Raw genomic sequence first — 133,097 nt, 5'->3', positions numbered from 1 at the left:
CATCTCCCTTATTTTAGAATGTTGCGTCTTGCACAGAAGACTATGTATATTGCAGAAGATTGCTTACATTGCAGAGGGTTCGTGTAAGTCATAGATGGTCAGTGTAAATGGAAGAAAAATTGTGAGGGAGCAGAAAAAGAAAGGAATTGAAAAAGAGAAGGGAAGGAAGAAAGAAAGAAGGACTTAAGGAAGTGAAAGAAAGCAGGGAAAGAAAGAATATGGAGATGAGTCTTTGAAACACTGTAACTTCCAGACCTATAAGCTACTAAGTCCTAGAAACAACAGGATAATTAACTCGCTATTCAAGCTTATTACTGGTTGCAGAAAGAGCAGGGTGCTGGCCTCTCCAACGCAGAGGAAAAAAAGTGATAACTTCTAAACTCAGGCTGGCTTTCAGCGGATGCCTGAGGCCTGAGCGTGTAATCTCAGCCGCTTTGCTCCAGCCCCTGCCCTAAGTAGAGCAGGGCGGGAGTAGGGGGCCCATTCTAGGGCAGGACAGCCTACTTCCACGCCCACCTCCCCCCACTGGTATTTTTACAGAGAGAGCCTTGCCTCTCCTCCTTAGCTACTGAAGCAGGTGGAACATGCACTTTGTTAAATTGATGTGCTGTTTTATGTCAACACTAGTGGGCAGGTTGTAAAAGATTTTAAAGTTTAAAAAAAAAAAACATTGACATCATAAAACATGCAGAAATAAATGCTGCCAGTGACCCCTCCTGGCTTGAGATCTTCTCCTATTTTTCCTCTCCCCTCTGAGCCTTGCTAATACCCTTAATAACCCCAATAATAATAACCTGTCTCCTACACCTTCTAATAAGTTTTCTCCTCAGGACAGTGCAAGCTGCCACAAACCAAGCTGTTGGTGACGTCCTCCTACTCCATACCCTTCCTTCCGTATCAACCAATACCTCAAGAAGAAATATAAAGGCAGCTCTACATCCTAACATCAGCCCAAAGAAGTTTCAGAAAACAGACCTTCGACCCAACTCCCCAGAAGCAGTAAAACGAAGGCAGGAATCTTAGGCATAAGACCTGGATTCCGGGAATTCACATCTAATCGCAGAAAGCCCCCCAATAAATCTGGCCCTAGTAACTGCCTATGCCCTGCAGGTATCCTATTTAACCAAGATATCTTTTTCTGCTGACAAGATTTTAGCGGTTTCCCTGTTCTCAGAGCCTACTTCCCTATCACTAGCTCCACTGGGACTTTTGAGAGTCCCGCCAACTCTCCCACCCCTTAGAAACCCTGCTCTGTTTCTGCTCGGGCCTGCAGTCGCTCCAGACTCAGCCCACCTGCTTGGACCTCCCCAATAAAGGCTTTGAACTGGTTAAAATAAATAACTAAATAAAGGAATGAATAAACACATAATATGTGAAATTTATTAAAAATCTATTTTTGGATCTTATGTGTATGATGAAAAGTTCTATGGTATTTTAAACTATGTTTCTTGACATCTAAGTTTTAAGCAGATTTTATAAATGAAAGCCAGCACTATTGAGTTTTACATACTCAAACTGACCAAATACCAGCTATTTAAACAACACCCAAACAACCAAGTGGTCGTTCATACTGCAGTGGTGTTAATTGATAGCTTTCTGTATTTTTCAATTTTATCACTGTTTTGGTTCTAAAGATGTAGACATCATTTTGATATCTGCTGCTGTGGCTACCATCAATGTTTGGATGTATTACAATTGTTATAGTGTCGTAAAACTTATGTATAACACATAATATATTGTATATAACATATGAACCATTTGTAAGTTGCAGACATGATGCCTCTTTATTCCTAAATATTCTAGTGTGTATTTCCAAAAAAAAAGAAAAGAAAAAAGAAACTGTGGTATAATCATCAATATCAGGGAACTAAAATTGGTTCAATATTAATATTTAGCTTCAACATTAGATTTTTCCTCTTGTCTCAATAATATCCTTTATAGTCAAAGAAAAGCTAAGATGATGTGTTGTGTCCAATTGTCCTGTTTCCTTTGTCTCTTTCAATCTTGGACAGTACTTTAGGCTTCCTGGGCTGTTCACAAAGAAACCAGAAAAGTTGGCCTTTGTGCTGCCCATCACTACCAAAACCAATAAGTCGGGAGGAGGATTGAATCTTTATGGGCATTTTATTCAGATGCCAGCAATCTGAGAAGATGGCCAGTTATATACTCTAAAAACCATCTTTACATCATTTCATCTCAAGATAACATTTTTATATGGATAAGAAAAGGATAGGTAAGGGGTTTGGGAAAAGGTTAATCAGATAAGAGTGGCAGCAATTTTCCTAGTATTTCTTTATCTACTGATGAACAATTTTTTATTTGCATTATGGACATTCCCTCACTGGAAGACCATGGCTCAGATGCCATCCCCATAACTTGCAGACTCCCTGGGGCACAAAGGTTGAATTACTTGTCAACCTCCTGGAGTCACATAGGTCATGCATTCCAGTTCCTGGAACAACAGCTTTCCATATGCATTAATCACTTAAGCCTATCAACTATAACTAAAGCCAAAATCTTAAACTCTTGAATTCCCCAGTCAATTGCATTTACATTTTGAAGACTGCAGGTCAGACAGATCAGTTATACCATTTGGTCATGAATGTCACACAAGTGATGCTTGAGTTCTACCCAGGACAGCAAATCTGGAGGCACATGCTTAGTTTCATTACTGGCAATGTGGACTTTGGTCATGTTGTTGAGAAGTGTTTGCCAGGTCTGTCCACAGTAAAATTACTATTTACCTTTTGTATTTCACAAATATCTTGTATGGAGGAACTTTTTGGCCAATCCAAGATTTGGTTACTCTACAAAATTTTGCCCACTGGATTCAGCATCCACTGGTGATTCTTGCTTGAATCAATTATTACTATGTTGGTTGTCAAATGATGATATTCTTATTCTATCATCCCTTCTATGTTGATAAATACATAAAGCCAAACCAAACAAATGAAGGACATGGAAAAACTCTTTATTTTGGTGCTTAATTTCCCCCAGATTTGGCCAACGATAGCTATTTCAAGCTGACTTCATGTCTTTTTTACCTATCCCCATTATTCTTTGAGCACTTCCTTACTCTCTGGACAAGATGATCCATGTTCATCCATCCTGTCGTTTTCTGTCCCAGCCCTGGAATCATCCATTTTTCATAAAAGCCCTGATTCCTTTGAGGGAAGAGTGCTTGCTATTTATAAACCAAGATCCAGGCACCTGTTGCTATTGGGGTTGTCATTGCTCATAGACTCTCAATGAGCATCAGGGAATCACATGTGTATAGGTAGATACACATACGTACATGTATACATTAATCTGTAATTCTGTATCAAAATATATTGAAAAGCGGGAGTTCTTACCAATACTTCCATTCCAATCCAATCCCACATGGTTCATTCTAGTGGTTCCCTTTCAATTTTAACTTCCTTTTCTGACATTAAGCTGGCTCCCATTATCAGTATCTTTGATTATTTGTTCAAACTTCTTGTTTGTAAGCAGTCTGTATTGTCTCTGCCCCTACACACATGTCCTCCTCGTTCCCACTTGGATTGCAGCACCCCACACTGGGTTGTCTCCTCTGCTGATTCTCTCAAATGTGTGCTCTCTTCACCCCATCCTTTCTCAGACACCTTGTGCCAGGCCACCTCTTCTGCAGATGATGTACCCCCACCACGCTCTGAAAACCCAAGTTGGGCTGTCCTTCTGCCTATATGTGGATGCCTCTTGACCTTGCTCCATCTTTGATCTCTCATCTTATGTCATTCACCTTTCAGGGATGCTACAACTTGAGCTCCAACATTGTACAACATGACCCTTCCAGACATGCACCTTCCTCGTTCCATCCAGGCTCCAGCATCTCACTGTGGGACACTACACCTCCATGTTTTTGTCCCCATGCATTTGAACTGAAATGTCTGGGAAGTGGAAGAAGAAAGTGGGAAAGGGCTCCATATATCTTTTATAATCAACTTGTCAAGCTCTACAAATACACAGCAAGGCTTTTCATTGGAATTACATTGGCTCTATAAATAAATTGTGTAGAAAAGATGTTCATAATATTGAGTTTTTCAAACTGATGGTCTGACTCATTAACTCTCAATGTTTAAAGTATTTCCCATAGAGATCTTGCATGTTTTTTAGATTTATTCTCAGTTATTTGATACTTTTTGATCCTATTATAAATGTTATTTTAAAAATCAATTTTGGCCCTGGCTGGGTAGCCTAGTTGGTTGGAACATTGTCCCAATGCACCAGGGTTGTGGGTTCAATCCCCAGTCAGGGTACATACAAGAATTAACCGATGAGTGGATAAATAAGTGAAACAACAAAATCAATGTCTCTCTCACAGTTCTGGAGGCTGGGAAGTCCAAGATGAAGGCACAGGCAGATTCAGTGTCTAGTGAGGGTCCATTTTCTTGTTCATGGAGACTGATCTTGCTGTGGCACATGGCAGAGAGTTAAGGGATCTCTCTTAGGCTTGTTTTATTTTATTTTATTTGTGTTTAATCCTTATTGTAATTTTTTCCATTACCAGTTAGTCCTCTTGTACCGTTCTCCCCCCAATAATCACCTCACTGTTGTCCATGTCCATGAGTCCTTTTTCTTTTTTGCTCAATCCTTCCACCCCCTAACTCTCCACCACCATTACTAGCTGCCATCTGCTCTCCATCTATGAGTCTGTTTCTGTTTCGCTTGTTTTATAAGGGCATGAATCCTATTCATGACAGGTCCATCCTCATGATCTAATCATGTCCCAAAGGCCCCACTTCCAAATACGATCACATTGAACATTAGAATTTAACAAGAATTTGGGCAGGAGACGACATAAGCATTCAGTATATAGCAAGGAAGTTAAAAGTTCTTAGTCATGTTGTCTTATGCCATATGACTGCTTACTTCACAAAGCCAGCAAGAAGAATCTCTTGCTTCAGGGAGGGCTCAGTCTTCTTCTAAGGGTTGTCTCCTGATTGGATCAGGCTCTCTCTTAGACTTCCAAGTTGTCTGGTAAAGTGGAGACCAGTAATCTTTGCAGGCTTGTGGTTCAGACCTTACCTGAGTATATTAGTCAGAACAGGCTAGGGTATGCAGCATTAACAAACAAATCTCCAAATCTCAGGGACTAAACACAAGGAAAGCTTATTTCTAGCTCACACTATGTCTAAAACAGAGTGACGGGGTGGGGGGTTGGGGGGCGGCTCTGTTCATTGTCTTCATCCCATCACCCAAGCTGATAGAACAGCCATGATCTAGAAAATTGGTGGTCATTCTGTCAGAGGGAAAGAGTGTGTAACAAATCTCTCACTGGCTTATAAAGCTTCCACCAGCAAGTAACACATGTCACTCCTCCCATGTTTTATTGACCAAAACAAGTCACATGGACATGCCTAATAGGAAGCGGTCAGAAAAATGGTTAACACTCATGACTCCCATTCTGAGCAAGTAGTGACAGTTTTACTCAGGCTGATACTGTTTTCATGGAACAGGTAGTCAGAACCACAGAGCCAGTTTGTACCCAGGTGGCCAGATGGGTAGAGGTATTTTTAATTCTTCCTTTTTGTGTGAGGGAGGAATGTCTGAATGAGAAGGCTTTTTTACAGTGAAAGTCTTTAGAATAACTTGGACCATTAAAAACACATTCTAAAGAAGAGCTAAAAAAAAAAAAAAAAAAAAGAAAAACAGAGAAAGAAGGCCACATTTCTATACAAAAAAACATATTCGACAACCATCTCAGGTCCTCTTACTTACAGTGAAGATCATAGGACCACTGAGCAGGACACAGCTTAATCAGGAATTCCCAGCTTTGTTACTATATTGTTTCTGGGGTATTTAAGGCATTTGAAGAGAAAGACTCCTCATATAGGAACACTTAAAGCATGTGGAAGAAAGGGTGGATATTTTCCAAGGTCAGTAGCTCTTCCCATGCTGTACAGTTCATTATTTTGTCTTCAAGCTTAATTTGCAAGAGCAACATCTAAAAGCCTTACACAGGGACTTTCTACCAACTACTACAATCCCAGGGAGATTATGGCCAAGCCTCAGACCAAGAGGCACAGGCTTTTCGGGACTTTCAATGTTCTATCTGTATATGTGTTCTTTTGTTCTTTGTCCCTATCTGGGTCAAAACTACACTTCAAACTGCATTAAATTGCTTCCCCCCCTCCCCCCAGAATTTCTTTTCGCTTCAGCCATATTCAAGGTATTTCCTGCTTTTCATGGGGAAGAGAAGTTTGTCTGGTAATACCTGTCTTCCAGTCAAGTCACCCCAGAATACACGCTGTCCTGGTTCCCCTACCTCATCACTGGCCATCTTCTTTTGCTGGCCTCTCCTCCACTTACTTCTAAATGTTGAACTCTTCCAAACTAAGCCCAGAGTCCTCTTCCCTTCTCTATTTCTCTCTCTTGGTTCTCTAGTACATTTCCAACAGCTTTATATATCATAATGAATGACTTTGAAATAATTACCGATAGCTCAAATCTCTCCTGGGGGCTACGTCAGAGTATACCCAACAGCCTACATGATATTTCCCCTTGGACATCTTATATAACTTGTGGTCAGCAGCCTCTGCAGTAGTCCCAATCAACTCTACCCATCCTGGAATTTATACCCTCCCACATCGCATCAGGGGTGGTCTGTGTGGCCAACAGCACACTGCAGAAGTGATTGTATGCCACATCTGGAGATTAGGTTCCAAAAATAATGGTAGTTTCCACCTTGGGTTCTCTTCCCCTTGGACCATTCGCTTGGCAGCAGGGAGGGAAGCAGCCCAATGGAAAGGTCAATATAGCAAGGAACTGAAGTGTCTGGCCAACAGCCAGCTGATCTGTCAAAAGCCATGTGAAAAAGACAAAAGCAGAAGGCTTCACTATAACCTCATGAGAGACCCTGAGACCAAACCACCCACAGAAGCTATGAGATAAACATGTTTGTTTTACAGGGTAATTGTTTTAATATAGTAAAGATAACCTACACAGAACTGTATATGTACCAAATAGAACTTTCAATCTCTACTGTTCCAATTCCCAATTTGTTCTTTTCCTAGCCTTCTTCTTCTTGAGGAAGCATATTGAGAATCATCCCTGATTTTCTCCTTTCTGTTCACTACCACATCTAATTTATCAGCAAGTTCTATGGAATCTAAATCCAAACCATTTATGAAATCCAATTATTCAACAAAATGTATTAAGAGCCCATATCCGGTGCTGGAAAAACTACAGTATCCAAAACATGCCAACCCTGCCCTTATGTAGTTGACATTCTCGTAGGAGGAAGTAAATAATAATTTACAAACAAAATACATATTATGTCATGCAGCAATAAGTAGTATGGAGGGGAAAGCTAAAGTGAATAGAAGGATGGGGAATGCCAGGATATTTGAGGAGTGTTAGAATGCTATTATTATAAGTAGTGTTGTCAGGAAGGCCCAACTGATAAAACTCCACATTCTGTCTCCACTGCCACTACCCTAGCTGAGTCACCATCACCTTTTGCTTGGGCTTCATTGCAGCCACCTCCATGTCACTTCCCTGTATCCCAACCTTCAGTGGCCTTCCATTGCTATTAGATGAAAATCTAGAGGCTTTACCAGGCCACAGAAACCCCTGTATGACATGGTCCCACCTCATGTCTCCAACCTCAGCTGGAATCAATCATTCAAATGCCCCACTCACAAAGACATTCTGGCAATTTCTAGGTTATGCCCCATTCTTTCATTCCTCCTTTGCCCTTGTAGGTCCCAGTGCAGGAATGAACATCACTAGGTCTATCTATTTCATCCCTCTAAATAAGAAAGTCTTGCCCTCGCTGGGTGGCTCAGTTGGAGCATCATCCCATACACCAAAAGTTTGTGAGTTCAGTCCCCAGTCAGGGCATATACCTAGGCTACTCAGTAAATGGTGTTGGGAAAATTGGACAGATACATGAAAAATAAAAATAAAAAAGAAAGTGAAAGTAAACCACCTTTTTACACCATATACAGGAAGAAAATCAAAATGAATTAAAGGCTTAAATTTAAGACTGGATACCATAAAAGTCCTAGAAGAAAACATAAGCAGTAAAATTTTGAACATTTCATTTAGTAATATTTTTCTAACGTATCGCCTTGATCAAGGGAAACAAAAGGAAAAATAAACAAATGGAACTACATCAAACTGAAAAGTTTTTTCACAGCGAGGGAAACAATCAACAAGATGAAAATGCAACCTGCTAAATGGGAAAACCTATTTGCTGAGACATCTGGTAAGGGGTTAGTGTCCAAAATTTATAAAGATCATATAAAACTTCTTTTATTCACATCTAGTTGGGTAACCAATCATAAAATTTTACTTATTTTCAACTTAATAACTGATGGACATTTTTCAAACAAGCTATTTGCAGTCCTGATAGCTTTTTTTCTTTAACGTAATTACCATGAGCTCCTAATTTTCAATAGGCATCATCATGAGAATAACTAGAATTAGATAATGTGCCAAAAGATTGTCATAAGTGTTTTACACCCTCCAGTGATACCAAGGCAAGAACTGGAGGAAAGCATTGCAAAAAAACAGTACTGTGATGCTACTTATATTATTGCAGTTAAACCAGCAATGTGCTCTTTTTAAGGGAGTTACCATCTCAATTCTAATCTCTTCCACTCAAGAACAAGTTGAATTTCTTTGGCATTCAAAGTCTCATAGGTCGACTTCCGGCCAAGATGGAGGCTTAGACTGACATGCTCTGTCTTCCTCTACAACTAAGTAGGAATACTACTACCTCAACACAAAAAATAACCAGAAATTCCAGAAAATAAAACTACACGGAAGCCCAACATATGAAGTTATAAACCAGCGGTGCTCGTCGGGACAGGTAGGAGGGGCAAGAAACTGTGGTGCTGTTTGTGATAGCAGCAGGGATAGTGGTGGAACTGCGAGAAACACCAGGGGAGCAATCCCGGCTGCAGTCGAGACCCAGCAGCTCGAAATTCCAATGCTGGGAAAGGCAGCCCCCACATTGCTTCGGACGGTGAGGCCCAGAGGGCGGGGGGACGGATCCCGGTCTCGCAGTGGAGAGTAATGGCAGGAATCCATCTTGGACCCCCGCCCCCACACAAAAAGCAACACGGTGCGGCGAAAAAGGTCGCCTATCGCCAGTCGCCTGGTACTGACGAGTGCACAGGGCTCCGCCCCCTATAGCCTGCCCAGGAAGCAAAGCTAAACACAAGACTGTCAGAATGAAGCAGACAACGATCGAAATCCCCGTGACACAGTTCACCAGGCAGCAGATGAGGGATCTAACAGATGAACAAATAGGAAATCTTTCTGAGGCTCAGTTCAGAGTCATACGATGGCTTACAGAATTAACAAAAGATTTGGAACAAGACAGGAAGGAATGAAAGCTAATCATACCGAAACGAACGAAAACACACACAAGTGGTGAGAAAATAAAATCCGGAGATCAAATCAACAAATCGGAACATAGGGGAGAACAAAGAGTCAACCAGTGCAGAAAGAGGAAACAAAAAGTAAGGAAAGTGAGGAGAAGCTCAGAAACCTCTGGAACAGCTATAAACAAACAAACATTTGAATAATAGGATTGCCAGAGGGTGAAGAAGAAGAACTAGAAATGGAAAAATTATGTGAAAAAATAATGAAGCAGAACTTCCCGAACTTGGGGAAGGAAATACACTTACAGGTCCAGGAAGCACAGAGAGTTCCAGAAAAACTGGACCCAGGGAGAACCACTCCAAGAAACATTATAATCAAATTGTCAAAAATTAAAGAGAAAGAGAAAATCTTAAAAGCAGCAAGAGAGAAGAAAAGAATTATGTACAAAGGGGTCCCAATTAGACTATCAGCTGATTTCTCAAAGGAGACCCTGCAGGCAAGAAGGGACTGGCAAGAAATATTCTAAGTAATGAAAATCAAAAACCTACGGCCACGAATACTCTATCCAGTGAAAGTGTCATTCAGAATAGAAGGGCAGAGAAAGTGCTTCCAGGGCAAAGCAAAACTGAAGGAGTTCATTTGATCCAAACTATGAACATTAATATGAAAACTGCATCACAACAACGAACAACAGAAGCTAGGGAACCGATGGGGGAAAAATGGGACAACTGTAATTGAAAAACCAAAAAATAAAAGAGGAAAAAAAAAAAAAGCTAGGGAACCGAAATAAAGGCAAACTAAGTAGGCACCGAGAGTGGGAAAAGAACTATAGGTATGGAGAACATATTAGACATTGGGGGGAGGTCAGTGGGGAGGGGGAAGGGGGAAATGGAGGGAGATGGTACAGGAATTAAGAAGCATAGTAGGAGGGAGCGGAGTAGATAGGAAGAGATTGAGAAGAACTATATGCACAATCAATGGACATGGACTAAAAGTGGGGGACAACTGGAGGGAAGGGGGTCACTGGGTGGAGGGGAGCAGAGGGAAAAGAAATTGGGACAACAGCATAATCAATAAAACATTTTTTTAAAGTCTCATAGGTCGATACACCTCCTAGATTCTTATGTTTTTTCATAAATTTTCATGATATGTTTTGCTTGTTCATATGAATCCTGAAATTAAAATGCAGATATGTAAGAAGAAAACTTGAAAGCAAAATCACAAATACAGACAGAAGAAACTCTATGTACACCAAGAAATATGAAATTCTTCATTTCTATTTTTAAAAGATAAAAGCATTTAAAAGCTTAGTTCTCAAATATAACTCCTTTGTACTTTCAAATGTTCTATTTTTATAAAGATCTTATTTATTTATTTTTAGAGAAAGGGAAAGGGAGGGAGAATCAGAGGGGGAAAAAACATCAATGTGAGAGAGAAACATCAATCTGTTGCCTCTCGTATGCTCCCTGATCAGGGACCTATGTATGTGCCCTGACCATGAATCAAACAGGCAATCTTTTGCTTTGCATGATGATGCCCAACCAACTGAGTAACACCGTTCAGGGCTTAAATGTTCTAGTTTTAACCTCATAATGTATCACATAGAAAAATGATTACCTTAGACAAAAGGGTACTTTAAAAATTAAAGTATACTTTGTACTTACCTGCTTTTTAAATTCTGCTGGTAAAGAGAAATCTATTTCTCTAATCAGAATATATCTTTTATTGTTTGCAAGCTTGTAGTATTGAAAGCACTTATTTTTTTTATTGATTATGCTATTATAGTTGTCCCAGTTTTTCCCCTTTTGTCTCTGTCCACCCAGCACCCCCAATTCCCTCCAGTGATTCCCCCCTCCTTTGTTCATGTCCATGGATTCTGCATGTAAGTTCTTTGGCAACGCTATCTCCCATACTTGCTCTTAATATCCCCCTCCCTAGTCTGTAACTACCAATTTGTACTTCTTAATCCCTGCACCTTTTGTCTGATTCCCCACTGGCCACCATCCCAATGTTCTTCATACCTATGATTCTGTTTCTGTTCTGCTTGTTTGCTTAGTTTATTTTTTAATTTCAATTGTTGATAGTTATGTATTCATTGTCATTTTAATGTTCATAGTTTTGACTTTTATTTTAAATAAGTCTCTTTAATATTCAGATAATAAGGGATTGGTAATGATAAACTCCTTTAGCTTTATCTTGTCTGGGAAGCACTTTATCTGCCCTTCCATTCTAAATGATAGCTTTGTTGGATAGAGTAATCTTGGTTGTAGGTCCTTACTTTTCATCACTTTGAATATTTCTTGCCAGTCCCTTCTTGCCTGCAAAGTTTCTTTTAAAAATCAGCTGACAGTCTTTTAGGAACTCCTTGTAGGTAATTATCTGCTTTTCTCTTGCTGCTTTTAAGATTCGCTCTTTATCTTTAACCTTTGGCATTTTAATTATGATGTGTCTTGGAGTGGGCCTCTTTGGATTCACTTTCTTTGGGACTCTCTGTGCTTCCTGGATTTGTATGAATGTTTCCTTCACCAAATTAAGAAATTTTTCTATTATTATTTTTTTAAATAGGTTTCCAACTTCTTGCTCTTTCTCTTCTCCTGCTGGCACCCCTGTTATGTGAATGTTGGAATGCTTGATGTTGTCCCAGAGCCTCTTTACACTATCCTCAATTTTTTGGATTCTTCTTTCTCCTTCCTGCACTGATTGGATGTCTGTTTCTTCGTTATGTTCCAAATCATTGATTTGATTCTCAGCTTTATTCACTATGCTGTTGATTCCCTACAAATTGTTCTTTATTTCAGTTAGTGTCTCCTTCATTTCTGGTTGGATCATTTTTATGCTGTTGAAGTACTACTGAGTTCCTAGAGCATCCTTATAAACAGTGTTTTGGACTCTGTATCTGATAGAATGCTTATCTCCATTTTGTTAGTTCTTTTTCTAAACTTTGGTTCTCTTCTTTCATTTGGGCTATATTTCTTTGTCTCCTCACTTTGACAACTTCCCTGTGTTTGTTTCTATGTATTACATAGAACTGCTTTTACTCCGTATCTTGGTAGCATTACCTAATACAGTAGGTGTCCTGTAGGGTCGAGTGGCACAGCCTCCTGTATCCCTCAAGCTGCATACTCGAGGTGCACCCTCTGTGTGGGCTGAATACTACTTCCTTTTGTAGATGAGTCTGGATTGTTATCAGCAGGTCAATGGGATAGATTTACCCAGTCAAGACAGCTAGTATAACTGCCTGTGACCCCTGGCCAGCAACTACCTCCCTCCATGGCTTGTGGAGGTGGTTGGGTGGTGCTCCAATGTGGACTATAACTGTCTTCTGGGTGCTTAGGTTCTGGGTTTCCTGGGTGGTGCAGGCCAAAGTCTGCCTCCATCTATGTTCTATCTAGGGCCCCTTGGCGTGAGGTATAAAGCAATCTGCAAATGACGGCTGCTAGTGCCAAGTGCAGGGAAAGGTATGGGGGTTGGGCTCATCTGTTGTTTGTTTAAGCAGATTTAGGAAGGTCTGAAGCCTGCACCTAGCCTAGCCCTTCATATGAAAAGGCCATTGTTACCAAGTAATTGTCAGGGCAGAGCTCACTGTGTGAGCTAGGTTGATGGAGACTCAGAGATGGTACCTCCACCCTGTGTCTCTGTGTAGGGAGGGATCAGAAAGGTGCAATGGCAGCTGTTTGCAGTTCTGTTTGGGAGGAACCTGTCCCCCAGCTCTTGCTCTAATGCCAGACATTTCAGTTCCTCCCCATATGCCACTGGTGCCTGTCAAATCCAGTTTTTGCTATTCTTGGTTCTGAGTTTTAAAAAATGTATTATAGCAAAGAAAGAGTATTTCTGCTGCAGATAGAGAAGTGGTATATATATATATATATCTATACATAGATATATATAGAAATATAGATATAGATATATAGATATAGATATAGATATCTCTGTGTGTGTGTGTGTGTGTGTGTGTATAATGGAATATGACTCAGCCATAATAAAGAATAAAATCTTGCCATTTGCTACAATGTGGATGGACCAAGAGGATACTGTGCTGAGTGAAATAAGTCAGAGAAAGAATACTACCACACGATTTCACTTACATGTGGAATCTAAACAACAAAATAAATGAACAAGCAGAACAGAAACAGACTCACAGATACAGAAAACATTTTGATGTTTGTCAGATGAAAGAGCAGTTGGGGGAATGGGTGAAAAAGGCAAAGGGATTAAGAAGTACAAACTGGTAGTTACAGAACAGTCATGGGGATGTAAAGTACAACATAGGGAATTCAGCCAATAATATTGTAATAACTGTGTATGGAGTCAGATGGGATCTAGTTTTATCAGGATGATCATGTTATACGTTATGTATTAAATATATAATCACTGGGGTGTACACCTAAAACTAATTGTATGTCAACTATAATTGAAAAGAATTTTTAATCTAAATTTAAAAAATATATAATGGCACACCATACAGATACAATAGATGTAAAGAACGTTAAGAACACAGATAATAATAAAATGTTGGAAATAAGAGTGAATAATAATAATATTAATGATGGCTGGTTTGGCTCAGTGGATTGAGCGTCGGCCTGCGAGCTAAGTGTCGCTGGTTCGATCTTCCAGTCAGGGCACATCAGAGAAGGAAAACTCTGACTCCAAAAAACCTCCGCTGCCTTGCGGCATACCTCTTCAGGGGAAAGGCTAAGGGAGTAAACCCCGACAGAAAATCCAGAGCCGGAGTCCCTAAGGCAGTTTGACGTTGTAGTCAACACCGGCAACTCCTGCGGCGCACCTGAAGCCAAGCTGTATTGACTCCGTCTTTCCCTTGGACCCTTCAGCTGCGAGGAGAGGGGGAGTCTGCTGCATGGGCAACAGCGGACCCCCCATATCACCCTGCCCAGGCTCTGTGGCTTCAGCTTCACTGGAGAGGACACTCCAGCGTCATCACAAGATGTCGATTCAACACGGGAGGAGACAGACAGATACCGTGTCACTCCTGAGTTGGACTGCACAGTCATTCTCGGCGGTGCAGATAGACTCCTGGGAAGCTACACCATCGTCTCTCGAGACAGATGGCTGCCTACGAATGATAATTTGGTCTCTGGTTAATTTTATCTCTACTCATTGCACTTCAGTTGCATCTACCTTTTCAAAAGCTTCCAAACACAACATGTGGTCCTGACTCACTGGTTTTGTGTAATCCACTCTCCTGCACAACATGCTCTTCCTGGGCTGGCTGTCTGGGCACCTCAGCATCCTTCAGGAGTTAACCCAAATATCTCTGCCCCTGGGACGCCTTCCCGACTGCCCCTCCCTCCAAGCATTCTCCCTCTGCAGGGTGTGTGGGTCCATTAACATTTATTTATCACTCTTTATCACATTCTTTCTTTTATATTAACTTCAAGCTCCTCAATGACAGAGAGTGCACATTTTTTCCTTTATATTTGAGTACCCAGCCCCTGATATAATTTATGCCTGGAAAGCGGTGGGTTTCCATACATTCTCAATAAATGAGGAAGCGAGAGAACAGAAAGATTCCGGAAGAGAAAAGGGAATAAATATGTTGTGACACGATTTGAAGAAAATTATGATACGTACCTTTGAAAATTTTCTTTTCCTCTTCCTGAGGTGGTGACAGTGAGAAGTTACTTAAGAGAAGAATTGGCTAATTGGGCAACTCCTGGCTTTCAGGGGAGAACACCTGTTGTGCAGACTTGTTGGCACCTGCAGTACAAACAGCTGAGAGTCTGGGCGTGGCTTCCCTGTGAATATGTGGCCCAAATGCCAAAGGCTTTCCCAAAGACTTGCACCTTCCTGAGAAGTATCCCTGGCTGGTGGTCACTAACTCCAGCTCTAAATCAGTGTTTCTAACTAGAGCAGATTTTGCTTCTTCCCTCAAGAGATATTTGGGAATTTCTGGAGATTTTGGGTCATCAAAACTAGTTTGTGTGAGGTAGGATGGGTATCTAGTGAGTAGAGGTCAGGGTTGCTGCTAAACATTCTACAGTGCACAAGGCAGCCTGCACAACAAAGAATTATCTGAATAGTGCTGAGATTGGGAGAGCCCACTCTCAATAATGATGTCATGGGAGAGGTTACTCATCCTCAGAAGCACCATGCCTGAAATTCTCAGCTCTAAAGCACTCCACCCAGTTACTTGGGATGGGCACACCCTGAAGTACACTTCAGCATCCTCAGCAGATTCTGGGTCAGGTAACACCACCACTCCAAGTAGTTGCAGCAGCCATAACTGCCCCCTGCCCCATTCACTCTCATTTGATGGCCTTGCCTTATGCTCCTCTGAGAAATTACTGGCCACTGAGCTGGGGTTTTCTGTTTTCTCCATCTTTTCCTCACAGTTTGCCTGCAGCAGCACCTGAGCTTGCCTGTCTCTCCTCAGTCCCCGTGGCTATGATCTGCTCCTGGAACTAGAGTCCATTCCTCCCTACCCCACCAGGGTCTTGTTCCCTCTCTGTCTGTCCAACCTCTGCAGGACCTTTGGCTCCTTCCCGTAGTCTATAAATATATATAAGACTCCAGATCCTAAAAAAACTTAAAGTTTCCTTAATCAAACCCCTCTCAAGTTTTTACCTTATACTCTTTCATCCTTTTACCACCAAATTGATTTCATCTATCTGAATACATAGTCTCAAGGTAACAAAATTTCCAAATAAAACTCAAGTCTGCTTATCATCATGCCCACACCAATCAGCAGAGTATCCACTAGTAATCAGTTTGGTGCTTCCTTCTAGACTTCTCCTCTGCCTGTGAATTTACTCAGCTACGTAACAGAGATTTATTTTGTGAAGGTTTCGTTCTCCCATAAGTGGCATTAGCCTGTGCATATTGCTCCACAACGGTTTCCCCCACAGGTGGACTGCTGTTTTCTCAGCACCATCTCTGCCTGTTTCTGTGCTCTTCCCTGCATCACAGGGGCTGGAAATCTGGAGAGTACACTTTCCAGGCTCCCTCATCAGCATGTTTCCAGTTCAGCCCTTGTTTCAGATGTAGAAGGTGGAAGAGAAGCAGAGGCCATTACTGCTTTGGAAACAGGCAGATCAGAAGCTTCCGTGGGCAATAATCATGGTTGCTAGACAGGACGAGTTTTCTGGGCAGCCTTCTGTTAGGTACTGCAGGTGGCTGAGATCATCACCAGCACATTCCTGTGACTCCTGAACTTCCTGATTTCCCTAGGGGAGAATTGCCTTTCCTGACTGGCTATGCGAGTCCTTTCAACAGTGGTGGGAGCCCCAAATCCATGAGTTAAATATTTTCCAGTTCAAGTAACCCAAGTGATTTCTGTTTCCTGACTGGACCCTGACTGCTCCAGTCTTTTGTCCAGAAAGGGTTTTAGGAAACACACACACAAAGGTGTGGCTCTAGGATTCGGTGGTGTTTGATCTGGTTAGATTCAAGGCTGTGAACAATGAAATGCTGAGGTCTTGAAGTAACAAAGACTTTTAAAAATTATCACCTGGTGTCCCTGGCTGGGTAGCTCAATTGGTTAGAGAGCTGTCCCCATATGCCAAGGTGGTGGATTCAATCCCTGGTCGAGGCACATAAAGAAATCAACAAATGAATGAGTATAGTAAGTGAAACAACAAATCGATGTTTCTCTTTCTCTAAAAAAAAAAAAAAAAAAAAAATCAGTAAATAAAAATCATCACCTGGAGTTGTTTGGAATGAGAAGCATATTCAAAGCAAGGCCTTGGGAGACCAGTGGCTGCTATGGTGTAACAGGCTGACAGGAACCAAGACTGAGCGCTGACAGTGCGCTGGTCACTTTGACTGCCCTGCAGAGTAAAGCAAAGGAAATGTCCAGCTCAGCACGTGGGACTTTCCTCTGACACCCTGGGCAGAGGACCAAAGAGTTTCTGTGACTGCCCTAACAGGGACTCTGGTCTCCTTTAGCTGCCAGGCCAGTGAATGTGAAAACCAGGCCAGTGTTTGAGTCTAGGAATTGCAAAATTACAATCTACATTTAATCACAGCTTCCCTCGGTCCCTTTTATGCTAAAGTTAGGGAACTAATTTGGAAAGAGCGAGTTGTTTGTGACTGTACAGAATCTGTCTTTTAATCTGGAAAGCATGTCTTGATTCTCCCCAACCCCTGGACACCCCTAACACAGGTCCATGATTTTTCATCAAGATTATCTCCTACCCTGTGGAACACATGTCTTACCAAGCCCTCCTGCTTCTAGGGCCTCTTGTTCATCCTGTCCAATCGGAAGATACCATCAATGTCACAGATCAGTTTTTGTTCTCCAGAATGTCCAGGTGATCCACATCGCTTCTGATTATATTATGACAATCTGTGGGTGAGTTAAATTAGTCCTAAGGAAAATCTGTGAATGTGTTATATCTAGTCCATGTACTTGCAAACTGTTTCAGACCCTTTGATCTGAGTGAGATAGAAATAGGCATTTGCTAAATCAGGGGCTGCCTAACATGTACATGAGGCTGTATTAATCTTCTCCAGCTAAAATACCACCCCCAGCCTTGCAGCTCCAATGGGGGCTATTTGGTTGAGCTTGTCACAGTCTACACTCATTTTCCAGGATTCACCTAGGTGCTGTGGGGCCAGCCTAGTAAATTAACTACAGATGTGAGAGGAGGCAGCACAGCTATATGCTCAAGATCCTTAAGGGGCACTAATCTCTGCCATCTTCCAGAGAATGCTATGTTGTTTTTGTTTTACAGTCTTCACCAGGGGTTTAAAATTCATTTCAGAGACTTCCCTGTGACCTTTCCCATTATGGTAGTTATTACTCCACAGGCCAAGAAAGCAATGTGAGGCTTACCCAAACTGCTAAGCCTGTCAGTCCCTAGTATACATCTGAAGACCAGGAAAATAATACTGGGTGGATCTGCCATTTATTCCCTGGTCCATGATGAGGCTCTGGGTCCCAGGTACCTAATGTCAGCTCAGACCTTGTGTTCCATAACCCATAAAAATAGTTGGATATTTTCCTTTGCCAAATGCATACTCACCCAAGTAAATGGCCGTAGTTCCTTTAGGGAAGAACCCAGGATAACATTTAGTATATACTTGCCATGACATAGTAGGGTCTTTCTTTCCAGAGACCTGGCTAACTCTGCAGTCAACAGATTCTGGGTCTGAAAACTGGCTCTGGTCCAGGAAATGGGAAAGAGATCCTGACTCCTATTGGGGCAACCACTTTCAACCTAATGCTCATCCATTTTGGCCCATCTATTTTGTCCACAGAGACGATATTATATTTATTTTCTCCACTTCTCTACCTGTAGGTCAAGTACCCTAGATTTTCTTTGTAGATCTCATCATACCTGCTATTATTAAACTCAAAAATTTCGTCAATCTAATGGAGTAAATATTAGGTCTCACCTACCTGAATCTGACTGGTTTGATTCCCAGTCAGGGCGCATGCCTGGATTGTGGGTTGGGTCCCCAGTTGGAGGTGTGCAAGAGGCAACTGCACGTTGATATTTCTCTCCCTCTCTTTCTCCCTCCCACCCCCTCTCTCTGAATATAAATAAAATCTTTTTCAAAAAAATACTTTTAAAAATTAGGTCTTTTTCTGTTTTGTTTGCATTTTCTGATTATAAGGCTGATTATGATTTTACATAATTATTGAGCTCTTGTACTTCCTTTCCTGTGAAAGGCACATACACATCCATTGCCCAGTCTTAATTGGGCAGTATTCCTTTTTCTTTTAAATATGTTTTATTGATTATGCTGTTACAGTTGTCCCAATTCCTTTTCCCTCTGCTCCCCTCCACCCAGTGACTCCCCTCCCTCCAGTTGTCCTCCACCCCTTGGTCCATGCCCATTGGTTGTGCATATAGTTCTTCTCAACATCTTCCCGTATACGCCATTCCCTCCTACTATGCTTAATTCTTGCATCATCTCCCTCCCTTTTCCCTTTTCTCCCTTTCTGCTGACCTCCCTCCAATATGTTCCCCATACCTATAATTCTTTTCCCACTCTTGTTGCCTACTTAGTTTGCCTTTGTTTCAATTCCCTAGCTTCTGTTGTTGGTTGTTGTGATACAGTTTTCATTTTAATGTTCATAGTTTTGATCCTCCTTCCTCTAAACCAGTCCCTTTAACATCTCATATAACAGTAGTTTGGATCTAATGAACTTCTTCCGTTTTACTTTGTCCTGCAAGCACTTTCTCTGCCCTTCTATTCTGAATGACAGTTTCGCTGGATAGAGTATTCGTGGCTGTAGGTTTTTGATTTTCATTACTTAGAATATTTCTTGCCAGTCCCTTCTTGCCTGCAGGGTCTCCTTTGAGAAATCAGCTGATAGTCTAATTGGGACCCCTTTGTACATAATTCTTTTCTTCTCTCTTGCTGCTTTTAAGATTTTCTCTTTCTCTTTAATTTTTGACAATTTGATTATGGGTCTTGGAGTGGCTCTCCCTGGGTCCAGTTTTTCTGGAACTCTCTGTGCTTCCTGGACCTGTAAGTCTATTCCTTCCCCAAGTTCAGGAAGTTCTGCTTCATTAGTTTTTCACATAATTTTTCAATTTCTAGTTCTTCTTCTTCACCTTCTGGCACTGCTATAATTTGGATGTTTGTTTGCTTATAGCTGTCCCTGATGTTTCTGAGCCTCTCCTCATTTTTTGTTTCCTCTTTCTGCACTGGTTGACTGTTTGTTCCTTCCCTTTATTCAGATTTGTTGATTTGATCTCTGGTTTTCACTTCCTCACCACCCGTCTCGTATGTGTTTTTGTTCATTTTAGCCTTCATTCCTTCCCCGTCGTGTTTAATGTCTTTTGTTAATTCTGTAAGCTGTCTTATGACTATAGCTCTGAACTGAGCCTCAGAAAGTTTTTCTATTTATTCATCAGTTAATTCCTTTATCTGCTTTTTGGTTAGCTTCATGACTGGTACTTCAATCATTATTTCCGTCATTCTGACTGTTTTCATTTATCTTTCCTTCTTGGGTGGGCCTGTCACAGCTCCTATGCTATCGGGTGCAGCGCCCTGAGCACTCATCACAAACCTCACAAACCGGGGACCTTTTTCACCAAACTGTGGCGCTTTGTGTAGGGGCAAGGGCCCAAGATGGATTATTGCCGTTACTCTTCGCTGAGAGACCGGGAGCCTCTTCCTCCCTCCCCACGCCCTCTGGGCCCCACAGTCCGAGGCAATGGCGGTCTGCCTTCCCCAGTGTTAGAATCGCGAGCTGATGGGTCTCAACTGCCACCAGGACTACTCCCCTGGCATTTCTCGCAGTCCCGCCATTATCCCAACCTATCCGTCCTGGTTTTGCCCCTCCTATCAATCCCGATGAGCAGCACTGGTTTATAACTTCATACGTTGGACTTCCATGTAGTTTTATTTTCTGGAATTTCTGGTTATTTTTGGTTTTGTTGTAGTTGTATTCCTTCTTAGTTGTGGAGGGAGACAGAGGGTGTAAGTCTAAGCCTCCATCTTGGCCGGAAGTCCTCTCCTTTTTCTTATTAATTCTGTATTATTAATAAAAATTACATTAATCAATATATTAGTAAAATAATTATAATTAACATATTAAGATAGTTATATTAGCTAATATTGATTGTCAGTAACATTGATATATAATATATTATAATGAATTAGCAATGTAATACAATATGTAAGTAATCTATACTTACTGCATGGATTATTTTATGATGATTATGTATAACATTGTAACTAAGTTAATTAATTATATTAATATTCACATAAACATACCTTGATACTTTATTAACATAATTATATTATTTCCTATACCTAACAATAATGTAACAGTAATGTCCTATTTAAACTATTCTAAATAGAATTTATTTTAAATAGAATTATATTGATATATTGTTAATGTGTTAATATTATGAAGATTAATAGATTTTATGTTATATATGTTGTAAACTTTTTTCAGTAGAAGTAAATGGTCATTGATTTTATTTACCTAACTCCTCAATATTTAAATAAACCCCTTATCATCTGGCTTCTAACTCTAGTACCCTACTAAAATTCTTCTCACTAAAGTCTTAAATGACCTTCAAAGGTTAAATCCAAAGGTTTGTTTTTCATCTTTCTCTGACTTATACACCGCATTTTGCACGTCCTGGAACCCTTTTTGCTGGGCTTCCAGCACAGGTGCTCCTGGTTCTCCTCCTAGAACTCTGACAATAACTCATCAGTCTCTTGTTAGGCTCTGCTTCCTCCCCCTCCCCCTTAAAGTTTGCATTCTTCTAGGTTCTTTGTTTGTCTTTCATTGTTGTTCCTCACACTCTTCCTTGGAGATCTCATCAACCTCAGGTTTCAACAACCACTTACACACTGTTGCAAACCAGACCTAGTTTGCATTCCAGACAGGTCTCTCAGCTATAGTTTTTTATATCTGACTCTTTCTGGACATCTCCATTTCATCCCATAGAGGCATATCCGGTCCGATACTGCATGTCCAAAATGGAAATCTTCTTCCTTCACAGTCAATCTTCCCGAGTTGCCTACTTTCACTGGCTTTGTGTCTCACCTCCTAGTCATTCTTCATCCCATTCCGGTCTGGCATCTGCTCACACCACTCTTGTATATATGCTCTTGGTGGAGGTACTAATGATCATCTTATCATCAAATCCAGTGTATATTTCCAGCACTTTTCTTACTGGTTTCTTACAGTGATTTTCCTCCTTCATGAAGCACTGCTTTCCTACCTTTTTAATGCCACACTATTCCTGCCTTGGGTAAGTGGCAGAACCCCCACATTTCTCCCTGTGCAGGAAGGACAGTCATGGTAGGAAGGGTCAACTGAAAGCCCGCCGAGTTCTTTCCCACCTGCTAAAACCACAAACAAAAACCAGTAAGAGCACATCGCTGAACAATTGTAGAAATTGATGCCTTATTCAAAGTTTTGAAACACAAAAAGGTGTTATTTCTGTTAAATCTCCATTAAATTCAGCTGTGGAGCCTTTGCCAAAGAGAGAGGCCTTGGAAGATGACAGTGGATTTTCCTGAGCCTAATTAGTCAGTGACTCTCATTAGAGCTGCTCTTCTGGATAGGATGTCTTTACTGTAGCAAGTCAGCACCAGTCCAGGCACCTGGTATGCTGCTGTTAATCTAGAAAATGCTTTTCCCCCCTTTGATTCACTAAGCAGAGAAAACAAGAAACAGTAATGCTCCCACCTAGCAGAGACATCGGGACATTTTCAATCTCTAACCTCATTTCCTCATTGCATCATTCAAGGGCGTTTCTGGGAATTTGATATTTTTAGTATCTATACAACATCTACTTGTCCATTACTTTGATGACATGTGTATAGGATTATAAGGATTGTACAGAATAGACTAGGACCGGATGGACTAGAACCAGGCAGTTCCTTGGATGCCCAAGTAAGATATATGCCTGCTAAAGTGTGGGAAGGAATCCCATAAAAATACGGACCGCACCCCCACCATTAAAAAAAAAGGCACAACACTTGATGGGACTTTGTGAATGTTAGAGGCTACTGCCTTAGTCCGTTTGGGCTGCTGTAACAAAATGCCAGGGACTGGGTAGCTTATAAGCAACAGAAATCTGTTTCTCACAGTTCTGGAGGCTGAGAGTCCAAGATGAAGAAGATCAAGGCGCCAGCATGGTTCTACTGTGGTGAGGACCCTCTTCCTGTTTATAGCCAGCACCTTTGGCTATGTCCTCACATTGCAGAAGGGCCAATGGGCTCTCTGGGGTCTCTGTTTTAAGGACAATGATCTCATTCATGAGAGCTTTGCCCTCATGATTTAAGCACCTCTCAAAGGCCCCACCTCCTGACTCCATCATCTTGGGGAGTTAGGATTTCAATATGGAAATTTGGGAAGTATACAAACCTTCAGACCATAGCAGGGGTGTTTATCACTTTTGGTGTCGTTCTGCAGCACATACGCTGTGTGAACCCCATCTCTGAGGAAGGCCCAGAATGACAGAAGCCTATATGGACCCTGAAGCTAACTGTGATTGGAGATGAGGTGAGAGCAATGTTATGCCATTATGTTAGTAAGGATTTCTGCTTTGGAAAAATAGTTCTTGGCTTGCTGTTGAACCCTGACAAAAGCAGAATGCCTTTCCCATGGGTCAGGAGGTGACCATGAAACTAAGTTACCCATGACAAAACAGTAGTTCTCTAATTCACTTCTCCACACATCTAAGGTGCCCAGAAGCACCCCATTATCAGGTGGAAAGATCAGACACCTAATCCACACCGAGCAGGTCCTGTCGACACGAATTGCATGAATAGGGGGCTTATACTCCCAGCGGACCCACTCCTGTCCACCGCTGCTTCAGTCTCCAAACATGTATGGCCTTATGGGGCATTTATTATGGCCAGTTTCCCCTGGCTGGTTTGGCTCAGTGGATTGAGCGTCGGCCTGCGAGCTAAATGTCGCTGGTTCGATCTTCCAGTCAGGGCATATCAGTGAAGGAAAATTCTGACTCCAAAAAACCTCCGCTGTCTTGCGGCATACCTCTTCAGGGGAAAGGCTAGGGGAGTAAACCCCGACAGAAAATCCGGAGCCGGAGTCCCTAAGGCGGTTTGACGTTGTAGTCAACACCGGCAACTCCTGCGGCGCACCTGAAGCCAAGCTGTATTGACTCCGTCTTTCCCTTGGACCCTTCAGCTGCGAAGAGAGTGGGGGTCTGCTGCATGGGCAACAGCAGACCCTCCATATCACCCTGCCCAGGCTCTGTAGCTTCAGCTTCACTGGAGAGGACACTCCAGCGTCATCGCAAGATGTCGACTCAACACGGGAGGAGACAGATACCGTGTCACTCCCGAGTCGGACTGCACAGCCATTCTCGGTGGTGCAGATAGACTCTCAAGAAGCTACACCATCGTCTCTCGAGACGGACGGCTGCCGACGATTATGGCCAGTTAGCTGATGGTAAGATTTTTAATCAGGATTGCAGATGGGTCTGCCTAGGATGCTCACAGCAGATGGATGAGGACTGATGTAATGTCACAGCCTCGCAACAAGATTTTGGTAAAGACTTGGAGCTAACAATCAATGTATGCTGCTGGTTTCCATAGACGAAATGTTTGTATTCCTCACAATTAATTTATTGAAACTTAATCTCCATTGTGATGATACTAGGAGATGTGGCCTTTGGGAGGTGATTAGATCATAATGGTAGAGCCCTTATGATTGGGATTAGTGCCCTTTTAACAGAAAACCTCAAGAGCTCCCTTGATCCTTCTGCCATGTGAGGACACAGCAGAAAGGGGCAGTCTATGAGTGAAGAAGCCCGCCTAAAAACACCCCGCCTCTGCTGGCACTTTGATCTCAGACTTGCCGGCCTCCAGAATTGTGAAAAAATGTTTGCTGTTTAAGCCACCCAGTCTATGGTGTTTTGTTATAGCAGCCTGAACAAAATAAATCACTGATCTTCCCAATCTGGAATCCAGTCAATCCTCAGCATTTGTGGATTTTATATTTACAAATTTGCCAACTCACTAAAATCTATTTGTAACCACATAGTGATACTGACAGGAAATTTGCAGGCGTATGAGGACATGCAAAGAGCAGTGAAACTGAGTTGCCCTGTGTACATGTTACCACCCGAAGCTGAATAAGTCGTCACTCTGCCTTCTGTTTCAGCTCTCGTACTGAACAATGTCCTTTCTCATGGCCTATGTAGTGCCATGTATTTCACATTTCTGTGCATCTTGTTGCTGATGTCACCGTTTGAAGTAGCTCCCAAGCATGGCACTGAAGTGCTGTCTAGTGTTCCTAAATGCAAGAAGGCTGTGATGTGCCTTACAGAGAGAGCACGTGTGGTAAATGAGCTTCATTCAGGCCCGAGTTCCAGTGCTCTGCCTGTGTGTCCCCTCTAGGGAATCAACAATATGGCACATCCACAGAAAGGAAGAAAAAATGCACTGATCTGGATGCCAGGCCACTCTAAAAGTGCTAATGAAGCATCCATAGTGTGTGACAAACCCATGGAATAGGAGCAAAATCTCTGGGTTCAGAGATGAAAACTGATTAAAACAAAAGGGAAAAACCATGGTGGACACCACTGTTGTGAGGCTGAAAGCCAAAGAAATTTATGGTCATGTTACCCAGGGTCAGGAAAACGTTAAACTCTTCTCAGCTAGTGCTGGCTCACACATTTCAAAAGGCAATCAGCATGAAGAATGTGAAAGTTGTGGGTGACTGGGAGGCTGTGGAAGAATTTAAATATGCTTGCTAGGTGTTGTATCTGAAAAAAATTGTGAAAGAGCCAGTTGTCTGTGCCGATGAGACTGCCTTGTTTTCCAAGTGTGTGGTGTTATTGTTGACAAAAACGCTGTGACCAGAAGCACGCAGGAACATAGCTCTGTATTTCCCTTTGACATTCAGTATTAACTAATTCAGCATTACTAGTGACTTTATAGAACAAAACCACCCTAAAAAATGTGTGCACTGAATAATCAACTTACATGAATTGGATTATTAAGACGTGAAAGTGAGAGTAGACCCTCCACTTTTATATCTAATATTTTATTCTCTACTATATATATAATATTTTATACCATCAATATTGTGATTCTGAGGTCCTATGGTTTAGGAGTCAAATACCCAAGGAATAAAATTTTCTAACAAATACAATGAAGGGCTCTCAAATATTTTTTAAATTCTTTATCAGACATGGCTATGGGGGGGGCAAAACACTGAATTTATTTACTAAAGATTGTGTATTTATTCTTACATGCTTAAAATTCAGTCACCTTCAAAGTACTCTCCATTTCATACAATACACATATCAAGATGTTTTCTCCACTGCTCAAAACAGTTTTTGAGCTCACCAATTTTGATGCCTTTTATTGCTTCTGCCATTTTTTGTTTCACCTCTTCCATATCTGCAAAACATTTCTTTCTGAGGATTATTTTTTATCCTGGGAAACAAAAAAAATGTTGCTGGTGAGATCAGGTGAATAGGGAGGGTGAGGCATGGGGGTCATGCCATTTTTTTGTCAGAAACTGCCGAACATTCAGTGTGGTGTGGGCAGGTGTGCTCATAAATCACCCATCATGAAATGGGCAAACACGATGAAAGAGTCTTCAAAAAAAATTCACTGAAACTGAACGCAGCCTCTCACAACAATGCCAGCTGGTGCACTGGTTCTAGGGTTCCTAGAACACTAACCCAGTGGGGGAAGTCTATACTACCAGAGGCCTGCCCTCCAGAAGATAATTCCAGGTTTTTGCCCCGCATATGTATTTGTACAGCGGTGTATTTGTGTGTGTGTGAGGGTAAGGGGGTGCAGGTAGGGAGTTTCTCATGAGCTGACAATGTTATCTACATTGCTGGTCACCACTATTCCTTTTCAGCCTGTTCTGAGCTTGTTTTCATGCTCATTATTCTACTGAAAATGCTTCACTAATGTTCTTTGTATTGCCAAACCCAATGACTATGTCTCTGATCTCAAATTTCTCTAATTTATTCTCGGTGCTTCTGACTTAGTTGACCACTGTCCTCTTTTCAGACTCTTCTCTCCAGTTCTGTGATCATTTACTCTCATTCTACTTTTTCTCCTATGTTACTAACCTCTCCTTTTAAGTCTCCTTTGCTAAGTTCTCCTTCTCTACCCAATCATTAAAATTTGATCCTCCTCAAAACATGGTCCTGAGCCTTCTTCTCTTCAATGTCTTCTATCTCTAAATATTTTCATCCACTTTAATATCTTCACATACAATTCATATGCCATGTCTCCCAAATTAATATTGATAGCTCAAATCTCTCCCCCTAGCTCCAAACTGACATATCCAACTGCACAACATAACATCTCCACTTGGCTATCCCACGGTTCTCTCTAAATCCTTATGTCCAGACAGACCTGATGCTTGTCACCTCAAAGTTCTGCTTCCATCTCCAATCCTATCCCTCATTCTCTCCCTACATGAACAATGACAACACATTCAAGTGGGAACCAAAATTAAAAGTGGAGAAATTATTTTTGACTCACCCCTTTTGCCAATCTCTTGCCTCCACTTAAACCCTTCAGCAGATTCTACTTCCAAATATATTTCAGTTCCACCTACTTCTCTCCATGTTTGCTGTCCTGGGGCCCGCCATAAAGTGGGGTAAGGGTGGGGGGAGGAGAGCATCATGGACAGTCCAAACTTCTACAACCCCAAGTTTGTGACCCTAGAAGGAGATAGATGCTCTCTCCCAGCATTAACAGGTAAAATCCCAGAGAAGAAGAGGCCAAGTTTGGGTCATGTGGAGGAGAAAGGGCAGCTTCTCAAAGGTATGGTGGTGCTGTTACCAGAAAAGCAAAAGGGAGCCAGACAGAGAGGAACACTCTGTGAAGAGTGGAGGCTGGTGACAGACTCTCACCTCCTTACTTGTCCTTTGCTGTCCTGTGTACATCTCCCAGGCAAACCAGATGCTTGAGGCAATTGGCTCTTAAATAAATTGTTATTATAATGCCCCCAAGCTTTGAGGATTTCCTAGAGCAGGTAATGCATAGAACTTGGAAGTAAAAGAGAGCCTTCTAAGGCTCTGAAAGCATTTGTCTAGATTTTGTTGCATTAATGGGTATGGTAATAAGCAGAAGGTATCTACTTCTGTGGTGTTTTATTTTATTTTTTCAGTCTTTCAGGATGATTTCAGCTCTGGGTTCCAGGTTGGCAGGGTTCCAGGACATGTATATATTCATGTAAATATAACTCCTTAAATTTATAATGTAGCTACAATTATACGCCTGAGAAAATTTATACTTGAAGAACTAAACAGTAATACCTATATAAAAAGAGGTCAAGGTGGTTTTCTTCCACCCCCATGCCTTATCTCCAAACACAGTAATTCAAATTAGTCAAATAAAACTCCCAGGGCTTCTTTTAATGTTTTTAGAATTAGGGAATTCAACTGGAATTTTGATTTTCCAAAACAAAAACAAACAAGAAAAAACTCACAGGGTCAGAGACAGTAGTTCTAATCATTCCTATTCTTCTTCTGAACAACCAGCAGAGGGCGAAACAGAACAAATAAAATAAGTGGAACCTGAATTTGTCCAAGTTCACACAAAACCTGAGTGACAACAATGAGTCCTAACTCAAGAACTTAGAAAGGGGTAAATATGGTCTTGAACACTCATTTGACTTATCCATGATGTTTCCAAGTTATTTCTATAAAATTTTAGTTTGTGATAGAAGTTACATTTTTTTCATCCAGGACCCACTCATATCACAACCTGCTAGAGACCAATTTTAGAAAGGTAGTTACTCAGAAAATGTACTGGAGAAAGGCAGAGAATACCAAGTATTTCTTAGTCTAATAACAGGACTTTTCATGCTTGTAGCAACTAGAATATAACCTCCCCTGAACACTTAATTTATAAGAAAGGGAATCAAGAGAAGTAAAACTTGTTCTCATATACCCTATGTTCAAAATGAAGGCACATAGAAGCACTATTGTAAGAAAAGGTAAAAAATTTATGAATCTTATGTTAGATAAGGGTGAGAACATTCTATTAAAATTTTAAAATACGTAATGTATGTGTGGTCTCTGCCCAGTTCAGTTGCCTTTTGGGAAAGCACTCTTTATACTATAATTCAATGTGTCAAAGATCAATTATATTCACCTATTAGATTAAATTATAAAATACAGTTGGGAAAAAGTGTGGAGAAATGAACAGTCATGTACACTATTGGCTGGACTATAAGTTGCTATGACTTCTGGAGACCAGTTAGGCCAATCATAACTCCCTGTGAATGTTCTACATGATCCCTCATTCTCACTTCTTCTTTCCTGTAAGAACATTAGCAAAAGTGTCTGAAAATATCCGTATGAGAATGCTAATCATATTTAAATTTAAATGAATCAGTTTGTTGAGTAATATGCATTTAAAAAGTATAATCACATATAAACTATCAGTTAATATGTATATTATGTTACATGGTTAGAAGTGGTTTCTTCTGGGAATAGAGAATGGTGGAGGAAAGGGAAGGATAAGCACTTCACATTTTACTGAATGAAGGAAGCACAAATTCCTTTATAAAGATGTTTAAGACCAAATTGAACACTTATATAGAGTTCCACCCAGGGACACCTAAGTTAGAGCTCCCCCTAGGGAGCTAAAAAAATCACTCAGAATGACAGGTCTGGAAGAACAAAGGATGGAAAAGCTAGTTTTCCATGGAACTGCTGTTGATTACCTAAAATTTTTGACTTAGTGGCTCTTTAGATCTCAATTTGAATCAGCAATATAGAGTTAATTATTGACCTAATAATCCCTAGAGTCAATCAACTTTATATCTGAATGCTGATTCTCAACCAGATCATTGGGGGCATATCAATATGTAATTGCTGAAAAATGCAAATGATATTATCCCAATCTGGTTGATTAAACTATGCCACCCATGTAGCTTGATTTCTAAATGACATTGGATTCTTTAATTAACACATATGCATTTTAAAGAAATATTCTACATTTGTTTTTCTTTTTCCCCATTAATGAGGCCATTGTGTCATTAACGTGGCTATTGTGATGATGATAATTGCCCTTTTCAAAAATTCTATTTGCTGCAGCAGGAAAGATGGTGGCTTTAGTAAGCTGACCCATCATGGCCCATACTTGGCCCATGATAGGGGTCATTTTTTAGAGTTGGTTGGCTCTGGCAAGGTCAAGATCTGGTCTGCCCTTTTGCTAGGCAGTCTTCTCAATAGCACTCTTCTCTGTTGATGTGGTACACTTTTATTTTATAAATCCTCACCTAAGGATATGTTTCTTGATTTGAGGGGGGGGGGAGAGAGAGAGAGAGAGAGAAATCAATGTAAGAGAAACAGCGATCAGTTGCCTTCCAAACATGACTCAACTGGGGATTGAACCCTCAACCTTTGGGTGTGTGGGACAGTGCTCCAACCAGCTGAGCCACCTATTCAGGGCTTATGTGTTATGCTTTGCGGTAAAATTGTTTCTCTTTCACATTCTATATATTCACCTCTTACTTTTTAGCCTTATCCCGGTTTTCCACCCAGCATGTTCCTCCAATCTCATTTAATTTTGTCTTAGCCTCTCCCCATATCTAATCTGACAAGAACCCATGAACTGAGGGAAAGAGAGCCAACATTAAGGGGTATATACCAGGTACTGCGTGAGTTGCTTTTCTGACATCTGTCACTTGATTCTGCTAACACTACAAGAGAGGACCTATGACCCTCACTATCCCAGTGAAAGAATAAGTTCATTTAGGCTTCTAGTAGGAAACAGATGACATATTCAAATTGGGTAATTTAAGGAAAGTTCAATAAAATCTGACTATTTACAAAGATGCAAGAAGGCTGTAAGAAAAACCACAAGGCATCTACAATACCTTGAGGCTAGTAACATGCCCAGTTACCCCCACTAAAGTAGCAAAAGAAGGGAGAGTTGCAGGAAGCAGGAGAGAGACAGGCTGTGTGGAAAGAACTTTATAGGAGCTATGACTTAGTCAGAGGGGACACAGCCAGCTCAAGGTGACCTTGCAAAGAGGGAGCTGGAGTGCTAAATGTCTTGCCCTCACAATCTACACTCCCTTCAGTCTCTGACCAATGTTCCCCACTGGCCAAATACAATTAGAAGCCAAGGCCAAGAGACCCCGGTGGCTGTGTTTCATACAGGTTGGCTTCCTGGAGTACAGAGCAGAAAGACATCAAGAACTGGAGGCGCAAAGGGATAATATCTAATAAAATCCTCCTCCCCTCTAAGTAGGCAAGATTCTTAAACAGTTATTCTTCTCTTGAAGCTTCTTTAATGCTGTCATAAGTACAAACTACTTGTCTAGTATGCTCATGTAATATCCTGGATCCCTTCCAAATTCTGACTGTGTATTTAATGTTCAAATAATCTTTATTCTAACACTGAAAACCTATTAGAAAGCTCTAATGTTGTCATCTGGGATAATTTTAGATTTCAACAGGTTTTCACAAAGAATGTAAGCAAACCAATTGCTTAAGTTGGAAGAAATGTCAATGCTAGTAAAGATTGATTTTCTATACTTCCTCTCTCTAATTAGTTGCTTTGGACATCAATGAGTTGCATAAAAAAGAGCCACAATGATGTGTCTGATTAAGTAGCTCCAGCAAACCAGAAAGGCCAGAGCATAGCATTATTAGCTCTTTGACGGGCTATGTATGTGAAGCCATGCTGAGCTGAAGAAACACTGAGATGCTCAAGGGGATAACAGAATAAAAGCAGATAACAGGAGGAGGGCCTTCAAAGGAAGACTTGATTTAAACAGTGGTCTAGAAAAGCCAAGGAGCATATTCATCAGTGTAGAAGAAAAACACTGCTAATTGGATACTTGCTACCATGTGACAGGCACTATGCTAAGTGCTTTCACATCATATTTCATGCAATCTGCAGGACAGCCCAGTGAGATATTTTTATTTGGAGCATTGTACGTGTGAGCAAAGTAATTTGCCTAAGGCACTACAAAACAAAATCAGAAAATCCAATAAAGAGGCATAGTTTTCGAAAGGTTTTACATCTGTTGTGACCTCAGACACAATCCCATCATTTCACCATTTTCAATCATTGCTTGTGTCTTCAAGAAAAGTGGTAAGACACAAATGATAACTTATTCTGCCTATTTACTGCATCAATCTGGAAGAACAGAATTTCTTCTGAAACCAGCTCCTTTTGGAAAATATTTTAAATGATTATCACAGCACTTGGAAGCATTCCTGAGAGTTAGCCTGTAAAATCTTTTCCCCAGAATAGGCATAAAGGTTTCATACCAGACCTCAGCTCAGAATAGTCCTCGGTTGTAATCCTTACAGCAGCAAGCACATGAATAGGACACATAAGTGGAATTAAATAAATGCTTATTCAATGAGTAGTCAGATAGCACAGTATGTAATGGCAAGAGACTTCAGAAGAGTAAACACTGGTTTGTTTATCCATAAAAAATAATCAAACTAATCTTTTTATCTCCACTAGTGCTATTGCATCTAATTTCATTTTAGTGTGGGCCAGTGACTCCCATTACTCATCCACTTAATATCCACCTCACTCTAAAAAATTAATACAGGAATAACCAGGCTAAAATGTAAATCCAACCCAAACACGAAGTGGAAAGTGAACAAAAACTAATAAGAAGAAAGATAATACCTAATGTTAATTACGTACCAGGCCAAGTGAACATATATTTTCTCATTTAATTTCCATAATAACCATTGTCCTCATTTTATAGATGAAGACACTGAAGCTTAAAGAAGTTAAGTAACTTGGCCATGGTCACATAAATAATAAGTGACAAGTGACACAGTAGAAATTTAATTAAATTCTAGAAGATAATCATATAAGGGCAGCCCTTAATATCAACAAAGAGACAGGGAGTAGGAGGTGCCACGCCTTTGCCTTGGTGGTGGTGGAGTCATTATGGAGATGACTAATGTATAGGAGACTCAATAGCTTCCTTACCCTGGTGAGGGCATCACAGTGATCACCTGGCTTGCCCTGGAAAAAAATGGGGAAACTTGTGCAAAGAGCTAGAGCTGACGTCCTGGCTCCATCACTTTCCTTATCTCTCACCTTATCTCTCTGAACCTCAGCTTCTCAACTTGTCATATGTGAATGGTAATGCTTCAAAAGGTGTTTATGAAGATCAGTCAAAGTGCTTCAAAATCCATAAAGCATTGTGCCACGAAATTTTTCAGTTATTTTCTTCTACTGATAATACTCCTAGCCAGCAAGACAGGAAATGCTATAACATAAAATCCTGGGCAATACACACGTTAGGAACGGTTTGTGTGTAAAGACAAATCTATTCATTCGCCACAGTTCACAGCTCAGGGGCTCTTCATTCAGTGATATAAGGAACCCCAAGGAAGAGATGGGGGTGGTGAGAGATGGCAAGTGGGATTAATGCTAATTTTGTAGGGCAAAGAAGGGCTTAGGGAATGCCTTTGAAATGGGAAGGACCTTTATTTTACTAGGGACAGAATAAGTTCAACTATAACACTATTGTATGGTATTTAGGCATACCCTGCATTGTTGTTCCAAGCTGTATTTGAGGTAAGGTGCCTTACCTTTCTTTGTACCACTTTATGGTTTTCAAAGAATTTCATATTGATGATTTCAATTGATGGTATTTTTATGTTGTTGTCTTCTTAGTTCTATTAAGGAAGAGAGCGTATATAGACAAAGGTGATAAATTACTTTTATTATCTGCAAGGCTGTTGAACGATTTTAGACCCAAGTTGTTCTCCAATAGCTAATAATTTTTATTTTTTGCTCCTTTGTTTTTTTATCTGTAAATAGAGTAAAATGACCTTGTATTGTTTTTCATATCTAATAAGATTATGTACATAAGACGTTTTGGTAAATTCTAAAGAACTCTTATTATTGTTTATTATCCATCAACTCTGCTAAGTGAAGGCATAAGCCTTGTGATTCAAACCCACAGCAACTCCAAATCAAAGATGCAACACAAGGTAAGCCAAGAGAAACCCCTAGATCTAGGCAGTATTCACACATAAAGGAAGTGCACACAACGTGCAGAGAGAGGGAGCTGCATTAACTAGGGACCCCAGAGGGTCCGCCCAGATGCTTGGACATTCAAAGCTGGCACTGAGCAAATGGACTCCTAAAAATCAGAGCCGGCATCAGGGTACTCACCCAGCCATCTGACTCACTCACAGCACCTGGGCCCGAGAAAATGTTATTTCCCAAATCCTGCTTTCCTTCCCCCATCTTCCCCAGCCCCACATACAATCTGGACAGTCCATAAGGTAGAGGATAATTTTAGGGGCTTCCCCAGAGCCTGGATGGATGCTTTCCAATCATTTATTTCTGGCCTGTGAAGTCAGATGCGCTATTTCTTTTTTTTTTTTTTTTAATGTTTTTTATTGATTATATTGTTACAACAGTTCCAATTTTCTCCCCCTTGTTCCCCTCCACCCAGGACCCCCCTCCTTCAGCAATCCCCCCCAAGTCCATACCCCTGGTTCATAAAAATTAACTATCCCCCCCCTCTCAAATATTAGGACCCTTTGTAATCTTGTAAAGGACAATGGGCGAAGGTCTCAAGCTCCTCTAGCTGCTTCAAGCTGGACATGGTCGTCGTCCTACCTACCCTTGTGTCCAGAAAACCCTAATAAGAGTGGGGGTGTGGAGGGGAGGGTGGCCTTCCCACATGGGGAAGGATCGTGCAGACTCCAGGTCAGTTGGCTGTCTCCGGTCAATGGCGTGCTTGGTTTAATAGGCTGGTGTCCTTGTTGTGTTCTGGGGCAACAGATTTGGCGAAAAGGGTTAATATAACCATTTCTCATATTCCTTCACCCAGAAATAAAAAAAATTATGGATTTCAACATCTATCATCCCGATCTCTAACTGACCACCAGTTAGTGAATCAGTCTTCTCAAATGTTGGTGTAATTGTTACAGGGTGGGAAAAGGGAACCCCAAAATTTCAGTGATGGGACTCAGTGGAGCACAGCCATTTTTCCTAAGAAGGCCTTTGCAAATCTATGGTTGGTAGCAAGTGCCTTAACTATGCAAATGGCTTTGGTCCTTCCAAAGCGTCAAGGAGATGGGAGGGGTTTTGGCCATAGAAAGGTAACGAAAGAGCTTACAGGGCCTACCCAAGGTTCTGGGAATGGTCAGAACCAATTACCATGCCCACTGCGTCATAGTCAGGGATTTAAAAATCAGGAGGCAGCCATCAAGCAGGGTAATGCCATGCAGTTTGTAAGGAGGTAGGAGAGAACCATGTGCTTTTGAAAGGGCATGGAGCCAGACAGTCTAAAAGAAGGAAAGGGGGCCATGTGACCTGGGCTTATAAGAAAGCCAGCCTGCTGCCGCTTTAAGTGTGCTGACTTCAGTGGACTCCAAGCTGCCAAGAACTCTGCCCTGCAGACCTGGACTTTCTGAACTTTTCTGGACTTTCCCATGATCCAGTGCAACACGGCACCTGTTTTCCTGGACTGTTATAAGGAGGCTGAAGACATCCTGTACTACTATATGGAGGCTGGTGACATCATACCCCAGATCCTGAAGGATAGAGTGGACAGATTAGGAATGGGGAACTTCTTGGCATGTTTTTCGCTGATAGCCTTCTGGGGAGCAAGGGAAACGCTGGGTCCCGTGGGAGAACAGGGCTCTGAGAAGTAATGCTCACAGCCCTCCCCAGGTTGGAATATTGTAAATAAAGACCTGCTTTCCTCATCATTAATTGTTGAGTCTTATACCAAGGTGCCACGTGATTCAAACCCCCTTTTGCTCGGTAATATAATCACAGGTTCTCTTGATGCCGATTTTTCATTTTCATTTTCATTTTTCTTTACCTCCTTCATTTGCAACCCATGACCACTGCTTTCAAAAAATTCATTAAAGCAGCCAATGTTTTCTAGTAATTGTGCTGATAAAGAATTTAAAAATACTGTGAAATTCCAAGTGTCCCTGAACACATCTCATTCTAGGTTTCAGCCAAAATGTTAGGCTTGTGCGAAGAAGACGGTAGGAGACATGTAAACCAACTCAAAGCCTTTATTGGGGAGGTCTGAGCAGGCCTGGCTGAGTCTGGAGTGACTGCAGCCACATAGTATGTGTTTAATGGAAAATAATTAGAATATTATGTAAATAGTCCAGTAAATAATTATCTTTCAGATCATATATTTTTTCTTTAACATTTGTGTATATTCTTGGGATGTTTTCAGAAGTAGATTTTCATATGTATCTGCCTGACCTATAGGATAAGCTGTGCAGGCTTCAGATTCAAATTCCGCAGCACCTGGAAAAAGAATTAAAGGATTATATTCTTTATCTAGAATACAAATAAGTATAAGTGTTAAGAAGAATGAAAACATTTATATATGACTACAATACACACACAAGATTACTATGAAATATAATTTGTCCATGGTTGCCGACTGTATTCATTGCTATTGTGGCTAAGTATCAGAGCTTCTGGTTTTTTTGTTCTTCATTCATTTAATCAACAACCATGCACTGAGTATGACAAGCACTGGAGTTACAAGGTGGAGATGACACAGTCCACCCCTGAACAATCATATATTATAAACTCAAAAGACAGATGAATGTGCAATTTCCACTCAGAGTCATATATAAGATGACAAATATTAAGGGCGCTCACTACTGGAGCACACAGAAGGGACATCCAAGTTTTGTGTCAATATTGTCAGCTATTTGATGAAGGTGATATATATATATATATCTGTAAGTGGGTAGCTGAAGAATTAGGAAAGAGTGTGCCAGAGAAACAAATGAAGCAGATGCCCAGGCTATAGGTGAGGGAGAACACTTGTGGAATTAGAAATAGTCTAGTTTGGCTAGATGCTAGAGCAAAGGGGCAGAGAAGGGTAAGTGGTATTTTGAAATAAGTCTGAATTATTTGGCAAGAACTAAATGGATTTCTGTGTTTTTATTCCATGCAAAGGAATCTGGAGTTTTTCCTGAGGGTCAAGGGTAAACCAATGACAAAGTCGATGACTGGAGATTTAAATGTTGCCCCTCAGCGACAGCTATATGAACTGTAACTGCTTGACTAAGCATTACTAGATGAGTCAGGTTATTGGGCCTTATATCTCTAGCAAAAACATGAGAGGTGGATGAAGCCCACTTTTCTGACAAGAGGCACTAGGTGTCACATCCAGCTAGCACACCAGCGATTTTTGTTACTGTGAAACATTTTTATACTTTTATTAAAAATGTGTTGACTTTGGGCTATTGAATATTTATTTTGATTATCTTTTGACCAATGGCAACAGAGAATCTTGTTCTAAAGAAATTACAGTATCGTGACAATTATCCAGCAAACAGAAGGAAACATCTTGTTCTAATTAAGTCAAAATATCCCATTCTGTTTTGACCTATGAGAAAGGAAGTTGTTAACAGTGAGACCTTGTTCATATAACAACATATAGAATAACTTACGCTTCTCAACAAGGCATTGCTTTTCTGACTTATCTATCGGTAGATATCTTTAAAAAACAATCTCATTGGGAATGCTGCACACTGGCTAAGTTTTGTAGTTCTTACCGCTTGCCATTTGTTTATGGCACTAGGAAGGTATTGTTGAGTTCCCAGTTTTAGTTACTTTTCTTAGTCAGACAAATCAGGATATAATAACAAGTATTTACTTACTAAATATAATCCATTTGTTGTAAAAACTAAACAAAAGAACCATTTTTATAACAAGTACAATTTGTTATCATGTGATTATAGAGGAAACATACAACATCCTAACTTTAAAATCTTTTTTCGTTTTTACATAAAGATATAATATGAAATTTTAGGCGTCGTGACTAAAGAAATGAAATTCTTTTCAGACAATACTGTCCCAGATTTTAAATTACCTACAATAAACTGTTTAAGCAGTACTGAATACTATTCTATTAAGAAAGAAATTATAAAAGAAAAACTGTACGTGAGATTTACACATTTTTTTTCACTGCTCTTTCTTATCAAAACTTCTTTACTCCTACTTATCAATGGCGGGACTGCCAAAAGTAATTCACTATTAGATGTCTTACCAAGACTTTTGCTACTTTCGAAACCCGTTTTAGATCTCCTTTCTTCTGTATTTTCAGAAGTTAGTTGATGATTGCTGTGCATAAAATTGGTGATAAATAATATGACTACCGTAATACTGATATCAAAAATATTTTTCAAATATATTAAATTCTTAAGAGTATTTCAGATAATATCTTGAGCTAATATCAAGACTTTATACCATACATTTCAAATTTGAAAATTCTACAAACTTTTTATTAAGGAAAATAAAAACATGAAACAGTCATGACTTGATGGCAATACACTTCTGTAAATTAATTAGAGTTAGCTTGACATAATGGCAAGTGTCTTAAACTCAGAAGTCCTAGGTCTGTAGCCAATAGCTATTTGTTCTAAAACAGTACTTCTCTTTGGCTCAAAATCCTCCTCTGCAATATAAGAATCTCACTGCCTTATTCTACAAGGTTGTTAGGATGATTGACTAAGTGAGATAATACACCAAGAAGAGATGCTTAGGGAAACAGCATGGTAAAAGTAAAATCTGTTCATGAACTTTATTTGTTGAACCTACTATGAAATCGCAAATCAACCCCAAAGTGGGTTTTTCATAGTTTCTAACATTTAACTGTTGCAGTTTCCAGAAAATAGAATTAAGTTAGTTATTAGCTGCTCCTTCTTTGTGGCTTGTAATTCAGGGCATCTCAGCAATTATATAACTTGCAGTGAAATTTATTTAGAAATATATTACTTCATTAAGTCAGATAACATAATATTCCCCTCTTATTGTAGCTAATCATACAAATGGCAGAAAATTAATAGAAGTCAGGACCTGGCCTGGACTACTAGCATCCTTCTCCACCTGCTCAGACTCTGAACCAGCAGATCTTTATGAGAACGATGCTTAATCTCCCGGTTTATTCCCAATAGACTTGGAAGATAAAATCCTACTTGTCAATCATGGATACTGATGAGTCAGGGATAGGGCTTTAGCAATTCTAATACCCAATAACCTACTTTGACTTAAGAGCTTTCTGTCTACTGACTTCCACATGAGGCATAATTAAAATATTTTGATACGTGAGGTAAATTCAAGCAGTTGGGAGAGTTTCATTGTTACGGAAAACAGATCACTTGAGCGGTCAACCTTAACTATAGAATCTCAGGCAAGTTGATCATCCATTTGTCTATTGCCTTTCCCAGTAAAAATTCTCTAAGGAGTGGTTTACACTTATTTACTACAATCTGACTTCCATGGCAACTATTTTTAGAAACTGCTTATTTTAAGGGTCACTTGTTTTTTTTTTAAGTATATTTTATTGATTATGCTATTACAGTTGTCCCAATTTTTTCCTCTTTCCCCGCCTCTGCCTGGTACCCCCCTTCCCTCCAGCAATCCCTTCCTTAGTTCATGTCCATGAGTCATGCATATAAGTTCTTTGGCTTCTCCATTTCCTTTACTATTCTTAACGTCCCTGTCTTATTTTTTACCTACCAGTTACACTTCTTAATCCCTGAATCTTTTCTCCATTATCCCCCTTGTCCCACCCTGCTGATAACCCTCTTCCCTGTCTGGGCACACCTGTTACATTGTAAAGGGAGCCTTAGGTTTTGTCAGTGCAGGATGGCCGGTTTCATCATTTGTGGTGCTGCATGCGGGGGAGGGGTCAGAGAGGGAAAAATGCAACTGGCGCCCCTCTAGCTGTTGCCCTGGTGGTGGTGCCCAGATGGGTGGGTTTGCATATGTTCTAGGACTGTGGGGGGGGTCCTCTAAATGGACTCTCCTGAGAGACAGGCAGTTTCTTCTGTTGCCCAACCCCAACAGATTTTAACAGCCAGAAGCTACGACGCTTTATTTTCCCAGTACTGGAACCTCAGGCTGCGTTGTCTGGCCTGGGTCTGGAATTGCTTCCGAGTTGTTCCTCTGGGCTTTTATCTGCCACATATGTATGTGGGACCGCCCATTCCACTGGCTGCCATCAAATTACATCCTCTCCAAATTGGCTCCCCATCGCCGCTCCTCCTACCTGCCTGGATGAATACAGTAGTCCCTCTCTATATGGCGGTTCACTGTATCACGGGATTTTAAAAAACATTATATTTAATTATTTATCACGGATTTTTGGCTATATCCCGGGATTTTGTGGTGCTGTATACGTATGCTGTTAAAGTTACATAGGTTTAAGAGTGTAGAATATGTTTAAGAACGTAAGTAGTGTTTATAAAAGTGTGGAAAAGTTTAATATAGGAGTGAGAAAGGTTAATGAGGGACTAGGAACGGTTTATAAGTGTGTGGGAAGGGTTTATAAAGCCTTAAAATACATAAAAATGCTAAAATAAATGTAAGGTTCCTACTTCACAGATTTTCACCTATTGCGGGGGGGGGGGTTGAGAATGTAATACCCACGATAAGTGAGGAAATACTGTATTTCTTTAAACCCTTGATTGTCGGACTTCCATACAGTTTGATTTTCTGGCAGTTATGGTTGGTTTTTGTTTTGAAGTTAATCGTGATCCTTCTTATGCTGTTCGAGGAGGCAAAGCATGTCTACCTATGCCTCCAACTTGGGTGGAAGTATGTAAGAATCACTTGTTATCTTAAATTTTCAACACTGATATAGCTGCAAATCCTCTTGTCTTAGCCTGTACACTACATAGGCTGCTTTATTTCCAGAAAATATAACCATTTCTCATATTCCTTCACCCAGAAATAAAAAAAATTATGGATTTCAACATCTATCATCCCGATCTCTAACTGACCACCAGTTAGTGAATCAGTCTTCTCAAATGTTGGTGTAATTGTTACAGGGTGGGAAAAGGGAACCCCAAAATTTCAGTGATGGGACTCAGTGGAGCACAGCCATTTTTCCTAAGAAGGCCTTTGCAAATCTATGGTTGGTAGCAAGTGCCTTAACTATGCAAATGGCTTTGGTCCTTCCAAAGCGTCAAGGAGATGGGAGGGGTTTTGGCCATAGAAAGGTAACGAAAGAGCTTACAGGGCCTACCCAAGGTTCTGGGAATGGTCAGAACCAATTACCATGCCCACTGCGTCATAGTCAGGGATTTAAAAATCAGGAGGCAGCCATCAAGCAGGGTAATGCCATGCAGTTTGTAAGGAGGTAGGAGAGAACCATGTGCTTTTGAAAGGGCATGGAGCCAGACAGTCTAAAAGAAGGAAAGGGGGCCATGTGACCTGGGCTTATAAGAAAGCCAGCCTGCTGCCGCTTTAAGTGTGCTGACTTCAGTGGACTCCAAGCTGCCAAGAACTCTGCCCTGCAGACCTGGACTTTCTGAACTTTTCTGGACTTTCCCATGATCCAGTGCAACACGGCACCTGTTTTCCTGGACTGTTATAAGGAGGCTGAAGACATCCTGTACTACTATATGGAGGCTGGTGACATCATACCCCAGATCCTGAAGGATAGAGTGGACAGATTAGGAATGGGGAACTTCTTGGCATGTTTTTCGCTGATAGCCTTCTGGGGAGCAAGGGAAACGCTGGGTCCCGTGGGAGAACAGGGCTCTGAGAAGTAATGCTCACAGCCCTCCCCAGGTTGGAATATTGTAAATAAAGACCTGCTTTCCTCATCATTAATTGTTGAGTCTTATACCAAGGTGCCACGTGATTCAAACCCCCTTTTGCTCGGTAATATAATCACAGGTTCTCTTGATGCCGATTTTTCATTTTCATTTTCATTTTTCTTTACCTCCTTCATTTGCAACCCATGACCACTGCTTTCAAAAAATTCATTAAAGCAGCCAATGTTTTCTAGTAATTGTGCTGATAAAGAATTTAAAAATACTGTGAAATTCCAAGTGTCCCTGAACACATCTCATTCTAGGTTTCAGCCAAAATGTTAGGCTTGTGCGAAGAAGACGGTAGGAGACATGTAAACCAACTCAAAGCCTTTATTGGGGAGGTCTGAGCAGGCCTGGCTGAGTCTGGAGTGACTGCAGCCACATAGTATGTGTTTAATGGAAAATAATTAGAATATTATGTAAATAGTCCAGTAAATAATTATCTTTCAGATCATATATTTTTTCTTTAACATTTGTGTATATTCTTGGGATGTTTTCAGAAGTAGATTTTCATATGTATCTGCCTGACCTATAGGATAAGCTGTGCAGGCTTCAGATTCAAATTCCGCAGCACCTGGAAAAAGAATTAAAGGATTATATTCTTTATCTAGAATACAAATAAGTATAAGTGTTAAGAAGAATGAAAACATTTATATATGACTACAATACACACACAAGATTACTATGAAATATAATTTGTCCATGGTTGCCGACTGTATTCATTGCTATTGTGGCTAAGTATCAGAGCTTCTGGTTTTTTTGTTCTTCATTCATTTAATCAACAACCATGCACTGAGTATGACAAGCACTGGAGTTACAAGGTGGAGATGACACAGTCCACCCCTGAACAATCATATATTATAAACTCAAAAGACAGATGAATGTGCAATTTCCACTCAGAGTCATATATAAGATGACAAATATTAAGGGCGCTCACTACTGGAGCACACAGAAGGGACATCCAAGTTTTGTGTCAATATTGTCAGCTATTTGATGAAGGTGATATATATATATATATCTGTAAGTGGGTAGCTGAAGAATTAGGAAAGAGTGTGCCAGAGAAACAAATGAAGCAGATGCCCAGGCTATAGGTGAGGGAGAACACTTGTGGAATTAGAAATAGTCTAGTTTGGCTAGATGCTAGAGCAAAGGGGCAGAGAAGGGTAAGTGGTATTTTGAAATAAGTCTGAATTATTTGGCAAGAACTAAATGGATTTCTGTGTTTTTATTCCATGCAAAGGAATCTGGAGTTTTTCCTGAGGGTCAAGGGTAAACCAATGACAAAGTCGATGACTGGAGATTTAAATGTTGCCCCTCAGCGACAGCTATATGAACTGTAACTGCTTGACTAAGCATTACTAGATGAGTCAGGTTATTGGGCCTTATATCTCTAGCAAAAACATGAGAGGTGGATGAAGCCCGCTTTTCTGACAAGAGGCACTAGGTGTCACATCCAGCTAGCACACCAGCGATTTTTGTTACTGTGAAACATTTTTATACTTTTATTAAAAATGTGTTGACTTTGGGCTATTGAATATTTATTTTGATTATCTTTTGACCAATGGCAACAGAGAATCTTGTTCTAAAGAAATTACAGTATCGTGACAATTATCCAGCAAACAGAAGGAAACATCTTGTTCTAATTAAGTCAAAATATCCCATTCTGTTTTGACCTATGAGAAAGGAAGTTGTTAACAGTGAGACCTTGTTCATATAACAACATATAGAATAACTTACGCTTCTCAACAAGGCATTGCTTTTCTGACTTATCTATCGGTAGATATCTTTAAAAAACAATCTCATTGGGAATGCTGCACACTGGCTAAGTTTTGTAGTTCTTACCGCTTGCCATTTGTTTATGGCACTAGGAAGGTATTGTTGAGTTCCCAGTTTTAGTTACTTTTCTTAGTCAGACAAATCAGGATATAATAACAAGTATTTACTTACTAAATATAATCCATTTGTTGTAAAAACTAAACAAAAGAACCATTTTTATAACAAGTACAATTTGTTATTATGTGATTATAGAGGAAACATACAACATCCTAACTTTAAAATCTTTTTTCGTTTTTACATAAAGATATAATATGAAATTTTAGGCGTCGTGACTAAAGAAATGAAATTCTTTTCAGACAATACTGTCCCAGATTTTAAATTACCTACAATAAACTGTTTAAGCAGTACTGAATACTATTCTATTAAGAAAGAAATTATAAAAGAAAAACTGTACGTGAGATTTACACATTTTTTTTCACTGCTCTTTCTTATCAAAACTTCTTTACTCCTACTTATCAATGGCGGGACTGCCAAAAGTAATTCACTATTAGATGTCTTACCAAGACTTTTGCTACTTTCGAAACCCGTTTTAGATCTCCTTTCTTCTGTATTTTCAGAAGTTAGTTGATGATTGCTGTGCATAAAATTGGTGATAAATAATATGACTACCGTAATACTGATATCAAAAATATTTTTCAAATATATTAAATTCTTAAGAGTATTTCAGATAATATCTTGAGCTAATATCAAGACTTTATACCATACATTTCAAATTTGAAAATTCTACAAACTTTTTATTAAGGAAAATAAAAACATGAAACAGTCATGACTTGATGGCAATACACTTCTGTAAATTAATTAGAGTTAGCTTGACATAATGGCAAGTGTCTTAAACTCAGAAGTCCTAGGTCTGTAGCCAATAGCTATTTGTTCTAAAACAGTACTTCTCTTTGGCTCAAAATCCTCCTCTGCAATATAAGAATCTCACTGCCTTATTCTACAAGGTTGTTAGGATGATTGACTAAGTGAGATAATACACCAAGAAGAGATGCTTAGGGAAACAGCATGGTAAAAGTAAAATCTGTTCATGAACTTTATTTGTTGAACCTACTATGAAATCGCAAATCAACCCCAAAGTGGGTTTTTCATAGTTTCTAACATTTAACTGTTGCAGTTTCCAGAAAATAGAATTAAGTTAGTTATTAGCTGCTCCTTCTTTGTGGCTTGTAATTCAGGGCATCTCAGCAATTATATAACTTGCAGTGAAATTTATTTAGAAATATATTACTTCATTAAGTCAGATAACATAATATTCCCCTCTTATTGTAGCTAATCATACAAATGGCAGAAAATTAATAGAAGTCAGGACCCGGCCTGGACTACTAGCATCCTTCTCCACCTGCTCAGACTCTGAACCAGCAGATCTTTATGAGAACGATGCTTAATCTCCCGGTTTATTCCCAATAGACTTGGAAGATAAAATCCTACTTGTCAATCATGGATACTGATGAGTCAGGGATAGGGCTTTAGCAATTCTAATACCCAATAACCTACTTTGACTTAAGAGCTTTCTGTCTACTGACTTCCACATGAGGCATAATTAAAATATTTTGATACGTGAGGTAAATTCAAGCAGTTGGGAGAGTTTCATTGTTACGGAAAACAGATCACTTGAGCGGTCAACCTTAACTATAGAATCTCAGGCAAGTTGATCATCCATTTGTCTATTGCCTTTCCCAGTAAAAATTCTCTAAGGAGTGGTTTACACTTATTTACTACAATCTGACTTCCATGGCAACTATTTTTAGAAACTGCTTATTTTAAGGGTCACTTGTTTTTTTTTAAGTATATTTTATTGATTATGCTATTACAGTTGTCCCAATTTTTTCCTCTTTCCCCGCCTCTGCCTGGTACCCCCCTTCCCTCCAGCAATCCCTTCCTTAGTTCATGTCCATGAGTCATGCATATAAGTTCTTTGGCTTCTCCATTTCCTTTACTATTCTTAACGTCCCTGTCTTATTTTTTACCTACCAGTTACACTTCTTAATCCCTGAATCTTTTCTCCATTATCCCCCTTGTCCCACCCTGCTGATAACCCTCTTCCCTGTCTGGGCACACCTGTTACATTGTAAAGGGAGCCTTAGGTTTTGTCAGTGCAGGATGGCCGGTTTCATCATTTGTGGTGCTGCATGCGGGGGAGGGGTCAGAGAGGGAAAAATGCAACTGGCGCCCCTCTAGCTGTTGCCCTGGTGGTGGTGCCCAGATGGGTGGGTTTGCATATGTTCTAGGACTGTGGGGGGGGTCCTCTAAATGGACTCTCCTGAGAGACAGGCAGTTTCTTCTGTTGCCCAACCCCAACTGATTTTAACAGCCAGAAGCTACGACGCTTTATTTTCCCAGTACTGGAACCTCAGGCTGCGTTGTCTGGCCTGGGTCTGGAATTGCTTCCGAGTTGTTCCTCTGGGCTTTTATCTGCCACATATGTATGTGGGACCGCCCATTCCACTGGCTGCCATCAAATTACATCCTCTCCAAATTGGCTCCCCATCGCCGCTCCTCCTACCTGCCTGGATGAATACAGTAGTCCCTCTCTATATGGCGGTTCACTGTATCACGGGATTTTAAAAAACATTATATTTAATTATTTATCACGGATTTTTGGCTATATCCCGGGATTTTGTGGTGCTGTATACGTATGCTGTTAAAGTTACATAGGTTTAAGAGTGTAGAATATGTTTAAGAACGTAAGTAGTGTTTATAAAAGTGTGGAAAAGTTTAATATAGGAGTGAGAAAGGTTAATGAGGGACTAGGAACGGTTTATAAGTGTGTGGGAAGGGTTTATAAAGCCTTAAAATACATAAAAATGCTAAAATAAATGTAAGGTTCCTACTTCACAGATTTTCACCTATTGCGGGGGGGGGGGGGGTTGAGAATGTAATACCCACGATAAGTGAGGAAATACTGTATTTCTTTAAACCCTTGATTGTCGGACTTCCATACAGTTTGATTTTCTGGCAGTTATGGTTGGTTTTTGTTTTGAAGTTAATCGTGATCCTTCTTATGCTGTTCGAGGAGGCAAAGCATGTCTACCTATGCCTCCAACTTGGGTGGAAGTATGTAAGAATCACTTGTTATCTTAAATTTTCAACACTGATATAGCTGCAAATCCTCTTGTCTTAGCCTGTACACTACATAGGCTGCTTTATTTCCAGAAAATATAACCATTTCTCATATTCCTTCACCCAGAAATAAAAAAAATTATGGATTTCAACATCTATCATCCCGATCTCTAACTGACCACCAGTTAGTGAATCAGTCTTCTCAAATGTTGGTGTAATTGTTACAGGGTGGGAAAAGGGAACCCCAAAATTTCAGTGATGGGACTCAGTGGAGCACAGCCATTTTTCCTAAGAAGGCCTTTGCAAATCTATGGTTGGTAGCAAGTGCCTTAACTATGCAAATGGCTTTGGTCCTTCCAAAGCGTCAAGGAGATGGGAGGGGTTTTGGCCATAGAAAGGTAACGAAAGAGCTTACAGGGCCTACCCAAGGTTCTGGGAATGGTCAGAACCAATTACCATGCCCACTGCGTCATAGTCAGGGATTTAAAAATCAGGAGGCAGCCATCAAGCAGGGTAATGCCATGCAGTTTGTAAGGAGGTAGGAGAGAACCATGTGCTTTTGAAAGGGCATGGAGCCAGACAGTCTAAAAGAAGGAAAGGGGGCCATGTGACCTGGGCTTATAAGAAAGCCAGCCTGCTGCCGCTTTAAGTGTGCTGACTTCAGTGGACTCCAAGCTGCCAAGAACTCTGCCCTGCAGACCTGGACTTTCTGAACTTTTCTGGACTTTCCCATGATCCAGTGCAACACGGCACCTGTTTTCCTGGACTGTTATAAGGAGGCTGAAGACATCCTGTACTACTATATGGAGGCTGGTGACATCATACCCCAGATCCTGAAGGATAGAGTGGACAGATTAGGAATGGGGAACTTCTTGGCATGTTTTTCGCTGATAGCCTTCTGGGGAGCAAGGGAAACGCTGGGTCCCGTGGGAGAACAGGGCTCTGAGAAGTAATGCTCACAGCCCTCCCCAGGTTGGAATATTGTAAATAAAGACCTGCTTTCCTCATCATTAATTGTTGAGTCTTATACCAAGGTGCCACGTGATTCAAACCCCCTTTTGCTCGGTAATATAATCACAGGTTCTCTTGATGCCGATTTTTCATTTTCATTTTCATTTTTCTTTACCTCCTTCATTTGCAACCCATGACCACTGCTTTCAAAAAATTCATTAAAGCAGCCAATGTTTTCTAGTAATTGTGCTGATAAAGAATTTAAAAATACTGTGAAATTCCAAGTGTCCCTGAACACATCTCATTCTAGGTTTCAGCCAAAATGTTAGGCTTGTGCGAAGAAGACGGTAGGAGACATGTAAACCAACTCAAAGCCTTTATTGGGGAGGTCTGAGCAGGCCTGGCTGAGTCTGGAGTGACTGCAGCCACATAGTATGTGTTTAATGGAAAATAATTAGAATATTATGTAAATAGTCCAGTAAATAATTATCTTTCAGATCATATATTTTTTCTTTAACATTTGTGTATATTCTTGGGATGTTTTCAGAAGTAGATTTTCATATGTATCTGCCTGACCTATAGGATAAGCTGTGCAGGCTTCAGATTCAAATTCCGCAGCACCTGGAAAAAGAATTAAAGGATTATATTCTTTATCTAGAATACAAATAAGTATAAGTGTTAAGAAGAATGAAAACATTTATATATGACTACAATACACACACAAGATTACTATGAAATATAATTTGTCCATGGTTGCCGACTGTATTCATTGCTATTGTGGCTAAGTATCAGAGCTTCTGGTTTTTTTGTTCTTCATTCATTTAATCAACAACCATGCACTGAGTATGACAAGCACTGGAGTTACAAGGTGGAGATGACACAGTCCACCCCTGAACAATCATATATTATAAACTCAAAAGACAGATGAATGTGCAATTTCCACTCAGAGTCATATATAAGATGACAAATATTAAGGGCGCTCACTACTGGAGCACACAGAAGGGACATCCAAGTTTTGTGTCAATATTGTCAGCTATTTGATGAAGGTGATATATATATATATATATCTGTAAGTGGGTAGCTGAAGAATTAGGAAAGAGTGTGCCAGAGAAACAAATGAAGCAGATGCCCAGGCTATAGGTGAGGGAGAACACTTGTGGAATTAGAAATAGTCTAGTTTGGCTAGATGCTAGAGCAAAGGGGCAGAGAAGGGTAAGTGGTATTTTGAAATAAGTCTGAATTATTTGGCAAGAACTAAATGGATTTCTGTGTTTTTATTCCATGCAAAGGAATCTGGAGTTTTTCCTGAGGGTCAAGGGTAAACCAATGACAAAGTCGATGACTGGAGATTTAAATGTTGCCCCTCAGCGACAGCTATATGAACTGTAACTGCTTGACTAAGCATTACTAGATGAGTCAGGTTATTGGGCCTTATATCTCTAGCAAAAACATGAGAGGTGGATGAAGCCCGCTTTTCTGACAAGAGGCACTAGGTGTCACATCCAGCTAGCACACCAGCGATTTTTGTTACTGTGAAACATTTTTATACTTTTATTAAAAATGTGTTGACTTTGGGCTATTGAATATTTATTTTGATTATCTTTTGACCAATGGCAACAGAGAATCTTGTTCTAAAGAAATTACAGTATCGTGACAATTATCCAGCAAACAGAAGGAAACATCTTGTTCTAATTAAGTCAAAATATCCCATTCTGTTTTGACCTATGAGAAAGGAAGTTGTTAACAGTGAGACCTTGTTCATATAACAACATATAGAATAACTTACGCTTCTCAACAAGGCATTGCTTTTCTGACTTATCTATCGGTAGATATCTTTAAAAAACAATCTCATTGGGAATGCTGCACACTGGCTAAGTTTTGTAGTTCTTACCGCTTGCCATTTGTTTATGGCACTAGGAAGGTATTGTTGAGTTCCCAGTTTTAGTTACTTTTCTTAGTCAGACAAATCAGGATATAATAACAAGTATTTACTTACTAAATATAATCCATTTGTTGTAAAAACTAAACAAAAGAACCATTTTTATAACAAGTACAATTTGTTATTATGTGATTATAGAGGAAACATACAACATCCTAACTTTAAAATCTTTTTTCGTTTTTACATAAAGATATAATATGAAATTTTAGGCGTCGTGACTAAAGAAATGAAATTCTTTTCAGACAATACTGTCCCAGATTTTAAATTACCTACAATAAACTGTTTAAGCAGTACTGAATACTATTCTATTAAGAAAGAAATTATAAAAGAAAAACTGTACGTGAGATTTACACATTTTTTTTCACTGCTCTTTCTTATCAAAACTTCTTTACTCCTACTTATCAATGGCGGGACTGCCAAAAGTAATTCACTATTAGATGTCTTACCAAGACTTTTGCTACTTTCGAAACCCGTTTTAGATCTCCTTTCTTCTGTATTTTCAGAAGTTAGTTGATGATTGCTGTGCATAAAATTGGTGATAAATAATATGACTACCGTAATACTGATATCAAAAATATTTTTCAAATATATTAAATTCTTAAGAGTATTTCAGATAATATCTTGAGCTAATATCAAGACTTTATACCATACATTTCAAATTTGAAAATTCTACAAACTTTTTATTAAGGAAAATAAAAACATGAAACAGTCATGACTTGATGGCAATACACTTCTGTAAATTAATTAGAGTTAGCTTGACATAATGGCAAGTGTCTTAAACTCAGAAGTCCTAGGTCTGTAGCCAATAGCTATTTGTTCTAAAACAGTACTTCTCTTTGGCTCAAAATCCTCCTCTGCAATATAAGAATCTCACTGCCTTATTCTACAAGGTTGTTAGGATGATTGACTAAGTGAGATAATACACCAAGAAGAGATGCTTAGGGAAACAGCATGGTAAAAGTAAAATCTGTTCATGAACTTTATTTGTTGAACCTACTATGAAATCGCAAATCAACCCCAAAGTGGGTTTTTCATAGTTTCTAACATTTAACTGTTGCAGTTTCCAGAAAATAGAATTAAGTTAGTTATTAGCTGCTCCTTCTTTGTGGCTTGTAATTCAGGGCATCTCAGCAATTATATAACTTGCAGTGAAATTTATTTAGAAATATATTACTTCATTAAGTCAGATAACATAATATTCCCCTCTTATTGTAGCTAATCATACAAATGGCAGAAAATTAATAGAAGTCAGGACCCGGCCTGGACTACTAGCATCCTTCTCCACCTGCTCAGACTCTGAACCAGCAGATCTTTATGAGAACGATGCTTAATCTCCCGGTTTATTCCCAATAGACTTGGAAGATAAAATCCTACTTGTCAATCATGGATACTGATGAGTCAGGGATAGGGCTTTAGCAATTCTAATACCCAATAACCTACTTTGACTTAAGAGCTTTCTGTCTACTGACTTCCACATGAGGCATAATTAAAATATTTTGATACGTGAGGTAAATTCAAGCAGTTGGGAGAGTTTCATTGTTACGGAAAACAGATCACTTGAGCGGTCAACCTTAACTATAGAATCTCAGGCAAGTTGATCATCCATTTGTCTATTGCCTTTCCCAGTAAAAATTCTCTAAGGAGTGGTTTACACTTATTTACTACAATCTGACTTCCATGGCAACTATTTTTAGAAACTGCTTATTTTAAGGGTCACTTGTTTTTTTTTTAAGTATATTTTATTGATTATGCTATTACAGTTGTCCCAATTTTTTCCTCTTTCCCCGCCTCTGCCTGGTACCCCCCTTCCCTCCAGCAATCCCTTCCTTAGTTCATGTCCATGAGTCATGCATATAAGTTCTTTGGCTTCTCCATTTCCTTTACTATTCTTAACGTCCCTGTCTTATTTTTTACCTACCAGTTACACTTCTTAATCCCTGAATCTTTTCTCCATTATCCCCCTTGTCCCACCCTGCTGATAACCCTCTTCCCTGTCTGGGCACACCTGTTACATTGTAAAGGGAGCCTTAGGTTTTGTCAGTGCAGGATGGCCGGTTTCATCATTTGTGGTGCTGCATGCGGGGGAGGGGTCAGAGAGGGAAAAATGCAACTGGCGCCCCTCTAGCTGTTGCCCTGGTGGTGGTGCCCAGATGGGTGGGTTTGCATATGTTCTAGGACTGTGGGGGGGGTCCTCTAAATGGACTCTCCTGAGAGACAGGCAGTTTCTTCTGTTGCCCAACCCCAACAGATTTTAACAGCCAGAAGCTACGACGCTTTATTTTCCCAGTACTGGAACCTCAGGCTGCGTTGTCTGGCCTGGGTCTGGAATTGCTTCCGAGTTGTTCCTCTGGGCTTTTATCTGCCACATATGTATGTGGGACCGCCCATTCCACTGGCTGCCATCAAATTACATCCTCTCCAAATTGGCTCCCCATCGCCGCTCCTCCTACCTGCCTGGATGAATACAGTAGTCCCTCTCTATATGGCGGTTCACTGTATCACGGGATTTTAAAAAACATTATATTTAATTATTTATCACGGATTTTTGGCTATATCCCGGGATTTTGTGGTGCTGTATACGTATGCTGTTAAAGTTACATAGGTTTAAGAGTGTAGAATATGTTTAAGAACGTAAGTAGTGTTTATAAAAGTGTGGAAAAGTTTAATATAGGAGTGAGAAAGGTTAATGAGGGACTAGGAACGGTTTATAAGTGTGTGGGAAGGGTTTATAAAGCCTTAAAATACATAAAAATGCTAAAATAAATGTAAGGTTCCTACTTCACAGATTTTCACCTATTGCGGGGGGGGGGGTTGAGAATGTAATACCCACGATAAGTGAGGAAATACTGTATTTCTTTAAACCCTTGATTGTCGGACTTCCATACAGTTTGATTTTCTGGCAGTTATGGTTGGTTTTTGTTTTGAAGTTAATCGTGATCCTTCTTATGCTGTTCGAGGAGGCAAAGCATGTCTACCTATGCCTCCAACTTGGGTGGAAGTATGTAAGAATCACTTGTTATCTTAAATTTTCAACACTGATATAGCTGCAAATCCTCTTGTCTTAGCCTGTACACTACATAGGCTGCTTTATTTCCAGAAAATATAACCATTTCTCATATTCCTTCACCCAGAAATAAAAAAAATTATGGATTTCAACATCTATCATCCCGATCTCTAACTGACCACCAGTTAGTGAATCAGTCTTCTCAAATGTTGGTGTAATTGTTACAGGGTGGGAAAAGGGAACCCCAAAATTTCAGTGATGGGACTCAGTGGAGCACAGCCATTTTTCCTAAGAAGGCCTTTGCAAATCTATGGTTGGTAGCAAGTGCCTTAACTATGCAAATGGCTTTGGTCCTTCCAAAGCGTCAAGGAGATGGGAGGGGTTTTGGCCATAGAAAGGTAACGAAAGAGCTTACAGGGCCTACCCAAGGTTCTGGGAATGGTCAGAACCAATTACCATGCCCACTGCGTCATAGTCAGGGATTTAAAAATCAGGAGGCAGCCATCAAGCAGGGTAATGCCATGCAGTTTGTAAGGAGGTAGGAGAGAACCATGTGCTTTTGAAAGGGCATGGAGCCAGACAGTCTAAAAGAAGGAAAGGGGGCCATGTGACCTGGGCTTATAAGAAAGCCAGCCTGCTGCCGCTTTAAGTGTGCTGACTTCAGTGGACTCCAAGCTGCCAAGAACTCTGCCCTGCAGACCTGGACTTTCTGAACTTTTCTGGACTTTCCCATGATCCAGTGCAACACGGCACCTGTTTTCCTGGACTGTTATAAGGAGGCTGAAGACATCCTGTACTACTATATGGAGGCTGGTGACATCATACCCCAGATCCTGAAGGATAGAGTGGACAGATTAGGAATGGGGAACTTCTTGGCATGTTTTTCGCTGATAGCCTTCTGGGGAGCAAGGGAAACGCTGGGTCCCGTGGGAGAACAGGGCTCTGAGAAGTAATGCTCACAGCCCTCCCCAGGTTGGAATATTGTAAATAAAGACCTGCTTTCCTCATCATTAATTGTTGAGTCTTATACCAAGGTGCCACGTGATTCAAACCCCCTTTTGCTCGGTAATATAATCACAGGTTCTCTTGATGCCGATTTTTCATTTTCATTTTCATTTTTCTTTACCTCCTTCATTTGCAACCCATGACCACTGCTTTCAAAAAATTCATTAAAGCAGCCAATGTTTTCTAGTAATTGTGCTGATAAAGAATTTAAAAATACTGTGAAATTCCAAGTGTCCCTGAACACATCTCATTCTAGGTTTCAGCCAAAATGTTAGGCTTGTGCGAAGAAGACGGTAGGAGACATGTAAACCAACTCAAAGCCTTTATTGGGGAGGTCTGAGCAGGCCTGGCTGAGTCTGGAGTGACTGCAGCCACATAGTATGTGTTTAATGGAAAATAATTAGAATATTATGTAAATAGTCCAGTAAATAATTATCTTTCAGATCATATATTTTTTCTTTAACATTTGTGTATATTCTTGGGATGTTTTCAGAAGTAGATTTTCATATGTATCTGCCTGACCTATAGGATAAGCTGTGCAGGCTTCAGATTCAAATTCCGCAGCACCTGGAAAAAGAATTAAAGGATTATATTCTTTATCTAGAATACAAATAAGTATAAGTGTTAAGAAGAATGAAAACATTTATATATGACTACAATACACACACAAGATTACTATGAAATATAATTTGTCCATGGTTGCCGACTGTATTCATTGCTATTGTGGCTAAGTATCAGAGCTTCTGGTTTTTTTGTTCTTCATTCATTTAATCAACAACCATGCACTGAGTATGACAAGCACTGGAGTTACAAGGTGGAGATGACACAGTCCACCCCTGAACAATCATATATTATAAACTCAAAAGACAGATGAATGTGCAATTTCCACTCAGAGTCATATATAAGATGACAAATATTAAGGGCGCTCACTACTGGAGCACACAGAAGGGACATCCAAGTTTTGTGTCAATATTGTCAGCTATTTGATGAAGGTGATATATATATATATATATCTGTAAGTGGGTAGCTGAAGAATTAGGAAAGAGTGTGCCAGAGAAACAAATGAAGCAGATGCCCAGGCTATAGGTGAGGGAGAACACTTGTGGAATTAGAAATAGTCTAGTTTGGCTAGATGCTAGAGCAAAGGGGCAGAGAAGGGTAAGTGGTATTTTGAAATAAGTCTGAATTATTTGGCAAGAACTAAATGGATTTCTGTGTTTTTATTCCATGCAAAGGAATCTGGAGTTTTTCCTGAGGGTCAAGGGTAAACCAATGACAAAGTCGATGACTGGAGATTTAAATGTTGCCCCTCAGCGACAGCTATATGAACTGTAACTGCTTGACTAAGCATTACTAGATGAGTCAGGTTATTGGGCCTTATATCTCTAGCAAAAACATGAGAGGTGGATGAAGCCCGCTTTTCTGACAAGAGGCACTAGGTGTCACATCCAGCTAGCACACCAGCGATTTTTGTTACTGTGAAACATTTTTATACTTTTATTAAAAATGTGTTGACTTTGGGCTATTGAATATTTATTTTGATTATCTTTTGACCAATGGCAACAGAGAATCTTGTTCTAAAGAAATTACAGTATCGTGACAATTATCCAGCAAACAGAAGGAAACATCTTGTTCTAATTAAGTCAAAATATCCCATTCTGTTTTGACCTATGAGAAAGGAAGTTGTTAACAGTGAGACCTTGTTCATATAACAACATATAGAATAACTTACGCTTCTCAACAAGGCATTGCTTTTCTGACTTATCTATCGGTAGATATCTTTAAAAAACAATCTCATTGGGAATGCTGCACACTGGCTAAGTTTTGTAGTTCTTACCGCTTGCCATTTGTTTATGGCACTAGGAAGGTATTGTTGAGTTCCCAGTTTTAGTTACTTTTCTTAGTCAGACAAATCAGGATATAATAACAAGTATTTACTTACTAAATATAATCCATTTGTTGTAAAAACTAAACAAAAGAACCATTTTTATAACAAGTACAATTTGTTATTATGTGATTATAGAGGAAACATACAACATCCTAACTTTAAAATCTTTTTTCGTTTTTACATAAAGATATAATATGAAATTTTAGGCGTCGTGACTAAAGAAATGAAATTCTTTTCAGACAATACTGTCCCAGATTTTAAATTACCTACAATAAACTGTTTAAGCAGTACTGAATACTATTCTATTAAGAAAGAAATTATAAAAGAAAAACTGTACGTGAGATTTACACATTTTTTTTCACTGCTCTTTCTTATCAAAACTTCTTTACTCCTACTTATCAATGGCGGGACTGCCAAAAGTAATTCACTATTAGATGTCTTACCAAGACTTTTGCTACTTTCGAAACCCGTTTTAGATCTCCTTTCTTCTGTATTTTCAGAAGTTAGTTGATGATTGCTGTGCATAAAATTGGTGATAAATAATATGACTACCGTAATACTGATATCAAAAATATTTTTCAAATATATTAAATTCTTAAGAGTATTTCAGATAATATCTTGAGCTAATATCAAGACTTTATACCATACATTTCAAATTTGAAAATTCTACAAACTTTTTATTAAGGAAAATAAAAACATGAAACAGTCATGACTTGATGGCAATACACTTCTGTAAATTAATTAGAGTTAGCTTGACATAATGGCAAGTGTCTTAAACTCAGAAGTCCTAGGTCTGTAGCCAATAGCTATTTGTTCTAAAACAGTACTTCTCTTTGGCTCAAAATCCTCCTCTGCAATATAAGAATCTCACTGCCTTATTCTACAAGGTTGTTAGGATGATTGACTAAGTGAGATAATACACCAAGAAGAGATGCTTAGGGAAACAGCATGGTAAAAGTAAAATCTGTTCATGAACTTTATTTGTTGAACCTACTATGAAATCGCAAATCAACCCCAAAGTGGGTTTTTCATAGTTTCTAACATTTAACTGTTGCAGTTTCCAGAAAATAGAATTAAGTTAGTTATTAGCTGCTCCTTCTTTGTGGCTTGTAATTCAGGGCATCTCAGCAATTATATAACTTGCAGTGAAATTTATTTAGAAATATATTACTTCATTAAGTCAGATAACATAATATTCCCCTCTTATTGTAGCTAATCATACAAATGGCAGAAAATTAATAGAAGTCAGGACCCGGCCTGGACTACTAGCATCCTTCTCCACCTGCTCAGACTCTGAACCAGCAGATCTTTATGAGAACGATGCTTAATCTCCCGGTTTATTCCCAATAGACTTGGAAGATAAAATCCTACTTGTCAATCATGGATACTGATGAGTCAGGGATAGGGCTTTAGCAATTCTAATACCCAATAACCTACTTTGACTTAAGAGCTTTCTGTCTACTGACTTCCACATGAGGCATAATTAAAATATTTTGATACGTGAGGTAAATTCAAGCAGTTGGGAGAGTTTCATTGTTACGGAAAACAGATCACTTGAGCGGTCAACCTTAACTATAGAATCTCAGGCAAGTTGATCATCCATTTGTCTATTGCCTTTCCCAGTAAAAATTCTCTAAGGAGTGGTTTACACTTATTTACTACAATCTGACTTCCATGGCAACTATTTTTAGAAACTGCTTATTTTAAGGGTCACTTGTTTTTTTTTTAAGTATATTTTATTGATTATGCTATTACAGTTGTCCCAATTTTTTCCTCTTTCCCCGCCTCTGCCTGGTACCCCCCTTCCCTCCAGCAATCCCTTCCTTAGTTCATGTCCATGAGTCATGCATATAAGTTCTTTGGCTTCTCCATTTCCTTTACTATTCTTAACGTCCCTGTCTTATTTTTTACCTACCAGTTACACTTCTTAATCCCTGAATCTTTTCTCCATTATCCCCCTTGTCCCACCCTGCTGATAACCCTCTTCCCTGTCTGGGCACACCTGTTACATTGTAAAGGGAGCCTTAGGTTTTGTCAGTGCAGGATGGCCGGTTTCATCATTTGTGGTGCTGCATGCGGGGGAGGGGTCAGAGAGGGAAAAATGCAACTGGCGCCCCTCTAGCTGTTGCCCTGGTGGTGGTGCCCAGATGGGTGGGTTTGCATATGTTCTAGGACTGTGGGGGGGGTCCTCTAAATGGACTCTCCTGAGAGACAGGCAGTTTCTTCTGTTGCCCAACCCCAACAGATTTTAACAGCCAGAAGCTACGACGCTTTATTTTCCCAGTACTGGAACCTCAGGCTGCGTTGTCTGGCCTGGGTCTGGAATTGCTTCCGAGTTGTTCCTCTGGGCTTTTATCTGCCACATATGTATGTGGGACCGCCCATTCCACTGGCTGCCATCAAATTACATCCTCTCCAAATTGGCTCCCCATCGCCGCTCCTCCTACCTGCCTGGATGAATACAGTAGTCCCTCTCTATATGGCGGTTCACTGTATCACGGGATTTTAAAAAACATTATATTTAATTATTTATCACGGATTTTTGGCTATATCCCGGGATTTTGTGGTGCTGTATACGTATGCTGTTAAAGTTACATAGGTTTAAGAGTGTAGAATATGTTTAAGAACGTAAGTAGTGTTTATAAAAGTGTGGAAAAGTTTAATATAGGAGTGAGAAAGGTTAATGAGGGACTAGGAACGGTTTATAAGTGTGTGGGAAGGGTTTATAAAGCCTTAAAATACATAAAAATGCTAAAATAAATGTAAGGTTCCTACTTCACAGATTTTCACCTATTGCGGGGGGGGGGGTTGAGAATGTAATACCCACGATAAGTGAGGAAATACTGTATTTCTTTAAACCCTTGATTGTCGGACTTCCATACAGTTTGATTTTCTGGCAGTTATGGTTGGTTTTTGTTTTGAAGTTAATCGTGATCCTTCTTATGCTGTTCGAGGAGGCAAAGCATGTCTACCTATGCCTCCAACTTGGGTGGAAGTATGTAAGAATCACTTGTTATCTTAAATTTTCAACACTGATATAGCTGCAAATCCTCTTGTCTTAGCCTGTACACTACATAGGCTGCTTTATTTCCAGAAAATATAACCATTTCTCATATTCCTTCACCCAGAAATAAAAAAAATTATGGATTTCAACATCTATCATCCCGATCTCTAACTGACCACCAGTTAGTGAATCAGTCTTCTCAAATGTTGGTGTAATTGTTACAGGGTGGGAAAAGGGAACCCCAAAATTTCAGTGATGGGACTCAGTGGAGCACAGCCATTTTTCCTAAGAAGGCCTTTGCAAATCTATGGTTGGTAGCAAGTGCCTTAACTATGCAAATGGCTTTGGTCCTTCCAAAGCGTCAAGGAGATGGGAGGGGTTTTGGCCATAGAAAGGTAACGAAAGAGCTTACAGGGCCTACCCAAGGTTCTGGGAATGGTCAGAACCAATTACCATGCCCACTGCGTCATAGTCAGGGATTTAAAAATCAGGAGGCAGCCATCAAGCAGGGTAATGCCATGCAGTTTGTAAGGAGGTAGGAGAGAACCATGTGCTTTTGAAAGGGCATGGAGCCAGACAGTCTAAAAGAAGGAAAGGGGGCCATGTGACCTGGGCTTATAAGAAAGCCAGCCTGCTGCCGCTTTAAGTGTGCTGACTTCAGTGGACTCCAAGCTGCCAAGAACTCTGCCCTGCAGACCTGGACTTTCTGAACTTTTCTGGACTTTCCCATGATCCAGTGCAACACGGCACCTGTTTTCCTGGACTGTTATAAGGAGGCTGAAGACATCCTGTACTACTATATGGAGGCTGGTGACATCATACCCCAGATCCTGAAGGATAGAGTGGACAGATTAGGAATGGGGAACTTCTTGGCATGTTTTTCGCTGATAGCCTTCTGGGGAGCAAGGGAAACGCTGGGTCCCGTGGGAGAACAGGGCTCTGAGAAGTAATGCTCACAGCCCTCCCCAGGTTGGAATATTGTAAATAAAGACCTGCTTTCCTCATCATTAATTGTTGAGTCTTATACCAAGGTGCCACGTGATTCAAACCCCCTTTTGCTCGGTAATATAATCACAGGTTCTCTTGATGCCGATTTTTCATTTTCATTTTCATTTTTCTTTACCTCCTTCATTTGCAACCCATGACCACTGCTTTCAAAAAATTCATTAAAGCAGCCAATGTTTTCTAGTAATTGTGCTGATAAAGAATTTAAAAATACTGTGAAATTCCAAGTGTCCCTGAACACATCTCATTCTAGGTTTCAGCCAAAATGTTAGGCTTGTGCGAAGAAGACGGTAGGAGACATGTAAACCAACTCAAAGCCTTTATTGGGGAGGTCTGAGCAGGCCTGGCTGAGTCTGGAGTGACTGCAGCCACATAGTATGTGTTTAATGGAAAATAATTAGAATATTATGTAAATAGTCCAGTAAATAATTATCTTTCAGATCATATATTTTTTCTTTAACATTTGTGTATATTCTTGGGATGTTTTCAGAAGTAGATTTTCATATGTATCTGCCTGACCTATAGGATAAGCTGTGCAGGCTTCAGATTCAAATTCCGCAGCACCTGGAAAAAGAATTAAAGGATTATATTCTTTATCTAGAATACAAATAAGTATAAGTGTTAAGAAGAATGAAAACATTTATATATGACTACAATACACACACAAGATTACTATGAAATATAATTTGTCCATGGTTGCCGACTGTATTCATTGCTATTGTGGCTAAGTATCAGAGCTTCTGGTTTTTTTGTTCTTCATTCATTTAATCAACAACCATGCACTGAGTATGACAAGCACTGGAGTTACAAGGTGGAGATGACACAGTCCACCCCTGAACAATCATATATTATAAACTCAAAAGACAGATGAATGTGCAATTTCCACTCAGAGTCATATATAAGATGACAAATATTAAGGGCGCTCACTACTGGAGCACACAGAAGGGACATCCAAGTTTTGTGTCAATATTGTCAGCTATTTGATGAAGGTGATATATATATATATATCTGTAAGTGGGTAGCTGAAGAATTAGGAAAGAGTGTGCCAGAGAAACAAATGAAGCAGATGCCCAGGCTATAGGTGAGGGAGAACACTTGTGGAATTAGAAATAGTCTAGTTTGGCTAGATGCTAGAGCAAAGGGGCAGAGAAGGGTAAGTGGTATTTTGAAATAAGTCTGAATTATTTGGCAAGAACTAAATGGATTTCTGTGTTTTTATTCCATGCAAAGGAATCTGGAGTTTTTCCTGAGGGTCAAGGGTAAACCAATGACAAAGTCGATGACTGGAGATTTAAATGTTGCCCCTCAGCGACAGCTATATGAACTGTAACTGCTTGACTAAGCATTACTAGATGAGTCAGGTTATTGGGCCTTATATCTCTAGCAAAAACATGAGAGGTGGATGAAGCCCACTTTTCTGACAAGAGGCACTAGGTGTCACATCCAGCTAGCACACCAGCGATTTTTGTTACTGTGAAACATTTTTATACTTTTATTAAAAATGTGTTGACTTTGGGCTATTGAATATTTATTTTGATTATCTTTTGACCAATGGCAACAGAGAATCTTGTTCTAAAGAAATTACAGTATCGTGACAATTATCCAGCAAACAGAAGGAAACATCTTGTTCTAATTAAGTCAAAATATCCCATTCTGTTTTGACCTATGAGAAAGGAAGTTGATAACAGTGAGACCCTGTTCGTATAACAACATATAGAATAACTTACGCTTCTCAACAAGGCATTGCTTTTCTGACTTATCTATCGGTAGATATCTTTAAAAAACAATCTCATTGGGAATGCTGCACACTGGCTAAGTTTTGTAGTTCTTACCGCTTGCCATTTGTTTATGGCACTAGGAAGGTATTGTTGAGTTCCCAGTTTTAGTTACTTTTCTTAGTCAGACAAATCAGGATATAATAACAAGTATTTACTTACTAAATATAATCCATTTGTTGTAAAAACTAAACAAAAGAACCATTTTTATAACAAGTACAATTTGTTATTATGTGATTATAGAGGAAACATACAACATCCTAACTTTAAAATCTTTTTTCGTTTTTACATAAAGATATAATATGAAATTTTAGGCGTCGTGACTAAAGAAATGAAATTCTTTTCAGACAATACTGTCCCAGATTTTAAATTACCTACAATAAACTGTTTAAGCAGTACTGAATACTATTCTATTAAGAAAGAAATTATAAAAGAAAAACTGTACGTGAGATTTACACATTTTTTTTCACTGCTCTTTCTTATCAAAACTTCTTTACTCCTACTTATCAATGGCGGGACTGCCAAAAGTAATTCACTATTAGATGTCTTACCAAGACTTTTGCTACTTTCGAAACCCGTTTTAGATCTCCTTTCTTCTGTATTTTCAGAAGTTAGTTGATGATTGCTGTGCATAAAATTGGTGATAAATAATATGACTACCGTAATACTGATATCAAAAATATTTTTCAAATATATTAAATTCTTAAGAGTATTTCAGATAATATCTTGAGCTAATATCAAGACTTTATACCATACATTTCAAATTTGAAAATTCTACAAACTTTTTATTAAGGAAAATAAAAACATGAAACAGTCATGACTTGATGGCAATACACTTCTGTAAATTAATTAGAGTTAGCTTGACATAATGGCAAGTGTCTTAAACTCAGAAGTCCTAGGTCTGTAGCCAATAGCTATTTGTTCTAAAACAGTACTTCTCTTTGGCTCAAAATCCTCCTCTGCAATATAAGAATCTCACTGCCTTATTCTACAAGGTTGTTAGGATGATTGACTAAGTGAGATAATACACCAAGAAGAGATGCTTAGGGAAACAGCATGGTAAAAGTAAAATCTGTTCATGAACTTTATTTGTTGAACCTACTATGAAATCGCAAATCAACCCCAAAGTGGGTTTTTCATAGTTTCTAACATTTAACTGTTGCAGTTTCCAGAAAATAGAATTAAGTTAGTTATTAGCTGCTCCTTCTTTGTGGCTTGTAATTCAGGGCATCTCAGCAATTATATAACTTGCAGTGAAATTTATTTAGAAATATATTACTTCATTAAGTCAGATAACATAATATTCCCCTCTTATTGTAGCTAATCATACAAATGGCAGAAAATTAATAGAAGTCAGGACCCGGCCTGGACTACTAGCATCCTTCTCCACCTGCTCAGACTCTGAACCAGCAGATCTTTATGAGAACGATGCTTAATCTCCCGGTTTATTCCCAATAGACTTGGAAGATAAAATCCTACTTGTCAATCATGGATACTGATGAGTCAGGGATAGGGCTTTAGCAATTCTAATACCCAATAACCTACTTTGACTTAAGAGCTTTCTGTCTACTGACTTCCACATGAGGCATAATTAAAATATTTTGATACGTGAGGTAAATTCAAGCAGTTGGGAGAGTTTCATTGTTACGGAAAACAGATCACTTGAGCGGTCAACCTTAACTATAGAATCTCAGGCAAGTTGATCATCCATTTGTCTATTGCCTTTCCCAGTAAAAATTCTCTAAGGAGTGGTTTACACTTATTTACTACAATCTGACTTCCATGGCAACTATTTTTAGAAACTGCTTATTTTAAGGGTCACTTGTTTTTTTTTTAAGTATATTTTATTGATTATGCTATTACAGTTGTCCCAATTTTTTCCTCTTTCCCCGCCTCTGCCTGGTACCCCCCTTCCCTCCAGCAATCCCTTCCTTAGTTCATGTCCATGAGTCATGCATATAAGTTCTTTGGCTTCTCCATTTCCTTTACTATTCTTAACGTCCCTGTCTTATTTTTTACCTACCAGTTACACTTCTTAATCCCTGAATCTTTTCTCCATTATCCCCCTTGTCCCACCCTGCTGATAACCCTCTTCCCTGTCTGGGCACACCTGTTACATTGTAAAGGGAGCCTTAGGTTTTGTCAGTGCAGGATGGCCGGTTTCATCATTTGTGGTGCTGCATGCGGGGGAGGGGTCAGAGAGGGAAAAATGCAACTGGCGCCCCTCTAGCTGTTGCCCTGGTGGTGGTGCCCAGATGGGTGGGTTTGCATATGTTCTAGGACTGTGGGGGGGGTCCTCTAAATGGACTCTCCTGAGAGACAGGCAGTTTCTTCTGTTGCCCAACCCCAACAGATTTTAACAGCCAGAAGCTACGACGCTTTATTTTCCCAGTACTGGAACCTCAGGCTGCGTTGTCTGGCCTGGGTCTGGAATTGCTTCCGAGTTGTTCCTCTGGGCTTTTATCTGCCACATATGTATGTGGGACCGCCCATTCCACTGGCTGCCATCAAATTACATCCTCTCCAAATTGGCTCCCCATCGCCGCTCCTCCTACCTGCCTGGATGAATACAGTAGTCCCTCTCTATATGGCGGTTCACTGTATCACGGGATTTTAAAAAACATTATATTTAATTATTTATCACGGATTTTTGGCTATATCCCGGGATTTTGTGGTGCTGTATACGTATGCTGTTAAAGTTACATAGGTTTAAGAGTGTAGAATATGTTTAAGAACGTAAGTAGTGTTTATAAAAGTGTGGAAAAGTTTAATATAGGAGTGAGAAAGGTTAATGAGGGACTAGGAACGGTTTATAAGTGTGTGGGAAGGGTTTATAAAGCCTTAAAATACATAAAAATGCTAAAATAAATGTAAGGTTCCTACTTCACAGATTTTCACCTATTGCGGGGGGGGGGTTGAGAATGTAATACCCACGATAAGTGAGGAAATACTGTATTTCTTTAAACCCTTGATTGTCGGACTTCCATACAGTTTGATTTTCTGGCAGTTATGGTTGGTTTTTGTTTTGAAGTTAATCGTGATCCTTCTTATGCTGTTCGAGGAGGCAAAGCATGTCTACCTATGCCTCCAACTTGGGTGGAAGTATGTAAGAATCACTTGTTATCTTAAATTTTCAACACTGATATAGCTGCAAATCCTCTTGTCTTAGCCTGTACACTACATAGGCTGCTTTATTTCCAGAAAATATAACCATTTCTCATATTCCTTCACCCAGAAATAAAAAAAATTATGGATTTCAACATCTATCATCCCGATCTCTAACTGACCACCAGTTAGTGAATCAGTCTTCTCAAATGTTGGTGTAATTGTTACAGGGTGGGAAAAGGGAACCCCAAAATTTCAGTGATGGGACTCAGTGGAGCACAGCCATTTTTCCTAAGAAGGCCTTTGCAAATCTATGGTTGGTAGCAAGTGCCTTAACTATGCAAATGGCTTTGGTCCTTCCAAAGCGTCAAGGAGATGGGAGGGGTTTTGGCCATAGAAAGGTAACGAAAGAGCTTACAGGGCCTACCCAAGGTTCTGGGAATGGTCAGAACCAATTACCATGCCCACTGCGTCATAGTCAGGGATTTAAAAATCAGGAGGCAGCCATCAAGCAGGGTAATGCCATGCAGTTTGTAAGGAGGTAGGAGAGAACCATGTGCTTTTGAAAGGGCATGGAGCCAGACAGTCTAAAAGAAGGAAAGGGGGCCATGTGACCTGGGCTTATAAGAAAGCCAGCCTGCTGCCGCTTTAAGTGTGCTGACTTCAGTGGACTCCAAGCTGCCAAGAACTCTGCCCTGCAGACCTGGACTTTCTGAACTTTTCTGGACTTTCCCATGATCCAGTGCAACACGGCACCTGTTTTCCTGGACTGTTATAAGGAGGCTGAAGACATCCTGTACTACTATATGGAGGCTGGTGACATCATACCCCAGATCCTGAAGGATAGAGTGGACAGATTAGGAATGGGGAACTTCTTGGCATGTTTTTCGCTGATAGCCTTCTGGGGAGCAAGGGAAACGCTGGGTCCCGTGGGAGAACAGGGCTCTGAGAAGTAATGCTCACAGCCCTCCCCAGGTTGGAATATTGTAAATAAAGACCTGCTTTCCTCATCATTAATTGTTGAGTCTTATACCAAGGTGCCACGTGATTCAAACCCCCTTTTGCTCGGTAATATAATCACAGGTTCTCTTGATGCCGATTTTTCATTTTCATTTTCATTTTTCTTTACCTCCTTCATTTGCAACCCATGACCACTGCTTTCAAAAAATTCATTAAAGCAGCCAATGTTTTCTAGTAATTGTGCTGATAAAGAATTTAAAAATACTGTGAAATTCCAAGTGTCCCTGAACACATCTCATTCTAGGTTTCAGCCAAAATGTTAGGCTTGTGCGAAGAAGACGGTAGGAGACATGTAAACCAACTCAAAGCCTTTATTGGGGAGGTCTGAGCAGGCCTGGCTGAGTCTGGAGTGACTGCAGCCACATAGTATGTGTTTAATGGAAAATAATTAGAATATTATGTAAATAGTCCAGTAAATAATTATCTTTCAGATCATATATTTTTTCTTTAACATTTGTGTATATTCTTGGGATGTTTTCAGAAGTAGATTTTCATATGTATCTGCCTGACCTATAGGATAAGCTGTGCAGGCTTCAGATTCAAATTCCGCAGCACCTGGAAAAAGAATTAAAGGATTATATTCTTTATCTAGAATACAAATAAGTATAAGTGTTAAGAAGAATGAAAACATTTATATATGACTACAATACACACACAAGATTACTATGAAATATAATTTGTCCATGGTTGCCGACTGTATTCATTGCTATTGTGGCTAAGTATCAGAGCTTCTGGTTTTTTTGTTCTTCATTCATTTAATCAACAACCATGCACTGAGTATGACAAGCACTGGAGTTACAAGGTGGAGATGACACAGTCCACCCCTGAACAATCATATATTATAAACTCAAAAGACAGATGAATGTGCAATTTCCACTCAGAGTCATATATAAGATGACAAATATTAAGGGCGCTCACTACTGGAGCACACAGAAGGGACATCCAAGTTTTGTGTCAATATTGTCAGCTATTTGATGAAGGTGATATATATATATATATCTGTAAGTGGGTAGCTGAAGAATTAGGAAAGAGTGTGCCAGAGAAACAAATGAAGCAGATGCCCAGGCTATAGGTGAGGGAGAACACTTGTGGAATTAGAAATAGTCTAGTTTGGCTAGATGCTAGAGCAAAGGGGCAGAGAAGGGTAAGTGGTATTTTGAAATAAGTCTGAATTATTTGGCAAGAACTAAATGGATTTCTGTGTTTTTATTCCATGCAAAGGAATCTGGAGTTTTTCCTGAGGGTCAAGGGTAAACCAATGACAAAGTCGATGACTGGAGATTTAAATGTTGCCCCTCAGCGACAGCTATATGAACTGTAACTGCTTGACTAAGCATTACTAGATGAGTCAGGTTATTGGGCCTTATATCTCTAGCAAAAACATGAGAGGTGGATGAAGCCCACTTTTCTGACAAGAGGTTCAGTGTGCAGGTTGACAGACCCATAGGCATGGCAGAGGAAAGGAAGGGGACAGCCAGAAACTAAAAGAGATACATGGACTTTTGAGATTTTAAAAAAGCTATGAAATGTGATAAATGAATGCAAATAAGTGTATTCTTCCTTGTGAATGTTTATGCTTTCACATTTTTCAATCCCTATGTATAAGAAAATACTTAATACAGTATGGGTTACTCAAACATGTAAATGGATGCCATTTGCTATTTATTTCAGAAATCAATAATATCAAAATTTAATTAATAAAGTATGGCAACATACCTTCTTCTAGTTCTCTAGTTAGAATTTTTTCGAACTCCTGCCGCATCTGAAATAAGTCAAGTATAATTTATAACAATGAAGTTAAACAAGAGACATTATTATAAGAATGACATATAGCTTATGAAATGTGAGCTTTAAATAATTTTATTTAATTTCTATCTATTTTTAAAAGGTTTCATTTATTTATTTTTAGACAAAGGGGAAGGGAGGAAGAGAAACATCAATGTGAGAGAGAAACATCAATCAAGTGCCTCTCACACGCACCCTGACCAGGGATGGAACCCACAACCCAGGCATGTGCCTGAACTGGAAATTCAACCAGTGAACTTTCAGTTTGTGAGAGACGACACCCAACCAGCTGAGCCAGGGCTAAATAATAATTTTAGAGACTAGCCCTAACTTGGGGATTGCGTAAATAAATAAATAAACAATCACATAAGTAAAATCAATTCCCACTAACTTTTATGAATATGTAAATGCTACTTAGATTAATCTGATAAAAGGTACAGTTGATATTGGTCTATTGAGTAAACATGACTTTAGGAAAGTGATGTTTGATCCCATTGGTACAACAAAGTTTAAACAGGTGAAGTCATATTTTACAAGGAATGCATTATTTTGCAATTGTTAGGAAAACTGCCCTTTGAAAAAGTTTAATCAGGGACTCTGCTCAAGATGGCAATATAAGTAAATGCAGTACTCACATCCTTCCACCACCACATCAAAATTGCCACTAAACTACAGAACAACCATCATTCAGAACCACCTGAAATATAGCTGAATAAAAGTCCTGCAACAAGGGATTTAAAGAAGCAGCCACATTGAGGCTGGCAGGAGGGGCAGAGATGCAGAACGGGCTGGTCCCACACCCATGTATGATGGATAAATATCGGGAAGGATATCTTGGCTGCAGATATCCTGAGAAGCGAGGTGGGTCCTAGCCCCACACCAGGGCCCCTAGACCAGTGTTCCCGTGCCAGGAAGAAAAGTCCCCATAACTTCTGGCTGTAAAAGTCAGTGGGGATTGAGGCTGAGTGAGATGGAGGGCTTCTGAGTCCCAGGCATTTTTCTTAACTGTCCCACACACAGACTTCCTTGGACTCACTCCCTTTGAGCCCCAGTACTGGGCAGCAACTTAAGACACAAGAGACACCCAGGGAGGAACTGAATTGCCTGGCATCTGGGTAAGAGCTGGGTGGGGGGCCGTTTTCTGCCAGACAAAAGTGCTAGCAGAGGCCATTGTTCTTTTCTGAGACCCTGACCCACTACAGAGAGGACAGGTGGGCACCATATCTGAGTCTCCATCAATCAGACAGACTCACACCGTTTGCCCTGTCCTGGTTATTCCCTGAGACCCCACTCCACCCAACCAGTGGGCCCACCTAAGCTGTTTATAGTGGCTTTTTAAAAAATATGAATGGCCTGTCTTGGCTCATGCTTCAGACTTTCCTAAAATATCTCAAACAAGCAGCAGCTGGCCTCAGTATGCCCTGTACCTATCACTAAGTGGCCTCAACCTAGCACTAGCAGCAGCTGGCCTTGGTTGGCATCTTGTCCTTACCTAAGCACCCTGAAGCCCAGCATAAATAGATGGCTTTTTACAGATTTATTTGTAGCTCATGCCAGTTGGCCCTGGCAGAACACAGGTGGCAGCTGACCCTGAACCTTCCAAGAGGCCCCAGAGCCCGCGCTCCCGTTGGATATATCCAGACCACACTGAAGCAACCATCCGACCACTCAACATGTGAAACACTGAAGGGGCAGACTCAACTGGCACCAGACCCCAATGAAGTAAGTCCTGCTCTGTGGGGTGGGCCGCTGCACAGCTGATCCTCCACAGTGGTTGGTGGTCACAGCCAGTCCTTGCAGCCAATGGGCCTGAGAGTAAATATCTTCCATTGATGTGCCAACACCAATCAAGGCTCAACTATAAAAGGAGGGAGTATAGAGCCCACACAAGTGGCACGCCTGGAGTGCCAAGCTTGTGTGATCAGGGAGGTTGTGTCGCTGGACCCTGCAGAACACCTACTACATAAGGCTACTCTACCAAGCCTGAGAGATGTAGCAGCTCTACCTAATTCATAGAAACAAACATAGGGAGGCTGCCAAAATGAGGAGACAAAGAAACATGTACCAAATGAAAGAACAAAGCAAAACTCCAGAAAAACAACTAAACAAATGAGACAAGAAATCTACTAGACGCAGACTTCAAACACTGATTATAAGGATGCTCAGTGAACATAGTGAGAACTTCAATAGCATAAAAAAGGACATGGAAATCATAAAAAAGAACCAGACTGAAATGAAGAATAATTTGCAGAGAGTTGACTCAACAGGACAGTGGATGAAGCTGAGAATCAAATCAGCAAAAGATACCCAATCAGAACAGCAAATGAAAAAATAATCCAAACAAATGAAGATAGTATAAGGAGCCTCTGGGACAACTTTAAGCATACAAACATTCACAGCACGGGGTTGCTGGAAGGAGAAGAGACAGAGCAAGAAATTGAAAACCTATTTGAAAAATGACAGAGACTTCCAAAACTTGGTGAAGGAAATGGACGTACAGTCCAAGAAGCACAGAGTCCCAAATAAGATAAACCCAAAGAGACCAACACCAAAGGTTAAAGACAAAAAGAGAATCTTAAAACCAGCAAGAGAAAAGTAGTTACCTATAAAGGAGTTCCCATAATACTGTCAGCTGATTTATCAACAGAAACTTTTCAGGCCAGAAGGGATTGGCAAGAAATATTCAAAGTGATGAAAAGCAAGGACCTATAACACATGTGAAATGTGCAAGAGTCTTGTTAGATTCAGTGCCAAGGTTTTTATGGCACACTAATCACACAGGCATCTTCCCCATAGCATGTGCCAAAATACATGATTCCCAGAAGGAAAGGAAGTGTTCAGCATGAACCCCACTGTTTGTACAAACAGTTTGGGTATAGTGAGCCATTCTTATCAGTTAGGGAATGATGGGAACCCTCCCCAGATTCAGGTTTCCAGACACCAACCAAGGCCAGATATTGAAGCAGGACTTTCTAAGGATAGCAGCCTTAGGCCTGCTGTATGAAATTGTTCTGCACAGCAGCTATAGCCCTGACTTAATTTCTGGCGTTGTCTTAAAATTTATCTAACACAGATTTAAAGAACACAGATTGAGGAACTATTATGTCATGCACTGTGTTAGGAATACAAACACTTGAACATAAAAAAACTTTAAACCAGAGAAATCTCATCTGTTATGAAATTGTCTGAAATAAATTTTTAAGTTTTCAGTTCTAAGAAGAAGATCTAATGAATATCCGTTCAATGATATCTGTATTTTATAATATCATTAAGTAACACAATTGAAAGAAATTATAAATTACTTCTGAGGTATTGGACAAACATTAACTAAAATGTGAAAAGTCAAGTAAAAATTAGCAAAACAGATATGGAGTAGTCTACAGTACAATGGAATCAAGTGGGCAATGCTAAACTTCATGTAATGGTAAGAGAGGCAACAAATTAAATATCATGAAAGACGAGAAAATATGCTTCAATAACCAGTGCAACTAAAGTCACAGACTTAGGTGATATGTTATTATAATTATTGTCTTTAAAGTTAGAATAACAATGCTGGGTAAGAAATTCACAGTATAAACAGTCCAAAATGTTAAATAAAGCTTGTATAAATAAAAATAGCAATTAAGAATATTCTCTCACATAAGTTGACCAAAATTTTAACTTAAAAATAGAAATTAACCCATTTAGTGTTACAAGATTATTTAATTCATAAAAAGGATTTATCTCAGTTTCATTTAAACAATAAATACCCAATATGCTTAAGTACTTGGATATCAATCATTCACTTATTCTTAAGCGTGGAAAAATCAGGGTGCAGCAAAACTTTTAAATTGTTATGAAGCGTCACCAAACTAAAACCCATTACAAAGTAAAGCAAAGCATCTCCCAGTATACCATAAGTTATTAGGCAGTAATATTTAATTTCTAAAATTGAAATTATATGTAGCTTTTAAAAATTTTTTAAATGTGTCAGTTTAGTTACATTTGTTGAGTAAAGTTAATGATAGGCATCTCTTTAAAATGAGAGATCTGGGGACTTAAAAACGATTGCAGAATTTATGTCTCCTTTCTATATTAGCACAAATAATTAAGGCCTTGGAATTTCACCAAATTAAACACTAAAATTATATCAGAAATCTGAAGCCCAAGGGAAAAAAGATACTATAACTAAGCTTGGCCAAGTAAGTCTCCATGCTATTATTTGAAGTCCGCGGCCTTAAAGTAGGAATCAAGTTTTCTTTTGGAGTATAATTTGCATAGAGTACAGAACTATTACTAAGATTTCCAACATAAGGCGTCTCCAGGACTAGCCTTGTATTAGGAGTGTTGAGTAAAAATCTGTTCCGCTCATGGGTCATGCATAGAAGTTCTTTGGCTTCTCCATTTCCTTTACTATTCTTAACGTCCCTGTCTTATTTTTTACCTACCAGTTACACTTCTTAATCCCTGAATCTTTTCTCCATTATCCCCCTTGTCCCACCCTGCTGATAACCCTCTTCCCTGTCTGGGCACACCTGTTACATTGTAAAGGGAGCCTTAGGTTTTGTCAGTGCAGGATGGCCGGTTTCATCATTTGTGGTGCTGCATGCGGGGGAGGGGTCAGAGAGGGAATAATGCAACTGGCGCCCCTCTAGCTGTTGCCCTGGTGGTGGTGCCCAGATGGGTGGGTTTGCATATGTTCTAGGACTGTGGGGGGGGTCCTCTAAATGGACTCTCCTGAGAGATAGGCAGTTTCTTCTGTTGCCCAACCCCAACAGATTTTAACAGCCAGAAGCTACGAGGCTTTATTTTCCCAGTACTGGAACCTCAGGCTGCGTTGTCTGGCCTGGGTCTGGAATTGCTTCCGAGTTGTTCCTCTGGGCTTTTATCTGCCACATATGTATGTGGGACCGCCCATTCCACTGGCTGCCATCAAATTACATCCTCTCCAAATTGGCTCCCCATCGCCGCTCCTCCTACCTGCCTGGATGAATACAGTAGTCCCTCTCTATATGGCGGTTCACTGTATCACAGGATTTTAAAAAACATTATATGTAATTATTTATCACGGATTTTTGGCTATATCGCAGGATTTTGTGGTGCTGTGTACGTATGTTGTTAAAGTTACATAGGTTTAAGAGTGTAGAATATGTTTAAGAACGTAAGTAGTGTTTATAAAAGTGTGGAAAAGTTTAATATAGGAGTGAGAAAGGTTAATAAGGGACTAGGAACGGTTTATAAGTGTGTGGGAAGGGTTTATAAAGCCTTAAAATACATAAAAATACTAAAATAAGTGTAAGGTTCCTACTTCACAGATTTTCACCTATTGCGGGGGGGGGGGGGGTTGAGAATGTAATACCCACGATAAGTGAGGAAATACTGTATTTCTTTAAACCCTTGATTGTCGGACTTCCATACAGTTTGATTTTCTGGCAGTTATGGTTGGTTTTTGTTTTGAAGTTAATCGTGATCCTTCTTATGCTGTTCGAGGAGGCAAAGCATGTCTACCTATGCCTCCAACTTGGGTGGAAGTATGTAAGAATCACTTGTTATCTTAAATTTTCAACACTGATATAGCTGCAAATCCTCTTGTCTTAGCCTGTACACTACATAGGCTGCTTTATTTCCAGAAAATATAACCATTTCTCATATTCCTTCACCCAGAAATAAAAAAAATTATGGATTTCAACATCTATCAGCCCGATCTCTAACTGACCACCAGTTAGTGAATCAGTCTTCTCAAATGTTGGTGTAATTGTTACAGGGTGGGAAAAGGGAACCCCAAAATGTCAGTGATGGGACTCAGTGGAGCACAGCCATTTTTCCTAAGAAGGCCTTTGCAAATCTATGGTTGGTAGCAAGTGTCTTAACTATGCAAATGGCTTTGGTCCTTCCAAAGCGTCAAGGAGATGGGAGGGGTTTTGGCCATAGAAAGGTAACGAAAGAGCTTACAGGGCCTACCCAAGGTTCTGGGAATGGTCAGAACCAATTACCATGCCCACTGCGTCATAGTCAGGGATTTAAAAATCAGGAGGCAGCCATCAAGCAGGGTAATGCCATGCAGTTTGTAAGGAGGTAGGAGAGAACCATTTACTTTTGAAAGGGCACGGAGCCAGACAGTCTAAAAGAAGGAAAGGGGGCCATGTGACCTGGGCTTATAAGAAAGCCGGCCTGCTGCCGCTTTAATTGTGCTGACTTCAGTGGACTCCAAGCTGCCAAGAACTCTGCCCTGCAGACCTGGACTTTATGAACTTTTCTGGACTTTCCCATGATCCAGTGCAACACGGCACCTGTTTTCCTGGACTATTATAAGGAGGCTGAAGACATCCTGTACTACTATATGGAGGCTGGTGACATCATACCCCAGATCCTGAAGGATAGAGTGGACAGATTAGGAATGGGGAACTTCTTGGCATGTTTTTCGCTGATAGCCTTTTGGGGAGCAAGGAAAACGCTGGGTCCCGTGGGAGAACAGGGCTCTGAGAAGTAAAGCTCACAGCCCTCCCCAGGTTGGAATATTGTAAATAAAGACCTGCTTTCCTCATCATTAATTGTTGAGTCTTATACCAAGGTGCCACGTGATTCAAACCCCCTTTTGCTCGGTAATATAATCACAGGTTCTTTTGATGCCAATTTTTCATTTTCATTTTCATTTTTCTTTACCTCCTTCATTTGCAACCCATGACCACTGCTTTTAAAAAATTCATTAAAGCAGCCAATGTTTTCTAGTAATTGTGCTGATAAAGAATTTAAAAATACTGTGAAATTCCAAGTCTTACCTATCTTAATTTATTTATTAATTCATGAAACAGTTATGAAGTACCAAACATATGCAAAGAAATACACATTCCTTGCTAAAAAGACAGAGCTACAAGTATAATACAATGTGACGATTAAGACTTCACATATGAAAAGTTTTAAATGAACACAAGGAAGACTTTATAGAAGAGGTAATATAAAAAGAGGGAGTCACAAAGAAAATAAACGCTAGGAAGCAGTTCTACTGAGAGATCAGAATGTGAACATAAAAATTAGGCACATAGCATTGAGGTATTTCCTAGGAACTCGAAAGGAAAGGTATAAAATAATAAAAGCAAGTAGTGAGAGATGAGTGAGGAAAGGAATTCTGAAAAACCTTGAATGCCGCACTAAAAAGCTGGAATTCACTGCTTAAAAGCAATGACTACTAGCCAAGGGAGTAATAATTAGATTTCTGCTTTGAATGATTTTTAAAGCAGCTTCATATGAAGCACATATAACATGAAGGAAGAAATCAAAAGAATATCTTGAGGGAAAAAAGTTTACTTTTAAATTACCTACATGTTGAAGTAATGTCAGAATGATGGCTAAATAAGGTGTCCTGTATGCATGCCCCTTCCCCGGCACTACCACCACCATGAACAACAATGTGGCACCCATCCACAGACAAAAGTGCCTCTGTGGGAGCTGTGGGATCCAGCAGCCCCAGGTGGAAAGGAAACTAAAAGAAATCGTACCCACCCTTACTTTGGATAATAAGCATACCAACCATAGTCACAGCTGTGAACCCTGAATGCTCAGGAACTGGCTCTAGCCACTCTCAGCAGTGTCTGGCAGCTGCTTGAAAACAATTTTGGATAATCACCCACAGAGCAGAGAGCATTTGTGAAAGTCCAGGTTTCCATCTGGATGCAGGCAAGAGGGTGGTATTAAAGACAGGAAGAGGTGACTGTTAATTCAAATTTAAATACAGCAATGAAAACCTTTAAGGAACATAAAATAAACCAAGGAAACATGACACCAGTAAAGGAGCAAAATAAACTTCCACTAACCAATCCCAAAGACATGGGGGTGTGAGATTTACCCAATAAAAAAAAGTCGAAAATAGCAGTTTTAAGGAAACTCAATGAGTTACAAGAAAACACAGAAGAGCAATTCAAGAAAATAAGAAAAACAATACATAAACAAAATAGGAAGTTCAACAATGAGAAAAAAGTAACCAAACAGAATTTCTGGAGTTGAAAAATAGAGTGAATAAAATGAATAATGTAAAAGAGAGTAATGACAGCAGAATGGACCAGGAAGGAAAAAAAAAATCTGTAAATTAAAAGACAGGAACTTCAAAATTATATAATCAGAGAGAACAAGGAAAAGAATGAAAAAAATTGAAGAAAGCCTATTTGAATTTTGGGATACCATCAAGAGGAACAATTTGTGCCCTGGCAGGGTGGCTCAGTTGGTTGGAACATTGTCCCATACACCAAAGGGTTGTGGGTTCAATTTCCAGTCAGGGAACATAGGAGATACCTAGGTTGCTAGTTCCATCACCAGCCAGGGTGCATACGGGAGGCAGCTGATCAATGTTTCTCTTTCTCTCTCTCTCTCTCTCTTTCTCCCTTTCTCTCAAATCAATAAAAAACACATCTTTAGGTGAGAATAAACAAACAAACAAAGAAACAAACAAACAAGTTGCCAATTACTGTAGCCCCAGAAGAAGAAAAGAGGGAGAAAGGGGTAGAAAGCTTCTTTAAAGAAACAATGGCTGAGAACTTCCAAACCTTGGGAAGGATTTGGACATGCAGGTTCCTGAAGCTCGGAAGTCACCAAATAAACTGAAAAAGATCTCCAAAACGCTTTACAATAAAACTGTCAAAAACTAAAAAAAAAAAAAAAAAAAAAAAGCTTATAGCTTTATAAAGCTTACAGCTTATAAGAAAACTCCCATGAGTCTCACAGTGAATTTCTCAGCAGAGGTCTTGCAGGCCAGGAGAGTTGGATGACATATTAAAGGTGCTCAAAGGAAAAAACTGCCAACTAAAAATATTCAGTCTAGCAAAGCTGTCTTTCAGAAATGAAAAGGAGGGTGAAAAACAAACAAACAAACAAACAAAACCTTCCCAAACAAAAGCTGAAGAAGTTTATCTCCACAAAATCTGCCTTACAAGAAATGCTGAAAGGAGTTTTTAAGCTGAAATGAAAGGAAATAAAAAGTAAACCATTAAAAAATCAAATTCAGAGTAGATTAATACTGCAAAATGATGGTGGATTAACCAATTAACCCTAGTATTAAGGTGAGAAAATTAATATGAATAACTGTAACTAATTTGTAATGTAAAAAGAGGTAAATTGTGTCATTAAAAACATAAATGGGAGGAGAATATGGATAGAGATTTTTTATGCAATCGAAGTTGTAATCAACAAAAAACACAGTTGTATATGATGTTTTATGTAAACCTCATGGTAACCACAAAGCAAAAACCTACACAGTAGATTCACAAAGGATAGAGAACAGAATCAAAGCATACCACTACAGAAAATCAATTCAAAAAGGAATGCAACAAGAGAGGGGGAAAGGAACAAGAAAATTACAAAATAGCCAAAAAAAAAAAAAAAAGATAGCTTTAGTAAGTTGCTATCTGTCAATAATTTATTTTGTAAATGTATTAAATTCTCCAATCAAAAGGCACAGAATGGCTGGATTGATTGAATAATAAGATCCAACTATATGCTTACTGTCTATGGAAGAGTCAATTCATTCTTAAAGACACTTTTAGGCTCCTCATGCAGGGATGGAAAAGAGAACAGTTGTAGCTATACTTATATCAGACAAAAGAGACTATAACCCTTTAAGTGCCCAGCATAATTCAAAATTTGGATCAACCTGAGAAAAAATTATATAAACATATAACCTGAGGTACAAAAAAAAAAAGAACAAAGCATAAAATATGAATTATCCCATTGTTATTTACATTTATAGCCATCGAAAAGAGTAACTGGGAGCGATGCTGGCACTTCTGGGAAAATTTGTCAGCGTCGCTCACAGCGACATTGGCACTCAAAGCGTTAAGCCAAAAACTTTAAGAAGAGAATAAGGAGGTCTTTATATAATGATAAATGGATCAATTCATAAAGACAGTATAACAATTACAATATAAATATATATGCACTGACAACTGGAGCACGTAAAAATATTAAGCAGATACTAACAGAACGAAATGTAGACACAGGTACTACAATAATAGCAGGGAGCATCAATATCACACTTTCAGCAATAGATAGACCATCCAGACAGAAAATCAACAAGGAAATGTTAAACTTGAACCAAACATTAGATCAAATGGACCTAATAAATATTTATAGGACATTTTATCCATCCTTCAAAAGGGTTTCAAAGAAATATCTGCACTCCTATGTTTATTACAGCATTTTTCACAATAGGCGAGATATGAACACAAACTCTTCTGGTTAACACTAAGCATCTAAAAAAGGGGGCTCTTTCTCAGAGCAATTATTAAACAATTCCTCTTGACCCAAACTTCAAAAGTAAGTCTATAATTATAGAATAAGAGATAATCTTCATTTTGAAAATAGTTGATGGATGGCAACTTTTAAACAGAAAACATTTGGTTAAAGTTGCCTCAAACTTAGGAAAAGACTAACAAGTTGCCATGGTAACAAGAAGCCACCAGAACTGGTTTTAATTGTGTTTACTCAGATCAGTGACCATGGGCCTCACTCACCAATCAATGTAAACTGCTTCCTTCTGAAAGAAAGCCAGTCAGAGACAATCTTATTTAAATAAACATGCCTGAGAGTGCCAACCGATCAACACTCATCTCACTAGAATTGGATACTCCATTTCCTACACTGTACTTTACATCCCCATAGCAATTCTTAACTACCTATTTGTACTTGTGCATCCCCTCACGTGTTCACCCAATTCCCGACACCTGCCTCTCATCTGGCAACCATCAAAATGCTCTCCATATCCATGATTCAGTCTCTGTTTTCTTGTTTGCTCAGTTTGTTTTTTAGATTCGGTTGTTCATAGATATGTATTTCTGCCATTTTATTGTTCATAGTTTTATTCTTCTTTTTCATAAATAAGTCCCTTTAACATTTCTCATAATAATGATTTGGCGATGATGAACTCCTTTTAGTCTTTTCTCGTCTGGGAAGCACTTTATCAGCCCTTGAATTCTAAATGATAGCTTTGCTGGGTAGCGCAATCTTGGCTGTAGGTCCTTGTTTCCATGACTTTGACTACTTCTTAGTCAATCCCTTCTAGCCTGCAGTTTCCTTTGAGAAATTAGCTGACAGTCTTATGGGAACTCTCCTGTAGGTAACTCTCTGCTTTCCTCTGGCTGCTTTTAAGATTCTCTCTTTACCTTTAACCTTTGGCATTTAAATTATGTGTCTTGAAGTGGGCCTCTTTGCATCCATCTTGTTGGGGATTCTGTGCTTCATGGACTTGCATGTCTATTTCCTTCGCCAAGTCAGGGAAGTTTTATTGTTCTTTTCAGATAGATGGTCCAATTTCTTGCTCTTTCTCGTCTCCTTCTGGCACCTATATGGTATGAATGTTGGACATCTTGAAGTTGTCCCAGAAGGTATTTATATTATCCTCATTCTTTTCCTGATTCTTTCTTCTTCTCATTCTTATTGGTTGTTTTTTGCTTCCTTAGGTTCCCAATCATCGGTCTGATTCTCATCTTCATCTACTCTACTTTTGTGTCCCACTAAATTGTTCTTTATTTCAATTACTGTATCCTCCCTTTCTGACTGCATCTTCTTTATGCAGTTGAGGTCCTCACTAAGTTCCCTGAGCAGCATTATAACCAGTGTTTTGAACTCTGCATCTGATGAATTCTTTATCTACATTTTGTTTAGTTCTTTTTCTGGAGTTTTGTTCTGTTCTTTCATTTGGGCCATGTTTCTGTGTCTCCTCATTTTGGCAAACAGCCTATGTTTGTTCCTATGTATTAGGTAGTGCTGCTTTGACTCTATGTCTTGGTAGTGTGGCCCAATTTAGTAGGTGCCCTGTAGAGTCCAGTGCTGCAGCCTCCCCTACCACCCAAGTTGGGAACTCAAGGTATTCCCTTCATGTGGGCTGAGTACACCCTCCTCTTATAGTTGAGCTTTGATTGATGTTAGGTCAATGGGAGGGATTTACCTAGCTAGTCAGCTGCAAGGACTGGCTGTGACTACTGACCCCCAACCTCTTCCCTCCATGGAGGATCGGCGTGCAGGAGTAGGGTGGTGGTGCTCTGTGTCTATAGCTGTCTGCTGGGCGCACAAGCTCTAGGATTTCCCAGGTGGTGCGGGGCAAGGTCACCCCCCACCTGTGCTTTTCCCAGGGCCACTCTGCCTGAGCTATAAAGCAATCCGAGATGGCTGCTACTTGTGCTGGGCTTTGAGATTCCCAGGTGAAGCCGAGCTTTGCATCTAGGCTGGCTGTTGCTAGTGCCAGGCCTGGGGCTCACTAAAGTCAGCTGTTACTTGTGTGATAGGGTTTAGGAAGTTGTGAAGCAAGAACCAAGACCATCCATTCATATGGAAAAGCAGCTTGGGTGGGCTTGTATGTTGGGTGTGGTGGAGTCTCTGGGGACCTCCAAGACGGATCAAAAATTGTAGCCTGGCTGATGAAGTGGCATCAGCTTGCTGGCTCTGTTGGGGGAGGGTCTAGAAAAGAGATAATGGCCTCTGTTTGCCTTGATGCCAGACACTTCAGTTTCTCTCTCTATGCCACTGGTGCCTTTCAAGCTGCTACCCTGATGCTGAAGTTCTGAGGCAATGAGTCTGAGTAGGTGAGTCCATGTATGGGTACTTAAAGATGAACTGCTTGGGGCTCCAGAAGTTTCTTCCAGCGACTCAATTCCCACTGGTTTTTGCAACCACAATTTGTGGTGACTTATCTTCCAGGCACTGGAACCCTTGGGCTGAGGAGTCTGGTGTGAGTCTGTGACTCCTCACTCTTGAGATATCCCTCCTGAATTTTTATCCACCATACATGGGTGTGGGTCCAGCCCATTCTACATCTTCGTCCCTCTTACCAGTCTGGATGGATGTGGTTTCTTTAATTCCGTAATTGTCAGACTTCTATTCCATTTGATATCTGACTGTTCTGAGTGATGATGGGTCTATATTTTACTTGTAATTCTGATATGGATGTGCGAGGAGGCGAGCCATGTCATCCTATGCCGTCCGTCATCTTGACAGGAAGTCCCCATAATCATAATTTGTAATTTTAATGAATGAAACACAAAATAAAATGTTTATTTTTTCTCAAAAGTGGCAAAAACAAAAAAAATTGGAAACACCTACCCAGGCTGGAACCTTTCTGTCTGGCTGTTATTTACAAGTTGCTGCCATTGACCCATGCTGTGGACTTCCCTAAAATCTCTCAAAAGACACAAGCTCCAAACAAGCAGCACTTGACCTTGGCATGCCCTGTAACTCGTGATAAGCAGCTCCCAACTGCAATAGTAGCAGCCAGCCTCAAGTCACAGCATAGCTTCTCTCAAGAGCCTCCAAGCAAAGCACAGGCAGCTACCACCAGGTGGCACCAGCTGGACATAAGCACAGCTGACATGGGACTGCACTGGAGCCCTTCCCAAGAGGCCCTAGTGCTGACACACCAGTGACAAGCTTCAGACAACACCAGAACACCACCCAATTAGCTTCACAAATGACAAACCCAAAGGGTAGACTCAACAGGCATCAGAATCCTGCAATAACAAATTTCACTCGGTGAGGTTGATCCCCAACACAATAGCTCACCACAACCTATCATACAGCCAGTCAGCCTGATGGTCAATACCACCCACTGATATGGCAACAGCAATCAAGGCTCAAGTATAACAGAAAGGCACACACAACCAACAAGCACCCAGCTCAGGTGATCAGGGAGACTATACCACTGGTCGCCACAGAACACCAACTACATAATGCCACCCTGCTAAGACTCGGAGACTTAGCAGTTCTACTTAATACACATAAACAAAAACAGGCAGGCAGCCAAAATGAAGAGATAAAGAAATATGTCCTAAATGAAAGAACAGGAAAAAACTTCAGAAAGAGAAATAAACAAAATGGAGGCAAGCAATCTACCAGATACAGAGTGTAAAATACTGGTAAAAAGGATGATCAATGAATTTTAAAAAAGAGTCGATGAACTCAGTGAGAACGCCAACAGAGACAATAAACATAAAAAACGACATAGGAGTTCCAGCCAAGATGGAGGCGTAGGCAGACATGCTTGGTCTCCCTCCACAATTAAGAAGGATTACATCTACCTCAAAACTAAAGAAGACAACCAGAAGGATCAGAAAATCGAACTGAATGGAAATCCAGCAAACAAAGAAATAAAGAAAGAATACTCATCCAGAAAGATAGGAGGGGCAGAGCTGGGGGCTGGGGGAGGAGAGGATGTGGTGTGGCAGCGGCGGCAGCAGGCCAGTGGCTGTGGCCAGTGGCAAAAAGCACAGTCACAATTTTAAAAGTAGGGAGGGAAAGCTGGTGAGCAACGCCAATCTCAGACCAGACCCTGCAGCTCACGGTTCCAGTACAATGGAAAATAAAGCCACGTTGCTTCTGACTGTGAAAACCAGTGGGAGCTGGGGAGGAGGAAGAAACTGCTGGCCTCTCAGCAGAGTCCATTTGTTTAGAGGGCCCCCATGGTCCTAGAACATCCACAAACCCACCCATTCTGGGAACCATCACCAAGCAACAGCAAGTGGGAGCCAGTCACATATGGGAAGTGGGAGAGGTGCCTGAAAGGGGACAAGTACTGAGCAAGTGACATTGTTCCCTCTCAGACCCCTCTCCTGCATACAGCACCACACGTGGTGAAACATGTCATCCCACACTGACGAGTACCTAAGGCTCCATCCCTTACAACGTAACAGGTGCGACAGCTCTAAGACACAGAGGCAAACACAGAAAGCCGTCAAGTTGAGGAGACAGAGAGCTATGGCCCTAAAAGAGAGTAGATCAAGGTTCCACTAGGGGAACTAAGCAAGGAGAAGATAGCCAACCTAACAGATGCAGAGTTCAAAACACTGGTGATAAAGATGCTCACAGACTTGACAGAGAAGATTAAGTATGACAAACACCTAAGGGAAGAAATGAAAGCTATGCTAAGTGAAACGAAAAAAAAAATCCCCACAAAAACAGTGGTGAAGGGAAGGAAACCAGGGTTCAGATAAATGATTTGGAACATAAGGAAGAAAAAAAGTCAACTAGTACAGAAGGAAGAAAAAAGAATTGAAAAAAAGGAGGAAGGGCTTAGTAACCTGTGGGACAACTTTAAACATGCGAACATAAGAATCATGGGGGTGCCAGAAGGAGAAGAGCAAGAGCCAGAAATTGAAAGTTTATGTGAAAAAATAATGAAGGAAAACTTCCCAATTTGGTGAAGGAAATAGACATACAAGTCCAGGATGCACAGAGTCCCAAACAAGCTAGACTCAAAGAAGACCACTCCAAGACGAATCATAAGCAAAATGCCAAAGGTTAAAGATAAAGAGAAATTTAAAAGCACCAAGAGAAAAGCAGAGAGTTAGCTACAAAGGGGTCCTATAAGACTATTAGCTGATTTCTTAAACAAAGTTTGCAGGCAAGAAGGAACTGGCAAGATCCTCTTCAACAAATGGTATTGGGAGAATTGGACAGGGACATGCAAAAAAATGAAACTAGGCCACCAACTTACACCATACAACAGAATAAACTCAAGATGGATCAAAGACTTAAATGTAAGCCATGACACCATAAAAATCCTAGAGGAAAACATAGGCAGGAAAATTTCAGATATCCCGCATAGCAGCATTTTCACTGATATATCTCCTAAGGCAAGGGAAATAAAGGAAAGAATAAACAAGTGAGACTACATCAAACTAAAAAGTTTCTGCGCAGCAAAAGAAAACATCAGCAAGATGAAAAAGGAACCAACCATATGGGAAAATATATTTGCCAATGACACCTCAGACAAGGGACTGATCTCCAAAATATATAAATAACTTATACAATTCAACACCAAGAAGACAGACAATCCAATTAAGAAATGGGCAAAGGATCTGAACAAACACTCCTCCAAAGAGGACATACAGTGGGTCCATAGACATATGAAAGAATGTCCAACATCACTAGCCATCAGAGAGATGCAAATAAAAACCACAATGACATACCACTTTACACCAGTCAGAATGGCCATCATCAACAAATCAACAAACAACTTGTGCTGGAGAGGATGTGGAGAAATGGGAACCCTGGTGCACTGCTGGTGGGAATGCAGGCTGGTGCAGCCACTATGGAAAGCAGTTTGGACTTTCCTCAAAAAACTAAAAATGGAACTACCTTTTGAACCAGCAATTCCATTGCTAGGATTATATCCAAAAAATCCTGAAACACCAATTCAAAAGAACCTATGCACCCCTATGTTCATAGCAGCACTATTTACAATAGCCAAGTGCTGGAAACAACCTAAGTGCCCATCTGTAGATGAGTGGATCAAAAAAACTGGTACATTTACACAATGGAGTACTATGTAGCAGAAAGAAAGAAGGAACTCTTACCATTTGCAACAACATGGATGGAACTAGAGAGAATTATGCTTAGCGAAATAAGCCAGGCAACAAAAGAAAAATACCTTATGCTGTCACCTATTACAGGAAACTAATGAACACAAACAAATGAGCAAAATTGAACCAGAGGTATGTAAACAAGGAGTAGACTAACAGTAACAAGGGGGGCGGGGGGAGGGAGAGAAGGGAGTAAGAAGGGGAAGGGTCTAGTCAAAGAACTTGTTTAAATGACCCACAAACATGGACAACTGAGTGGGAACTAAATGTAGGAGAAGGAGGGGACAGGGTGCAAGGAAGCAAGAGGGAAAAAAAAAGTGGGACAACTGTAATGGAAAAACAAACAAAAAATTTTTAGTGGGGGGGAAATAAAAATATGAAGAATGGAAATGCCAGTTCAGTGAATATTAGAAGGACAAGGATTTTCCATCACACTGTGTATTTTTCTCCCTATCTGATCCCCCCAGAGTTTGGCATTCTAAAGAAGTAAGTAATGACATCAGTTTCTTTGCATAATAACTAATAAGACCAGTTGTTAATAGAGGTGTTTTTTTTTTTTTTTCTTTTTACCAAGACTGTGACTGGAATATCATGCCTAAAGGAGACATGCTTGGGCTCTGGTTGTTACCAAAAAACCCTGAGGAACTAAGGTTGACCTTAGAAGGTAATAAAAGCCCATGAGATAAAAGGCCTGGTACCGTGGTTGGTTGAACAGTCCACGGCAATCTTTCCAGGGAGGGAATGAAGGTTGTTTTCCTGAAAGGTGGCTAGAAGGGACCTTAAGGCACAATGGAAAACCAGAAGGACTTGGAAAAGACAGGGGTGTACAGGCAAAGCTGAATGGCAGGTATGTAGCTCAGCTTCGGTGCCCTGAAGGGCAGGCTGAAGGTCACCGTAAATGTTCCTTGCATAAGTTCCAGCAAAGCAGAACTAAAGATAATAAGTGATGATTTGCTGCTCTTGTTGTGTTTATGCAAATGAACAGGATAAATTAAAAATGGACTTAATGCTGTCCCTTTAATGACAAGGAGGGTAATCTTAGGGAGAAAAATCATTATTCAAGGATAATCACAATGATCAGTGGTAGACTATAAAGTAGTGCCGCTAACCGTCTTTAACGTTTCTTTTCATTTAAAATGTTTTCATTTGAAAGTTAAACTATGTCTGTGGTATCATCAAAGATATTTAATTTACAGGCAAGAAGATTGTCAAATGCCCTGAAACTGGATATCTTTCCAATAAGACAGTCTTACAGATTTAGAGACTTGTTTGTGGGTTATGTTACATAAATTAACATGTGTTTTCTGTTTTCAAAGGGCATAAGCCTAGGATCTCATTACCTGAGTGATTATCTGTATGTATAGGCCTCACTTAATCCTGTCTGCAGTGCTGCCTCCTGAGACCGAACGGCTTGGCTGAATTAAGTGACTGGGTTGGTGAAGAATGGGGTGGTCTGTGGGCTTCACTTTAAAACTGGTTCCTGTTTTCTATCCTAATGGCTTGGACCGAAAGCGTCCAGAGGTCTGAGGGGGGGAAACCTAAAATATTTCCCTCAGTCCAAACTAAGTATAATGGACAAAAGGGTTTTGGACAGGTGAGATGTGCCTGGCACACCTTCCTCCAAAGAAGGCCCCCCCCCTTTTTTTCCCTAATGTGGGACGTCGAAAAATTAATCCCTGCCTTTTGTCATCTAGTAGTTATGGACTGAATGATGTCTTTTAACCCTTTGGCCAAATCCGTTGCCCCCAGAATACAACAAGGATGCCAGTCTGTTAAACCAAGCACGCCATTGTCCGGGGACAGCCAACTGACCTGGAGTCTACAGCGATCCTTCCCCACGTGGGAAGGCCACCCTTCCCCCCAACACCCTCTCTTATTAGGGATTTCTGGACCCAAGGGTAGGTAGGACGACGACCATGTCCAGCTTGAAGCTGTTAGAGGAGCTTGAGACCTTCACCCATTGTCCTTTATAAGATTATAAAGGGTCTTAATATGTGAGAGGGAGAGATTGATATTTTTTATCGTTAAAATAATTAATCATTTATTAAAAAAAAGAAGAAGAATATATGAAAGCGTGAAGTGGGAGAGCTTGTATGTATGAACCATGGGCATAGATTTGGTGGGGGATTGCTGGGGGAGGGGTGGTGCTGGGTGGAGGGGAGCAAAGGGGAAAAAACTGTAATTATTGTAACAATATAACCAATAAAATATAATTTAAAAAAATCAACAAACTACTTGTGCAGAGAAAAGGGAAATCTGGTACACTGCTGGTTGGAATGCAGACTGGTGCAGCCACTACGGAAAGCAGATGGAATTATCTCAAAAAACTAAAAAATGGAACTGCTTTTTGAACCAGTAATTCCATTGCTAGGATTATATCCAAAGAATCCTGAAGCACTAATTCAAAAGAAACTATGCAGCCCTATGTTCATAGAAGCACTATTTACAATAGCTAAATGCTAAAAACAACGTAAGTGCCCATCTGTAGATGAGTGGATCAAAAAAACTGTGGTACATTTACACAATGGAGTACTATGTAGCAGAAAGAAAGAAGGAACTTCAATCATTTGCAACAACATGCATGGAACTAGAGAGAATTATGCGCAGTGAAATAAGCCAGGCAACGAAAGAAAAATACCTTATGCTATCACCTATATTACAGGAGACTAATGAACAACACAAACAAACAAGCAAAATTGAATCGGAGGTATGTAAACAAGGAGTAGAATGATGGGGGGGCATAGGGGGGTAGAGGGGGGTAGGGGTCTAGTCCGGGAACAAGTATAATGACCCATGGACATGGATGGCTCGGTGGGGACTGACTGATGGAGAAATGGTGGGCAGGGTGCAGGGAAGCAATAGGGAAAAGAACGGGACAACTGTAATAGAAAAACAAACAAACAAAAATTTTTAATGGGGGGGATAAAAAATAAAAAATGGAAGTGCAATTTTAGTGAATATTAGAAGGACAAGGATTTTCCTTCACACTGTATATTTTTTTCCCTACCTTATCCCTCCAGAATCTGGCATCCTGAAGAAGTAATGACATAAGGTTCTTTGCATAAAACTAATAAGACCAGTTGTTAATAGAGGTTTTGTTGACCAAGACTTTGACTGGAATGTCATGCCTAAAGGAAAGATGCTTGGGCTCTAGTTGTTACCAAAAAACCCTGAGGAACTAAGGTTGACCTTAGAAGGTAATAAAAACCCTCGAGAAAAAAGGCCTGGTGGGAGAACAAGAGATTTCTGTACAGGATGGAGGGACGATTTGGTGCGACGTCTGAGCCGTGCATCTACAAGCAGCCGGGCTCCAGTGACTCGGCGGCGGCCTAAGTGATATCGTGCTGCTGGTGGCGACTGAAAGGAACCAGGGGCAGCGTGTCTCGAACTTGCTGCTGGTGCTTATTCAGCCAAGAGAGAGGGGAAGTGAAGGAGAGAGAGAAGAAGAAAAACATTAATGGTTGCCTCTCATACATGACTGGGGACCAAATCCACAACCCAGGAACGTGTCCTGATAGGGAATCGAACCTGCGACATTTCGCTTTGTGGGATGACGCCCAGCCAACTGAGCCACACCGGGACCCCCTGAATGGGCTTTCGGGTCATGTCCATCTCCAGCCTTCCCGGTCATGTCCATCTCCAGCCTTCCCAGTCTTCCGGTCAAGACTTATAGGCCTCCTGGGGGAGCACGGCTTGTGGCCAGGCAACAATTCCCGAAACCATGCAGGGCGGTTCCCTACAGAAGACCATAGAGGTGTGTTGCGGACTTCCGGCCAAGATGGAGGCTTAGACGGACACGCTAGGTCTCCCTCTACAACTAGAGAGGAATACAACTACTTCAAAACAAAGGATAACTAGAAATTCCAGAAAATAAAACTACACGGAAGCCCAACATATGAAGTTATAAACCAGCGGTGCCATTTGGGCAGGTAAGAGTTAAAGAGGGCAGCGCTGTTTGCAGTCAGCGGCGGGGCGGCGAAAAAGCCCGGAGGCAATCAAGCCCCTGGCAGTGCGCGACCCCAGCACTGGGGAAAACAGCCACCGCATCGCCTTGAACAGTGAGGCCCAGGGGGGCGGGAGGACAGATCCCGGTCTCCTAGCTGAATAACTGAGTGAATCCACCTTGGACCCCCGCCCCCAAAGAAAGCACCACAGGGCTGCGAAATAGGTCTCAGACAGGCGCCGGTCGCTGGCTTGTGATGACAAAGCACCATGGCACAGCAAGAAAGGCTGCCAAAGGGCGCCGGTCGCTGGGTCATTACGAGTACACAGGCACTGCCCCCTACAGCCGGCCCAAGAAAACGAAAAGCATCTGTCAAAATGAGGCAGACAACTATAGAAATCCCGGTGACACAGCTCACCAGACAACAGATAGAGAACCTGACAGATGAACAGATAAGAAACCTGTCAGAGGCTCAGTTCTGGGCCATTGTTATCAGGTGGCTTACAGAATTCACAAAAGAGCAGGAAAAAGATATGAAAGAAGCGAAAAACATTCATAACGAAAGGAACAAAACCGCATACGAGACAGATGGTGAGGAAAAAAAATCCAGAGTTCATTTCAACAAACTGGAATATGGAGAAGGAACAAGCAGTCAACCAATGCAGAGAGAGGAAATGGGAAGCAACAATGAGAGGATCAGAAACCTCTGGGACAGCTATAAAAGGCCCAACATAAGAATCATTGGTTTGCCAGAGAGTGAGGAAGATGAACTAGAACTTGAAAAATTGAGTGAAAATATAATAAAGGAGAACTTCCCAGACTTGGGGAAGGGAATAGACTTGCAGGTCCAGGAAGCAAGGAGAGTTCCCAAGAGACTGGACCCAGGGAGAACCACTCCAAGACACATTATAATCAAAATGTCAAAAATTAAAGATAAAGAGAGAATCTTAAAAGCAGCAAGAGAGAAGAAAAGAATTATGTACAAAGGGGTCCCAATTAGACTATCAGCTGACTTCTCAAGAGAGACCCTACAGACAAGAAGGGACTGGCAAGAAATATTCAAAGTAATGAAAATCCAAAACCTACAACCACGAATACTCTATCCAGCGAAACTGTCATTCAGAATAGAAGGACAGAGAAAGTGTTTCCAGGACAAAATAAAACCGAAAGAGTTCATTAGATCCAAACCAATGTTATATGAGATGTTAAAGGGACTGGTTTAAAAAACAGAAGCTAGGGAGATGAAACAAAGGCAAACTAAACAGGCAACGAGAGTGGAAAAGGAACTGTGGGTACGGGAAGCATATTGGGGGGAGGTCAACAGGGAGGGGGAGTGGGGAGAGGGAGGGAGATGATATAGGAATTGGGGATCATGGTAGGAGGGAATGAAATAGATGGAGAGAGGTTGGGAGGAACTGTATGCACAACTAATGGACATAATCTAAAAGGGGGGGACAACTGGAGGGAGGGGGGCCACCGGGTGGAGGGGAGCAGAGGGAAGGGAAATTGGCACAAATGTAATATTTTAATCAATAAAACACGTTAAATCTGAAAAAAAAAAAAAGAAAAAAGAAAAAAGGCCTGGTACCTGGGTTGGTAGTGCGGTCTATGGCAATGTCTCCAGGGAAGGAACGAAGGTTGCTTTCCTGAAAGATGGCTAGAAGGGACCTTAAGGCAAAATAGAAAACCTGAAAGACTTGGAAAAGACAGGTGTTTACAGGCAAAGCTGAATGGCGGGTATGTGGCTCAGCTTCTGTGCCCTGAAGGACAGACTGAAGATCACCGTAAATGTTCCTTGTGTAAGTTCCAGCAAAGCAGAACTAAAGATAATAAGTGATGATTTGCTGCTCTTGTTGTGTTTATGCAAACGAACAGGATAAATTAAAATTGGACAATGCTGTCCCTTTAATGACAAGGAGGGTAATCTTAAGGAGAAAAATCATTATTCAAGGAAAATCACAATGCTCGGTGGTAAACTATAAAGTAGTGCCGCTAACCGTCTTTAAAGTTTCGTTTCATTTAAAACTTGTTTTCATTTGAAAGTTATACTAGGTCTGTGGCATCATCAGAGATGCTTAATTTACAGGCAAAAAGAATGTCAAATGCCCTGAAACTGGATGTCTTTCCAATAAGACAGTCTTACAGATTTAGAGACTTGTTTGTGGGTTATGTTACATAAATTAACATGTGTTTTCTGTTTTCAAAGGGCATAAGCCTAGGATCTCATTACCTGAGTGATTGTCTGTACATATAGGCCTCACTTAATCCTGTCTGCAGTGCTGCCTCCTGAGACTCAACGGTTTGGCTGAACTAAGTGGCTGGGTTGGTGAGGCATGGGGTGGTCTTTGGGCTTCACTTTTAAACTGGTTTCTGTTTTCTACACTAATGGCTTGGACAGAAAGGGTCCAGAGGTCTGAGAGGGGGGGAAACCTAAAATATTCCCCTCAGTCCAAACTAAGTATAATGGACAAAAGGGTTTTGGACAGGTGAGATGTGCCTGGGACATTTTCCTCCAAAGAAGCCCTTTTTTTTCTCTAATGTGGGGCATTGAAAAATTAATCCCTGCGTTTTGTCATCTAGTGGTTATGGATTGAATGAGGCCTTTTAACCCTGTTGCCAAATCTGTTGCCCCCAGAATACAACAAGGATGGCAACCTGTTAAACCAAGTACACCGTTGTGCGGGGACAGCCAACCAACCTGGAGTCTGCACGATCCTTCCCCATGTGGGAAGTCCACCTTCCCTTCCACACCTCCACTCTTATTAGGCATTTCTGGACCCAAGGGTAGGTAGGATGACGACCATGTCCAGCTTGAAGCAGCTAGAGGAGCATGAGATTATAAAGGGTCTTAAGACTGAGAGGGGGGATTGTTTTTATTGTTATAAAAAGTCAATCAATCAATTAATTAATTTTTTTTTAAAGAATAATTTAGGAAAGGGTGAAGCCAGAGAACTTGTATTCACGACCCATGGGTATGGACTGGGGGTGGTGGGATTGCTGGGGGAAAGGGGTGCTGGGAAGAGGGGAATAAAGGGGGGAAAATTGGAACTATTGTAAGTATATATTCAATAAAATACACTTAAAAACAGTAAACAACATCAAAAAAAAAAAAAAAAGAAAGAAAGAAAGACTCGCAAGAAGTATTCCAAGTGATGAAAAGCAAAGACCTACAACCAAGATTACTGTATACAGCAAAGCTATCATCTAGAATGGAAGGGCTGATAAAGTGCTTCCCAGACAAGGTAAAGCTAGAGGAGTTCATCATTACGAAGCCATCGTTATATGAAACGCTAAAGAGACTTATTGAAGGAAAAGAAGATCAAAACTATGAACATTAAAATGACAACAAACTCACAACTATCAACAACAGCATCTAAAAAATAAAAACAAAAACTAAGCCAACAACCAGAACAGAAACAGAATCATAAGTGTGGGCATCATTTGGAGGGTTATCAGCTAGGAGGGGGAAGAAGCAGAAAGGGGGAAATGGTACATGGATTAAGCAGCATAATTGGTAGATACAAAACAGACAGGGGGAAGTTAAGAATATAGGAAAGGGTGAAGCCAAAGAACTTATATGCACTGACCCATGGACAGATACCGTGTCACTCCCGAGTCGGACTGCACAGCCATTCTCGGCGGTGCAGATAGACTCTTAAGAAGCTACACCATCGTCTCTCGAGACGGACGGCTGCCGACAAAAATTTGGAGAAATAGGCCGAGAATAAATTTAAAGTAGAAAGCACAATCCTTACTCATCACAGAATTCAGATAAGTAGCCATCAAAGAGATGCAAGTTAAAACCACAATGAGATATCACCTCACACCCTTCAGAATAGCCATCATTAATAAACCAACAAACAACAAGTGCTGGCAAGGATTTGGAGAAACGGGAACCCTGGTGCACTTTTTGTGGGAATGCAGACTGGGGCAGCCACTGTGGAAAACATTATGGAATTTCCTTAAACAACTAAAAATGGAACTGCCTTTTGACCCAGTGATTCCAGTGTTGGGAATATACACTAAGAGTCCTGAATCACCAATTCAAAAGAACCTACGCACCCCTATGTTCATAGCAGTGCTATTTACCATAGCCAAGTGCTGGAAACAGCCTAAGTGCCCGTCAGTACATAAGTGGATCAAAAAACTGTGGTACATTTACACAACGAAATAGTATGCAGCAGAAAGAAAGAAGGAACTCCTACCTTTTGCAACCGCATGGATGGAACTGGAGAATATTATGCTTAGTGAAATAAGCCAGTCAGTGAAAGAAAAATACCATATGATGTCACCTGTGAGGAAATCTAATCAACGAAATAAACTAATGAACAAAATAGAACCATAGGCATAGAAACATGAAACAGACTGAAAGTGACTAGACAAAGAACATGTATGAATGACCCACAGACATGAACAACAGTGTAGGAACTGACTGTGGAAGCAGGGGTAGGGATGGGCAGAGGAGGGCAAAGGGGGAACTTTGGGGACAACGTAATAGAATAAGAATTAAAAAATGATTTTAAAAATTTTTGAAGTAAAACAAAAACGTTGTCATTCTATATAGGCCACTTCAATGGGTAATTCTAAGTAGGTAGAACTTTCCTAATATAAATGTCACTACTGGACCTATTGTATTTCATCAAAGATTTACAAAGTAAAGAAATTCATAATATACAAGAACACCTACAAATTGAAAAGAACTAAGCAAAAAAATCAATCAATCAATCAAAGACCTAAGCTCTTATCTCTGCTTCCTCTGACATGGAAACCAGCACTGGCCATTTGACAGATATGAAACACCAGCCTTTCCTTATCAAAATACAGAAAAGAACAAATCATGTAACTGTTTCTCAGCAAGAAGCCATTAGACAGATGTAATCATAATGGGACCAAATATTCCTATAAATGAAATGCGTGCATTTAGGACCACATGCAGAGTTTAAAAGCAGCTAACACAAAGAAAAAGAGAGTTGCCCGGGTGTATACAACAGTTCAGATGTGGTAGAGAAATTCAATTGGCTCTCAAACCAACTGAATTGGGAATTTAAAAGACAAATGCAGCATCCATTAGCTTAAAATTCAAATGGCCCAGCTGTGGTAACAGGAGCTATTATTATCAAAGTCAGCTTCTCTCTTATGATCATCATCCACCAACATCTAATCACTAAAGTGAAAGCTATATACAAGCAAGTTATTTACTTTCAAAACAGACTGACCACATGGTTCACTTTTTAGATGCTTGAAACCAATCAGAATGACCAAGTGGATAAGAATGTGTAAGATTCTTTTAAACAGATAAAGAAGTTCGTTGTAATGGACAAAATCAAGATCTTTATCAAGCAAATTAGAGGGAAAAACACTGCTAGAAAGAGAAGAGATGGGCCTATTAAAATATAAAACTGGTAAGATCCAGTTGTAGCGTGGGGAGTCAGTCCAACCAGTGGGGCACACTTGTTAGTGGATGCAAAGGACAAATAAATTGAAATACAAGTACAGCATTCAAAATAAAAAACTATGTCATAAAATATGCTCAGGTAGCATACCAAACGTTTACCCAATTTAGAGGCAGGATATTTATCAAAAGTTGTTTGTTAAGTTAGTTGTTTAAAACCCTGAAAATAATTTCCATCAAAAAATAGTGTTATGCATAGTAACTGTCTTCCCAAGACAGACCACAAAAGTCTCCTAATGTCACAAGGTATAAGGATACTACTGGATAATGAGGTAATACAAACTGGTCTGTAGAAATAGAATATTATCATCCTATATAGCTCTGCTTTTCAAATTATGAGTCACAACTCATGAAACCAATTCAGCGGGTCTTTCCCCCATTTAATTCTTACTAGGATGGAAGAGGTAGAATGCAAAGGAAAGAACAGAATTGCAAAAATCAGAGTCCATCCCCTGTCATAAGGGAAAGTACTATTCTTGAAACTTTATTCCAGTATAATATTAGTATAAATAGCTATGTGAATTCAGGATTGAAATGTAAAATATCTTTGTTATTGTGGGTCACAGTCAAAACAATTGAACGTCTCTTAGCAAGGCTTCTATGGGGTGCCTAGCACAAAGCCAATGCTTAATAATAATTGTTAAATGAATGAATGACTGAATGAACTGGTGAACACATGAAGAATGAATAAACAGGATGCCAGTAATATGCCTCACACAGTTGCAGCCCTGACACTTGCAGTGGAAAGCTTTCAATGGGGACAGACAGGTGCCCAGCTACAATTCCCTACAGGTGGCTCCTGTGTCCCGGGACAGGCTTTCTGGCAGAGTAGGGGCTATAGAAAGGAAAGGACAAGACAAGACTTACACAGTTGAGTGGAACTGAACTCTATGAGCTAGTTCTGAGGGAGGAGGAGGAAGGTAAGATAGGACTGCTAGATTTGGCAAGTGAAAAATACAGGGTGCTGCTTAAATTTGAATTTCAGATAACAAATAATTTAAAGCAAAGAAAATTACGGACCCTCAGGGTTGGATGATCAAGTCAATCAGACATATATTTGATGCAAACTATGTGCCAGATACTCTGCTACATGGTGTGAAAGGAAAAAAATATTTAGTTCTTGAGGCTGAAGATCAGAGACACACAAGGAAAGGACCTCAGGAATGACCACATACTGAAACTATTCTAAGTTCTCTCCAGAAATTAACTGCCCTGCATTTGGTCCTGCTATTATTCCCTATTGAAGATAGAAAACTTAAGTATAGAGAAATTATAAAAGAAAGTTGTACACAGTTTCACATGGAAACAAACATAAATAATATTCAGTGAGACTGTGGGAGAGGGTTGGATATTGTCCAAGGGGATCTGGAGGTGGGATTTGAACTGAACCTTGAATAAAGGGAAAATACCAATAGGAGAATATAACGGAAAGAGTATTCCAGGCAGAGGGACAGCTTGGAGGTGAGATCACTCAATCAAGAAATGGGGTAGTTGCTGGAATATTAGGAATACAGTGGGAGGAAGGAAAGACTGGACATGAAAATTAGGTAGTGACCACACTTCTGAGAGGAACTGCATACCCTGCTGAATCTATGTGCAGCGATGAGCTACCAAAGAATCTGGGGTATATAAATGGGCACACTGTTGAGGTGGGCTCTTAAGGAAGATTATCTAACTTTGGCAATAGTCCAAGAGATAGAATGGATGAGATAGAGATCAGAGGCCAAGAAAAGATGGGGTAAGTCAATGCAGCTGGTTGGCAAAATACTATGGAATCAGAGTCCAAGATTTATCTCCCAGATCAGATCTTAGTAGGTGAGTGACCCCCGGAAATTTGTGCAATGACTCTGAGCCTCGTTTTCCTCACTTCTGAAACAGGTATGACAACTCGACTCACCTCATAATGTGATTGGGGAATAAAACAGGACAACATACGGCAAATGCTCCACACATGGAAGCTCTCTATAAAGGGTCAATAGATTGAACTTGAATCTTTCCTTTAATATTTTTTTCTGTGTTCAATCAGCCTTTGCTAGAACACTTCCAGGAGTAAGGTATCTCACCATTCCAAGGGTCACATAGTGAAGGTGAAAGAATGAAAGAAAATATGAACGAATGGGTTCCCCTGTCCTACTCCCGAAGGGAAAGAGTACATCTAGGATTGAAGCTGAAGTAGAAAACCAAAAAATAAAGCAAAACAGAAGTTTAATGCACAATAACAATAGTTGGGGGAAGTAGATGAACTTTGAGGTCCTCACTCTAGCACACATTACCAGAGTGACCTGAAGCAAATTAAGGTTGGTCTGAAACCACCAACCTGTGTGTGTAAAGTGTCCCACCTTTCTAGACATCCAGAATCCCCAGCAAGCTCAATCTTTCTGCAGCAGCTCTGTCTTGCTGTGGCACAAAAGTTATTCCAAAAGCCTAGCCCCAGTGCTCATGGCACTGACATGGCTGGGGTAAGCTTAGTATCCTTTGCTTTTTTTCTTGAAATCGTAAAGTTGTTTCTCAAAGACCTGGCTTGTAAATATAAATACTTTACTAAGAAAAAATGAAGCAGAGGTTAACAAAATGATCACAAATACCTGCTCTCTGTTTCAAATGGACACCATCTGTCCTTAGCCTCTGAAGGTGACACAGCAGGGAATGCCCTGGGGTTGTTTTACAACCACAGTGGCTTTTTGTCCCTGGGTTCCCCGTACCTGTCGCCCATTCTCCCTTGTCAGGCAACTGCAAGCACACAAGAGGTCCTGTCGGGATTCAGTACTCTTCCAGGCAGAAGCTCCTCTGTGCAAACCTAATTGGCCAGTGTAGGAAGAAACTACATTCTTGGCCACCTCCTAACCAGAATGAAACCAAAGGCCATTCATTAGGAAAACATTCGTCTCTTCTCTTGACCTCCCTGAAACTAAAGTAACCTCCAAAGTTAGAATCAGAGCATTTGGTGGAAGTGAGAAGCTGCTTAAAATTTTCTCATGTCCTAGCAATCTCACTTGTAAGAAATTAGTATTTTAAAAGGTTTAAGTTTATCTTTCTTACACATTTCTCTCCCTACCAGATGTAGAGAACTCAACCACAGTGTGTTGAAGGGGTTACTGGTTTCTGCCTGAGAAGAAAGCATCCTCAAAACACATCCTTGACTCAGTTATTCATCTTCTTGGGCACAGATTTTCCCCCATAGGTAGGAAAGGGATGGTCACTTAACTCCTCCAGCAACATTGATTAAAAGTGATACCTGCATGTAGTATTTTTGGTTGATTCAGCCAACACTGAATCAATAATTTGTAGAAAGGGAAGAGCTTGTGCTTCAGTAGCTGCTGCCTCTGAATGGGTAGGAAATTACACAAAGCAACTTTTGAGCTACCCAGGACTGAGGGAGTTCCCTTTCTCTGGAGCTCTTTCAAAAAATAAAAAATAAAAAACAGCCACTCATTTTCTTCATTGTCTAAATATGTCTCTGATTAGATTTTAAGGCTCCCGCCAACCATCAATGATTGAGAGCCAATTATTCTGAGAAACTATGGTGGGCCATCTATTGACTGGAGGATAAAATGGGCTTATCTACAACCAAGACACAGTGCATACAACTAAAATCGCTTGGAATGGAACTTAAGAACAAAAATCCAAATACAAGTGACGAGAAAGCTGTAGAGAACAGCAGTTTTAAAGGAGTCTCTTGGGTGCCCCAAATGGCCCCCCAAAGCTTCCTAACACTTACATCCCAGAGAAGCAAATGAGCAGAGATGTTACTCACCAAAGGAGACAGCTAATTTTAGCTGCAGGCCTGGAAAACTACTTTTTCAAGCTCTTCATTATTTTTTAGATTCTAGGCTACCAAGTAAGTGCCTAAACATTTCAATCTGGTTTCTTCCAGCCTACTCTTGTTGTCCCAGATCCTCTTTATTGCCTACTATGGGGGGTCTCCCTGCTTAAAAACTGATTTGCCACACAGCAAACATTAAGGGTTGGGCAATCTGAGCTCCAAAATCAAAGGAATGTGACCATAAGACCTCAGAAGGTAAGAACACCTACAGTTGTCAAAGGCAAGAAGAGACTCACAAGCAGTCAAGGACGAGACAAACAGTTGGAGTTCTCCAGAGCTGCCTTGCTGAAGGACAAGCTCCCACGCCCAGAAGAGAAGAGACCAAGTTCTGCTCTCTCTGGCCAGTCGGAAACGCAGACAGACAGGGCTGACGCTGCTCCTGGAGCAACCCTGAGGCTGGTAGGGGAAGTTGTCAGGCCCTCAGGCTCAGTGAGGAGTGCCAGGTAAGCACAGGCTGCAGCACTGCTTCACCTGGCCAGGGCCACAGCAGGGGTGCTCTGGTCCAGGCCTTGCTGTCAGGCAGTCAGCCTGCTGGGGAGGGCAAGTGTGTAGAGACAAAAGACCCTGTGGCACTACAGAGGTAAGGGAGGGACTGTGCACAATGTAAAGCTGTTTCTCCTAAGTGGCCAATATAGGTTTCCTATTTTTAAAAGCTTGATGCCACCATTCCCCCAAGGAGGACGAGCAAGCCAGCCTTCTCAAAAACAACACCTGGCCAAGATGCTTACAGCAGCGTCATTGCCATCTCTCGCAGGTGTGAGCAATTAGAAGTACCTGCCTTCAGAACTGAGATCTCCTCACATGATTTGGCAATCCCTATTTTAATCCATTTCTTTCCCAACGTATCTCACTCACAGAAGAAGAAATGCATTAACTTTTTGAGTTTGCAGTGCACTGGAGGTTGGGGGAGGGCAGGAGGAGGAGGGAAGGTAGGAACTATCTGACCTAAAGATTTTACTGTTCATTATGTTTTCAGATTAAAAGGAAAAAGGAAGAAACAACGGAGACAGCAGAGAGGGACTGCAGGATGCTGCTCATTTCAGGCATTCCCGGCATTTTAGGTAAAGGCCAACTCTAAAAACTCGTGCAGATGGACAGAAAACGTGTTTGCCTGTCAACTAGGGAAGAAGAAGAAGAAGAAGAAAAAAAAAAAAAAAAAAAAGACTCACTGAGGTCCGGGGAGACAAGAATTCAGGCTACAGGTCTCCTCCTCGCCATCCTCTCCCTGCCCCACCCCAGATATCCAGATGGAAACCAGTCAAGTGAGCCTGCACACTTATCAACTCCTGGGGCCCCAGGGCCGCGGTCACAGGTCCCCCGCCGCTGCAGACAGCCGTGTCGCTGCGGGGACACGCCCTCTACCACCTACCTCAAACATGGGAGAGGCGCCCTTGCTCGGCAATGCGCAGCCCAGGAGCTCGGCGAAAAACTTGGCCATATACGAGCAGTGAGGCAGGGTGTCCTCCCGAAGCGCTGGATCCGTCCTTTCCCCGTGTAGGAGCCCAAGCGGCGTGGTCTTGCCCGCAGCTCACGGGCCAGCGCCGGCAGAGTCTAGGAGGCTGCCCTGCAGCGGCCAACGACCCGGGGCAGCGGGGCGAGCGAGCTTACTGCCCGGCCGCCGCACTCAGCGGGGCGAGGGGCGCGCAATCCTGTCCGCCGACCGAGCCTCCCGCGCCGCGGGATCCGGGGCGCCACGGTACACGCTAGCCTTTCCCGCTGAATGTCACTATTACCGTAGTAAGGAAAGGGCCCCGCCGAAGGGGTGGCGGGAAGGCCAACGGCGCCGCAGGTCGCACGGCCGCGTGCGGGCAAGGGCAGCCGGCGGGCACAGTGGTGCGGGCACGGGTCGGCCCAGCCCTGGGCACGGACACTCCAGCGACACCGCTCGGCTGGAGCCCAAGCCTGATGCTCCGCGGGAGAGCTGGACGCGAAGGCGGGGGAGGGTCTGCCCTGACGGGCCCGCCGGGCTGACCCACTTCTCCAGTTTCCCCTCGTCCGTGCTAAGGGAGGTGGAAAAGGCGCTGCTGCTAAGGCTGCTGCCTGACCCAGGCGACTTACCGCTACAAGGCGCCCAGAGGAACTCCTCCTCGAGCCAGCGCCAGCCTCACCCTCCCTTTGGGAAGGGAAAGGGCTCCTGAAGCCTGGGAGCAGGAACTCCCTCCCATTCTTACGTTAACACTCTTTACAGAAAGGGGCAGGCACAGGTAAGCCCCAGAAGAGGAAAGATGACTTTGTAGGCACAGCGGCTTGGCCAGATATGCTCCATCATCACTGTCACAGCTCCCTCCATGGCCTTGGCTGGAGTGCAGTTTGGGGGTGTGGGAGGATGGGCCTTGGGGCCAGGAGACTGATAACACACAGGTGGGACCCTGTTGTTCTTTCCAAACCTATAAGGCTTGTCCTTTATAAATAAGGGAGATACTTTCAGGACACAAGACCTATGTTATATATTTATGTCGCAACCCTATAACTGTACATCTCAAACTTTAATGTGTATAACACTAACCTGGAGAGCTTCTTTAAAACTAGACTTTTTTTTTTTTTTTTTATTAAGTACCATAGGAGATTCCGATGCAGGTAGTATTCAGACTGGACTTTGAGAAACATTGCCCTATATTGTCAGCACATACAAGCACTGTAAAAGCATTAGATTGGTGACAGAGACCTCAGAGAAATTCTTGTCAAATCACCTAATATCACACGCAAGAAAAACAGAACTAGGAAAGTTTCTAATAGTTCATCAAGTCACATTGTATTAGAGACTCCAGGTAAAAAGGAGCATTCTAAAGGTGCTTGTTTGACTGAATAGAAAGAAGATGGATGGGTAGATAAACAAATAAGCAAAGAGACTTGTTGCAGCATTATATGCCCAAATTTATAAACCATCTAAAGTTTAACAACAGGAGGTTGTTTTAACATACTATGGTTGATAAATATAGTAAGCTTTCAGTATGTTCTAAATGACTATTTAGTGACCTAGGAAATTTCTTCTATGTAATGTTGGTGAGGGACAGCATATGGTACATGTAGTATGGGCTAACTTTGTAAAATGTTCACATGTACACATAGGAGGAAAAGAAAAGGAAATATATGAAGAGGCAATAATAGTTCTCTTTGAGTGATAGAATAATGGATTATTTTTATTTTCTTCTTTACACATTCCTGAATTTTCTATTCTTTGCAGTGAACCTGAGCAAAAAACACCAATTCTAATACTTTTTTAAAGATCCTATCATTAAGAACTTGGACATTAAAAAAGTTAGCAAGTTAATCTTAACTGATTTAAGATCCCATCCCCTCAATAAAACATTTAGAATGGACCAATTAATACAACTAAATCTACTATACTGATACTCTCTTTTTTAAAAAAAAATCTCTGTTTGTGAAGAGGCTCTACTAAGTCTCACCCATAATTTGTTTTTAAAGACACTCATCCTTGCTAAAAGAGCTGATTGTCTATTTATTAACATTAACCATGACCTTGGGAATGGCAAACTCATAAAAAACAAATATCTATTTTTAAAACTTACCTATTTTCTCTTTTCATTTAGTTTAGAAGCTAATGTAGAAGTTGAACAATAAAGCTCTGGAAATGTTCACTTGCCCAGAATGAGTAATATTTTTTCTATGCCAACCCATAAAGAATACTATCTTCATCTACCTTACTTCCTTTGTGGCTTTCAGGGACATTGGGTGTTATAGTTACCATAAATACGGTACAGTACTTGAGTCTGGTCAGAAAGTGAAGCAGTCTGATTAATCAACTATGTTGACTAATTATAGTCTCTACAACACATGAAATACCACTTTTCAAAAAATTAGACTGTCATAAATTACAACCAACACTGGAACTCTACTGAAGGTTTCATAATTCTCTGATGATTCAGAAGGCATTTCCATGTCTCTCAGGTTGTCAGATTCACCAGCATAAAAAGCATTTATCCTGATAAGACAGATGAGGGCAGATACTTGTTAATAGGAATTTTCAGTTGAGAGCTATGTAAGCAAGCCAGGTTTTACTATGTTTACAAGGCTGACTGGGTGTCTATTGAGCTCTTTAAGCACCTCCTGAGAAAGGCTCTTTATTTGCCTGAGATTTTGTAATTATTATTCCACAGGAATACAATGGTAACATTCTATTTTACAACAAAAGAACTAGATTACAAGTTATCCTACAACGTCCCACCTCCAAGCTGAGATCACACACGTATAGAGTTACAATGGTGCCAATTATATTATCTTTTCATGCACTGTATGTTTCTATGGCTTTTGATGATCTGAATGGATTTCTTAGCAAATAGCAGCTACTGGCAGCAATAAAAACAATTTGGGGAAAATAGTTCCATCTTCTGTGTTCCGGTAGTGCTATTGATTGAAACTTAATATTTGTCTCACTTCTTTCTTGGTACAACAAGGAAGCCTGTGGCTTCAGTCTGGGCCCCCATCCTTCCTTACCAAGAAGGTGAGCAGGAAAGCCTGGCATATACCATGGCTTTTCCATCCCTATATGCTGGAAGCCCGATTCCATTAAATATATATAAATAGTTTTTTTAAGAATTTAGTCCAGTCCACCCTCCCCCTCCCTCACCCCACTTTATTTCAGAAGCATAGAAAGTGTAAAGTTTTTGCCCAAGTTTACAAAGTATATTGGCAGAGTCGGGGCTGGATTCTAAGTCTCCTCATGGCCCGCACTCTTTGCATTCAATCATGCCCTCTGTGTGAAACTTCGCATCGTGTTTAAATAATGCCAGGGCTGAGATTTTTCCCCTGAAAAATGTACTTTCCTTTGAGATAGGTGTAAAATGGGGAAAAAGGAGGGAAAGAGGGAGGGAGAGAGAAAGGGAGAAAGGGAAGGAGGAAGTTGGAGGGAGAAGCTAGCGTCATATCCTTGAGGTAACACTCCCACATCGCCAGCCAAGCTTGCTCCTCTGACGCAGGAACTTGGGGTTTCAGTGCTGCCACAGTGAGCTAGGTGCCAAGGTTTACTTACTTGAAAAGCTATAATGAAGCTCCCTGGAAAAGTCTTCTAGGATATTTGAAGCTGACGGCGAGAGGCTCTTTAATAAATAAAGAATTATACCTTACCCGCAGAGCCCTGCCCTGGGCTGTGACACGTGGGGGAGACATATTCTAATGTGAGAGAGATTCAAAGTTTGGGCCAATATAATTGGCTGATAGCACAAAGCAAAGTTAGGGTTTTTAAGGGGAAAGTCATTCAATGAAGTATCAACATTCCAACTCAGCCCTGGAGGGAATGTATATTATAATTCACAAGATAGAAGCAGCCTAGATAAATTGAATCAATAAATGGAAAAGTTGCAATATTATAAGTGTAATAAGAGACTAAGAGAATAAGTTACACCTCCCCATAGTGTGGGGCTTAATATAAGAGTCATTATGCTTGTGGGAAAGGACCTGATTCATCATGGTGATGGTGGGAGTGCCTAAGTGAAGGCCCACGATAATGTTTAGACTGATACTGCATAACAACAACAAAACCCACAGTGGCATCAAGGCTCTGCCATAACCTTAGGAATGATGGTTCAAGTGTAGAGAGCCAAAGTCACCTGGAAAGTAGGGCATCGATATGGAGCCTTTGGAGCCAAATGCGCCAAAGGGCAGCTGCAAGTAAAGACTGTAGCTAACACCAGACGGAGGAACATCGAAGGTTGGGACCAGGACTCTGGCACCACCCATTAAGCAAGGGTGCTTCAGAGACCACAAACAATTGGGCAGAGAGAGGGAGCCAGCACTAAGAAGCAGAACTGCTGCGGGGAGAGAGCTGAACACATGACGGCCTGGATCCTTCATGGGAAACAGGGCACCAGAAAGCTGAACATCCAAATGCTCTCCTGGAAGGCACTTGAGGCAAATACCATTTCTGTTTGCATTTCATTGCTTCACACCCCTCCTTTGACTGGTCCCTCACCCTCATTGGTGTGGCCGACATCTGTGAAACCTCACATGAAAGACAGCTGGGACAAGAGAAAGGAGAGGCTCTTGGTTCTGGTCAGAAGCACACTGCTCCCCAAAGGCTCATTCAGTTCCAACTATCCACCAAGGCCCAGATTTTCTCTGCATTAGATATTCAGTGAGATTAAGGAGTTCTAAACAAGGTCAGCCCTAGCACTCCATCAGTCTCACAACTAATACAGTTCGAAGATGACTCGAAGTCAGACCAAATCCAAACACCTGGTGTTAGGGGGAGGAGAGGGCTACCTGCACCACCCTCAAAGGAAGGGATGGCTCCCATCCAACCAAACAGCTTCATGAGTTCCACAGCAGTCACATATTTAAACCAAAGCTTTTTTTTTAAAGTACTATTTCTATTTTCTTTCTTCCTTCCCCTATCAACCTTGACCTCTCTATGCCCCATGGACAAAGATGTGTTTCAGAAACATCCTTCTCAGCTAAACAGCACTAGTCATGATGTGGAATCCACACTCCCATTTTTCTCCAACCTCCATTTCTGTGGAAATAACAGTAGCAATAGCCAACATGATAGTATGAGGGAGGCATTATGCTGAGTACTTTGCATATATTATTATGCATTATTATATTTGATCATTTCATCAACTCTTTCGGGTAACACTATCATAATCCTTACTTTACAAGTGAAGAAAATAAAGCACAGAGATGCTTATTACCAAGGTCATGTAGCTAGAGAGATGAAGGCTGGCCTGGCATCCAGGCAGTGCTCCAGGGCACACATCCTTCCTCTACCTGCCATCTTCATTAGACTAGAAAAGCAGCAAGGTTTGGGCTCTTTCAGCATATCCCCCAACATACCCCCACACCCCACCCCCGGAGGGAGAACTGAATGTGAAATGCATTTAAAAAGGAGGCAATTTTTAAATATACACTGCCCAATGCAAAACAATGCAAAGTGTGCTGACTAAATAAAAATAAGCAGAATGAAGAATTTTGACCCCTCTGCCCTCAAACCTGCACAAAGGGTATTTCAAGCGCACCTTCCATTAGCCACCTCCTGCCCAATAGTGTTCATACCAACTTTCCAAATCTCCTGCCAAATTTTTCTAGCTTAAGTGAGATTTTTTTTTTTTTTAATTTTTTTATTTTGGTTTTTCAATTACAGTTGTCCCCTTTTCCCCCAATTTCTCTCCCCCACCCAACCCACCCCCTCTCCCACAATCATATCCCTCCCCGTTGTCCATGTCCATGAGTCTTTCATACAGGCTCTTTAATTAATCCCTTCCCTTACTTATCCCCCTTCTCTCCCTCTCCCCTCCCCCCTATTGACTGCTATTCTGCTCTTTGTTCTTTTTAGTTCCTTTGTTTGTGTTGTTCTTTAGTTTCCTGTATTAGGTGATATTTAAGTGAGATTTTAAGTTAAGAACTCCATTTGATTATCTTAACTTATTTTCATCTCTTTCAGACCTTAAGATCCCCATATTTCAAGTACCTTAAATGACACAGGGTTTCAGGTCAGAGACACCCAACACCCAAATAATTTCAGTCCTACAGTGAGCTATAGCTACTAGGACAGGATCATCAATGGTCATAAAATTTATCCTGAATGGGAAAATAAGTTAAAATTTCATCAATCAGAAAAACAGCATTCAGATTTAGCCTGGTAAGAACTGTCAGATGTCCAGCATGTCATCTGTACCCTGTGAGAGTGCCTACAGTTTAAGCCTCACGGGTGCATAAGATATTATAGATATTTATTAATTTTAAGCACATAGTTCTGTTTGGGAGGGGCACATGGAGATCAGAAAGGGGGGAAACATTTATTTAAATATGCCAGAGGCATCAGAAAACAAAATTAAAGTCAATATAATTGTGAAGAGGGTGACCCTAGTAACCTACCCCAAAAGAGGGGGAAAACACAAATGATCCAAACTAAAAGACTTTGAAGAAAGGAAAAAGAAAAAGGAAAAAAACAGGCTCTTTGTGTTTGATTCTGCAAACATATATTATGCTCACACTGAGAGCTGGCGGGCAGATGGCTGAAGCTCATACAAGGAATATTAAATCTATTTGGAACCCTCTTGCCCTCCTGATACAACACTACTTATGCCTAGAGGGCAAGACAATCAGCACAAAAATGCCTACAAATCACTTAGATTCTGTCACTAACTGGGAAATCCTCACTGCATCTCTGAGCACAGGAGTGAGAATGGTTTGCCCACCTCGCTCACATCAGATCAGACAGAGAGTCAGCAGAGAAGGCACTCCCTCCCTCTCTCTCCCTCTCCCTCTCCCTTTCTCTTTCTCTCTCTCTCTCTCTCTCCCTCTCTCTCTCTCTCTCTCTCTCTCTCTCTCTCTCTCTCTCTCTCTCTCTCTCTCTCTCTCTCACAAACACACACACACACACACACACACACACACACACACACACACACACACACGGTAGCACACCTCTTTGTATTCAAACTAGTTTCTGTCACTAGAGCCAGATCTGAAATAGAAAGGTGCATGTAATGCACCCAGCATAAAACTTGGTCATGGGGCTTGGTGAGTTTCTGCCATCTTTTCAAGTGAATAAGAACAGATTATTAGAATGTAAAGGACCGGAGAAATGAAGAATCAGCAAACTCTCACCTTGCCCCATTGTCCTTCACTTTATATTTTCTGATGGGCAATCATTCCACAGTGCGGTGAAGGTCACACACAATCCACTATTTCACCTGGAAAGCAAACCATGAGACAGAATTATTCCAAAAAATAGAAATGCCATATCACTCTTTTTAATCTGAGCGTCTAAATCTCTGTGGCTTATTGAATATGTGGACAGCAAGATGCTTGAGCACCCAGCTATACAAAGTATGGTTCACAAACCAATTCTATCGGCAGCACCTGGGAGCTAGTTAGAAATGCAGAATCCCAGGCCCCACAAAGACCAAATCAATCAGTCTTCCAGTTAACCAGCTCCCCAGGGGATTCATTAGTTCAGAAAAACACTGCTTTAGAACATTAATTTCCAGAGAGATATGTGCACACCAGGACACACACAAAATGATCTATTAGGATGTGCCAAGGTTTTACCACTTTGTTTTTTAATTTTTTAGTTGTATTTATTTTTACTTTTGCTTATGCTCATCTCACAAAAGAAAGTCAGTTTCTCTACTATTTGACATTTAGCTTGACCGAGGTACATGTACAAAGAAATAAATATACATATTTGAAAGTGTGGACTCAACAGTTTTTTAACTGATGGGACTTTCCATTTAAAAATTGGGATGATACATCTAGCTAAACTCTGGTTTAATAAGACTATCTCAAAACAAACACAGGAGCCTGTCAAGATGAGGAGACAGAGAAGTATGGCCCAAAAGATGGAACAGATCAAGGTTCCAGTGGGAGAACTAAGCAATGAGGAGATAGCCAACCTCACAGATGAGGAGGTAGCCAACCTAACAGACACAGAATTCAAAACACCAATGATAAAGATGCTCACAGGCTTGACAGATATGCTTAAGTATGGCAGACACATAAGGAAAGAAGTGAAGGCTATGCTAAGTGAAACGAAGGGAAGTCCACACAAAACCAATGTTGAAGGGAAAGAAACCAAGGTTCAAATCAATGATTTGAAAGAAAACAATCAACCAGTACAGAAGGAATAAACAAGAATTGAAAAAAATTAGAGGCTTAGGAATCTCTGGGACAACTTTAAACATACCAACATTCAAATCATAGGGGTGCCAGAAGGAGAAGAGGAAGAGCAAGAAATTGAAAGCTTATGTGAAAAGATAATGAAGGAAAACTTCCCAAATTTGATGAAGAAAATAGACATAGAAGTCCAGGACGCACAGAGAGTCCCAAACAAGCTAGACTCAAGGAGGACCACACCAAGACACATCATAATTAAAATGCCAAAGATTCAAGATAAAGAAAGAACCTAAAAAGCAGCAAGAGAAAAGCAGAGAGTTACCTGCAAAAGGGTGCCTATAAGACTGTCAGCTGATTTCTCAAAAGAAACTTTGCAGGCAAGAAGTAGTCAAGGTGATGAAAGCAAGGACCTACAACCAAGATTACTTTATCCAGCAAAGCTATCATTTAGAATAGAAGGGCAGATGAAGTGCTTTCAAGACAAGATAAAGCTAAAAGAGTTCATCATCACCAAGCCATTATTATATGAAATGTCAAAGGGACTTACTTAAGAAAAAGAAGACCAAAATTATGAATATTAAAATTACAACAAACTCATAGCTATCAGCAACTGAATCTAAAAAATAAAAACAAAATCCAGTTAAGCTAACCAAAATAGGAACAGAATCATAAGTATGGGGATCATTTGGAGGGTTATCAGCTGGAAGGTGAAAGAGGGAGAAATAGGGAAATGGTGCAGGGATTAAGAAGCATAATCAGTTGGTACAAAATAGGGGGAAGTTAAGAATAATATAGGAAAGACTGAAGCCAAAGAACTTATATGCATGACCCATGGACATGAACTAAGGGGAGGTGGGATTGCTAGAGGGAAGGGGGGGTACTTGGCAGAGAGGAGCAATGGGAAAAAAATTGGGACTACTGTAACAACATAATCAATCAAGTATACTTAAAAAAAAAAAAAAATGAATATCTCTCTGTCCAGGAGGCTTCTACTGTTGCAAGTTGACTAGATGTCCCCCGCTTCTTCCCAGTTACCTTATAAATATATGCAGTGGTACATAGCAGGATCCTTCTTTAGGAGACCTTCCCACAACTGTGCCTAGGCTAGTGTTCCTCTCCGCTAGCTGACCAGAGGACAGGGGACACATGCATCACACTGACCCTTCTGCCTGTGATTTTCTTATAAACCTTACTTTATACCAATACCATGTGATACAAGTATGTTCAAGTTCTTTGCAAGACCCACATCTAAAAGATAATCACCCTCCAGTAAAATAAGTAATTCATTTCATAATATGTGCCACAAAGGAAAAGTGCAGGTGAGACATGGACACCTCCATAAGGAAGTAACATTTAAGTGGGAATATAAAGGATGAACATGACTTTTAGGCAGGAAAAATGACTATGTGAGGAAGAAATTTGGAACAGGCTAGATTCTGAATAATGACTGGTATGGTTGTTATGTTAATTGGTGAAGAGAGCAGGGATAAAGCTAGAAGGGAAGACTTGGTCCAGATGTTTGAGGCCATGTGAGGGATTTTGGACTTTATCACATAAAACACTTAAGCCTAGGGTGATATCCCACTTTGGGCTCATCCAAAAACAGCCCCAGAAGCAAGGACCGGGTACAAAAAGTTTATTTGAAAAGTAATTTAATTGCTGTGGCTCAGTGGATTGAGCGTCGGCCTGAGAACCAAGTGTTGCTGGTTCGATTCCCAGTCAGGGCACATAACTAGGTTGCACGTCAGGTCCCCAGTTGGGGGCACGAGTGAGAGGCAACCACACAATGATGTTTCTCTCCCTCTCTTTCTCCTTTCCCCTCTCTCTAAAAATAAATAAATAAATTAATTAATTAACAAACAAATAATTAAATAAAAAATTTTTTAAGTAATTTAAGAAGCGTGGTGAGGGTTGAAGACAAGGTAACAAGGAAAGCCAGTAAGAAGTTCACTGAAGAGCATTGTGGGCAATTAGGGCTCAATCATGGAGGGGACCCTCTGGGAGATTGCATGAAACATGCCTCAGAACATTCCCACCGAGAGGCAGGGAAGCTGGACACTTACGCACCAACTCTCCACCCTTGTTGTTTAAAAGATGCTCTGTAGTGTTAACTCACACCCTGTTTGTAAGGTGAGAATGTCCTCATCATAAGATGGTAAAAGCCCCAAGGTAGAGTGAACACCCCAACCCAGCTTGCCAGGAATTTCTTGGCCATAGCACCTGACCAAGTCTTGCATCCTGAGAACTCTCAAAGTCCTGGCAAAATGAGATGACTGCTCATTCTAATATAGGAACTACCTGCAGGTGACCTCTGGAATAGGTTAAGGGAGTATGGATGGTGCATTGACAGCATCTGCAAAATGGCATCAGATAATTCCACAACTATACCCTGTCTAGATCCTGAAATATCAATGATGTTTTGTTCCTAGAGAGTCAATGACACACCTTAGCAATGCCCAAGAAGATTATGAAACCGGACATTAAAAAAATTAAGAATGTAACACATGTTATTGCCCCTAATAAAATGCCTATATTAGTTTCCTATAGCTGCTATAACAAATCAATACAAATTTAGTGACAAAACAATGCATATTTATCAGCTTACAGTTCTGGAGGTGGAAGTCTAAAATGGCTGGCAGAGCTATGTCCCTTCTGGAAGCTCTAGGGGAGAATGCATTCCCCTGCCTCTTTTAAGACTCACATTCCTTGGCTTGTGGTTCCACATGATTCTAACTTATACTTCCACCATCAAGTCTTCCTCTCTGATTCTAACTTTCCTACCTTCCTCTCATAAAGATTGGGTGCTAACCTGAATAATCCAAGCCAATATCTCCATTTTAGAAACCTTAACTAAATCACATGTGCAAAGTCCCTTCTGCCATGTAAGGTAACATATTCACAGGTTTCAAGGATTAGGATATGGCTATCTTTGGGGGGCCATTCTGTCCACCACAATGTCCTTGATTCTGGGGCACATTTAATTATAAGATCCACATCAAATGAGTAGCAGCTTTTATGGGTGATAATCACTACCTAATTAAATGTATATATTTAATGTGTATCCTGATTTAAGAAATGTTAAAATGTGGGGGAAAAATTGCACATCTTGGAGTAGTGTATCCGTGATAATGCAATGAGCATAGCAGAGCTCTGTCTCCATAGAGACTCAGGTTCTATATGCAGAGCCTAAGGTGAGAAATGAAGACGTTAGTCCAATAAATATATTTTGAATCTCCACCTGATACTAGACCCTGAGGGTGTAGCAGTAAGAGACACAATCCCTGCCCTCATGGAACTTTTGCCTCCTCATGAGAGTGGCAGACGTTGAGCAGTGAACCAGGGATGATTAGTGACATGAGGAAGAAGAGAGCAGATGAGGAGACCAACTGAGGATATCACAGGGCAGGAAAGGGACAACCTAGTACAGCTGAGCAGGTCAGGGAAAGTATGAAATAAGGTCATGTTTACACAGAGATTTCTGTGAAGCTTAGAGAACAGGATTTTAGTCAAAGGACAGCCCAACTACAAGGACTGTGGGGCAGAAAGAAGCTTGATTACAGTCATTAGTTCTACAGGAAAGACGTTTCCCAACTACCCTATCCCCATTCTCAAACATAACACCGCTCAGATGGCATTAACTATAAAACTTTACAGAAAATTCTCTTCTCCCCCTTGGGTACATGATGTGGTAGCACAAGAAAGGGAACAAAGTTAGAGGGGAGAAAAGTATTTGCTATAAAACTACCATTTTGTTCCTAATTTAAACTTGTATCATTTAGCCTACAATTAGGTCCAAAAGAAACATAATGCTTTCATCTTCCTACTTTCTATTTTCTTAACAAATGGTTTAGTTATTTTAAAAGTTCAGATGGGCGTTTCTTCTTCTTCTTCTTCTTCTTCTTCTTCTTCTTTTTTTTTTCTCTTTTCAAATGTGCAGCGGTAAAGCCCCAATACTTCTACCATCTCCAGCCTAATACACTCTACTCTTACCCTTTGGAAGCCTTGCCCCTTGATCAGAAAGCCAAAGCTCAGATAAGCCTGTGAACCTGTCCTAGGGAAAACAAGATACAGGCCTGTCCCCAGACCAGAGATGAGTCAACCAAATTCTGTCCCTACTGTGGGTCAAGGGGCATGACCAATGTTTGCATGATCAAAACCCCACCAAAGAGAATAAGTATAAGTCTTAGCCCTTCTCAAGAGAAAGGGAAAAGCCATCTGGAAAATCCCCACCATCATTATGACAGCTACAAATTGCCAATTATTAATGGCTCTCAATCTAACAGCCAGACTCTGCAACAGAGATTTGATTTGTCAGCAACATGCTGGCGAGGACCAGTTCCCAAACAAAAGGGCAAACACACAGGCACAAAGAATCACACACACACACACACACACACACACACACACACACACACACGGCAGTTCAGAGGTTCAGAATCTTATGGCTTTAGAGGAAAATCTGGAGGAGACTCATTAGTGATGGAAGGAGAGGCTTCAAGCTGTGGCTCATGACTAAATCATATAACAGAACACCTTCTTATTAACCTTGAATTATACATCTCAACTATGTTTCCTGACATTAAATTTATAATCAACGTAGACACAATTAATATAAACAACTATTCAGAGTTATGTAGAAAATAGATTTTTTTTTTGTCCTTTGAGTTTCTCACGACAGTATTTTAAAAATTGCTCATTTGCCCGCCTATGAATCTGAAGGTTATTTTACAAATCATTAGAATGACAAAAATATAACATGCTGGCAATTCAATTATCAAGAGTGTTTAACTTAAATCTTTAGATTCCCCAAGCAAATTGGTTCCATTACTGTTATGACAGTCATTGTAAAGTCATATTATTCCACATATAAAGTATGTTGACCCAAATACTACAGGAAACAATGAGGGCCTGGAAATTTATAACTGTATTTGACCTGAATGTGAAACTGTAATCAAGAAACCAGAAAATTTTCAATAACAGCCTGGACTACGCGGAATACCTTCCATACCATATATCATCGGTTTGTTGGACACCCTTACAGGTTAAATGATGCAAGCAATCATTAGTGCACGCTGGTGTGATGACCACAGAAATGAAATGTGAACTGGTACCTACAGGGAGATGTTTAGCCTGATCCATGAAGATTTAACCATAAGTCACTCATTAGTGTTAATGGAGCATGGTTCTCAAATTCCAGATGACACCTTGGGATTTTAGTGCCCACAGAAAAGGTAGATCAAGGCAGCTGCTCAGCTGTGATCTGGGAAAATTGAAGGTTGATAAAGTGTTTTCACCTATAAGAGTTGGAGAGAACTAAAGGCTCAATTTCTACTTTTACTGAACTGTCAACACAGAGTATTTTATAGAGACATTCATTTGGCATTCATCATCAAAAACTACCTTCTACTATGGCTATTCTGTCCCTTTTATATGTAACTAACCTACCACACAGCTATGGAAGGAAGCAATTCTTAAACCTTTGGCACTCTCAAAATTTAGCTTAGTTTTTGGCCTTAATAAATCTTCAGTAAATAATTATTAATGACATGAAAAAGCAAAAGGAGAAAGCAAAGATTATAAACTACCTTCAATTGTAATCTGAAATAGGGAGAATAATTACAGGTTTAAAAAAAAAAAAAGAGGCCCCAAGTAAAGGAATCACTTTCAACTATTTTGCTCTTGTGATTTCGGGTAAGAATGCCCAAAACTCCTAATTAAACCCAGGTCTAAGTTTTGAAGTTTCCATCTTGTAATTCAAAATAAGCTGTTCCTCAGCTTTGTTTTTTTTAATTATATTTTATTGATTATGCTATTACAGTTGTCCCCACTTTTCCCCCTTTTGCCCGCCTCTACCCCAACCCGCAAATCCCTCGGGCAATCCCCACACCATTGTCCATGTCCATGGGCCATGTATGGATGTTCTGTGGCTACTCCTTTCACCTTCTTTCATTCAGTCCCCTGTTCCTCAGCTTTGATAGAGTGTTTCTTGGCCTTTTGGTTGCTCATTCAACTGAGGTTAGTGTAATACATCTAATTCGAATGGTGTTTACCCTACACTTGCTCCGCTAACAGCAAGGCATAACAACTGGATTTCTACTTGTGTTCTCTTGGATGTCATCCTCATGAAATAAGATAAAGCAAAAGAAATGATGTCTGCAGGCACCCATTACTAATGAGGGGCGAAGTTAATCGGTGTGTGGGCAACAGTCCTTATTCCTTGCTTGCAAAACCACTCAGTGTCATGAACAAAATTCTCACCCTGGGTAGTGCTTTGTAATACTTCATGTATTACAAAAGTTCTTAACTTCCTGTCAGAGTTGACAATTTTTCTTGAGAAAGGTTGATTTTCCTAAAGTAGGCAATCCGGGATAATAATAACTTGTGTGAGGATTTCCCACCAATAGGCAGCCTTCTCATGTTCCAAAAGTAGCTACATGTGCCAAACATGATGGCAAACATTTTATACACATTACTTGCCCAAAGCAACTTTGAAAGGTAGAAATTACCTCCACATTGCACAAATTAGGAAATTCAGAGAGGTTAAGTAATTTTCAGAGCTCACACAGCTATCCCGTGACAGGGTTAGGAACTGAACCCAGCTCTTAGCTTCTAAAATCTATATCCTTATTATGTATAAAACTCATGGCCTGAAAGTTCATCCCACACTCAGGAAGCCAGGCCTCAACTCTTTCTCCCATTTCATTTGGAACCACTTATCAAGTTTCTCCAATTCTTGGAGTAGATAATGAGGTTAAAAATTATACTAACAGGTAGAAATCCGATTTCTCGCAAACCTCTACCCCTACCCCAACACATGCACACACGCACACACACACATTTCATAAAGGCACTATTTATTATCACTATTCTGTTTTTATTATTGACATTGCACTCAATCACAGGGCAGCACTATGTTTTCAAAATTGGACTAAATTAAAAAGGTGAAGCTGAATTCTCCATTGGATCAAATCAACTCAGAAAAAACCTGATGAGTTAGTGTTCTAATGAAATAAGTGAAATACCAATCTATAAAATAAAATAAACCAAAGGATGCCTCCATTTTAAAAGTGAATGGATTGTTTGAAAGGAAGTTGAAACCTGCCTTTGAAAGGAAAGTTCTATCTATGGCAGAAATCTCAATCCATGAGAGCATTTCACACTTGTTATTACTCTAGTTTTCTAAGTATCTTCTTTGCTGCTAAATTTGAGATGTAGAAATGTAGAAAAAATTAAATAGATATAAACCTCTTGATCTCACTATCCAGAGACAACCTCTATTAGCATTTTGCATAATTTCCTTCTTCCTAATTCGATACAGTTTTTATTTAGCCGATTTCATATCACAATATAGCTTTTAATTCCTGAGGAGATTTGCGGAAGCATATGGGGACTCAGTTTTAACCTTGGCATAGTAAAACAATAAACATTGGTCAGAATTTCTTATGAAAGCTTGACTTTCAGAATACATATTCATTTAAATTCATTGATTTAAATGAGTTGAACCAAAGGAACTTAAATTTTAAAATATTACTGCTGTAGAATTTCTTCAGGTTCCCAAAACAGCATAACTTCATAAATTTCTCTAATGACAGGAAAACCCCAGTGAGGATTACAGAATTCTGCAAAATCAAGCGTAAGCAAAAGAGAAATTAAAAATTTTGAGGAAAGGGACATTAAACAGACTTTGTTCACCTGTTTTAATTAGTATAGCTGAATCTCAATTATCACAATTCTTCACCAGACACTAGTAAATGTGCTGAAACCATCCTATGAAATTAACAAAGCTTTAACACCACAAGGCCTTGTTTAATTTTATCCTAGTCTGCATTTGTAAAATAAAAAGTGATTTAAGCAAGGAGATAGGACATTAGAAGCAGGCAAAAAGAACAGAAGATTTGCATCACTTACGGTAAGTCATTTATTTGACTGTAATCCCCGTGAAGGCAAAGATGTTGCTGCATCATTCATTGCTAGAGACATGGTATCTAGCATAGTTAATGAGTGAATGAATGTAAAAATGAATGAATGGTTGCATCTCTTGTCTCCTCAAAATGGCTATAAAATTCTCATACACAAAACAACAGCAGAAGGTTGAATAATTAACAATCAGTGAAGAGATACTCCTTAGCAAACACATTTTTCTGGGGAGCAACAGCTTTCACCAGGCCCCAATACTACAGACAGAACAATTCAGATTCTAAACACACTGTACAACCTTGCTAAACCTGTGTGATCCCAGAAGCCACAGACTTCTGCTGCCCTTCCCCTACTGTAGGTAAAAGCCAAAAAAAAAAAAAAAGCAGCAGAATTGTCCACTGACTGTCAGATAAATGTCTTGTTATTCTCCATGGTAATGTATTTATGAGGTTAATACCTGAGACATAAATGCAATTGGGGTCAAGGCTTGTACTCCCTAATCTACCCAGGTATTTTCATTTGTCTTTTCTTATGTACATTTGAGTAGATTTCTCTCTGTCGTGAAGATTATTTTATCTAAAAATATGAAAGTTTGAGGAATGAGATGAAAGCTGCCTTACCTGGGACGATCTCCCAATTCCTTTTGACTCCTGATTCATTTCAATTCAGCCTTCATTGACCATCATCAAACTAGATCCCAGATTATGCTACTGGCCTGGCACCCTGATTTTGTCATCATTTGATTTGTAATATATTCACGTAATTCAACCTATCACTTGGGTTTGTTCTGACAGGTATATTAAACTCAGAGCCCATCCTCCTCTGATCTCTAACATTCCCTAACCTGCCTTTCTGCAGGTTTCCCCTTCCTGTGCATTTACCTACAAGCCTCTGCCTCCCACACCACCTTTCATTCAGAGCTGCAGCCACAATCATTAGATCCTGCACAGAAGTAAATTTACATTCTTGAAAATAAAAGTCTTTGAATTATTACAAAAGCAACACACACACACATTTTAAAATTTATATGGTACAGAAAACCACAAAATAGGATGTAAAGCTTCCTTATGATCAGGAACCCATGGAACAATCGAGCACCATCTCCTTGTGCATATTCTTCTGAGTTTCTTCATAATTCAACACCTCAGTTTTGACAGAAGAATTTTGTTTCATCTGTGTTATCCATCAATTTGGATTGAGAGTCACAAGAAAAAGAGACCTTAGTGTTATGAGCACATAATGTAGTCAAGAATAGCTTTTGGCACTAATTATAGAGTAAATCAATTGCAAAAAACAAAATATCAGGGATGTGTTGCAATTCCACACCTATTTGTTTCCTGGGTTGAATGCTTTTACTTCAATAACACTTTCACTTACCATGTTTATGGGTGACAAATAAAGAATATGAAAAGAGATATAATAATGTTTTGGTATAATGGTTAAAATCAAGTTGTGCTTTGCTCCAGTCAATTTTTTCAACCTCCTGGGCTTTCTTCCTAACAAAACATATTTCATTCTTCCTATAACCTACTTGAATTACAGGCCTTGGTTTTTGCAAGTCAAGTACTATAAGGGTTTTTAAACCTTACTGACTATAACTATATGTCTGAAGTCAGATTAGTTTGTAAGCACAAAAAGCAAATTTAAGAGACTATTTCTATCTAAGTGCTTGCATTTCACAGGCAAGATTGAATTTTACATCTATGTCCAAAGACCCATAAGTCTTACAGAAAACAGATATAACCACTAATTTCATTTCACCTCTGTATATGCACCTCTAACCAGACTGAAAACCTTGTTAGATTAATAATTAACTCTAAAAACACAAGGGGAGACAGAAGTATTTTTAGGAACCAAAGAACAACGTTCAGCCCTTGGTGCATGTATCTACATGTCTAGGGATGTGCGCAGGGACAAGCTATATACTTTTATATGTAATATATGTAACATTCGTGTTCGGAATCTTCTTCTCCATGCTCCTCCAATACGCCTTTAAGGACTGCAGCGAGGGTGTCTTCATTCACACCAGATCCGATGGCAAGCTCTACAACCTGGCCCATCTACGAGCCAAGGCCAAAGTCAAAGAGGTGCTCATCCGTGAGATGCTCTTCGCCGACGACGCAGCCTTGACATCACACTCCAAAGAGGGACTCCAGCAGCTAGTCACTTGCCTTTCCCACGCATGCAAGGAGTTCGGACTAGCCATCAGCCTGACGAAGACGAACGTTATGGCTCAAGGCACGGGGACTCCCCCATGCATCACCATCGACGGATACACCCTGGAGGTTGTCAACGACTTCACTTACCTCGGGTCCACCATCTCGAGCTCTCTGTCAGTCGACTTGGAGGTCAACCGGAGAATCGCCAGGGCAGCCACAGTTATGGCCAAACTGAACCGGCGAGCGTGGAACAATTCCAGCCTCACTGAGAAAACCAGACTGCGCATCTACCAAGCCTGCGTACTCAGCACTCTCCTCTATGGCAGCGAGACGTGGACCACCTACGCAAGGCATGAAAGGAAACTCAACAGCTTCCACATGAGGTGCCTGCGACGCGTCCTGCATGTCGCCTGGCAGGATAAGGTCCCCAACACCGAGGTGCTGAAGTGAGCCAACATGAGCAGTTTGCATGCAGTTCTTAGTGAGAGACGCCTCAGGTGGCTCGGCCATGTCAAAAGAATGGATGCAGGCCGTATTCCCAAAGACCTCCTCTACGGCGAGCTAGCAGAAGGCCAGAGGATGACAGGGCGCCCAAAACTGCGGTTCAAAGACATCTGCAAAAAGGACATGACACAATGCTCCATCAATCTCAACACATGGGAAGTTCAAGCAGACGACCGCCTAGCCTGGAGGCTCGCGGTCAGGCAAGGTACGTCACGCGCAGAGGCTGCGCGCAACGAGGAGGCGGTCTCCAGAAAAGATCGAGGCGGAAGCAGCGTCAACAGCAGCAACAACAGCCATCTGCCTTCACCTGTGACAAGTGCGGCAGGGATTGTCACTCCCGAGTCGGACTGCACAGCCATTCTCGGCGGTGCAGATAGACTCTCAAGAAGCTACGCCATCGTCTCTCGAGACGGACGGCTGCCGACGACGATATGTAACATTCAAGGAAAATATATACCTCCCCCTTCTAAAATCAGTATATATTAGAAGGTTTGGAGTCACTGTCCCCCCCTTCAGGAAATCACTGCAGGATGTAAAGTAAAAGCACAAAGCTGTACCATTTTGCCTTTTTCTTTTAGGAACTTAACTTGCATTATCCTTCTGCCATATGTTCAGGTAGCTTTCAATGGTACCTCATGCAGCTGTGTCATTGAATTCCCCAACCTTAATGAACAAACTAATTACAGTCTGAAATGAACTCTTGCAGACTAGCTATCTCCTGCCATAGATTAAGAAGAGAACTTTATTCCCACAACTACCTGCTAATTTGCACTAACCATAAAAAGTGCACCAGAGCATCCTTTCCTACTCCAGCTAGGCAACCAGAACACTGGAATTAATTCTTCACAGCTCAAGTTTGCGGTAGTATCAATGCCTTTGCCACTGCCACAATGATTCTCAAGTACAAATGCAACTAGGAAGCTACTGATTTACTTGAGTTGGGTGGCAGTGTTGCTATAATTGTTAGTGTCACTGCATTATATTTTACAGCTGAGCACTATTATTCACCTGGGTCTTGGATTTCTGTTTGTTTATAAAATATTTCCAAAGCAAGGTCAAAATAAAGGTTTGTCCATTTGAAGCATTTTAAAGTTGTAAGAGTCAATTTATCAAATATGAATATAGCTGAATTGATAACAAACGTTATCAAGAAAACAAGCTAAGGAGAGAGAGAGAGACACTAAATGTAAATCAGCCTTTATTATTTGAATTCAACGTCTATCTTCTGCCCTAAGGCCCAGATAGGGAGTCTGCTGGACCCATTCATTATAACACTGGGTCGGATTCCAACTACATGGTTCTCAAGTGAACATAACCTTGTGGTGGCTCTGTTGCCAAGTTAACGCTTCCTCACCAGAAGCAAGCCACAAAATTTTGAGAGACTAACTGCAGAGTGCACCGGGCTCTTGGCTTCATTCTCCCTCAACATGCCACAAAATTTCCCATTACCATTGTAAAACTCCAGAGTGAAAGCTGGGACAACCTGTTATAAAAGTGAAAGTTAGGAGAGTTAAATTCTAGCCCCACTTTTATGCATACTAGCTCTGGGACCCAGTGCTTGTACTTTTTTTCCTACCGGGTGGCGTGGAATGGAGCTCCATTGAGAACATGCACAGGCATGGACTCTGCACGCGACTGAGGCCAACATGCATTTAAGACTCCAGGGGGATTGTTTTTATTCGACCTTCTCTGCCTATGGCAGACCTTCTGCTGCTTATTCTGTTCATAATGCTTTCAGATCCTCTTATCCAGAATATTCAAAAATTATCATTAGCATCATCAAAATGTGATGTTTAGAGCATATTTCAGATTTCCTTTCCAGAGCTAAAGCATTGTACATCCTCCATTACACAGAAACCTGAGATTATAAGGTAATTTAGGAGATCATAAAGTCCTTCCAGCAAAGGAGATGAATTTTAAGCCATCTTGAACCAAAAAATGCCCCTCATATTTTTCCTTAAAAGAATTAAAGTTAGAAGGTAAAACTATATGAAGAATCCTAATAATGGTATAATAATGAAAAGTAGGATTACTATTATAACTCCGATTTATATAGGATGGCAGAGTTTCACATATATTGCTTTCCTATTCAATGCCTACATTACATAACCACTTGCATATTCTCTTATCATGTGATGAGATAAATGGGTGTCTAGTTTTCACACAATACCTTTATTTTATTGATAAATCCATATCTTTCATTCCACACTTAGGCTCATGTAACTTGCTTTCCTTCCAGTAATTTAGAATGCCCTAAAATATACACTCCTGAACTACTTTCCATTTGCTTTTAATGTCTTCTCTAGTTTTATTTCATCTCTGACAAAATGACATTTACAAGCCAAGGTAGTATGATGAAGACTCAGATGGCGCTGGATTAAGCATTTGGTCAATTTATCCAGTACCATGTTAGGCCACATGCTCTTGCACACCCTAGCAACTCTCAAGGACCTCTGATCATGTCACTTCACTGTTTAAAAACCTTCAATGGCTCCCAATCGTCTAGGATAAGGTTTCTGAGTAGAGCGTTGAAGTCCATATCCCACTCTCCAATTCTCATCAACCACTGTTAGGCAGAGCACATGTACCTTATGTTTTAAAAAATGATACCATCATGCACTTGCACATATCTATGTCTTTTTCCACATTGTTTCCTTCTTACCCATTGTTTCTTTCCTAATGAACTCTTATTCATTCCTTAAGAACCAATTCAAATGCTCCCTGCCCTATTATTCTTTCTCCAAGCTTTCTGGGGAGAGTTAACAACTCAGAGCCCAACAAAGCTATTATTCTACTTACTGCAATATAATTAATTAGCCTTTCACATATCTGGGTTGTGCACTCTTTTACAGGCAGAACTATCTTTAATTAATCTTTGGCACAATGCTGAACATGGAGTAAACTAAAAGTACATATTTGCTAAGATATATTCTCACTCTAGAAAAAAGAACTGTCTTGACCAATAAAACCTTGAGAAGATATAGAAAAGAATTGACCTGAGGTGTACAAAATTAACATTTATCAGTTAAGCTTGGGTTTTAGACAGTATTAGCATAAAGGTTAAGAGCATGGGTTTCAGATAAACAGTGAATACTTTTTTAGTGTAAGTATGTCCTAGATATGGCAAAAAGAAGGCAACTATTGCATAAGTGTAATGTGTGTGTGTGAATTGCCTCCTGAAACTTGGCAATTCTCTCTAAAATCAAACCTCTCTTCTGTGGCTTCCTAGTGTGTGACCTCAGACAATTTAACTAACAATCTCTGTCCTTCAGTTCTCATTTTTAAAGTTGGGATAATAACAATCTACCCCATAAGATTGTTATGAAGATTAAATGAGTTTATACACACATAAAGCACTTAGAACACAGACTGTCATATAAAAGTTCTCAATATTAACTACTGCTACTACATAATGCTCATTACTATTATTATTAGAAATTTTATACTTACCTAAAGCTCATTGCATTAATATAGGCTTTATGCCCATCTTAATGCTTAATGTTATTGAATATTATGTATTTCTTCATTACTAATAAAAAAGATAGACCCACACTTACAGAACCATACAGGTAGCTCTTCTACTGCTAATCCATTTTACCACCAAAATGGTTCAAAAAAAATTTTTTTTGTACGTTATTATGTGAGGGGACAGATGTATTAACCTGATTGTGGTAATCATTTCACAAAGTATATGTTTAAATCATCACATTGAACACCATAAAAAATCACCACCCTGTACAACCTAAATACATATAATTTTTGTCAGTCATTCCGCAATAAAGCTGAGAAAGATGAAGTTGGTTACAAATAAATATATTTTGAATGAATTAATGAGAACATGATACAACTCTAACTGAAGTAGTAAGAATATCCTAAAGATCTTCATTTAAACAGGTATGTTAGCTGAGCACAATGATTACCAATAACACAAGCCAAGCAGTTCTGACATGGTTGTAACACAATTTATTTTTTCAAGTCTCTAAAATAAGTCAGAACTAACCAGTGAGAAATTCAACCCTATGCAATATAGTTCAAAATTTTAGTGACAGAAAAAAAAGAGCAAATGATAGAAAGATTATATTCTAATGTCAGAGGATAGGAATCTCGTTTTCAATAATGAAGAATAAAATGAATTTTAAAAATCAATCATTTTTTACCCACATATAAATTTATCAGCGCCTTTACAGCAACACATTAGGTCATTATGCTGGACTTCAAACATACCCTGATGGTGATAACTAGAAATAATGTCACAGGATCAGTAACCAAGTGTGATATTGTACAGATCGTTAGAGCATGTGTTTATTTCTACACTGTCCCTATTGTTTTGTCATCGCTTACCCAATCTAAGTCCAGGTCCCCTGAAATAAATGTACAGTCAAGTGAAGAAAGAAATATGTCAGGTATGAAATAGCTCCACAATCTCAAATGAATATGCTCTAGTGGGAAATACTATCTCATGCATTACTATTAAGAATATGTACATACACACACACACACACACACACACAGGCACGTCTCAAAGCAATAAAGGGCCCACAGAGAAGGAAGGTAAAATAGGCTTGCTGAGCAATCATTACCGAACAGGGGGGAAGCCTGAAATCAACAAAGGACCAGTCATGGGAAATTTATAAGTTAATATCAGTCACACCTGCAAATTACTACAGTGAGACCCTTGACCAAATCCAGAACACCATTTAAAGGGATTTGGTGAGATATTTATACATCCCTTGGAGTCACTAATATGCACTGAATCTAAATTTTTCAGTGGTCCCAATTAAGTGCAGTGGAAGTAATAGCTATCAAAGAGCAGATAAAACAAACTGAACTGTACCATTCTTGGGAACCTATAATGCACTTATTCACATAGCTTACGATTCAGTATGTAAATTTATTGTTTGTATCTAATGGGCAATCAAACTTTTTTCTCATTGCTTAAAAATAACTCTTGAGGGCCTTAAAAAACCCCAAACACAAAACATTCCACTCGTACCTTCCAGGAGTTTAGCAAAATATGTATTTCAAGCTGTTAGCCAAAATAACCCCATGTGAGTGACAATTTATACACAGGTCACATCCTTTCATCTCCCTTGTTTTCATGGTAAAGGTCAAAGCCATCAAGCCAACGTGCTTAGCCAGAATCAGGGAGAATGATCATTTCACAACCATGAAGTGGAACTCACACAGCAAATGAGGCTAATCATTCAGCAGTGATAAGGAAAAGAGATTATGAGATCATAATTTTCTCACCAATTGAGAATCACTGTGCATAATTAATAGGAAAAAAAATTCAGACTACTTACCAAGAAAATAAGAGTACTAAATAAAATAATCTCTCATCTGGGAAGTGACTTTCCATTTCAAGCAAAACAAAAAGCTATCAGATACACACAAGGTAAGATAGCAAGAAAGCAAACCATCCTGAAAACAATTCTGGTGCTTTAGTCTCAAAATGCGATTTATGACACAGAATGCCCTGAATGGCCTTGCAAATGCCACTCACCTGGCGTCAGTAGCATTCTTTCTGCTGGCAAGTGGGAACTGATTCTGTCTGCATTTATTTGGCTATAAATACAGATGATCTCTTCCTAAACATGTTATACAAAGCGTTGTAAAGACTGGTGAGGTTAACTAATGGGAGCTCACTGGTGTGTATCTGCCTGTTAAAACCTTATAAAAATCCTGCCTAACTTTTTCCAGATGAGCATCTCCCAACAAAAAAGATTCTCTAGTTATGTAGGAAGAAAAGATTCTTTCTTAGTCTTTATGCATCCAGTAGAGCCTAGACAGAATTCATTTTTCCATGAAAGAAATATAAAATAGATCTTTGGAAGATACTATTGAATCCCCAAATAGTTTTTTTTTTTTTTTTTCCCCTAAGGATGATGGATTTTGTTAAAGAAAAGACTGAATGACACTTTTTCTCAGCCAAGGACCTTGGCTGGCATTGTCCCGGGGAGTGAGTTGGGGAAAAGGGGTTCAAGAGAGTTGATATTTTCTGAAGAAAAGAGTGAGAAGAATTTGGAGTTCCATGCAAGCCTGGAGAGATGGTTGAGACAAAGGAGAGAGGGGAGCCAGCAAGATGGAGAAAGACCAGGATATGATATGCAGTGGCTTGTCCAGTGAGACACATCTCTGTCGTGGTTTGTTCAAAAACACCTTTGAGGACGGGGATGTTTAAGACATGATTGTCAGTACTATTCCATGATGTGTGATGTGGCCATGTGACTCCTGCCCTTTGATCCCACGATCATCTGTAAAGATGCTGAATAATAAAATAACTCTTTGCTGCTGGAGGGGTCAAAAAAGGGCTTGCCATACTAAACAAAGATAAAGGACCATCACAAGATGCAGAGCAGGACAAGGGGGTCCTCAAGGAGTAACCCCAAGAAGACAAGTTCCCTAACATTTGTAGAAATCTTGGAAAGAGCATTGACATTCCAGGGGCTGTAGAAAGGGTTTGAGCCATATTATTCAAATCTCAAGGGGCAGAGTAACCAGCTGACATCGGGTACAGATATTTGAATTATACTTGCAGCTTCTCCTTCTAGCTGAATATCCATTCTGTGCTTCAATTCTGGCGGGAATTCTCTCCTCGTGTAATCCCCAGCTCCATACCTTAAAACAGCAATTTTCAACCAGTCTGCTGCAAGAATTTTTAAAACATGCAATACTTGACTATTTAATCACGTTCACTGACCTCTTTTCCTTCAGACTGTCAAATTTTCTTTAAAAATGACAACAACCAACACAACAACAGCCGTCCAATGTGAATGAATCAAAATTATACCTATTTTTTCCAGATCAGCAGAAAAACATATCTTTTTGGTGTGCCACAGAATTTTAGTAATTACCTTAGTTTATGTGTGCCATAAGATGAAAAAGGTTGAAAATTGCTGCCTTAGAACTTAACCTGAATACTCTGAGCCATAATCTATTTACCAGTTAATTGTTGGTTCTTTCAAAATGTGATTGTCATCCAGACACTGATTTTATACACAGGCTAGACTCATGTCCTTGCACACAATTCCAAAGGCACACTTTGAAGTCAATTGGTTAGAACCAGGAGTACGTTTCTCCTATTGAAGTAATGTTATAAATCAAATATTATCAAACTTTAATGCACAACTGAATAGCATAGGAGGCTTTTAAAAAATAGATCCTTGAACTCTACCACTGGAGATGCACATTCTGAGGTGGAATCCAACAAGCAGCATTTTGATTACACACCAGATGATTCTGATGCAACCGCACTTTGGAAAATACTGTTATTAGTAGTGATAAGATTTTCTTGGCACCCTCACAAAAGCTAATTTAACCCATAATATAATGGAAATGAGAGTAATGTAACTTTCAACTTTGAGTACCCCCTCCCCCTACTCTCAGATCCTTAGGCTAACAGCTCAACAGCTCTGCATATGAAGAGAGCTGGTGTGAGGTCTGGTGAACCCAGGAGGTGGCCCCACTCATAGAGGCCAAGTAAGTGGAGCTAGACAGCAGCAACTGTCATATAGAAGGGTTGCCATAATTCCCAATTCCCCACCCCCCCGAACTTGTCACCCCATACAGAATTCTAATTAAGATCCTAGTGGTTTAAAATTTTTTAGATGGCTCCCTAACTTACTTCATTTATAGCCAAGTAATAAAATTGGAGAGAAAAAAATCTAGCTCCATTAATTTCTGTATGATAATAACATTTTCAGAAGAGCATAGCTTATTTGGGGATTTCTTCCCATGGACATTAATTGAAAGTAATATTTGATTACACAATCCAAGACCCAAAACAAAGACTGAATTAAATATTATTTTCTTTATGAACAGGAAAATATACCAAAGGGCTTAAGAGCCTGACTCTAACACTGTGTCCAAAGTGATAAAGAAAAAGAAAAAAAAAAAAAAAAAGGACAAGAAATATTCTAAGTAGGTGAAATTTCAGAGATCCTTTGCATGATGGCCTTCCAGAATCTCAGTCTAGCAAAGGTTGCTAAAAGACCCTAGACCTGAACAGGCAATTTTTAACTTTAAAAAAATCCACCAGGCTTATAGCAGAGTAACTTCTAGACCTTAATGACACAACATGATAATTTTATTGACTGACCTTTCAAAGAGAGGAGATCTAATTAGACATTCTGATGTGCAGGTTCTGAATTATGATGAGCAAGCAGGGGTCTCTAATCCCCCCAGTGATGCAGCTGAACATTTGGGAGTAATATTGCTAATTAAAATGCAGCATTCCAACCTGAAAGCAGAGCTCCCTGCTCTAGTCCATAACGGTCAAGCCTGCTGTTTCTGCTACCTCTCCCCAACACACTATCTACTATTTTCTACCACAGAGAGTCCCCCTTATTACAATTTTCAATGTATTTCTATAACAGATGCAATGTGTTTACTTGGGTGCCTGGAGACTGAATCTCTTCAGGTGGGTAATCATCTGAATGATGAAAGTCAAGAAATCACTGTAATTCCCACCTTACCTCCTGCACAAAATAAATTCCATGTGGCTTCAAGATTTAAACCTAAATACTAAATCCACAAAATACTAGGAGAACAAATGAGCATCGTTGCCACAGGGTTTATAATAGTAAAAACCTAGCGAAACATTTAAAAACCTGACTATCCATCAATAAGGCAACATGGAAACATAAATTATGGTTTATTCATGCAGTCGCATAATATGTGGCTACTAAAACAGCTTTCTAAAAGGAGGAGGTGGAATTCTATACTCTGACCTAGAAAGATGTCTATGACATTGATAAGTGGAAAAGGAAATTATAGTAAAGCATGAATTAAACAAGCAAACAAAAAAACAAAGTGTGTGTGTAAGTGCATAAAAGAAATCCTGGGGAGGAAAAATACGCAAACCATTGACCTTTGTTCTATCTAGGGGCAAGAATATGGGACATGATCTCTTCATACAGCATAGTTTGAATTTTTGCTACAGCAAAAATGTGCAATGGAGTCACAGCATTAAAAACATTTAGTGAAACATTTAATGAACATCTGAAACCAATATAATGCTATATACAAATTATACCTCGTTTTAAAAGTATAAATGAGATATTTAAATTGTTCAGTTACACCCTGCCCAGAGTGGCAATCCAAACTGATATGGAGACTCAAGATGCTTGTCCATCATCATCATGGACTTTTCCTTCCACAACCACCCAAGCAGGGTTCCTTTTCACACACATATTTCAACTTACATATTACTTTTTCAGGATGTTTTCTCCATTTCCTTTTTTCTTCCAGTTTTAGTCTATTTCTTCCATATATTTTAATTGGGGAAGTAGCCAAATATGGCTTTGACCTTGAAAATCTACACCATGAAATTTATAAAATCTTCTTTTTTTAATGAGATCTTATAAGAACCTCAGATATCTCTATCCCATTTGACTGGATCTGAAATCCAAGACAAGAAGTTTTCTAAATCAATAATTGATCCAGTGTGCAAAGAAAAATGTAATGATCCATTTCTCTGGCTTTCTACCCCCAGAAAGTCATCTGTCTCCAGCGATGAGGTGAGGACATTAGACAGAAGGCCCAAACGGAGTGAAGAAATAATGGCAGTCTTCTCCTGACCTGTTGGCCTCACTAAACCTGAATAAAACATTTGAAAACCTACATTTTAAAACAGTGCTTGGGAAAGGTGATATGGAGTGGGGAAGGGTACTATTTTAGGTAGGTGGTCTGGGAAGACATCTCTGAAGAGATGTCCTTTGAGCACAAACCTAGAGGCAGGGGGGAAGAGAAGTGTCTCGGGAAAGGAGAACAGTTTCCTTCCTGTGCAGGTAATTTTCTCATTTCTGAACCACCTTTCCTTCTTTTTGTCCCGTGATTCTGACAGCACCATTTTCTTCTGTTTCTTTCTTGCTTTTCTACCCCTGCTGTGCATGCTCCTCACTGCCTCCCTGGGGTTTCCAGAGAGCCTCCTCTCCTCCAGTTCTCGAAGTCTCTGGTGGTAGTGATAGTTTAAGTGCTGATTCTTTCTCAAGGAGAGTTCCAAGGACTTACTGGCCTTTCTACTGGCTATCTCACAGACAAGAACTCAACTGGACTTCCTACATACTAACCCACAGACACTTTGAATTTATCTTGATTATAAAAAAACTCATTATCTTCTCCCCAACCCTACACAACCCTAAAAATCTTTAGTACTTTCCACTTGGAGTACAGAAGTGTCACAGTTGGGCCTTTTCCCTCACATCTCTCCTGAAGCCAATTCATACTCCATGATGTTGCCACAGGAATCTGATCATGGCACTTCCCTGCTCAATAATTTCAATGGTTTCCCACTATCTACAGTATAAAGTCAAAATGTGTAAGCCCCAACCTATATCATTTCAGCCACATTTCTGGTGATACGTGCCACAATCTCAAGCCTTTGCCCCACCAGGTTAACAACTATCCCCAAATCCCATTGTTATATTTGAATGTAATATTCTTTAACTCCAATGTAGCCACAGTCTCTGATAAACACTCCCTGGATGGTATAGGATATTCTCATTGCTATCCCCTTTTTGCACCCCATTAAAGGGTTTTGACTGTGTATATCGGTCTCTTCTTGTAGTCTCTGGAACTCTGAGGCAGAGAACCATGGTGACCATATCCAGCCCAGACACAGAGCAGGCCCTTAAAGTACCGAATCATGCTTCACAGAGCTTGTTTAGAGTCAGAGAAACCTAGTGGTTTCAGTAGCTGCAACTCCATTCGACAAAAGCTTCGTATATATTTCCCAAACGCCTCTTCCTATATTAAAAGCATTTTCCTAGGTCATGTTTTAAATGCAATAACATATATAACTCACTTTAACTGGACATTTTGTACAATAAGCAAGTCCTACTATATACCAAAGCAAATTAAGAGTCATTTGGTAGAGTTTGCCCTCCCACTGAGCCTGCTAAAATTATTTGGCCCATCCTTCTCACGAAACTCTGCCAGTTTCAAAGCCTTTAAAATAATCAATTAGCTAATCCTTGCAAGCACCTCTCCGGGCTTAGCCAGGGCTCTCAAAACAGTGTATATCTATAATACAAGGACAGATCGGCTTTGTAATTGCCCAGGCCTTCCTAATGAAGAGGTTATTTAAGGTAAATTGAAAAGAAATGAAAATTTCCAATATATGCATTCATGTGTATACAAACACACATATATCTATATTTGAACTAATATACTAATTAACATTTTGAGTATTCATATACATTCTTGTAACTATTCTGTGAAATGGGTAATATTTTCCCCACATTAAATTAGAGAAAATGAAGGCCCAGAGTGCTTAAATAATGAAGTGATGGGGATGTACTGAAACCTAGATCAATTCTGACACCAAATGGAAAATAATCATACCATACTACTTCCCGGTAATAGAAGCATTCATTGTATTATTTATCCATCAAGGGCCCGAACAAGAAATGATGGCACATTCCATCTGAGTAACTTGAAGAAAGTTTAATAAAGGGGTGGGTAGGTGTAGGGAAACCTCAAGGGACAATGGGTTGGGATCAGCGGTTGCTGTTAATACCCATAAACCTAAAAGGGCAAGGGAGATGCTGAAATTCGGAAACAAAGAGGCTAAGTGGAGAGGGACATATCACAGAAACAGTAAGTTAGTCCAGAAATGCAGCCAAAGCACTGGGAAACACAAAGAGAGGGGAGAGTCCATAAATCCACAGACCTCATTCTCCTCCCTCCCTCTAACCCCTGCCAAAGCTCCCACTGGCCAAAACAACCAGGGCCAGAGGATGAGGCAGCCTGATGAAGTACTCCAACCACCAGGGCACAGAACTAGGTGGGAAAACTGCAGAGTGGATCTGAGAAAGAAAACAGATTCATCAAACATGAATATAAGTGAGAATCCTAGTGTCATGGGGTTTTTTTGTTTTTTTTTTTTTCAGTCAGCAAAAGGAAGTATAGAAAGCTATATTATCCCAAGGATGAGAATGGGACGTGGGAAGAGAGAAAGTTTGGCTTAAAGAATGATTTTTAAAGTCACACTTAAGACTACAGAAGAAATATATAATATACCCTTACATTTTTACTTTCTGATAAATCAAGAATTATCAAAGTATAACAGTAAGTTTGTTTTTTTCTGTGTTTGACCTGAAGGCTTGATGACTTCGAGGAAAAGCAAAAAGTTGAATTAAACTATCTGAGGGTGGAGGGAAACAGAATGAAAAAGCAGCCAATTTTTTTCAATCCTTCCTCATATTTTCTAGTGAATAGTAACCTCAAACAGTGTCCAAGCATGTGGTCTAAGTGGCTTCCTTTTGGAAATGAGCAAAACCATGAGAACAAGAGAAGAGAGAACAGAAAAACAAAAAAAGGAATATAAACAAAGGAACAAATGAGCGTGTCCTTTTATTAGAACATCAGACAAGGGATCTGCACATTCCTTGAATTCAGTGAGCAGGTGCCAATATTGAGTACATCTCTATGTCTATAAATTCTTTTTATAAGTGTCACTATACTGAGTGTCTGTGTAATGAAGAATACCTCTGCCATTAAAGAATAAATAGACATTGAAACAAATGCCTATTATAAAATAATATTTAAATTGAAATTAAATATAGACACTCCTCAATTTACAATGGGGTTACAACCCAATAAACCCACCATAAATTGAAAATATCTAAGTCAAAAATACATTTAATACACCTACCCTACCAAACATCATAGCCTAGAGTATCTTACGCATGACCATAACACTAACATGAACCTACAGTTGTACAAAATCATCTAACACAAAGCCCATTTTATGATAAAGTATTGAATAGCTCAGGTAATTTATTTTGTGTACTTCTTTTACATCATCATAGGGTCACAAAACGGTACGTTAAACCATCGTAAGCCAGGGACACCTGTACAGGCATCAGTGCCAGAGCATTATAACTGCTAAGACAACCCTTGATATTCAAAGGCAGAATCTTTGCTGTCTTGAAAAAAATTATGCAACCTGCTGAGAATGCAGAACTCAATATAAAAGCAAAGCGGGGAAGATATGCTATACTCTTCATGTTGTTTTGGTCAATCACTGCATAAAAACTGAAGGAAGGCAGTTGAATCCCATGGATTCCCGCTTTGATGTACTTCCTGGTGTAAGGGATGCTTCGCGGTTTGGCACCATCACCATGTATATCCATTAGTCATTATAGGAAGAGAGCTGGCTGGATCATCAAATAGTGATGCTGAAGTTCTGATTCAACATCATAAGAGAAAAGACCCAAAATCAGCAAGCCCTTTAAAATGCAGACCTTGATCCATTGCTTTACTTCTTCACAGGCTGCTGCAGGTTTAGCTTAAGGTGTAACTGCTGGGACAAGAAAGACCATCTCAAATTATCAGAACTGTCAGGGAAGGATAAGCGATTGTGGTCCAAATCTCTCACTTTACAGGTGAAAAGAAGCAGAGCCCCAAAGGACTTGAGATGGAAGGCATTCCACATCAAGGGCAAGCTGGTCATTTTTTTCTCTTTTGGCAGAGGATTAATCTTTCAGGTCAAAACAATGCATTTAGGACAATGGCAATAGCAAATAAAATAATGTAAATGATCAGTCAAAAAAGTAACTGTACCTCTTCATACACTTAGGTATTAAAAAGAGAACAGTCATCATAAGTGAAACTGGAGCATGAGTTGAGCTAGAAGTGGGAAGAAGTATGTAGCCAAAGGCAAAATCTGAATGAACTGAAAAATAGAAATAAGAAGGAGAACAGCTGAGTTTACGGGCTTGCATAAGTTCGTTGCAGTTAAGTATCTATAATGTATGTACTTCAAAATGTTCAATATAGACAATGGGACACAATGAGATGTTAGTTGGCTTAAGTTCCATTCAAGGGGCAATCAGTTGTCCTAATAAGGATCCCACATTCATAAAGTAAAAGCTCACATGCCACAGGGTCTACAGTTCCTTGTGCTACAGGTATTCATATCTCAGTGCTTTCTCTAATGAATATAAAAAATTCATTGGTGAAATCAGCAGCACCTTAATCAACACCATGGATGAAGAAATAGGCTCTAGTACTTAAGATAGTGTAGGCTGGTTAAAATATTCCTCAACCTTGCATGAATAGAATAAAAGAACAGATTGATGCCTGCATCTATGCTTAAGCATGAGGCTTCATACTTTAAAGCTCCTGTGCCCCACTCCCTACTAGGTCAGTATAAATGTAGACAGAAATGGAAGGTGCTGAGGAGAGAAACAGACAAACTGACATTCTAGGACAGATTATGTGATGCTTTGTTTCAAAAGCAGAAGTTCTTGAATCCATTTTTAATCTCTTGAATGCATTTCCTTCCAATACATATTATATAGAGTGACTACTGGTTACCCTAACGCCTGTATTGTGCTTAAAAAAAAAAAAAAAAATTAAAGGAGACCACATGCAGGTCCACCCTTAGTCCCTACCCCACACAAAAATACACTGTCTGGCAACAAACACAAGATCTCCCAAATTATGCTATAACTTTCTTCTCTGCATTTTACTGGATAATTTACCTTAAAGTAACCAAATCTGTTTTAGTTTCTAGTTTTCATTTGGTAGCACAATGCAGCAATCTGCTGAAAAATACATACCCTGCAGTGCTTTTAGATTAAAATTTAAAAATATACCTCTTGAGATTTTTAATCATTTCCATCTAAATAATTCTCAGTCTTTGCAAAATCCCATTTGTAAGCATCTCCAACATATGGGGTTTTGTCTAACACTTTACCTCAAATATCTTCATGAATTATTTCAGTATTAAGTTGTATGTCCACTTTTCATGTGGTATATCCATTTTTCTTAAGATCCCCAGCTGATTGCTTTTTCAAACTCTATACTAAACAATGAGGAAGGCCACATTACAAATCAATGAACAGTAACACTGGCAACCACTGGGGCTCCTGTTATATGAAATACTGAAGATGAAGTAGCCAATTGTACAAACCCAGCTGAGGCTTCTTTGCATAATCCTTTAATGAAATGAGACTGCTGAATTAGAAGAAGTTGGGCATCCCTGACCCAGATCCTTAAAGTAAGGGTAGTTGGCCTAGATGCCTGTCAAGATTGTACATTAGAGTATATTAATCAGTGAGCAATCAAGACAAATATTTTAGTCTGCTTCATAAATCCATGCCGTGTGATTGCATCTGACACATCTAGGAGACAGTAATCTCTTACAGTTCACTTCCTCCTCTTTCTAAATGTAAACTGTATTGACTTAAACAAGGCTCTCCATTTTACCCTGTACTACAGAGATACGTAGAGGGTTCAGAAGAACCATTGAAGCAAGAATTCCTAACTGGTCATTGGAAAATGAACTACTATAACTAGGACCCCTTGCCCAACCAAGACTAAGACGGCCAGGGTTGGTAGGATTCTCCCAAATAAAGCATAGGAAGAAATTAACATGGATCTCTTTTCAACAGAAAAAAAAGTGTCAGAATATATTTTAGTGTTGTTCATTTTGTGGTAGCAAAATAAAAAGAAAAAAAGGAAATCACCTCAATCACCTTCAATAAGGAAGTGATTGACTAAATTATTGCCCATTTATTCATGGACTATTACATAATTAGAGAAGCGATATAACTTAGAGGTTGAAAGCATGGTGTATAAAGCCAGGGTTTCTCACTCTACCACTTCGTAAACTGCATGACTCTTACAAACTATTCTATTTATCTGGACCTCAGTTTTCTCAAATTGCAAATGCTGGTAATAACAGTGCTTAACTCAGAGGATTGACAGGGGATGAAATGAAGTGTTTATAAGAGTGAATTGAACATAGTAAGCATCCAATAAAAGAAGTTTTTAATAATTAAAGAATTAATTGCCTAGTTAGAGCTAGTAACTGAATGGATGCCATTGGCAGAGTAATATGCCAATGGTAAGATAATACTAAAAAGTGAACCCATATACTATATTTCTCACCGCAGAAAAAGGCATGGAAGGATAAATATAATTGAAAGGAGAGAGGAAGAATAAAATTAACTTTTTCTTTACATAGTTTCATGTTGTTTTACTTATTAAAATGAACATTAATTACTTACATGACTTGTTAAATCCAGCAAAGAAGAAATGTATGTTTAATATCCAAGCATATATTTAGATACACAAAGTCAGGAGACATTTGGCCTTAGGCCTAGATGTGGGAGAAAGTGTGGCAGGCCAGGCCTGATTTGGTGTCTCCTTATTAACTCTTTATCTGTATAGCTGGACTTCAAACCCTTAGAGGACACTGACTGTTGGTCATTGACTGTGTCAGTGCCCACAGTTGCTATATTAATGGACAACTCCATCCCAAAGGCCATTGATCTTGCATGTGTCAGTGAAGATAGATTTGGTGATACTGCAGAAAGAACAACAAAGGTTTCTTTCTCATTCACATTACATCTCCAGATCAACCATAGCTCGACATCAGGTTGCACTGGGAATCCAAGCTGAAGGACCCCAGCCTTCATCTAAAACATTGTTGAGCTCATGACAGAAGGGAGAGAGAGAATGGAGAGCTATACATGAGCTTAATGCTTTGCCTGGAAATGACTCATCTCTTCTGCTCATATTATATTTGTCAGAGAAAATCAATCATGTGGGTGTGCGTGAGTTGAGCAGTGTGGGGATGTGTAATCTTCCATTAGGAAAGGCACCCGTGTGAGTGAAAGGTACTGCGGTCCCTGCTTGTGCTTCTCCATATTCTGTCACTCACACATCTCCCTTCTCTT

General features: G+C 40.1%; 2 long non-coding RNA genes across 2 annotated transcripts; both read right to left on the bottom strand.

Annotated features, from left to right (window-relative positions):
* Positions 1-19,806: 19,806 nt before the first annotated feature.
* LOC150019903 (uncharacterized) lies at positions 19,807-104,899 on the bottom strand. The gene is made up of 3 exons (XR_016509097.1): positions 104,819-104,899; positions 26,113-26,202; positions 19,807-20,801 (listed from the first exon to the last, which is right to left on the bottom strand). It is a non-coding gene; the product is annotated as an uncharacterized LOC150019903 (long non-coding RNA).
* On the bottom strand, positions 65,228-69,421 carry LOC150019904 (uncharacterized). Its single transcript, XR_016509306.1, has 3 exons — positions 69,323-69,421; positions 66,651-66,696; positions 65,228-65,489 (listed from the first exon to the last, which is right to left on the bottom strand). It is a non-coding gene; the product is annotated as an uncharacterized LOC150019904 (long non-coding RNA).
* Positions 104,900-133,097: the final 28,198 nt, after the last annotated feature.

The sequence above is a fragment of the Furipterus horrens genome, unplaced genomic scaffold (assembly GCF_987537825.1).
Source record: "Furipterus horrens unplaced genomic scaffold, mFurHor1.1.pri manual_scaffold_2, whole genome shotgun sequence".
NCBI lineage: Eukaryota > Metazoa > Chordata > Mammalia > Chiroptera > Furipteridae > Furipterus > Furipterus horrens.
The sequence above is the reverse complement of the archived record's forward strand: the minus strand, read 5'-3'. Positions and strand labels throughout refer to the sequence as shown.